Raw genomic sequence first — 143,116 nt, 5'->3', positions numbered from 1 at the left:
GAAGGTGTCAGTGGTAACTATATGTACTCTGGGGGTTTTCTGCAAGTGGTAACTTGGAGCAGGTTGGTTTTCATGCTAATTGTGGGGTCCAGAAAGCAGATACTGGGATGGTGGCAGGGAGAAGGAGGACAGGGAGGATGAAAATAGGTCAGTGACAACTCAACACTAATGAGACCGATGAGAGTAACCAAGAAATAAGAACAAAGTGATTCATTACTGCTATTATTTATTACATCACAATTAAGAAATAAAGTTACGGTATTTGTTGTGCCCTTTATAGTACAGTCAAAGGTAAATTTGGCAACCCCAAAGCTATGCTCATGCTAAAAAGTATCTCATGCTGCCATTCTGACTGCCTTTTAACTTCCTAAATCAGCTGAACAGGAGGATAATGAATTGCTGGAGAGGGAAAGCAACTGCACACTGAGCAGTTATTTCATTTGCTTTCTCCAGCTTATGAATCCAACTCTCCAGTGGCACTTTGCCCAGCTCATTTTACTTTAGCAGCTGGTAAATGAATATGTGATCAGGAAGCATTTCCAATAAATGTAATTACTCCTCTGCTGGGGAGGGTTGTGGCAAATGCGGCCCAGCAACATTTTATACGAAACAATAAAAAGAGAGAGAAGAAATTAAACAAGGAGGCTTTTCTCAAGAAATTCCAGCTTAACTTGATTCTCCTGGGTTACAGGAAACCACTGTTCAGGTCCTAACCTGGCGGAAACCAGGAAACAGCTCCTTTAGCCACGGAGAGCATTTCCTCCAGTGGACCTACACACTCTGCTGCTGCTATGATTGCTCTTTAGGGGAGCAAGCTGCTGGTGGAACTAACAGTCATTTTAATACAGCAGCAACTGGAAGCTCCGCTGAGAAGAGGGCAAGGTGCTGTATACACCACATTTGCTGAAACAACGGCTGTGGATTTTGCCCTTAAGCATTTGAGCACTGAATCTGTGCCTGTCTACTCCGCAATCGGTTGCTCACAGATTGCAAGCTGCGATCATAAATCATGGCCTCTCTCTGGGCAAATATGGTATATGTAATAAAAACTTTCCTGACCTAAGTTCATACAGTTCAAAGGCACTCCTGAAAATCCTGCATTTAAATAAAGAAGAAATGAAGGACAAGAGAAAGGAATAGCTGCTTGGAGACCAGATTATTCCTTTCTGTTTAAATGTGTTTGCAAAAATACTGCTATTCCACAACAGAAGCAAAATATCTAAGGTCTTCTGGGGTTTTTTTTCCTAAATAAATCCTACTCTGGGTCATTCAAATGTTCCCACAGCAATAAAAGGGAATGTTGTATCAAGACTTCAACTTCCCTTTTCTTTGATTGCCAAACCGGAAGTTTCAAAATGCTGTCTGGTGTTTTTGAGTGAAATTTCATCAGAATAGGCATGTTCCCACTAAACTTTTCTTTGACAGAGAATAGTTCAATGGAAAAATTCTGCAGCTGTTTTATGTAGGAGGAAGCAAGACACAAAGAAAGTGTGAGATCCCCGTATCCTGCACACAGGCCACAGGAGCCTCACGTTGTTGTCAGATCCATGGGTCTCAAGGGCACCTGAGCCTGGAGAGCAGATGCTCTAACTCATTTTCTTGAGCTCAGACACTCTGCTAGCCATGATGACTGATTTCTGTGCCCGTGTGACAGAGCCCAAGCACTGCTCAGAGTCACACAGGGAATCCTTAGCGAGGAGGAATCGAATGCAGGTCCTTTCAGCTCCACAACTGTGTCAAAGCCTGTCAATCTCTTTGGTTTATGGGACTCTCTGTAGAGACCTAGGTTGGTCACTCCAAAATGGGAGCGCTTTAACTCTTCAAATTGGAAAAACATTATCAAATCGAGTAACGTTGTAAGCTGCATTCAGAAAGACAAGTCTTAGAAATCTGTACCCACATCCAACCTATGGACCTAAAGAAAGGAGTTAAATTCTCAAAGGTGCTCTTGAAATTAGTCCTGCTGCTCAGGTTCTTCAATATGCATCTCATAACCTGACTCCTCTTTTTGTGTTCCCCAAGCTTCAGCTTTCCTTCCATCTTCACTACACTTAAATCCTCAGTTCTCTTCTAGTGTTGCAAACAGTGACCAATGCTCCCATGAGCCAAAGGCCACATGGGACCTGGCATAATTTCCCTTACCTTTGTGACCCTTTATCGAGCTCTCAAATGCTCTCATAAACAGAGCTTACTGATCCTTGGTGTAAATGTTTTGTACTCCAAAGTTAATGTTGCTTCTAAATCCAGTCCATTGCATTCAGCATCCACAGGCAAATTAAAATCTTTGGGACTTGCCTGGCTTGCCCATTTTCCTTTGTTTGTAACCTCATATAATGTCACAATTTTACAGGTGAGATACTTTTTATTGAGCCATTCATAGCCATCAGGAAGACCAGGAATCTAAGTAGCTGCTCTCAGGGACTCTAGACAGCCCTTTGGTCTTTCAGTTGTGCATAAATCTCTGCATCCATCACACCACAGCTCCTATTTTTGCCTCTATTCCCCCCACATTCCGTCTTGACTCTGTCAAAAAGTGGGTTTACATTTCTGCTATTGTAGACTAACTACAACAATTAGTTTGAAGGAATCTCAGGACATCTCTAGTCCAACTCCCCCACTCAACGCAGGGCCAGCTTCAACATTTACCAGGATGCCCAGCCTTGTCCAGTCCAGTTTTGACTGTCTGCAAGGATGGAGATCACACAACCTCTCCAGGTCCCTGTTGCAGTGTTTGACCACCCTCATGGTGAAAAATGTTTCCTTATATATCGCTGGAATTTCCCCTGTTGCATCTTTTGTCTCTTGCTTCTCATCCTTTTCCTGGGCATCTCCCAGAAGAGTATGGCTTTGTGTTCTCCTTAGCCACTCATTAGTTAGTTGAAGACAACAATTAGATCCCCCTTAGCTACCCCTTATTCAGGCTGAACAAACCCAGTTCTTTCAGCTTCTCCTCCTACAGTACGTGTCCCAGTCCCATAATCATCTTGCCTTAACTGGACTCGCTTCAGTATGTTGATGTCTTTCTTTACTGGGCTGTCCAAAACTGAACACAGCACTCCAGAGGCAGTCTCATGAATGCCAGCTGGAAGGGAACCATCCCTTCTCTTCATCTGCTGGCTACACTCTCGCTGATACAGCCCAAGGTGCTGTTGGCCTTCATCATTGTGAGGACTCGTTGCTGATGCATGTTCAACTTGTCCACTGAAATAAACAGGTCCTTTTCTGCAGAGCTACTCCCCAGCCTGCTGGTGTGGAACTCAGGTTTGGAACTCAATATAGAGTTGACTTTGACCTTACTTCCCAAATATCCAAGAAGACCATGCAGCAGCCTTCAGTTCAGTACCACCACAGCACTCAGCTAGCTAGGTTATACCCTGCTGCAGGTATGCCTGTGGGAACCAAAGTGGAAATAAACACCCCATCGAGTAATCTTTGGTAACTAATGTGATCTGCATTGCCACAAAATCTGGAGACCTTACAGCCCTCACAAAAAACCCACATATATTTATCTTTGCAAACACTGTGGCTATCTACCTTGTGCCCAAAATGGTGCCAAGACTCTCAGAGAAGATGTCCCTTGAGAATCTGCTTCTGCCAACGACATAGGCTAATGCCTGTTCCATTGCAAACCCCAAACAATACTCTGCTAGCTAGAAAATCAATCGCAGCTGGCCAAGACTGTTCTCAATGTGAATAAACAGCGTGGACTCCAATGGGAAGGGAGTCCTCAGACCAGAGGTTTCCTGGACAGCACAACATGCTGAGGCAGGTGGGTTTCCAAGAGATGCCTTAGCTGCTGACAACAAATTGAAATACAAATGTGCAGGTTTTAAAAGGCAAAGCCGTAGCCCATCACTCATTTAAGACACCACCACATTGTGTATAATGCCATGACCTTTTGCATTATTGAATATGCTGATTGCTATAAATAGGATTGATTTTCTTCGCAGGCAGTGATGGATGGATAGATATGATTCAGGGGGAAGAGCTGCTTATTAACCTGGGTCAAAGATATTCTCAAAGCCCTTTTCCTTTTTTGCCCACATACCCAAGTGTGTCTAAAGCAGCAGTAGGTCCCATTATTAACCAACTGAAGCCTGTAATTACTCAGATGATCCATACATGAATGGATTTGGGTACTATAGAGCTGAACAGCCAGTAATGGATGACTTAAGTTACAACCATTAATTTAAGTATTTCAATTTTTAAGTTGGTCTTAAAAGGCAATGGGGTCCAAACAAGGCTGAACACTGAATTTTAACTACTTCAGACTGTCAAAACAGGGGCTGAGACTGGTTGTATTCCTGTCTTTAAATTCTTTATGTGATCAGACTCTTTGATCACAGCTCACTGTTGCTGTTTCTAGGCCTTTCTGGACAAAAACTGTCCTGAGTTGAACAAAATATTTCATTTTCAGGATGTTTCCCTTTTGACTTTTATTGAGAGTGTAGCTGACAGTGAAATAAAGTATCACTTTGAATGAAAACTGCAGCATTTCAAGTGTAATAAAAAAATCAACTTTGGATTTTTTCTGTTTGTGATGGAACCAACCGAATGAGTTCAGTTCGTGTTTGAAAATCTCCTTTTTTTTTTTGAGTAAAATACCCAGCAAAAATATTGTGCTTAGTCCTGACACATTCTAAAATACTTATCAGAGGGAAGAATGAGAAAGAATTAAGGATTGTCCAAATTCAACACAACAGGCATTATGATCGACAGATATTCCTGTGTTTATCAGTCCCCCCTCTAATAAGCATCATTCCCCGCCATCAGATCAGCTCAGTAATGTGTCAGCAATCAGAAATGACCCACCGAGCTTTCAAATGACCAGAGGTGATCAAATCAAAACCTCATTTCTGTACTAGTCTGACTCACTCAGCTGCTAGGTAATGAAAAGACGGGAAGATCTACATGGATGTTTGTCAAGCGCCAACCAGCACGGCAGCAGGCGAGCAAGACTCAGCACAAGCTGGGAAGCAGCAGGGTTTAAAGAATAACCTGAAATCACATAATCACGCAGTGTCAGTAGTATTGTAAAGAAGCAGCAGTTGCTGGCGGTGACACAGGGCTGTGCAAGCATTCAGTGGACAGAGAGAGGTGGCAGCTACATCGATACGTGGCTGGGAAAAGTGCCAACGCAAGGCAGAGGTGAGCGTCGTCCTCTTGGCTCACATGACAAGTCTCCCAATAAAACTGAGACTTTGCAACACAGTCCCCACCACACAGGCCACCTTTATTCAAGAAGACAGGGGCTCGCTCTTTGCTGTCACATTTAATGCCTAAAAGCGGCTGGAAGTCCTCCAGAGAGTAGAAGCTCCCAAGAGTAGGGATGAAGGTAGGGCTGAAGGTAGGGCTGATAGCACCCAGGGGAGGCCAGTGCTTCCAGTTTTGTGTCGTACCCTTACACACCCATATAGTCACATAGGTCTCTGGTACAAAGCACGTTTGGGTCTTTTCTAGAGGCTGATACGTCTCAACCATTAGAAAAAAATTACCTTAGGGCATAAGAACACCACCACGTTTCTCCCATGCATAAACCACAACACCCTTGAATCCCACCCACTTGGGGAAGGCATTGGTGTTGCCAGGTTATTGTAACTCTCCCAGAGACATATTATAAACATGTAAATTGGAAGTTCATTAAGTCAGATTCCTGATAACTGGGGAAAATGATGTAGGGACAACACCCAGAAATAAAAAAAAAGGTCTTTTTTTTTAAAATAGTTGAGGCAACTTTAAATAATAACCTATGTGTAATTATGCTGCTTCATTACCAGCAGGCCCTAAGGTCACCTTTCTAAACAGGAAGCAAGATCATTAAAGCAAAAGCAATCCCCTCAGATCGTATCGTAAGTCATAAATCTGATGTGCTGCAAGTCAGCAGCACTCCAACACAAGGTTAATTCGCTCCCCACTGCCATAACACCGGCTGTTCTGCGTGCGTAAGGTCATATGTTTCACAACCACAAGACAGCCAGATGATACGCATGTGAAATGATAAAAATGCCCTCAAATCACTCTGTGAAGCCTTCCTGCTCTTTCTAAATTACGTTAATGTTTGATTTGGAGCAAGAGAGCCTTCAGGGAGGTCAATTTGATTTGGGTTGTTGGTGGGGATTTTTTTAACATTATGCTAATTTAAGACCCCACCGTTGTGAAGTAGCTAAGCAGCATCCAGAACCCTAAATCACAGTATGTCATAGGTTTGTAAAATGACACAGATGGTGGTTGGAAGGGACATCTAGTCCAACCTTTTGCTCAAGGCAGGACTGACACCAACACTAGTTCACATCGGTTATGGCTTTGCCCAGAGATGATGTGACAGCCTCTGGGGATGGAGAAATCCCAACCTGTGTGACCCGTTCCAGAGCTGCACTTCCCTCCTAGTGGGATTTTTATCCAGTGTCCAGCCTGAACCTCCCAAGCTGCAATGAGTTGCTTCATGTATCCTTTCTGCTACTAAGAAGAATTTAGGTCCGTGTCTCTGCAGTTCCCCCAAGGGTAGTTGTAGGCTACCATCGGATTGTCCCTTAGCCTCTTCTCAAGACTCAACAAACTCAGCTCCCTGATTTCTCCTTGTAGATCATGGGCTTTTGCCTCTGGCCATCCTGATGTCCTTCCACCAGTTCCTCCACATTCATTTTGGACTGAAGAGCCCCAAACAGACTCAGTATTTTAGGTGCAATCTCACCAGCACCAAGTAGGGGTGCAGAGCAGGATCTGAGTGCCCCATTGATCACACAATGACCATGTCCTGTAAGATCATTTCCAAGGGACATTGCACAAATCACTGCTGTGAAGAAAAAAGGCTGGGGAGAAGAGAGAATTATCAGTGCTAAAGCTGATGCCAAAATAACACAGCGAAGCCAATGCAGAAGAGATTAAAATCAGCCTCTAATGATTGAGTATCCAGTTTCCAAACAGCAGCAGAGGAGGAGGTTTGCTTGGCCGCGCTCCAGCTAACTTGTTCCACCAAAGGACAGAGGTGTCTGTCCAGGTGAGTAGAAAGCATCCCTCTCTGAAATGGCCGTGGGAGGTGGCGGTGTGCATGACATTCATTCCAGTTTGTAATGAATGCCTTTCCAGAGCTGAGTTCTTGTTTAGACATCCACTGGCAATTATAGTTTTTATTGTTCCTGGTTAAACACGGTGAGCAAACACCTGGGAGCTGTCTGAGCTGCATCATGATGGAAAATGGTCTTGTTCAGTCAGCGACCCGGGAGTTTGGTTCTGCTTGTGTCTAAGCCACTGCAGAGGATGTCGAGTGGCACAGCTGATATTCCTGGCTCACAGAGAGCCTCCCACAGCTGTTCCCAAAGGGAATAATTCCCATAAGGAATTCAGGTACCTTCATTGCTCCTTGTCCAGGCAGGAGCAATGTGTCTATTGCCTGACTTGCCATTGCTCCAGCCAGCAATCCCAATTACGGCCATGATCCTTTCAAAGCAAGCTGTCTGGTGGTTTCCAAGCAGGGTGTTAGCAGGTAAACCTGTATAATCCACACGGTGCATGAGCACACTTGGGAGTTTGGGGTTTTTCTAACAGTCATTAAAACTGCAGCTGGCCCCTTTGCAGGAGGATGGTACCTGGTACCAGCTGCCATCTGAGAACTGCCCCTCTCTTTGCCAGTGAAGACATGGTGCACAGAATCATAGAATCACAGAACGCTTTGGGTTGGAAGGGACCTTTAGAGCTCCCCCAGCCCAGCCCCTGCAGTGCCAGGGACAGCTTTAACCAGCCCAGGGTGCTCACAGCCCCGTCCAGCCTGGCCTGGGATGGTGCCAGGGATGGGGCCTCCACCGCCTCTCTGGGCAACCTGTGCCAGCGCCTCACCACCCTCACTGTAAAAAATTTCTTTCTTATGTCTAGTCTAAATCTATTCTTCTTTAGTTTAAATCCATCACTCCCTGTTCTGTTACAACAGGCCTTGCTAAAAAGATTGCCCCCATCCTTCCTATAGGCCCCCTTTAAGTACTGAAAGGGGGCATGACTGGCATGCAGCCAGTCACTCTCCATGCAATGATCAGAAAGAGATTTTTAAATAAAACTAGAGGAAGAAATTGCTGAAAAAGCCTAGTGTTTTTGGCTGGGGAAGAATTTTATTCCTGACCACAAAGTGATACCAGAAGTAAGTAACTTCTGATAGCTACCAACACAACTCTCCTCCCCAGCCAGGCAGCTCCCTTTCACCTCTCAATGGCAGCAAATTTACTGTGGGATTAAGCTGGGCAAAATCCATCCTGTGTACCTGGCCCAGCCTCGGCACTGAGCTGTGTCACCTCCTCTTGCCAATGCTCAGGTTTCTCCAGGGAGAAGCACCCAGCGTCACCTCTCCCTGCACGGGCCCTGGGGAGCTCAGGCATCTTGGAGATTCCGATGGCGTTGGAGCAGACGTAACCAGGGTGCAGTCTACCCTGCAGTCCCACGTGTCCTGGTTCCTGCTCTTCCCTGCCTCCTTTTCCTCCATTTATCCTTTATGTCTCCATACTGCCCTCTCCAGCATCCTGGTACATGTAGGCTTGCGGTGAGGTAGGTCCAATTTCTCCTGCCACTGTGAAGGAAGGAATACAGAAATCAGCACTGCTGCCAGCAAAAAAAGGCAGGAAGAAGATGCAGTGGTTATAAAAACAAGTTAATCACAGAGCATGTGCTGCTGGGAAGGAGGAAGGACTAATGCGATCCTGCGAGGTCCTTTTCAGCACCAGCCAAAGCCTCTCTCAGACCCAGTTTGGTCACTGGAAGCAGCCTGGTGACCTCAGTCAGCTCCAGCTCAGGCCTCTCTGCCCAGCACTGGCTTACAGGGTACGCCCCGGGACAGGCAGCAAGGTTTGAGGCCCTGCCTGGAAGCCACCCTACGTGTCCTCTTACCCCCACCACTGCCACCCAGGTACCCCACCTCCCCGCTCCTCTTCCCAGCAAAGGCCAGCGCCATCCTTTGCCTGTTTATTAGCAGAGTCTCAGAAACAAGGTTTTGCCTCAAATCCCTTTCACTCTGACTTAACTTTCCAAGCAGTTACGGCAGATGGATTAAGTACTAGAAATGTATGCATCCATGCCTCCAGACTTCTCGCTAATTAAGCTGCTGGTTTCTTCTCTCAGAAACCCTCCAGTCCCTTCCTGAATCCCTCAGGTTAAGAACAAAGCCCCGATGCTCAGACCAGGAGCGTCAATATTTAGCACAAAGAATGATGCTTTGTTCCTTAAAGACTAGCAAGACAAAAAAAGAAGCTGCAGTGACTTTGCTTTTGACAAATTGGTGCCAGCCTAGCTAGGTAAGTGGATTTGCAGCCCTGAAGTGATCCTCCTACTGTCTTCAGGGTGTTTTATCTCCATTTCATGAATCCCACAGCAAAATCTTCTGGGAGAACTGTAGCATTCATAGAAGCAGGTAAAAAAATTGGCAGGTTCCCTGAGTCAGCTGTTTGGCTTCCCTCCCAGGCTGGGCGCACAGCATTAGCTTGTACACTGGTGCCTCCCAGTGCTTGCAAGAGAGAGAAGCAGAAAGCTCAAGAAGTAGCATTGAAGACTGTTTCAAATTTTTTATTTTCATTCCCAATACTCCTTGCTATGTACCCACTCATGCTTGGGGGGGGGCGGGAAATCCTGTGTGAGTGTAGGGAACAGCCAAGGACACGCGAGTCCTGGGGAACGCAGGCAACAAAGCTTCTCGCTGCTCGGTTGAGTGCATTAACCACGAGACCACAAAGTGCTGCTGCTTCTCACACCTCCTCCCTCCGACCCCAGAATCCGCAGAGCAAGCCAGCCTCAGTGAGAAGCTTCGAAGAAAGAGGAGAAAAATGACACTATGACTTAGGCACAAAGCAGGAGCTTCAGCACCAACACGGGACACGTTGCAGGAATTTTGGCTTGTGAGTCCAAACCAGCAACCCAGCTGGACTACACTGCCAGCTCATGCGATGCCTCAAGCATCAGAGGTTCCTGCTCTGCGTCATCTGAATGTTTCTCAAGAGTCTTAAATGAAACCTGTGTGCAGGTGAAAGGCACTACCTCGGGAGGAGACCCATCTTGCGGAGGAAGGCCCCAGTTCCTGGCTATGCTCAGTAGATATGTCCAACTTCTGCCTTTTCCTGCAGGGAAGCCGGGTGCTGTACACACATTCAGGTCACACCTAGCACAGGAAGACAGCAAAACCCAGGGTGAGGCAGAGCTGCTGCAATCCCAGCCACCCACAACCACGCTCAGCGGCTGTAGCTGTGTTGCCACATCTTCCGAGCAGAGTGTTTATTCCCCTTTGGCCAGGGCACACCGCATCCCATTAAACGCAGGGTGCTCTGCCATTGAAAGCCCGATGCAACATGCACAGGCTTATTCAGCACGCCTGGCATCTTCACTGCAGCTTGACTTGGGTTTTTTGGCCCCAGCCAGCAGGCAAATACAAAGAGCTTGGGGCCGATGATGGCAGAAGGTCTGTGCCCTTAGCTCTCGCTCAAGGCCACGGCAGGTAGGAGGAGGTGGCACCTCCCAGGAGAAGGCCTCTTGTTTGTTTTGCGTGCTGCATACCGACGGGCACTAATGTATTTCGGAGCTGAACTTTCTGCATAATTGCTTTTTAGTGTTTCCCTACAAGAGCCCATGAAATAAGGGATTTTGTATGTTAATGTCTTTCCTTGCATAATGAAAGAATAAATCTCAGCCCTCCGCAACCATATGTCACGCTATACTGACTGGTGCTTTACATTTTAATGGTCATTATTTCAAGCCTTTCTTACTGTTCTCATATCGAATGACATTTATTCCACCAAAGGGAATTGTCTATGTTTCTGTGTTTTGCTTATCATGTACTTTAAGTGGGAACAGAAAGCAAAGACTTTTAAGGGCTCTTTGCTTTGCATTACCATTTAATTACTTTTAAAATGGTTCTTCCAAGCAGCCTGGATCAGCCTGCCCGGAGCTAGAAAAAAAATTACTCAAGGGAAAGACCTGCAGCCTCAGGGATGGGGAGACACCTCCCCTTTTAGCTGCATCTTCCCGATTAGCTTAAGCTATTTGTTAATCTAAGACATGCATGAGCTCAAGCTCATGCCATTACTCACCACGATAATTTGGCAAAAAAGAGCGACTACCATATCTAGCGGAGGGGGGGTGCAGGCCCAAGGGAAGGGATATTACCTTTTATCTGCCCGCCCACCCGCAGAGGTTAACAGCTTCTCTCCTTGAACAGCCCTTCCTGAAGTGCCTGATGAATACAGTCGCACGGTATTACACAGTTGCAGCACGGGAAAACGTAGCAGATACTATTCACTCCCACTCCAAGGTCCTTGGTTTTGCCCCAACAACACTTTAGAGGGGAAAAAAGTGCACAGCAATTGGTCAAAATTAAAAAAATATCACTTTTTCTTTTGGAAAAGAAAGACTGAGGGGAAGAGGATTAATTTCCACCACCAACCCCCCTCCGGTGAGCTCAAACACACCTTCATTTCCTGCTGGCATGATATTGCTTCTTTTCCAAAACGCTATACCTTTAGTAGAGATTTATTTGCAGGCAGCCAGGAGGTACCTGCAAAAGCCAAGAGGCGTGGAACAAAGCCTCTGACCCCTTCAGCCTGCATCCTCAGCAGAGGCCCCTCGCCGCTGAGGTTAAGACGTGCGGTCGATCGCTTTTAAAAGCAAACACCGCTTGAGAGAGACGGTTCAACCGTCCCCGCCTCTGCCTGCCCCTGCTTTTGGGCTTGTTCCAAGAGCGGCCTCGGACACAAGAGCCGAGGCAGCTGGCATCACGAGGAGGTAACACATTTGAAGACAGAGCTGCTCTTTTTCTGGCGGCCACTGTTTCCTTCCCACCCGCAAACAGTTTTTACATGCAATTAGGTCACATTTGAAAGTCAGCACACAGCAGAAGTTGAGTTACTTTGTTTAAAATAAAAACGTGTATTTCTATCACCTTAGGAGTTGTTCCTCTTTTGGCACAGGGACCCTCTGATCCTCCCACCTCCTTTTATCAGCATCTTCAAAAGAAGAAGGGAGTTATAATTGCTTTCTCCCCTTGCCTCAGAAAAAAAGGAAAGGCTGCTGTTCTTCTCTATCAGCATCCTGAGAAGAAACGTGCTTTGAGCAATCATTTATTTACAGAACAAAAATAACATCTAGATTTCAAAGGGCAGACCAGTTCAGAAGAATAAGGCTCTCTCCTCCCTCCCGCACCATCAGCTTTTGCTTACTGCCACACACTGTCTGCACAACCACTGTTCTGCCTCCTTCCTCGTTACAGGGGCACACGCGGGCTTCTCTCTTTCTCTTTTGAGCAAGGCAACGAGTGCTGCAGCACCGTAACTACCTCAAACCGACCGCTGACATTTACCCTGCCGCAAAGCCAGCATCCGAGCAAGCTTTAAGGCTGAAAGGCCAAGTCAAGGCGAAGGCTGGGATATGACTTTAAAGCAAAAGAATAACGCTAAAGAATTTGCAGTTCTCCCAGATCCACTTTACCCACAAGTGCCTTCTTGATAAAGAATAAGCCTCAGAGATTAGAAAAGATTTCACTTTTTGCACATTGGAAACCAGTAGAACAACCCAGCCCTTTACCCATGTTTTGCTTTTGCTACAGATAGCTAGGTATCGTGCCTGTGGAGGACCAGGAAGCAGAAAAATGGGAAGAAACCAGTAGTTCCACAAGCCTGATTTCTTCCAGCTTTTTGATTTTTACCCGATTCTTTGGTTCCCAATGAGGCAGGGTCCTCTATGAGTCCTGCCATTCAAAGCATCACTCTCCCAAAGCGCTTTTGCCAATACCTGAACCCGACCCATTCAGACAGAGGGAATGCTGAATTTTCTGTTGCATAAAGTCATTCACTTCTACACCGCCTGATGAAGTGGTGTTTTCAGAGCCTTTATGAAAGGTGGCTGAAATTGGCCAAATAAGTCCACAAGCTCTTAGTAGGGACTGAGTGGTAGGACTAACTAATAGGCCTAGTTCCATTAAGAGAGCAGGCTGAATATCTAACAGCAATCTGCAAAATCTCCATTACTCACTGCCAGGCAGCTGGAAAAGGACCTACAGGGCTGTGTTACATCTTCCTTCACATACTTCAATACTCCAAAATGCAAGTTTTGCAGGAAAAGCCATATAACATGGTCTCTGAAAGTAAAGAGCAAGACTGTTAAAGCTACAAGGACTATACCACAGTCTACCGCAATCTGTTGCTTGGATAAACAAGTTTCTAGATACATATTTATAAATATACTTACATAGTTCAACTGAAGAATCAGTCACTCTTCAGTGTGTAGATGACTGAGTAAAAATCCTACCTAAATCCCCCTGAACAAAAAAAGCCAGCGTGCACCCAGGTAGATTAGGTGTCAGAGAGCAGACTGTCTCAGAGAAAGCCACCCTGAGTTCATACAGATATTTCTTTCTGTAAGAGACCGCATACAATCCAGCACGCACTATGACAGCGTTTGAAATCACTCTGATTTTGAAGCTGTTTGTTAAAGAGAAGAATTGAGCTTATTTTTTAAGTATTTTGGACACTGCCACATGAAACACTAAAAATGCAAGCGAAAATGAAATGGATAATCTACCTCGCTTCTAATATACTCAGCTATTTCAAAACTAGAAATGAAGACAACCATTACAAAAAAGCCATTTATTAGATATATGTACATATATACATATACATGCAAAATGATTTTTATACACATTTACACAGGTTCAATTATTAATACAGTGCAAAAATGTCTAAAAAGGTACCAGCCCACCTTCTACAAACCCAACAGGTCTTTGGGAGGAATTAGAAAAAACAACAAAACCCCACAGAAAATGATCAGCTTCATAAAGTGATGAAGCACTGCAAATCTTTAAATTAATGAAGTTTAATCTTTGCCAATTTTGTTGTGCTGAGCTGCCGGGTGAGAAAAAGAGTTTCCAAAAGACTCATCTCGAAAACTGACAGAATCAAGGAGATGCAATTCAAACTACATTAAACAGTTTAAAGTCGAACAAAAAGGGATGGATTCCTGTTTGGGGATTTGATTCAACACAGGCATAATCCCACATTATGAGTCAGATTTCACGTACGCAAACTGAAAGTCATTCTTTTTTATTAAATCTTAAAGCACTGAGATCAATGTAAACTCTTCTATTCCTCTTGCTGTTTCACCAGAAGAAAAAGTTTAACTGTATAAATACCATACAGATATAGAAGCCATTCAAAATGCTAACATTAAAAAAAGAAAAAAAATAGGTCAAACTACACATGCTCTGCCTCTCCCCTGAATCACAATCCAAACGTACAAAGTGCGCAGATACTAATGCACACGTATTAATCCACGTAGATTCCTTAATACGGTTTACACATATTACAGGGGGGGAAAAAAAAAAAAGGTTGCAAAGGGATTAAGACTAACAGCAAACCAGAGCTTTGTTCATTTAGTGGAAAAGATCTAGTCATACTCTCCACCTAGGCCACAAAGCAAAAAACAAAAAAAATTTACACGAAGGCAGAACTGAACCAACTGGTTTTGTTTGATTTTACTGGAACATTTTCAGGAAAAAGAAAATATTAAACAAAAGCTGAATTTAATCTTTTTCCACTCTAATTATGTTAATTACACATGCTATCTATACGCCCTGGTCTACCACTCTTATTGCAGAGCTGTTGCTAACATCACCTGGCACAGGGATGTATTTGTCTTACGATAAAGCAAACAGTCAGGCGCTGGGGAAGCATCAGGAACATTACAGTTTCTTCCAATCAGCTCAGTACAAGGATGAGGAATAAAAAGCAGATAATGGTTCACTGGCCCCATGCCCCCATTGTAAATGCTCTGCATGCCTCAAGCCATAGCAGGCGAGGTTTATCCAAGCCTATGGAGAAAGAGTAAAGCTCTTTTGGACTCTTTAGCCAGATTGAGGTTAAAAGGGTAGGAGCAGGGAGTTGGGCCATTTCACTAAGGTCCTTTGCACAAAGTTTTGTCTATCTGTAGTATAAAATGCTTCATCCTTTCCCCACAGGATAATTCCCCATGGAAACCCAGTGGGCTGATACCCAGCTTATGCTCCTGGAAAACACAATCAGTCATCAGATCCAGTATCCTTAAGAAAGTGTTAAAGTTTCTAGTATCAGATTTTTGGGGGTGTCCTTTTTTCAGATTTTTTTTTTTTTTTTTTTAAATTTCAATCCAAACCCGTGGCTTAGTTCCCTGCAGTCTCTAAGAGTACTCTAAGAGTACCTTACCAAGTAAAACTGGGACTGAACAGCAAGAAAACTTGAAACTTGTCAGTACTAAAACCCTCACATCTGTGGGGTCATCTGGGCATCTTAAGGACAACAGTTGAATTCTGGCTTCATTTCTCCACTTACACTCTGGCAGAACACTGGGGTAATGACAGACAAGCCATTTTAATCCAATCCCTTATAACAGAAGAGTATTCCCTTATGGCACACAGATCTAGTTCTTAGCTGGCTGGCTAAAATATTCCTCCGTCATTCCTACTAGACTATTCCTCACAGCTGAAAGGATCTCATTACGTTATTGTTACAGTAAATGGGCTAACATGGGATGGAAGAGAAATACCTACATTTTACTACTGGAAAAAGCTCTGGCACCAAGTCTTTTGATGTCCTAGAAACTGTGCAGGTTGTAATGGGCTGCCTATTGATGCTGTTGTTGCAGTCAGCTGCATCACAGAAGTGCTCCCAAGGTACAGCACCACAGGTTTCTGGTCTAATAGTCCACTGATACTCATGTTTGCAGCATGAGATTTCAGGAAAATTCACTGAGATGCAAGAATGTAATTTTGTTAAGCGTTTCTGCAAACTCAGGAAGACAACTCTGCATCATGTTAATCTCTTTGCAACCACTAGAGGTAGAGACTACGTGAGAGGAAAATAAATCTTTGGTGAGAGATGTCTGGTGGAAGAAATGGGGGGACCAGAAAACAGTTTCCTGAGAAAAAAAATAAGAGAAAATCTAGGACCACACTTGCACAATAACACACCTACAGTTCTCTACATCTTCTCAGTTTGAGTCTCTACAACCCTTCAAGGACAGCTGCATCAAAATGCTATGCATTTTTTTAAACAGGCAGCCTAAATTACTCGTATATGTTCTAAAATGCCCATACGCACCTCAATACATTACATACAAGAATACCCAGTGCAGCAGAGGTTAAGAATTGCAGCTCTTAAGTACTATATTCAAAAGTGCACACTCATAAATTCATCTTAGTGTAAGAACTCAACACCATTAACTAAAGGTGTTTTATATAATAAAGAGAACCTGCTCTTGCTTCCCATTACTGCAAATGGCTTTCTACTCACCAGCTATACATTTTTTTTTAAAAAAGGTGAAGGAGTCAGTGCCTGTCATAAGTAGGCTTGGAAGATTTACTATCCGTACAGACCAAGCAAACATGGAATTACCCTTATACTAAGAGTGACCTTAACCAAAGAAATAAAGGCCACTTGAGCTGCAAGATCACTTATATTCACTTGGTTTATTTTACGCTGCCCCAAGCATATTTGCAGTTAACCAATGAGCACATACTTAACTACGATGCGCTGCTTAGCCAGGAGATATTTATAGCCTTTTATGGTTTTTAAAATAGCCACAGCCTTTTCCTTTCCTTCAAAACCTAGAATTACCCTGAAGCTCATCCTAACAATTTTTCCCACTGTTATTGAACTCATCTAATTATGGCAAACAACTCCTTTACTTACATTTACCAAGAATCTTAACGCTCAACAAATTCTAGAGACAAAAATGTTATCCACCACTTTATCTTCATTTTACTATACAATCTTAATGTTTTCGGAAGCATTGGCAGGGCAAGACATTGACCTGCCAAACTGTTACAGAGCCAGTAAGACAAATGGCAAAATGCTGTCTAGATGGTGTTAGCCAAGGAGTAAAAGCCTGTTTATGGTAAGGAGACCCTCCATCTGTTGATGACACCTGACAAAATCTACCATGCACAGTTACCACATGCCACGTTAAATACAGCTACGTTCCTCACTGTATGTTTGACGTGATTACAGTACCCTACTTTATTTCAAGCTGCTTTGAAATATCCTCCTTGGAATAACCATTGTCACAAATCTTTAAAAATACTCCAAGCTATTTTTGGCCAGTTTAATACAAAAAGAGTTGTAAAAATAGAGTAGCAAATCCAAAGCCTTTTTCATACTCCGCAGTCAGGCTGTTTCTCCATAAGTTGCCTTGTCAGTATCTGATAAGAAGAAAGAGATGCCACTCCTATGTGAAAGGCTATTTGCCAGAGGTTCCGTAATCCGTACAAGTAAATGTTGCATAAACAAACGGAGAAAAAGAGTACAAACGTCTTCACCTTCCTTGCCGAGCTGTAGAAGAGGTACAAGTAACACTACAAAAGGACCAGAGAGACAGTGTTAGCATTAAATATGTACATATAGACAAGAGACATAGCTGGTGTATCCATACCACTTGGATGTGCCTGCCATGGCAGCGATCACTAAGAAGCTCAAAGCTTCCCTTCAGCTCCTGTGCTGAAAGGCCCTCCAGGAATAGCCAGAGTGGTGGCCTCAACCCAGATCCTACCGGGTAAGCACAGATATCAGAAGAAGTCTGTCAGCACAACTGGCATCCCTCCTGCCTGCCTCAGCCTGGGTTAAAAGGAGTCTGAAAGCTGAGCCAGCTTTCCAAAACCACCTATGATTTTTGCAGGACAAAGGCTCAGAAGCAGGAAAACAGCAACCCCAAATCTGCTTCTGCAGTATTTGTCCTTGGGATAAGTAAAGGACTTCATTCTCCAGACTTGACTTAGTAGAAAGACCTTCATTTCTGTTAACAGGTTTAGCTGGGGTTTTGGGCTCTTTTTCTTTTTAAATTCAAGAACAGGTGGAACCCATTTGCTAAGCATGTGTGAAGAGTCACAACCCTTACAGGAAAAAACTAAAAACTCACAAAGTGCTGGCAGAAGAGTTACTTTTTTAACTCAGGCAATAACATATCATGCTTTCTCACTTAAGGTCACAGTTTCCAACTGTGCTGATGACACAAGTAGAGATCAGCATGTAGAAAGCACTTCACATTTGAGCTCAATTTATGCACAAGCATTTTGTGAAGATGACTGCTATAAGATCAAAAGGGTAAGGCAGAACTCTTCTTTATTTAGCTTCTCTAGCTTCAGGTACTAAATGGAAAAAAAGCAGGACAGAGCCTTTCTTTGTGAAGAATGACTGGCATCAAGTATTTAGATCCAAGTTAGTATCTCCATCTTAAAGCTCTGCTCTGAGCAGAGGTCTAAGAAGGCTGAAAGACACTAAATTGTACCTAGTGTGATACAATAAATAGTCTCTCTGCAAGTTTTAAATACCACAGATAATTAGAAGCCTCCACATAGTGGTCCCCAAGCCATTAGCCAAATGCAACAGTACTAAGCAACGAATACACTGTAGGCATTATGTTATTCCTTCTGTCAACTAGTAACCCAGCTTCCTGCAATGGCAGGCTAAAAAGTGAAGATTTTGCAAACAACAGATTGCCCTCAAGTTAAAGGACCAGTGTTTTAGGCATTTAAGGAACCTTGCAAGAACCACCCATTGGGAGCATATAATATTTTCCTCATTCAAACTCTTCCGCATAAGGACATTAGAGAAAATAATCCATTAAGGGAAAAAAAAAACAAACTAAGGAAGTCAGGAACCACATTTGTCTCAAGAATTAAAAGTAATTTTTAATGTAAACTAGAACATTTTAAATAATGTTGCTATTCTATATTTGCTCCATCGTTCAAGGTGGCTATGCTACAAAAGCCCATCACTAAGTCTGCCACTGTCAGAAAGACACCATGTCTATCCCTTTGGGAAACAAACCGTCTTTGAGCTAGCACTTATTTATCACACTCAGCCCCATCCGGCATGTCAAAACACGAAAGCCCTGGAAAAGTTTGCAACTGCAATTTGCCAAGGGTCAAACTGTGCCACAAACTGTATTTGTGCCACTTCACTGAATACCTCAGTGGAATCACCCAGGTAGGATACTAAAAAGCAAACTGTTCCTCTGCTTAGCTGAAAATTATTTTGTCTTGTATATGATAATATAAAAATAATCAGAAAGCATTTTATTTACAGTTAACCTACCTGAAAAACACAGGCTAGAAAAGGTAGAAAAAAAGCTATCACATTTCCAATTCCTTCATGGTCCTCCTGTTTGGATTAAAATAAGTGACAAACAACTACGTCAGCTACAGTTTTTAGCAAGTAATGCCTGATATTTTAGAACACTATATTTCATCAAGTACCTCTCATCCTAGTTTATGTTGATTGACCGTAACAGTGTTAAACAGCAAGATCAATATAATTGAACAAGATACCAAGAACTGAGGCTTAGGTGACAATTCCTGCTAAATAAAACTGTGCCACCATACACTTTCATTTTTTTCCTTTTTAAAAGTTGTTTACAGTTTCACATTTGTTTAAAAAAATTCACACAAAAGCATCTAGAACAAAATACAAGACTGTGGAGAAAAAAAAAAAAGAAAAAAAGTCTTGCCAGGCTGGCTGGATAAAATATTTCTCCAAATTTTAATCTCCCTAGAAAAGAATAAAATGCAATGTGCTGCGATATACAACAGAACACATGAGGTCTGGCAGGTGAGCAATCAATTGTACATTCCCTGGACAAACAAACCACTTCTGGAAAGATATATGCTCTACTAAGAAGCAGAACAGCCACTCGTAATCTGGTTACCCAAATAACTCCCTCCCTTTGACCCATTTACAGGTTTCAATTCAATCAGTGTTACCTGAAATGAATACTCTGCTAGGTGAACTCCTCGAATGAGATTCAAAGCTCCACACATGATGTTCAGAACAAGAGACAGAATCCCCAGGGGAGTCACACGCTGCATTCTGTAAGTAGGGACTGGGAGGGAAGGAGAAAAAAAAAAAAAAACACACCCACAAAACAAAAACCCCCACATTAGTGAAAGATAGCACTATTCCTTTGAATCTTTTAAGGTAAAACAACTCAAATCAGCTGATTTAGGTTTTCAACATTTTCTAAACTTTTTATGCTTGCTCCAGAGAAGACCAATTATGAACAGAAACACCTTTTTTTGTTGCATTATACTGTTCAGTTCTTCAGACACCTAGAAATCAGCAAGAGCTCTGAGAGTATTTTTTGATCAGATTAAGCAACAGAATTTGTTCTTGAGCTATTTAGCATTAACGTCTTCTTTTATGGCACACACAGATTTTTTTTCAACTGTTTATTTTGGCAGATTAGCATACTTAACACTCTCCACAGGTCAGCAGAAAAGCTAGAGGCTTTAAGCACCCAAAGGTCTGGGAAAGAGCTTAGATTTCTGACACCCACAGAAGCAAGACAGCAATTCATCTCTTCCTCAGCCGGTAATTATGTGTTTGCTCCCACTGGCAGTCTGAGGGTTCAGTCTGGTATACAGCAATTTAGTTTCACCTGTATCGTCTCTACACAGCACCTGGTGCCCTAATCAAGGAGTTGCCAGAATACAACTGCAGAAGCCAAGGACTTTGATGCTCTGCTGCCAGAATAGTTATTGTAGAAGTTGTCAGGATGATACTACCCACTCACAGAGGGGAAATGTCTGTCCAAAACTGCTGCTCTTACCTCTGGGCCTCTCAGACCGACAAAACATTGTCAGCTGGGGCCTAGGAATTAAACCAGATGCTACTGTTTTTGGCCTTTGAGCCACATTTTACAGTGCATTGCAATTCCCTTTCTCCCAACCTGCCCATGTTTCACAGGTAGTGAACTGTCTCCTTCCTTTCTCACCTTCTCCACTACTACTACTTAACACCCACACCCCCAAATACCATTTCTTCAGGATGATCTAATTGATACATATCTAATTAAGGTCAAAGCAATTATTATAAATGTGTATGTAACTTCAGAATCAGCCGCTTCTAATTCATCAGGGTGTTGGTTGTCCAAAAGCTCACGTATTTTTTCTCCTACCTATACTAGCTAGCCCAACAACAGACACCACACCTAGATACTCACCCACATTTCATCCCTGCCCTTGGATCACCACAAGTAGAACACTGTCAGCATAACAACAAGAAGGGTAATCTGCAGCTCAGATACCAAGTCCAGATCCTCTCCTGCACCAACATCCATAAGATACAGGAGAGAATGAATGAGCCCTCAAGAAGTCTCCCCAGCTCTCAGGATCTTCTGCCTCCTGTCCAGCTGTAGCCAGCTCCTGGCTACTGCAGACGAACGAAGCAACACAGCAGAATCCTCTCTGGCTTCATTTCAGGGACAGATGAAACACCGTAAAAGCTTAAATATTGCAGTACTGCATGCTTTAAGATAGGAAAACATGCGTGGCTTCTCCTTCAAGAGAGATTTTGATAGATGGATGTAAAAAAAGTTTGGTACCAAATTAATATAGGGATATAAAGTATCTTTTATAAGTGTCTGTGTAATAAATTTGTCTGGCGTGCATTCATACATCCATAATTTCATCTACAAAGCGGCTGCAAAAGCAACTGTATTAATTCCATTTGATATATGTCACATTATGTAGCATTACTGTATATTACTGTCATACACACGTTCATGTAAATAAATGGTGCAAGTAACCCTATTATTCAAAGGCAATTTTGCTTTTTTACTATGCAGTGAAATTTAAGGTCCAAACAGTGCACTGAACAGAAGCTGTACCGGCATGTTTGTTCCTTCCCTGACCTGAGTATTCAATTTCCTATTATTTTTGATAAATCATAGAATCGTTGAGGTTGGAAAAGACCTTTAAGATCATCCAGTCCAACCATTAACCTAACACTGCCAAGTCCACCACTAAACCAATTAAGGGGAGAGTAGCAATTGCATGTTTCCTGGCTTGGGGGCTGGGTTACTACTTTTAATGAAAGTAAAAACTAGGAATCATTAAGGTTGGAAAGGATCTCTAAGATCATCAGTCCAACCATCAACCCAACACCCCCATGCCCACCAAACCATGGCCCAAAGTGCCACCTCTGCCTGTTTTTTGAACATTTCCAGGGATGGGGACTCCACCACCTCTCTGGGCAGCCTGGTCCAATGCTTGACTACCCTTTCCGTGAAGAAATTTTTCCTAATATCCAATCTAAACCTCCCCTGGCGCAGCTTGAGCCCATTTCCTCTTGTCCTACTGCTAACTACTTGGGAGAAGAGACCAACCCCCCCCTCCCTGCCCCCTCCTGCCAGGAGCTGCAGAGCGATGAGGTCCCCCCTCAGCCTCCTCTTCTCCAGGCTGAACACCCCCAGCTCCCTCAGCCGCTCCCCACCAGCCCTGTGCTCCAGACCCTGCCCCAGCTCCGCTGCCCTTCTCTGGACACGCTCCAGCACCCCAATGTCCTTCTTGTGCTGAGGGGCCCAAAACTGGACACAGCATTCCAGGTGCGGCCTCCCCAGCGCCGAGCACAGAGGGACGATCCCTGCCCTGCTCCTGCTGGCCACACTATCCCTGACACAAGCCAGGGTGCTCTTGGCCACCTTGGCCACCTGGGCACACTGCTGGCTCACGTTCAGCCGGCTGGCAACTAGCACCCCCAGGGCCTTTTCGGCCAGGCAGCCTTCCAGCCACTCGTCCCCAAGCCTGCAGCGCTGCATGGGGTTGTTGTGCCCAAAGTGCAGGACCCGGCACTTGGCCATGTTGAACCTCATGCAGTTGGCTTCAGCCCATCAGTCCAGCCTGTCCAGGTCCCTCTGCAGGGCCTTCCTGCCCTCGAACAGATCAACACTCCCACCCAAATTGAATAATATTGCAGCTATGTATCTCCCTCTCACAGAAATTTCCTAATAAAGACTACTGCTTCTTCTCCCTCAGTTTCTAAGGTTCACTTCAGAGGCACACAGTGTCTCTCAAACAATTATCAAAGCACAAGTGTCACTGATTGTACAGGATCTTGCAAACCGTACATGTCAAGAGTTCCCGGTCTCCAGGGAAGAACAACGCAAGTCTCAATACATTGCTTCTGTAGTGTGGAATATTATGCAAAAGTTATGGGGTTTTTTTGTCCAGTAGGACAAAAAGAATTGCTATTACAGATGCAGGGGAGATTACAATGTCCAGTTGCTCGGTTCAGATTCTGTGAAAACTGATCTTTAAATTGTTTGCTCTGGAGCTTTATTCCTGCTATGTCATTCTGAGGTTTAATGCACAAACTGAAATTGCACAGAACAAGCGAGATGGGTACTGCTAGGGAAAAATTATTACAGTTCCTTGTACAAATTCAATCATAGTTTTATAAACAGAATTTCATACTAGAATTGCTTATTACATTAAGTAAGGGAACAAGAGAGTACAAGCACTCTTATTCCAAGACAACACAATTTTGCACAATTAAACGCTAATTGGGTTTCAGACTGATTTGACTCTTCAAGCAGAAAAGTTGTGCACTTCAGAGTACAAGAACCATACAGACGATGTTCTGGGGACTGTGGATTATCTAGCACCCAGGTAAAACGCATCTGCCGGTTTGAACAGGTACAGAGCAATTGTGTGAAAACACCCTCACACAATGAAGAAATCGAAACTTCTGCCTATAAAGGATTTTCTGAGCAGAGGCCTCTGGCTATCGAGCCAGAGACTGACATGAATGCCTCCACCACGCTCCATTCTGTCTCTTCAAGGCACAGCACAACAAGGGTTTGACAATGAGTCACATACTCAAAGCTCCAGATAAAGACAGCACCAGGAGTGAAAAATGAAATCAGATTCAAACATTTTAAAAATAAAATACAAGCACACAAAAGACAGAGATGTGAGACATCTTCAAAAAACACCTTAAAAAGGATTCTGTGAAGGACTCCCTGTGTGCCTACAAAAGACTAAGAACATTCATCAAGAAGAGCACAATGCTGCATAGTTTAACAGCATGCTTACTAGACAAATAGCGCAAGTTGTTCTCCTACTTCACAGAGCCAGTTCTGATGCGAAAACTCTCCCTCTTCACAGAAAGCTACTTACACTTCACATTTCTTCTGTATACATACCACACTGTCCTCCAGAGCTTTATCAGCTGTGCCAGAATCAAGACACAAGGTGAGGCTTTTGCAACAACAGCTGAGGTTGTTTAGATGTTGACGAAGGATACAATGCTAGTGTCTTTCTAGCAAGAATTGGGCTGGGTTTAGTTAATAAACTAAGGAACAAATAGAAGAAAGAATTTAAAAACAAAAAGCTCTTGTTGCCATATAAACTAACAAGGACAAAACTGCCCTAACTTTTCAGACCCCTTTCACACTGAAATGAAGAGCCAAGGGATGTGATCACACAGCTCAAAAGAAGACAGGAACCAGCCACAGCCACGTAAGGAGATTGACGTTTTGATCAATCCACTGATTGATCTGTCTTCACTATAGAGCGCAGACACAATTAAATTCTGCTCGCCTGCAACCTTAACACTTCAACGCATGCTCAAGAAGTCTCCCATACAGTAGAGCCATAATATAAATAACATTAATATGGGAACAAACACTATCCACACAGCTAAACTTAGAGCAGCAAAGTGGGATTCAGCTGGTAGGTAATGATGAGAGACACATAAGCCAGGAAAGCTGACTCCAGCTGAGGGAAACAGATGATCACAAGCACGATCCTTAAAATAAAAGCAGAACAATCTGTAAGAGTATTTGGGTTAGATCAGAGGGAACAGCCAGAAATACAAAGCCAGATGGAAAGTAAAAGAAAGCAATTAAGAATATGGGGGAACAGAAAACGTATTTCTGATCTGTGGACACAAACTAGCTTGCAAATGTTCAGACTAGCTTGCAAATGTTTACTGGCACTGAAACTGTTCACGCTAGTGCAAAGGATTTCTAAGCCCTATCACATCATGAAAATATTTAACCTTCAAGCACAATTCTGAGGAGCACTCACAAATCTGACTGGCAAATAAAATGTTTTCAATTCTATTTTTAATTCCTCCTGGCCACTGCCCCTCTATATTTTAACTTAAAATACCTATGTCAAATTAGATTCCAGCTCATCCATCAGAAACAATAAGACTGAGAACTGGAACCTAATTTTATTAGTGTTTCATAAGCCAAGAACAACCAAAAAAAAAAAAAAAAGAGGAAATACAAGCCCATGGCACTCCAGCTGCATTTAAACTGCCATGCTAATAGGATTAAAAGCATTTAATTTTGCTGAGGAAGTAGGCAGGACTTTGACTATGCAACCGAAACACAAATAAGAAGATACCAATTTTACAATAAATAAGTAGAGGTCAGTACTTCTAAAAGCAGGTAAAATGTCCGTATTCATTACAAAAAGGTCCCTTGTCAAGCCTTTACATGTTGTTTATACAGATATACATATTCTCTTTCAGGATTTTAGTCAAATCTATTAAATTTTAAAGGTAAAAGGAGAAAGCAAAGAGGGGAGAACAACCCAAGACAGACAGTCTGGGAATGAGAGTTTTATCCTTTACCCTATTCTTCTCATCTTTTCTTTCCTCAAGGCTGAAGCGACTCATTGAGACTGTAATTACGTATCTTTTATTAGAGTTTGCAACAAGCAACGAATTAGCGGAGCTTCTTTTGTCATAGAAAATTTAACAAACTACTTTAAAAGCAGGAGAATTTAACATGGAGAACGCCAAGTCCAGTTACAACCAACTGGCCATACAGAGAAGCTGATCTAAGGCTGGAAAAAAAGACACCACTACGAGTCCTTAAAGGCTCTGACACATACCTCCTACAATCTAAAGACCTTATGTTATCTACTATGATAGAAAGGCAGTCTTTTTTCCTGGGTTTCACACACGTGATATATATATTTCTCAGTGCAAAAGGAACCACTGCTGTTACATGCTTTTCTGTCGTTTGCAAAGTTAGGTTCAGGAAGTCTGCTGTCACCTGTGCGTAGTAGTAACTTACCAACCTCCACATGAACGCCTGCGTGCCCACCATTGGTCATCCCATTCATCAGCTCTGCATCTTCTAGTTTCAGCTGAACCGGGGGCCGGAACTTCAGCTCCTCCTTAATCTTCTCCCAGCTGGCCTTCATGTGAGAGCCACTCACACAGTTAAAATGGCATTTCACTTTCTGAATAATGTTATCTGAAACAATATAAAAACATGCTTCAATTAGCTCTGCAAAAGTTAAGCGCTTTAGGTAATTATTAATCAAATCACGGCATTCTTTTTTGATTGTTTTTCATTTCTTATTCAGGTGTAAGATACCACCGATGGTTAGGGAACAAAAATACCTTTCCTAGGTATTTTATATCACACCCATTCCCTTCTGGATACTTGAAATCTCAAAATCCTGCCTGCCAGTGGATGAAAAGCAGCTTTCATATTCCACGCTAGATGTAATCTGGATCTTAAACTACCCATGAACTACCATGAGAAGCAATTCCACATTGTGTTTTAACAATGTCAAGGATTAGTTTTTTTCCGGCACAGAGATAAATTAATTCAACCTCTATTTGAGTCATGAAGCAACTCTGACTGGCAGAGGTAATTCCACAGTGATTCCACCAACACCCAAGCCACAGATCTACATACAGATCACCCTGCTTCATCTCTCATACTTTAATTTTAATACCATTTGCAAGCAAATCCCTTTCCACAAATGTGGCTGCTGGTTTGACAGGAGTTGCGCTGAGACTAAGTAGAGAATTTGTCCAAGTACGAATTGCTCACACCTCCAGAGCTGAAGCACCTCACTGTGGAAACTGCTACTTCCTATTTAATTGTGCAAAGATACTGGCAAATTCAAGCTATTTCAAACGCTTAGGGAAATAAAATGCAGAAACATTTATATTGCCAAGATACCCTATATGAAAAATCCATATCTTTAAGATATGGTTACACTAGATTTGCACAGGTTGACCACAGCTACTACCGGATATGATATATATGTAATAGTTTAAGCGTGAGTTTTAAGACCACACAGGAGGACTTTATGTTGTGCTAGAGTACACAGTGCCATAAGCATTCCTTAGTGAAAAATCCTGTATTTTACCTTAAGTCAGCATGCTATAATTATCTATAACTACCAGGCAAAAGGTTAAGATCTTATGCATCAAGAGCATCTTAGATCCAAACACAGGAAAGAAGGAAAAAAAAAAAAAAAAGCACACAGCAACATTAGGCAGACTCAGTAAGAAAATACAGTATAATGGTAAAAATAAAAAGAAAATTTGCCTTTTTTTTTTCTTTAAAATTGCATAAGGCTCTTTAAAAGGGGCTAGAAATTCCCAATTTTCTAATCAAGTTAAAAAAAGAAGTAACTTGGATCTCAGCATAAAATTACATCATGCCTGGAATGTGCCCTGCAGGGAATCCAACCAAAATACAAGATGGCTGTAAAATATGCTTTCCTTGTGGATTTCTCAATCTTTTAAGCACGAGCTTAAGAGTATTACTGAAATCTGGATAGAAGTGTGCTAACCCACTGCAATATCTTATCCTTTCCCAGAAGAGAGTTTCTCACTGCAAAGGAATTGTGTTTTTCAAAGCTGTGAAGTTCAGTAGACAGCTGCTACTTGGCAAGAAAACCATTTATATCAGGTTAAAAAAGAAACACTAGGCATGATTATGAAGTATTATGTGAATCTAAGTCATGCCAGAAGTAAAGCTGCCCATAATAATCTATTCTGTCTCCCTTTTTTCCTGTACCCATCTGTCTCCACTTGTCAGGTTTTTTTTAATTAAGTTAGAAAGCATTTGAGACATGGATTTCTTTCTCTTCTGTGCTTGTTTATTAATCACCATGGCATTTTGTTCATCTATTACAGGGGCTCTCAGGAACTGCAAAACCAATAATCTAATAGTTTAATGCAGTTACAAGATCTCCCCCTTCTCCTATATATGCATGCAAAGGGAAACACACAGATAAATTTTTATGATCAGGCTTTGGCCAGGAGACGCTGTTCAACACCATAACAGTAGCAGAGAAAGAATTCTTACTATTAGAGAACAAAGTTACAAACCAAATTCAAGAAAAGCATACGGTCTGGAAGCTAAACTGATGCTTGTTGTATCGTAGGAAGCAGCAAATTCCCACTGAAGCTCTTCCAGGAAGCAAAACGCCATGATGGTTGAGTAATTGCTGGAACAGATTGCCATGCAGGCAATATCCCCAGAAGAAAGGAAACTGAAATAGGAAAAAAAAAAAAAAAACCAAAAAAAATAGTAACATCAACATAAAAAGGTAGAAGAGTCATGCTGAACATGAGAAGTAAACTGCGCTTTCTGTCAAAACAAAATGTATAGACTGCGCTGAAAGAGCAGACTGCAAAAAATATATTGTTCGCACTGCTGGAATAGTCCTGCAGCCCCTGCAGATCTAACACTTATTCCAACTCATTCAGTATGCCCTAGCATACTAAAGATCGCAATACAGATTTTATTAAATTGCTACCTCAGTACAAATTGAGGACATTATTTTCTCAGGCTGGCTTTAAATCATGTTAATAAGAAAAGAGATGGCCAGAAAACATCACAGGCAAGAAGATTTTGAAAGAAAACACAGTGGCTTTCCACAAACAAAAGGAAAAACAAGCACGCTTGTTCACAGGAAGCAAGCAGATGCATTCCTCGCTCCCCTTGAATATGACAGCTTCCTATTAACAGCAAGAGATATTTGTTAACTTGCACAAACCAAGATATTCAAACACTGTTACTGCTAAGTCATCTATCTGTAGCAAATAAAGATGAGTTTGTACCAGAAACAGCACAATAAAAATTCTGCTCCAAAAGGGGTCCCTCTAACACTGAAGCCATATTTATGTAGAAGTTCCCACTTACGGATAGGCCAAAAGCCTTCTAGGAAACTTAAAAGGGGATTCAGCTGACCGAAATGCAGGCATGTCCTTAAGGATGATATAAATCACTCTCGTCCAGGCTTCATTAAATAAGATGGGAGTCAGGGCACCTAGTTCAGATGTCAGCATTCATAATGTAGACAGCTAAACTTCCATAATCCCCACCATAATTACGGATTTGTAATTATCTCTGAAAGAAGACTGAGGAAATCTTCCCTTATAGGTTAGCCATTTGTTAGCAATATTTCAGTATAAAACCAAAGCTTTGCAGCTGAACTATTACTCTCTATTTTCTCTCTTTTCCACTATTTATATATTTCATCCCTCTCATACAGAAATACTCGTGTTTTCTATTTGATCACAGTTTCATTTATTCATTGTACTACGTACTTGGGATTTATGGTTTTGATTAGCTCCGTTACAGCCCAGTTGCACTGGGTACGTTCCCTAAATTCCTTTTGTCCCCAGCTCACAGCTGAGGATCAACACCACGCTGTGTAAAACTACCTTTTCCCAGTTGTCAATAATTTATAGCCTTTTTGCCACGTATCCGTTTGCACTCTTCTCATTTCAGAGCCAGATGCATAGCTACTTCGGTAGAGACCACAGAAGATTAAAAGCAGTAGAACACGTTAGCATTAAAGGGCACAAGTTCACCTTGAGGGAAAATGAATTAAAATGCTAATCTCTGCTTTTCCAATTGATCCAGTGTAAGTTCACGTATCTTATTTCTCCAATCACTACTCCAAAAGAGGGATACTTAGTTTCAGCTCGGGGTCACTTTAAAGTTTTCTTACATTTGCTAACCAGAAATGGGATCACAAGCTAAAACTCGTTTTTAGAACTAAACTAAAATCAATAGTAAATTAAAATTACTACCTCTGAATGAAAGCTTAATTTCTTAAAATAAAGACTAGCAGATCCTTCTCCAATAAATAAAAACAAAGATTTATAATTTCTCCATACTGCCTATTGTCAGCGTGCTTCAGGCCTCCTCAGCACACATGCATCAGCCAGAGCTTCTAGACACTTGAACCCTGCTGGTATTCAGAAAAGGGAGTGGGCAGCACGTAGAGGGAGCCAGGGCAGTTCTGTGCAAGCCAGAATCAGAAGTGTAGGAGCCTGGAGAAGGCATCAGCAAGACTTGACAGTCACTGAAGAAAAGGGTTTGAGATTTAGACTAAAGCAAGTAATTCCCAGGCACTAGGATGACATCTCAGAAGGTATTTGTAGAAGTCCAAGATACTCCAATTGTTAATAGTAACAAGTACTGCCCATTGAGCAGAAAGCATTTGCTACAAAAAATGACAACTAAAATAAGCAATTCTTAACATATGCTTACTAAACTGAGTAGGAGCTGTGTGGCTGTGGTGCTGAGAAAGAAGGTTTCAAAATACTGCTTGGAGGTTACAATCTAGACATGCACGGTGGGATTTCAGATTGGAGTTAGGCACTGTAGGATACACCTAATCCTTAAAGTTCAACTAATCCCCACGACAAACATTTCAAAAATTGAAGTCAAAAAAACAACCAACCAAAAGCAGGGACTTACTGTATGCTAAGGACACGTCCTTTTGCCGTGCCTCGACTTGGATACTGTGCCAGAATTGAGGATAACGCCTTTAATCTCTTTCTGCATTCCAGAAAGTCCTGGCTGAAATGAAAATCTGTGGAGGCTGAGAGGGGAAGTCCATCCCTCACCCGCACCACACAGGCAAAGAAGATCATGGACATTCTCCACTGGAGTACTCATGAGGACAACCTGAAAATGAAACATTCAATTAGGTTAATGGCACATTAATGGATGTGATATTAGTTACTTACAATGCAATATGCTAGCCAGAAATACGTCAAGCTAAGAGTTTATTCACCACAGCTACTGAACAGTACCTCTGCCACTGAAAGGCAATCAAACTGTTCTCCAAGGTCACGGCTGCGTCCATTTTTTGCCTCTCTTGGACAAAAAGGCGAGACAGGGGATTTGAGACGGGAATTATCTACCTGAAAAATATCACTATTTTCCCTCCTTCTGCTTTACCTCAGGCATCAGAAATGCTGAGTAAACTTCTTAAAGGTATTTATGGAAACTGGCTAACTCCCACTGACACGCTGTATTTTCACTACTGTTGCAAAAAGTTGCATTAGTGTTGCAGTTGTCTGATTTCATAGTATAACACACAAATACAAAAATAAATTTTAAGCTACAGCCTGTCAGGCCCTTTTTACAGAATCAACTAGGCCTAAATACAGAATAAAAGTTGCCCTCCTCTCACTTCTTACTCTTTAACAGGTTATGAACTCCCATGAAAAGTTATTATTGGGATTTACCTGGTACATTCAGAACACACACGGGATCTGTCCTTCAGACACACCATGAGTATTCAGTGCAAGATGTTAGAAGACTAACGCAGCAGCTCACATAATCTCTGAAAGACAACCATAATGAACATTTTAGAAAACTAACTAATGACCTATATGTACAGACATATTTACAATGTGGAATGTCCCGTGCAGTGGGTAAACATAACCTAGAGAGTATTTTGCCTAAAGAAAAACAAACAACTCTTCTTTTTGTCCAAGCTATCAATTCCTAGATGCATTCAAAGACACTAGGATGATAGTGCAAAATATTTCTGATGCCCCAATCACTGTTTTTAAGTTATCCTAGCTTCCTGTAAAAGAGCAGCTCTAAATCAGCAGACTTTAAGTGATTATGACAAACAAATCAAGAAAAAAAAAAAGAGGGGGGAAAAAAAAAAAAAAGGCAGGCATTTACTCTGCTTCAGGCAAACTACATACACGAAGAATTGGGGGGCGGCACGGAATCACTCTGTGAACTCAAACTTTTGATAGAGGGAATGACTGCTTTAAACAGCCCTGTATCAAGCAATTCATTACGACGCTCAAAGTTTCGTCGAAACACATGTCTCGTCATCAAGTGTTTTTCTTGTCGAAGAAGGTAAGAGAGCAAAGCCTCTTCTGGTTCAGGCATTCATAAACTCTCTTGCCTCTAGAGTTGCTCTGATGTCTAATAAGGGCTGAGTTCTTACCACAAGCGGCACTAAGAGAGTCTCGTTTCTGCTCCACAGGAATCATTTCCACATAACTTGTAGGAACTATCCCTTTGACAAAGATGGCTGCAATCTGCCAGCATGTTAAAGCAACTAACAACTACCAGAGGAACTGACAGAAAGCGCAATTGCACATAACTCGTTTCCTTAGAAAAGGGAATTAAAACTACAGAAGATTACGCATCACTTGAAAATTGTTATTTTGAACTTTTAAAATGGAGATTAAAGAAGAATTAGATGTTATTTTTTTCACTATCCCTCTCACAGTTCTTCTCCAGTAGTCATTTGAGTTGTAAAATCAACCTAAGCTCACTAACTTCATTTCAGCATGCACCAAAAAGAATTTCAACAATAATCAAGATTATTACACGTCAACTTGAAATGTCACATCAGTCTTCAATGCATTGTGCTAGTAGCCATGAAAGAAACAGTACAGAAAGCTGCTTAAGCTTTAACATAAAAGTGAAATGAAAACAAAAAAAAAAAAAAGAAAATTGCCAACTCAAAAATACTAAATTTAACACGGTCAACTTTTAAGTACGGTTGCTCAGACCAGCACAGTTTTATGCTCAGTGGTTGGTAATGCTGATGAAGCATAACTCCAAAATACCCCACCTGACAAACACCGCAGAGGCAATACATTGAACACTCTCATTTACCTTTCACAAACAGCCAGAAGACGACCAGGAAAATGGAAAGGCACCAAACCAAGAAACCAAAGACATTTTCTAAAACGCATATGGCCTATGGAATTATTCAACACACTATGCCACTAGCAGCATGAGTTTAAAGTTAAAAAAATAATTTTTATATATATATATATGTATATATTCACCACTAGGGATAGCATCACCTATAGTTAACCAACTGCACATATAAAGGTATACAACTTTCCAAGACATGCAGACCTTCACGTTTCAGGGTATAAGGCTTTCACTAAATATCAGCTGCCCATCAGAGGGATTCTCTGTTCTCCTGCGAAAGATCTGGTATCAGTCACCATCAGGCAGACTTCCAAATTAAATGCCAGACTTCACTGGAGAAATGAGTCCATGCTCCTTCCTTGGAGAATACACCTGCTGTAACGTACTGTCAGACTATCACTGCTCTATTTATCCAAAAAGCTTGATTTTTTTTTTTTTTTAAATCTACCTGCCTGTGAATTTTTAGTTTTGCTTCCTAAGGAAATGAGGCTTACACAACCAAGCTGTAAGTGCAAGTGGGACAGCTATCTTACGTGCCTTTTGGTTTTTTGAAAATAGGCAAATGTGTATAAGAGAAAGGTACATCCCCAACAGAGAGAAAGGCTGATGCAGTGACTCTTAATCTTAACAGAGAGTAGGTGAGCACAACCTCAGGGCAAAACAACTGGAAATGTGTTCACTGGTTCTGCTTCTTACAGAGCTCCCATTTACACGGTCTAAAGGAATGTTTGCATAGGTAACGCCCTACTCCCCAAAAGAGCAAAAAGGTGTGAGATTCGAGAACAGTACCTGTAAAGACTTCTGAGGAGTTCAGAAGAAAAATTACAAGCTTTTTTGTAATTCAGGGGTTTATTTGTCACACAGCACAGGCTTAGCTAAAAGAGGCGAGAGCCAACATCACCTCGCAGAAGAGGGCAAAGCCTAAAAATAAATTCATGCAACTGGTTCACCTGCCTTCTATGTAACTCTTACCAACCAGTTATCGCTCAAACTCATCTGGCCCTCTCCTTTCCCTTTCCACATTCCCCCAGCCCACTACTCCAGCACTGCCCCTCAGTGAGGCTTTGGGTCTTCCTTCTCCTTTTTCACAAGCCTCTTGTTACTTGCCCGTTGGAAGATGTTCTGTGCCCGTGGCAAGTAGCAGTTACTATGTCACCTCCCTCGGAGGTTTAATTACTTGCAAGCCAATTTTGCCACGTCACCTGTAAGTGAACACCTACTATCACAACTTACTGGACCGATGAAGGTGTGCACATAACCAGGTGAATCTATGATCTTCTTGTTTCAGATCGACCTACCCTTTCCTCCTTCAGTCTCCTTCTATTTGCGTATGATTAGCAGCCCAAAGTATCTGCAATTGACTTTACGTGGCAGGCCTTTGAACTCAGGTCCCGAACTTTGACGCTGTACTTGTGTCTTTTGATTAAGCAGATATCAAATCTCGCGGTATTCAGAATTAATAACATCACGTCAGCCCAGCTATTTTACTGGCACAAAGCAGACAAAACCTTGAGAAATGTTTTAAGCAATTTAAGTCTCAGAAGAACAAGTTATAATTTATGACTGAAGTAAACAAAGCTTGTTTTTTCATTATTTGAAGCACCTCTACATCTAACAACACTTCAGAAGAAAACTATTTACTGTAAGACTCACATAAACACTACATATTTACCAGTCTTATAACAAGACTCTTCAGGGGATTCCTGCAGTAGGCGTCTAAGTTACCTGAAGCGCAGTTCCTCCGTCCCTCGCTTCTTAAGTAGCAGCCACCTCTCCCCAGTGACTATGTAGGGATAATTAAGGCAGCCTTAATCAGACCTCTTGCACTTTACTACACTGTTCTGCAAGCTCCTTCAAATAAGAAGATTAGACCCACTTTGCAAGCGCCACACTTCTCCCAACGCTAGACAAATTCCTATCTTATTGTCTGTCCTTAGAAAACAATCTACACAAAAGGCTACGGAAGCAAATGCGAACCAGTCCGTAGTTCATGGAGGGAATTATTTTAAAAATACTGCTCTTCTCCAGTAGTCATCCGAGTTGTAAAATCGAACTCAGCTCACTAACTTCATTTCAGCATGCATCAAAAAGAATTTCAACAATAATCAAGATTCAAGAAATTATTTTATCTAACCATCAAAAGCAGAAGTTTCCTTCTAAGACTGGCATAAGACTAACAAGGAACATCTTGTCACCAGGATCTCTCTCAAGCACTCATCTTCTCTCCCTGTTCAGACTCACACTTCCTTTCTTTCTAGAGGTGGCACACGGGACAGTTTCAAACCCAACAACATCCAACTGTTTTGCCAAGTTCTGATCTTCCTGCTGAAGGAAGGGCAGAAAGCTTTAGTGAATGTTACCATGGTCCAGGAGGCTCCTGAAGCAGTCTGAAGTTCTCTGGACACGCGATAGCGTGATACATGATCGTTAACTACTGCACCTAATGCATCTTTCCTCAGGCGGGTAAGCTTCAGAGGCAGTCACAGACAGATACAGGTGGGATGCCAGAATACGAAAGTGATTCAGGTTGACTCCATCAAACATAAAACATTTAATAGAGCTGCAGTTCAAGTGCTGGTTTCAGCCTCCACCAACGAGAAGAGAAAAGGAACTGAGACATGGTTTACGAGGGAGAGTTACTACTTCTCTGCAGGATCACGAGGTGGATTTTATCCTCTTCTCACATATATAAAAAAGCAAATCTGAAATGCTGTTAAATTTCTCATCTTCTAAGGTTGCAGTAACTGTATCCATCTGCTCATTCCCAACTGCTCCCCCTCAATGCTCACAGCAGTGCTGACCAAGCACCGATCATCACAGACCTACAGCGCAACAAGAGCCACTCTCCAAATTTAGCAGTGCATAAAAACAATTTGAAAGCATGATGCTATCTCAACTTTTAAAACAGGATTTGTGGATATCAAGGGCCTACAGGCTTTACTCTTATCCCCAAAGGGAAGCATGTAGAAAACCCTTACCATCACAAATCTGTCCACTCATACTCCTATGAATTGCCAGAAATAACGCGTTGTTACACAAAACTCAAACCCCAACATTCAGCTTCCCCATCAACCGCACTGCCTCACTGGACAGTCCTCCTAACTCTCGCCCAAACCACACCGTAACAACTCTGCAAGGCTCTGAAGCTCTCCTCCTCCATTAATCTCTCAGAAACATCAAGCCACCTTATCTGCTCCCGAATATGCACCCACCCCCACCATGTACCCTGAAGCCTCCTAAGATCCCACCAGCTCATCTCCATACCTTCACCAGCCCGCATAACTAACGACCCTTCCCATACCCATTCTCTTCCACTCACCATATTACACGTGCCTAACCTCTATTCACTTCTCTTCTCCCCAACATTAAGCATCCCAAAACCCCCAAAAGCACCCCTTTCCCACACTCTTCAATAAACCCAGACACCTTGAAAGCCACCCCCCTCACCAGGGCACTCTTTCATACTGACAAGTCTCCCCCATACACCCCTCAAGCACCCAGACACCCCCAAATCTTACTCCCATCCCACCGGTCCCAAACCCTCATGCTATCCCAGCTCACCTCAAGACTTCCCAAGCCAAGCCCTCCTCAGTCCCAAGTCCTACTCCCCCTTACACTCCTCAAGCACTCCAAGGAACCCCCAAATCCCACATCCATACCACAGGCCCCCCACCCCAACATCACCCCTGCTCACCCCCCACCCCATCCCCGCATCCCCCAAGACCCCAACTCCCCTCATCGCCTCCCCAAACCTTCAGCACCCCAAACCTTACCTCCCTGCCAGAGGACCCCAAGCCCCCACATTACCCCGCCCGCCTCAGGCACCACCCCCCGGCCCGGCCCACCCCGTCAGGACCCACCGCTCCCCCCACCCCGGGGACCCAGACGGGGACGACGGAGGAGGAGGAGGAGGAGGAGGAGGAGGAGGAGGAGGAGGAGGAGGAGGAGAGGCCCCCGGCACCCCCCGCCGCTCACCTTCCCCGCCCCTCGCCGCGGCCCCGGGCCTCCCCCACCCCGCGGCGGCGGCGGCTCCACGCGCCCCGCCCGCTTCCGCCCACGGAGAGGGCGGGCAGAGCGCCCGCGCGCGGGGCACGCCGGGAGCGGGGAGGCCGGGGCCGGGGGGGGGCGGGGGGGGCGGGAGGGGCCCGGGCCCGGCACCGCCCCGGGAGGGGGAGGCCGCGGTCAGCGCCGGGAGCCGGCGGTGGGCTTGTGGCTGCCGGTGCTTGGCGGGTGGGATAGGCGAGGCTAGGGCAGAAACACTAAGGTTGGAAAGGGTCTCTAAGAGTCCAGCCATCACCCCAACACCCCCGTGCCCACCAAACCATGGCCCAAAGTGCCACCTCTGCCCGTTTTATGAACCCCTCCAGGGATGGGGACTCCCCCACCTCTCTGGGCAGCCTGGTCCAATGCTTGACTACCCTTTCCGTGAAGAAATTTTTCCTAATATCCAATCTAAACCTCCCCTGGCGCAGCTTGAGCCCATTTCCTCTCATCCTATCGCTGGTTCCTTGGGAGAAGAGACCAACACCCCCTCCCTGCCCCCTCCTGCCAGGAGCTGCAGAGCGATGAGGTCCCCCCTCAGCCTCCTCTTCTCCAGGCTGAACACCCCCAGCTCCCTCAGCCGCTCCCCACCAGCCCTGTGCTCCAGACCCTGCCCCAGCTCCACTGCCCTTCTCTGGACACGCTCCAGCACCCCAATGTCCTCCTTGTGCTGAGGGGCCCAAAGCTGGACACAGCATTCCAGGTGCGGCCTCACCAGCGCCGAGCACAGGGGCACAATCACCTCCCTGCTCCTGCTGGCCACACTATCCCTGACACAAGCCAGGGTGCTCTTGGCCACCTTGGCCACCTTGGCCACCTGGGCACAGGGCTGGCTCATGTTCAGCCGCTGTCAACCAACACCCCCAGGGCCTTCTCCTCCGGGGGAGAAAAGAGGCAGGCCGTGGGCTGTGGTGATTCAAGAGTGTTCATAAGTGTTCAAAAAACGGGCAGATGTGGCACTTCAGGACATGGTTTAGTCCAGTCTACCCTCGATTGGCTTAGAGTAGACTTGGTAGTGTAGGTTAATGGTTGGACTGGATGATCTTAAAGGTCTTTTCCAACCTAAACGATTCTATGGTTCTATGATTCTCCGGGGGCTCCCTCAGCGCCCCAGGCCGCCCACAGCCGGTCGTCACGCGTGGTCAGGGCCGGGCATGGGCCTGAAGGAGAGCCCCGGGCGCGATGGCAGCGGCAGGGCCGTGGGTGCCGCCGTCTTGGCGGGAGCGCTCGTCCGGCCGAGGCTGTGGGAGCCGCAGCGGAGCCCGTGCAGCAGCCGAGGGAGAGCGGGGACTGGTGAGATTTTTCACAGTGACACAGCGCACAGAGGCTCGGATGCCAAGTCGAACATGAAGCCATCTTACCGGGCTCTTCTGGAAAACGTTGGCTGAAATAAAACCAAGCTCTCTAACTCAGTTCTTGTGCTGGTGCTTCAAGAGGAACTCTGTGCTGCTGTGCGTCCTAGGTGACGGATGGATTTTTCTTTTTAATTAAGAGCTGCTGCAGAAGATGAAGTGGGATTCAGAGTAGATTACCTTCTTCCTTCCTTCTGGTGGTGCCAGGCATGGCAAAAAGTCAGGAAGCTCTGCATCTGGAATGATACCTGTGCCTCATTGCGGGCGTTGTGGCAGTAACACACCGCAGACTGTCTTCTCACGGGATGTTCATGTGAAAAAACAGCAGAATAAAAAGACTAAGGAAGAAAATCAGTTACTGAACATGGGAGCTCTGAAGCCACAAATCTTGATGTGGGGACATGATCTGAGTGTAATCAAGTTGTTGCTATTTCTAAGCAATAGCAGCATTGCTTAGCACCACGTGCAGCGAATAACCACTGACGTTCTGCTGCTGTTCTAACAGCTTCCACTCATCGAAACGCGCTGATGCAGGTCCAGCTTGTTTCACAGTCTGATTTCATCCCTGCTGAGGGCTGCTGCTTTGGATTCTTGCTGTCGGTGAAATGAAATCTCCTGCTTTAGGGGAAAAAGATGTATTTGGGATTCTGGGGAACAGCAATAGATCAGCTTAATTCCAAACACTTCCTTCCTTTCGTCCATGCAGCACGGTGTTGTTTGCCCACTTCCCATGATGTGGTGGATTTTGATCTTGTTCACATTAAAGGGAACATTTCTCTGTTGACCAGCACCACCAAAAGAAATAGATGTGTTGTCTGGTAGGCTTTTTCCTCCAGTTTTTAGACCTTTGTTAGGAAGCTGGTGACCCTCCCACATGCAATTCCACAACGCAGCAGGTACCACCGACTACTCGGCAGTCACTGCATCCATACTCCCAGGTGTGTTACAGGGAGCTGCGCTGCCGCTGAAACCAGTTTTCTTCTCCCTGTGAGCGGTAAAACCCTGCGTACCATTGCTGTTATGCTCTGTTACCAGCAGCTGCACTTTATCAGCAGGCAGAGGCAAGCCAGTTAGGGATCTTAGGGTGTCACAATCTGTTTGCTTGCTTGGCAAGTTCTTCCGAGGAGCTGGCTAAAGTCTAGCTGCCTGGGGATTTGTTAGCCCAAGACAGCCATCCTTTGAAAGCAGTAGAGACTCCAGCCTTCACTCCCCTCTTTTACTCTTCCAGCTCTTCAATATTCAAGATATTCGTGTGGCCGGAAGACTGAGCAGGGACATCGCTTCAGCTGTGACTGAATTGCTGCTGACCCAGGAGGGATGAGCAGACAGAAGTTGTGTCAGATGGTCAGCGCTGCACAGCAGAGATTAGGTTTGATAATGCTAATCGTGACTTAGTGGCAAAAATCTTCCTGCTACCCATTTCTCCTAACGCAGTACAAAATGCGAGGTTCCTGTCCTTTAGAGAGACTGGAGGGTTGATCTACAAATTCATTGTATGTTCAGAAGTGACCTTATTTTATTGTAGCTTAGCAGCATCCCAACGAATGACAGCCAGCGCTTTGCAGGGCTTCATCTTACTGACTACACCGAGTTGTAGCACAAGAGTGGCTCAGAAGATTGGGAGATACAGGTTCCTCCAGGCAACGCTTTGCAACTTCTTGTAGGCAGTCACTGCTCTTCTTCCCTAGTACCTGCTGTCAGAGCAAATGAGGAGCCCAGCAAATAAAAATGCTGAAGCGCTGCATCAGTAAGGCTGCACTGACCACCAAACGCTCCATATCTTTCCAGTTGCTCCACCAGTCTGCTACCAGTCACCCAACATTGTTCCTCTTTGCAGTAGGCAGTGGATCTGGGACAAGAAGTTTGAAGTCTGAGTCCAAACAATCATACAGAAAAAATGTTTCGATCTACATCAGCAGTGATTTACCCACTGGTGCTGAAGAGAAAAGAAGCAAAAAGCTGATTTTTCTTTTGCCACAACTCCAGCTGTAAGAAATGAGAACAATGAAGCACAGAGCTACAATACTGAACTTCCAAAGACAACAAAGTAACATGCAGGCAGGCTTGAAACAGATAAGCTGAGATGATCTGTATCCTGCATGAGAAGCTTTGCCAGGGAATTTGAAGCCAATCTTTGCTTCCATTTTGAAGCAGCACATCCTCATGTCAAAGACAAAACTATAGAGTAAAGCAGAGACTGAGTATTTGGGGCAAAAGCAGGAAAAAAAAAAATCCACCACTGAATATTAGAGTGTTTGAAGAATCTTTCTGTGTTAACCACTACATTGACAATGCATGAAAACCTCCGTTGTTGAAGAGCCGTTTTACCTACCGGCTGAGAGGTGGTGATAGCAATGGTTAGCAAAAACAAACCAGACAAAAAACTACTTACTGCTACTCAGACTATTCAATTTTTCCCACTTCACACATGAAGTAACTTAAAGATGTTACAAAAAAAAAAAAAAAAAAAATCAAAACCCAAAAAAAAGAACCCAAAACCAAAAAAAAAACCCAAAACGACCAAACCCAGGGCACAGTCTGAAATCAGAGCAGCTCCTAATTTGCCGTGTAGCCAAGCCAGTTTACCGATAGTGAATGCGAGGTGGTGGAAGATGGTCACCTTGATAAGAGGTGACAAAGCAGGTAAATTGAATATATTTTAAGGTTTCCTTCTGCAAGGTGATATGGAGTGGGGTTAGCGTACATTGGACGTCGCACATTCCGGGTCAGGCAGTCCGGCCAAGTGGATTATACAAAATCATGCAGTAGTCCCTAAATCCCTGGGAAGCTGTGGAGGTGCCAGCCAACATGAGCAGTGCCTTGCTGTGAAAAGAACTTGCTGTTATTTCACTGAATGAGTTTTTACACTTTTTTCTCTTGCATTAAATGCACATTTACTTCTTATTGCTGTGGCACGGTGGTTAGAAAGAGGCAGGGTACTCATCCACTCATTTCCCCATGGCATTCAGAAGAGCATGATTTTTTGACTGACCTTCTGTTTGAATTATCATGCCAGCCACAAAACAAAGGACTGCTTTATTAGATTGTTTGCCTTCGGGATTTTCTTATGATTTAATGATCCTAGCCATGACTGGGAAAGAACAGAGCATGGCAAATACTGAAACTTTCACTAAGGGGTTTACATTATAATAGAAGAAAACACAGTGGCATGCAAAACCCTTGACAGCTTTCTGGATGAATACAAGTTGGCATTTGACGGTGATGTTAAAAACAAAATAGACATAATAACTTGTTAGAGCTCAAGCGTCTTCACCAATACTTCCTGAGTGAGCAAGAGTGCTGGACGCAAATCCTGTTTTTAGAAGGCCACAGCGATGGTTCCAAGGTAAACAATGGTGAATTATCCAGCTGATAGCACACAGCTCTGCTTAAAAAGAAAGGTATACCCTAATCTGAGAGAGAAGGCTATCACAGTCTTTATGCCTTTCACAACCACTTATTTATGGTATGTGGATACACCTTGTGTGTGTATGAATAAGTGGAGCTAAACCACTGTTGTGTATCTTAGATATGCAAACAGTGAATCCAAACCATTTGCAAAATGGACAAGTACGTGTAAGATTAAAACCCACTCAGCATGCTCAGTTTTACACATGTCCAGTAATTGCAGCCTCAGTGAAAATACGTTTGAGGAGATTACTCATTTTCTGAATGGAGATTCGACGTCTTACCCAAGACAGTGGCTCGTGGTGCTCCTCTGATAATGGCTGGCAAGGCAAGCCCTGGTCTGGAGCCAGTGTTTCCTCTGTAGCCGTCACATTTCTCACCTACGCTGTCAGCAGGGTGACAGGCTGTCATGAGAGACATCATTAAACATTGTGCATTACCAACACATCAGCATGAGACACTGGCTGAGCGCTGCATTCAGACAAGTATAAACACATAGTGAAGCCAGTCTCTGAGTCACATTGTAATGCTCATATCACTACTTCCCAAAACATCTGTGATGGAGGAACATAAGCAAAGTCTTAAATTTTCATTTCCTAGGAATTTGGTAAGTAGATTTGTTAACTTCTAGAATAGCTTATTTATTACTGTAGCAGAAGGTAAAGCCTTCTATTTGCTCTACGTTATTGTAGAAGAACATGTCATAATTTGTAATCTAAATCCACAATTTTGTGAGCATTTGATGAACACGACAGGTTTATTTGCCTGACTACTCTCACTGAACTGAATGCATCCCATCACATGCATTTAGGAAACGTAATGTTGGTTTGTATAAACATTCTCAGGATATAGGGTTTGTTTTACACATAATACGAGAAGAGTCAATAAAATGATTATTCAGCTTTGTCAGATTCATGTTAGTGGTTTAGTGTTAATAAATAAATGATGATATCATAAGGGCAAAGGAACGGGGATACTGATTCAGACCGGGTGCACGAGTAGTCCACTGCCCTGTTTCCAAAAGCATCCATGAGCAGATGTCAAAGAAAAAATAAGTGATACTTCCCCCACCAACTACAGTTGCCCAGCTACTTTCATCTCAGAGAATTTCCTGAACCTGATGTGGTTGGTCTGCTTGGTAATCCTCGACAGCTCTCTTCTCTCTAAAACCCCGTCTTAATTTCCCTTTTAGCCCAGGTAAACTTTCTGCATCCTCAGCCTCTGGTAAGGAGTTCTACAGTTCAGCTGTCCACAGCATGAAGAACGACCTCTTCTTCCTCTGTATTTATATTGAAATATGTAAATACATCCTGACCTTCTTGCATACGTTTGGTGGTTTGGGTTTTTTTCTAATTATGGATTTACCCTGAGTTCTCATGTGTGTTTCTGATGTTATCATGATTTATATACAGATTATTTCCATTGCTCCTACACAGCCTACAACAACTACTTCCCAATTTAACAAATCATTTTTATTCCCTCAAGCAAAATAATCGCCAGATAAATTCATTCTGTAGATCCAGCCCCATCTCATTTTTACATTGCTTGTAGCAAAGTGTTCAAAGTGACATCCAGTGAACTTTGAAAGACATCAAATAAATAGCCATGCAATCATTACATTTTAAACCAGTGGTTTAAAACTGAATCGTTCATGGAAAGGACTGACTGGGTGTAATATAGCTTGGAGTCTTAACCAAAAAAGTGCGGTTCGTTAGTTCTCATTGCACACGTCACAGCTTATTTTGTTACTCGGAAATAATCAGAGTCATCAGACAGGATCAGCTCAGTCCATTCAGAGGAACAACCTGACTTCATCAATAACAGGAATGTCACGTCAGGGCACGGCATGAGGACACTACAACACGAAGGCACAAGCCGCGCAGAACGCCTCACTGCTGCTGTCTGCTTTACCCTCCATCTACTCTGTGCTCCCTCTTCTTTCACTCCCCAGCTAATGCTCCAAGGACAAGGAAAGCAGCTTAATCCTCAAGGCAGCTTACAGTAGCTTTTAACTTTATGCCCAGGCCTCACATCAAGTAAAAGTGACACAACCGGCTTGAAGCCTTCCCGCACGCTGCTGTTCATTCCTGTCCTGCACTGACATGATGGTTTTGCTGAGGACAGCTGTGAGAAAGATCAGAGAACGGAGCAAGAAAAAAGAGGTGATGCACCTACTTCTCTGTAAAAGCTCTGTCCGTTCCCTGCTCCACTTCAGAGCAGAGCCCCACGGGCACGTGGGTGCAACCGAAGGAGCGGTGCAGGAGGACGGTGAGAGTGTTTTAAGCTGGGTAGGCATCCAGGCTTTGTTGGCAAACTCGGAGGCAACAAAACCACGGGATGCCCCCAGGTCCACCGGAGCAGCGGTTCAGGTGGTGCACCCACCCTATGGGGTGATAGTGAGGGGTACTGTGAGGTGGGGCTCCAGCCTTGGCTACAGCCATATAGGTTGTGATACCCCCAAAAAATGACCCAGAGCAAGGACCAGTTTCAGGGTCCTTTAGTACGGGGTCATGGCATTCAGTATAGAGCATGACCCGATCCGGGGCCCTCTCTGAGATCTGGGATGTTATTTTCATTGAACAACTAAAATCTGCTGAATAGCTGGCCGAGATTAGTTGCATCTGACTGGTAAACCCCGGAGCCTTGCCCGGTCCCCTTTGAGCAGTTCAGGGGTTGAGGGACAGGGACCACTGTGGCTGCAGAGGTGTCAGAGAAGCCTGCAAGGCCAAGACCTGCCTCGGTAGGCTGGCCAGAGTCCCCCGCAGGGTCTGCAGTTCAGCCAGGAGCTGTGGAGAGGCAGCTGCAGTGGGGCTGCCCCACAGCAGAAGGGAAGCCAAGCGCCGAGGGGGGCAGCAGCCTCCCAACGTGACCTTGGTCCCGCAGCACCCAAGCAAGGAGAGCAGAGCAGGTCCAGTGAGAGTGGCCAAGTCCAGCCAAGAGCCCAGAGATGCCCGACGAGTCCGTAGCATCAAGGCAGGTCTAGGGAGCCAAGTCAGCAGGTCAGGATCAGCAAGGTACAAGGCAGGGCACGGACAAACCTCAAACATCACTAAGGCAAGGGCACGAGCTTAAATACAGCTCCTGAAATAACGGGCAGAAGACCCCCTCCTGTATTTCAGCAGCTCCTCACACACACTCGTGTCACAGCAGGCTGACCCAAGGCCACGGCTGAACCGTTATCAGAGCTCCCTCCAGCACAGGCAGCTAAAGCCCCTTCTTGAGGGGAAGGGAGGTTGTAGAGCTTAGTGGTGCATGCAAGACCCTGATGACAGCCTCCTCTTGTTCTTTACATCCTCTTGTCATGCTATATTAACATTTAAGAGCCGACATTTAGGCTAGGAACCTCTCAAGCTGACCAGGAGTTAGTGGAGGCTGTGAGGGAGCTGGTTGCAGCTTTGTGTTCCTTAACCGAGAGCCTCCCTCTCTCTGTTCCCTCTCCCATTTCTTTGTAAGTGACAGCATCTTCAGACTTTAAAAGATGACATCTGCTTAATATTGGAGAGCTTTGCTATTTCTTGGGAACTAACAGGACACTCAGCTCTGGATAAATATTACGACAGTTCTTCCTCCAAAGAGCCCTCATTGCTCCTCCTCCTGCTCAGGCGATGCTGTGGCATCTAAAAAGCATTGACAGGAGGTAGTTTAAAAGCTCAGGCATTTTTTTGGCTGACAGATAAGCTAATTGACTATATCTGTACCTGTAAATAAAGGTCAGGGCTCATCCTCTGACCTGAGATGAAACGCCATGTCAGGATATAGCTGAACTCTGATGGTATAGCTGTTGATATAGCTCAGCTCTGCTCCTGTTCTTCTTCCCCAGGACAGGGTGGCTTCTTCCTTCTGCTGGCCTGGAAGAGCTGCTGGCCTGTGACCTTCTCAGACCACGCCTGGGTCAGTGTCCTGATTTTGGCTGGGATAGAGTTAGTTTTCTTTGTAGTAGCTGGCATAGTGCTGTGTTTTGGATTTAGGATGAGAAGAATGCTGATAACACGCCGATGGTTTAGTTGTTGCTCAGTACTGCTTATGCCAGTCAAGGACTTTTCAGCTTCCCATGCTCTGCCAGGGGCACAAGAAGCTGGGAGGGGGCACAGCCAGAACAGTTGACCCAAACTGGCCGAAGGGCTATTCCATACCACACGGCCTCATGGGCAGTATAGAAACTGGGGGGGTTGGCCGGGGAGCAGCGATCGCTGCTTGGGGACGGGCTGGGTATCGGTCGGCGGGTGGTGAGCAATTGCATTGTGCATCACTTGCTTTGTATACTATTATTATTATTATCATTATTGTATTGTTATTATTATCATTACCATTTTACTTTATTTCAATTCTTAAACTGTTCTTATCTCACCCCAGGAGTGTTTCTCACTCTCACTCCTCCGATTCTCTCCCCCATCCCACCGGGGCAGGGGCAGTGAGCGAGCGGCTGCGTGGTGCTGAGCTGCTGGCTGGGGCTGAACCACGACAGTCAGTCAGCAGAAGCCAACACCGTACCAAGAGCAATGCCAACAACTGAACAGCGTAGACACCCACGGACAAGTGTTCACGCCAGTGTCTGGCCCTCTTTACTGGTTGGTCTACGCCCATCTAGTCCCTTGGGTGAGTACGTGCATAATTCTTTGCAGGATTTTATCCTAAAAAGTGTTTATTTTTTCCCTCTGATTCCCAGCTCAAAAAGGGGGAGTTTTAATTTACCTACCATCCATAGGTTACTGACTTCTAGTTCCCCTTTAAATGACAAGTTATTAGATCCTTGGAGAGGTAATTGGGGAAAAAATCCAATCACAAATGAGGTCAGACTGGATAATTTCCTGACCCCTTTTAGCTCTCAGTATCTGAGGATTTGGGTGCTGATACTTCTGCCTTTTTCCATGCTTTTTTGCCTGCCTTGTGTCACTCGATGGGTTTGGCTGTGTTGCAGGTCCAGCTTTTACTTCTGTGCCTGCCTGTAGTAATGCCTTACTTCAAAGAGGGAGGCAATGACCTTGGTTTGCAGGCATCTCGCTGTCCCCTGTGGCACTGTCAGAGAGCAGATAAAGAGGCTCTGTGCTTGATGAGCGCTTTTGCCTACCCTCTCCCAGCCAGAAAGAATATTTCAATTACACAGCCTGTGTTTCATTTGTTAACCCTTTCCCGCCTGCTTTCAGGGTATTTTTCTTCTTCCCCATCTCCAAGAAGACTCAAACTGGAGGTTATATTTGCCTAATTAGCAGTAGGCAAATACGCAGTTTTGTAATGTTCAAAGAACTTTTTTCCCCTGAGGACCTCTAGGATTAGCTCTTTAGAGAAATAACATCATCCACCACATAAATACAACCTGCTTGTAGCACAGTTGTGCTGAACACACAGGAATGCTGAACTGCAAATTAAAAAGAAAGATATCAAAAGTGGCCAGTTATAATTACAGGGGGAATTTAAGTCTGACAGCAGCAGCTAGGAACGTCAGAGCTAACATCCCTTCTTATACGCCACTGTTCAATGAATCCTAGGGACAGGTTTAACACAGGAAGAGGGACTGTGGCACCTACGCTGGTACTACCTTGGTGTAGCGCACCCTGCGCATCCAGCGAAAGAGTAGCAGTGGTGTTACTGCACGCCCCACCCCTGCTTCACACCCCTGTGTCTGCATTCAGTCCCAAGGGATGCAACGTCTGAGATGTCACCTCTTCCTCCTGTCAAAGAGCACACGTCACCAGATGCACAGCGTTGAGAGCATGTCGGGGCATTCGGCGCATACCCGCAGTGTGGCTTCATGGCAATTAGAGGCTGGATTGCAACACGCAGAGGTGAAGTGTGTCTCTGCCAAGAGAGCTGTAGTTTACCCTGGGAACAGAGTAACGTTGCCTTCGGTACAGACCACGTAAACCCACCAGGGAAGGGACTCTGGGTGTATCCTCTGGTTGCCGTATCACACGAAAAGGCTGTGCCACCAAACCACCTTTACTCTCTGTCCTGATTTCGGCTGGGATAGAGTTAATTTTCTCCCTAGTAGCAGGCATAGTGCTGTGGTTTGGATTTAGGATGAGAAGAATGCTGATAACACACTGACGGTTTAGTTGTTGCTCAGTACTGCTTATGCCAGTCAAGGACTTTTCAGCTTCCCATGCTCTGCCAGGGGCACAAGGAGCTGGGAGGGGGCACAGCCAGGCCAGCTGACCCAAACTGCCCCAAGGGCTATTCCATACCATATGGCATCATGGGCAGTATAGAAACTGGGGGGGTTGGCCGGGGAGCAGCGATCGCTGCTCAGGGACGGGCTGGGTATCGGTCGGCAGGTGGTGAGCAATTGCATTGTGCATCACTTGCTTCGTATATTGTTATCATTATTATCTTGTTGTTATTATCATTACCATTTTACTTTATTTCAATTCTTAAACTGTTCTTCTCTCACCCCAGGAGTGTTTCTCACTCTCACTCCTCCGATTCTCTCCCCCATCCCACCGGGGTAAGGGGGAGCGAGCGGCTGCGTGGTGCTGAGCTGCTGGCTGGGGTTAAACCACGACACTCTCGTACCCTGCGTAGCTGGATTAAACCTGTCCCAAGCACGCCTACAGGTTTCGGGCACACATCCATTTGCAGGCACCTACAGGCCTTCACTGATGAGACAGAGAAAAGAGCAGCTTCCGAGTGTCCCTGGAGCACTTGCCTATAAAAAGCATCTGTGTGCTTTACCGTGAGGGGTAGTACAACACATTTAGCGAGCTACGCTGCCTGCACATACATCCCCAGGCAGAATTTACGGGGGTGGCAGGGATGAGAGGTGAATAGACTGCCTTCCCTCCAGCAGCATCCCTTTCCAGCCCAGCCCTCATCCCAACCTGCATGTTGTCGACGCAGCGCAATCCATTTCAGTCTATAAAACCTAAATCTCAGGCGGCCCTTATCAGAAAGATCCATTCTGTCAAACAGTCATTTGATTTTTCCTCTCCCTTCCAGTTACGTGAGAGTTGGTCTGAAAATTACACAGTTGTTCTGGTGTTTCGAGAGAAGAAAAGAGCTTACATAGCTTATTTTGAGCACTATGATCATCAATTTTACCGTGACCTGTGAAATATATTAGGTTTTAAGGTTCAAAATTCTGGAATAATGGGAAACCTGGGGAAATCCCAGCTTGCTTTCTAAAACAAAGGTAATTTCTAGATCTCACAATGGGAGAGCAGAGCAAAACCCATGAATCCTTAAAAGCATAAAAGAAAAGCACCCCAACCTTCTTTACTTTAAAAATCTTATAGATTTTAATTCAATTTGAGGTTTATTTGGGGCTGGGCTCAGGAGATGAGGATCTGGCGATGGTAGTTTCACAGATGTACACTGGGAGTGGTGCATCAGGAGAAGGTGAGTCACTGCTACCCAGTTACTGCCTTTGCTGATGGGGAAAAGGAGCAGCCTTGCATCAAGTTTACGGATTGACTTGTCTTAATGAAGCCACGCAAAAGAATGCGTGAGGAATATTCCCTGAACAATGAGATACCACGGGTTAAACCACTCACAAAGAGATTTTCTTGGGAAAAAATCACTTGAGTACAGAAACTATACCGGTCTCTTGGTTTCCTGCAAAAATAGCGTTATTCCACATCGATATTCCACTGTATCTTTTCTGCCAAAACTTGCTTCTGCAACCCAAAATCTGAATATGAACGGAGAGTGAAACCTTCACGTCGCGCTTCCGCATCAGTGAAGACATCCGCGTAGTCTGCTCAAGAGGGCTACTTCCTGAGTGATACCCACACATCACCCGCATGCTGCAGAATAAATCCTGGCCAAACAGGAGGATATTTTGTGGGTATTAAGCAGGGAAGAATGTAGAAAATGACCATGCACTCGCATTTATACAAATCCCAGAAGTTGGGGAGCCAGGCTCAGAAGAGGTTTCAATTTTGTTTTCTCAGCCTTCCTCTGAAAAGCCCACATTTCCCTGCCCTCAGCAAATGATGCCGATGCTCATTAATATTGTTTGTCCTAGAAGCTTGCCTTCTAGGGTAAAGCTTATCCAGATGTGTGTCCTAGTTTCGGCTGGGATAGAGTTAGTTTTCTTCCTAGTAGCAGGCATAGTGCTGTGGTTTGGATTTAGGATGAGAAGAATGCTGATAACACACTGACGGTTTAGTTGTTGCTCAGCACTGCTTATGCCAGTCAAGGACTTTTCAGCTTCCCATGCTCTGCCAGGGGCACAAGGAGCTGGGAGGGGGCACAGCCAGAACAGTTGATCCAAACTGGCCAAAGGGCCATTCCATACCATATGGTGTCATGGGCAGTATAGAAACTGGGGGGGGTTGGCTGGGGAGCAGCGATCGCTGCTCGGGGACAGGCTGGGTATCGGTCGGCGGGTGGTGAGCAATTGCATTGTGCATCACTTGTTTTGTGTATTATTATTGTTATTATTATCATTATTATATTGTTATTATTATCATTACCATTTTACTTTATTTCAATTATTAAACTGTTCTTCTCTCACCCCAGGAGTGTTTCTCACTCTCACTCCTCCGATTCTCTCCCCCATGCCACCGGGGCAGGGGCAGCGAGCGAGCGGCTGCGTGGTGCTGAGCTGCTGCCTGGGCTGAACCCCGACACTGTGGAACTACAGCACTCCTGTTATGACCACTCCAAATGAACTAACTTGTCTCAGTTGCAGAACATCAGATATGAACAGTGCTTGTAACAGCCTATAAAACTGCAAACGAGAGGCCAAAGCAGTGGAAAAATTATTTGGAAAGTGTGATCAAATAGGGAGAGAACAAAACAAAAGCAAATCACCGGCCTAAGGAATAGAGGACGGGCTGCGTCAACTGAACACCTTTGTGGTAAATAATGCGGTGCATGCCCACCGACTTCTGCAAGCACTGCAATTACTGTCTGGCTGCCCTAAATCTTTGCCTTTGTCTCAGGAGACTTCCTCTGCTCTGTAGGGTTTTTCACTGCTCTTCCTCTGAGCTGTTTGCTCCCCAGCAGCGTTGCTTATGTGCTCATTATTTTTATGGTTTTCCCCTTCAGTTCCCTGTAAGCAGGACAACATAAAAAAAAAAAAAAACAGTGTAGAGAGAGGGTGTGAGTGAGTTCATGCGATGGGTCAGTGACAGTTCAGTCAAGGCAAACATCAGAAGGTGTTTTCTGACAGCGAGTTCATCCTCCAGTTGTTCGAGATAAGTCAACAGCAGAGGTTGCCTTCAGTGAAGGAAAATGATTGATGTAGTGCTCTAGCAGAGGGGAAAATACGAAGAAAATGAAGGCAGAGACACAGTTTTGTTTCAAGGAGTGAATTGTTTTCACTGAGAATTAGGGGACACAGTTTGTTCCCATTTATAGTGCCAGGAGAATTTGACTCAGCTGCATCTTGTCAATGCCAGAAGGGCACACAGGAGAAAAGGTGGCCGTGTTTGCGAGATGTGATTAAATCCCCTCTAACAAAATTTCCCGATGATTTTCCTTGGCTCATATGTTTTAACCAGACCTGAGTGTATCCAATGCTTAGGTCAGAAATTATGTTCAAATCCTTTTTCTACTGTGTGGACCTTGATTTGGCCAGCTCTGCAGATGCTGGCCAGTAGCACTGAAGCTCAACTTTACAGAACGTGGAAGAAACATTTTCTAGTGCAGCCAAGATCTAAAAGCCCAGGAATATAGGTTTACAGCTGTTTCTAGATTAGCTTATAACAACTAGATTTATAGATTTTTTTTGTGGCTTTCCATTATAAATTGAACATTTATTAAACAATTATGAGTTACAGTTTTCTTGCTTGTAAAGGCTTTTTTTTTTTTTTCTCCTTTCTACTCCATGCTTGATGCAGTTAAATGTTTCTTCTCCTAGAATACACGTACGTGCTTTCAGGAAGGCAGTGCAACCACTGGCACAGGAAGATAGGGAAGCATTTTTAGGACATACAAGCAGGATGCTAAGGGTACAGGTGATCAGGAAATTAGGCTTTTGTAGTCTTAAAGCTTCTGAATCCACCCTCAGAATCTATGCAGCCAGTGTTTTTATTGATCTTGAGTTATGTTTAGAGACACTGTGTGATTATATCACTCCTGCATTTCCCCAGCCACATTAACACTTCCACATCTGACTATCTAGTTCGACACTTACTGGCAGCGATGGCTGCACGGCTGGATCTTCTCTCATTCTGTTCCTTAATTCACCGTTAATACTTCATTACTGTTGTGACAGTAAAAAGCTTAGTTATTCTTTATTACTCTCACAAAGGCCAGGCAGTTACCCCAGATAAATAAATACTTGACAGATTTGAGCACCAGGACTAAAACTAATAGAGTGTAGCACAGCTGATTTCCCAGCTGATCTATAATCCTCCGTCAGAACAGCAACATTTCTTTTTGTTTGACTGACAGACGCACGCAAGTCAATCAGGATACCTTTGCCAAGCTGTAGGTACAGAATACCTCACCTAGATGACACCTCTGTGGTTTGCGTTCATCCTGCTTAACCTACCTGACAGACCTATAGGTGAAGTGCTGTGAAATTCCTGAGCCCCTAGCAGCTTGCTGCTGCCAAAAGTGGAGCTCCTGCTCTCTCCTCCTTCACTCCCAGCTCATTAGATCAGCAAAAAAATATCCGTTTGGAGGGGGTCTTATGTTTGTGGGTTTGTTTGGGGGTTTTTTTCTGGTTTTTTTTTTTGGTTGGGGCAGTTTTCTGCTGGTTTAGGTTGTTTATTCAGGGTCAGATAAATGCCATAGGTAGAGCAGGAGAAGGTTGGGACCATGAAAGGCAGCGAGTCAACAGATGGGCTCACTTGGTTGAGGGAACCTTACTATGAGATGAGCGTTCAGTGCATAAAGTTAGAAGGATGGCTACTTAAATGTATCGGAACAAAGGATATAGGGCAAAGGCTCTATACTCACGTAAAACCTAGGCCGAGCGATGGAAAGTTTAGTGCTGGGGGAGATCTCTGCCTGTACTTTCGCTGCAGCTGGAGCCATGGAGTGGGATGGGGTTGGCAGCCTCGCCCATGCTCCCATCCTGCAAACTTGGCATTGGGATCAACAGCCTTCTCCTCTTCTCTTTCTGTACCCCCCCTGCCAGCAAATCCACTCTGGTTATACCACGAGAAGTCTTGATTTATGTGCAGAAACTTGAAGGCTCCATTTTGGAGATCTCTGTGTGGTTTCACATGTGGCCAGCCCTAATTTCTCGCGCTGGGAGGGAAGCTTTGTTGCGCACTGTAAGGCGAGCAGGGCTGGAGGCCAGCTGCTCCCTGACTTGAAGCATTCTCCTGTTTCTCTGTCTTCACTGAAAAACTGCCCTTGCCCCTGTATTTTAAACTGATCGAAATGAAAGATGCCACAATTACCCTCTTTATATCACCGAGGTTCAATGTTAAAAGAGCAATTACAGTATATTTTAAATCCCAAGCAATGACCATTTGTTTATAGCAACAATTGCAATCCATGAAATGCATATGCCAGCACAATTGATGGTATATCTGCAATTATTAGCATGCCGCTAAACTAGAACAAACCTTTGGCGTTCTAGCCTGCATTTCAAGTGGGAGTGAGAGCAAATAGCAAGCCATTTGATTTATATTTTGGGAGCTAGAATTTAGAGCCTAAAGTAGATACCAAACCATTTTATTTATATGTTTATGTTCAGGTTTTACTTGAAGCTCCTGCCCTATCATAAGACAAACTCTTCCTATGCGGAGGCATAAACAAGATTCTCACTAGATCATGCTGGCAGTTTTATATATCTCTGTCCACCAAGATCTTTTAGTATCAAATTAAGTGAAGCCAAAGCTTCTGGACTCCCAGCACAAATATTTTGCGGTTGTTGCAGAAAAGAGAAATTGTCATTCCCAAACAGATCGATGTAGTATCCTGTCTCTGGCAGTGGTCAGTGTCGAATCTTTCAGAAGTCAATATAAATCCTCCCCTTCCAACCTCCTCTGGCTGTAAGCGCACACAGTGCACTTCGTTGTTCAATCCAGAAAAAGAATATCTTCCTGACCTTAGCTGAACATAATTGCACATAGCTTTATTTATATCAACATTAACATGTATCTTGATGGTTATTACTAAGGCTGTTACCAGGAGGCACTGCATATTTTATTAATATACTGCTCTCAACTCTCTGTGCCAATCGAGGACTTCTGGCAATCCTTCTTTCCCCAGCAAGTTCCTCCTATAGAAACCTCCCACTTCTTTGCAGGAACTCCCTGCGCGAATCCGTCCCTCTCCCTCATCCCAACGATTCTGCCAGTATCTGCAAGCCAGAATTTCTCTGCGTCCTCTTTTGTTACCAGATTCTCCCTTTTTCCCCCAGTTTCAGGGGCAGGTAACTGTTCCCTTTTGCCTACCCTGGTCTATTGGGAATTACCCGCCTCGCTGCAGCCATGGTTCTGCCAACCTCTCAGCTTTTTTCCTTATTGGCGCTGTTCTTGTTATCACCACCACTCTGCTTTGGAGCCTCAGCTGCAGATTCCAGAACAAAGTGCTGTATTTAGATTGGATATTACGAAAAATTTCTTCACGGACAGGGTAGTCAGGCATTGGAACAGGCTGCCCAGAGAGGTGGGGGAGTCCCCATCCCTGGAGGGGTTCAAAAAATGGGTAGATGTGGCACTTCGGGATATGGTTTAGTCTAGTCTGCCCTTGATTGGTTTAGGTGGGCTTGGTAGTGTAGGTTAATGGTTGGACTGGATGATCTTAAAGGTCTTTTCCAACCTAGACGATTCTATGATTCTATGATTCTATGATTCTATGAAAAAAGGGGCAGAGGTGGCACTTTGGGCCATGGTTTAGTGGGCATGGGGGTGTTGGGTTGATGGTTGGACTGATGATCTTAGAGATCCTTTCCAACCTTAATGATTCCTAGTTTTTACTTTCATTAAAAATAATCCAGCCCCCAAGCCAGGAAACATGATATTGCTACTCTCCCCTTAATTGGTTTAGTGGTGGACTTGGTAGTGTTAGGTGAATGGTTGGACTGGATGATCTTAAAGGTCTTTTCTATGATTCTATGATTCTATGATCAACTAGTCTGACCTCCTAGATCGTGAAGACCACTACATTTCACCCAGTTACCTTTGCGTTGTGACTTGAACTCTATTTCTAAAGCACTGCCAGCTGTCTGGATTTAGATGCACCTGAGATGGCTTTGTGCGGAGTCAGCTTGGTTTCAATATGATTTACTGCTTGAGGAACGGCAGTGCATACAAATGGAGCTGCACTTGTTCCGGGGCCAATTTGGGTCTAGGAGCGATGCAGTTGCCTTGAAACGCTGCTGAGCCTGGGCTAGGAAACCCCTGCCAGAGCTCAGCCGGTTTTGCCTGGAACCAGCTCAAGCATCTCTGTGCCACATGTCACACTCCTGGAAAGAGTGACTTTGGGAGGGCAGTGACAAGGGGTCCCACCGGCGCTACGTGAAGTCATTTCTAGCTCAGCACAGCAAATTGTTTCTGATGAATCTCTGCTGGCAGCAGACTGGTCTGCAGAGCTACTTTGACCTCTCTGCTCCACGGTCCCCAACACGGGCACTGCCCTGCACCTCTGCTGGCCACGTACGTTGAGACCGCAGCTGAATCAACAAACCCTCCTGCGATCCCCAGTGCTGGTGAGCGTGGTGCAGAAACGTCCAAACTGTCTGAGCTCAAACTAACAAGCTCTGAAGTACCCAAGCAGACTCTGTTTCAGGCGTTTCAAGCATATTGTGCTGCGTGACAGAGCGTTCTCAGATGGTGCTTAGTGAGAACATTGAGCTGGGGTTTATACGTCTTTAATGCAAAGGCAGAAAGGTAAACTAAGCTTTAGAGAAAAAAAGAAAGAAAAAAAAAACCTAGGGGAAAGGAATCATTATGCCATATTCCCCTCAAAAAGCTATTAATTACATATTAGTTCGAATCAGAGCGATCCTGGGGATATTACATTTCATACCAAGCTTCCTACAGGGTCGGTTAGCTGCCTTCAGCAGTATGTAAGATTTTTCCCTTTTTTTCCCACTTGTTCAGTACCTTTTTTTGTTTCTAAGCCCTACCTCTGTCACTTCTGAATAGGGGTAGGCTTTTAGGCAAAATTGCCTTCCTTCTTTTACTGACATAAGACGAGTACAGGCTGTCAAAGTACCTACCAAAAGAACTTTGTTGTCATCCATTCCAAGAGCTCATAATTTAATGCACGACAAAAGACAACAGGCCCAGAGAAACAGAAGGGAGAATGCAAGAACACGGTAAGACAAAGAATCTAATTTTATTGTGAGGGTAAAAACTCACTTGTGTTGCTCTTATGTAGCGTGGCCCACTCATTGGTTTCCACGCAAGGCTCCACACACAAAACCAGACATCATCTCATTAACCACTGCACCTTCCTGTGGCACCGACTTTCATAGAATCATAGAATCATCGAATTGTTTAGGTTGGAAAAGACCTTTAAGATCATCCAGTCCAACCATTAACCTAACATTACCAAGTCCACTCTAAACCAATCAAGGGTAGACTAGACTAAACCATGTCCTGAAGTGCCACATCTACCCATTTCACTGGCTAATTTTATGAAGTATAAAAAAAATCTCTTTTTTCTGACCTAATTTAAGTATTATTGAATGGGTAAATCAAGTCTGATATGAAGTAGGCAGCCACCCTTTGGATAAAGAATAGTTTTGATTACCAGCAAGACTTCATTTTCTTTCAGTAGCCCTGAGTTAAAACCCCCTGAAGTAAACGTAAAAAAGAAATTAATTGCATTGGGGTTTGGATCAGGCTAAATGTGGTCTTGAGACCTACACAATACACCAACCCACGCGTCAGACATCTGGCATCTACCGGTTAAGGAAATATAAAATCATCAACCTCTTTCTCTGCAAGCAGTGAAAGGAGAGCGAAATGGAGATATCGTTGTAAAAATATTTAGGGAGAACTCAGATACTGATGAAGGGGAGCAAATAAGCAGCTGGGTAGATGGGAGGATTGTGGAGGTAGGAATCAGTGTGGAGCAGCTGGGAGAATTATCCAGAAAACTACATTAAATGATGTTCCAGCTTCTGAACTCACTCGTATTCAGGTTTCTTGACAGCATTTGCTTTCGAATGGTTTCTGGATGAGATGTTGGCACTGTGGAGATTTATGCCCTGTCAGCCAGAGGGACTGAGGCTGTTTGCTTAGCCAGGGAGAGCACAGGCAGCTGGAGGAGGAGACCTCAAGTCTCCCAAATCTGCCCTGCCCCTCAGCAACTGCCTGACGTTATTTCTAGTCTCAGCAAACTGCTGGGAATAATTGGCAAACATCGTGTTCATTTAAAGTCCTATATGCCAGTTCACATGAAATAGGGGTGTCAGGGCCTAAAGAAGCTATACGTGCAGGAATATACCCTGCCCCATTAAGCAATTTACCACATAACGGATTAATGGTTTGCTTGTATTTCTATCACGCTGGGGCGGTCATTAACAAATTCCGTTTACTGCCTGGATAGCAGATGGCTCCACCTGCTCGGGCCAGGGTGGAAACACCCCTAAAGCTTTAGGGCAGGATGGGGGAAAGCTCAGCAGTCCTTTAGGAAGTGTGTTAACAGTTCAGGCATTAACTGGGTTATGGTCCACAGGAAATCCCTGGGGAAAGGGAAGCGTGAATGAAGAGAACCGCAGGGAGTGTTCGGATGCGTGAGGTTACAAACATCCCTACAGCCCGTCCCAGGATGTGTGCGTCCCCACATCAATGCTTCTTTTCAGCAGAAGCAAGGCCTATGACCAAAGTTTTGCTTGAGACATGAATCCCAGCTATGGGACAGCTGTGTAGTGCCCTAAGGGTTTGTGAGGGAGCAAAGGAGAGGGAAATCTAGTGGTGATAACCTACCTGCCCAAGCCCCCAGATCTCCTGCTGCGCTTGGAACGTCCTCCTCTCTATGTCCTCTAGTTCCCAGTTTACTCAGTCCTGTCAAAACAGGTACTGTGAACTTCTTCCAAGGCTCTATAAAAGCCCAGAGTTTTAATATTTTTGGTAACGTGGACAGGAGCTTCTTGCTAGCCATGTGCAAGACTTCAACATCTTGGCATTCAACATGTGGAAAAATGTCAGATGTTACTCCCATGGTATGGATTTTGATCAGCAGCCTGGAGCTGACAGATTTTACTGTTTATTACTTATCCCCAAGCTATTTACTTCCCTTTAACACGCTAAACTCCGCACTCAAATGCTAAGATGGGTATTTTTTAATTAAGCACCTTTGCACTGTTTAAGTTTGCTTAAGAGAGAACTGCCTGTCGGCTGTTCGCTTGTAACTTCTTGTTTGCTCAGCAGTGAGGCTTTTCATAATTAAAGCCCTTTTTGGGTTATTCTGGTCTGCGATATTTATTCTTCAGAAAGAATACCGAAGAAGTGGTTTTACATGACCGAATGACTGAAGGAAACACTTCAGGTGCTCGTCTGTCCTTCAGTAACACAAGTTTTTAAATTTAACTGTAGAATTTTCTGGCTCTTTTATCCACCGTCTCTCAATGTTCAAAACTTTGATGACCGCCGTGAACAGCCCTGAGTCACTGCTTCTGCTGGTGTCAACACTTCGCATCCGTTCGCACCAGATGAGAATCTGCGCAGAGCGGCTACAGAGCGAGTTCTGGAATAAGCAGGCGTGAATTTGTCTCACGGAAGTATTTTGAGCACCGCCCCCCCCCCCCCCCCCCCAAAACACCCCAGATAATGAAAAGCTATGTTGAAAATTCGTCCTCCGCCTTATCATAGAATCACAGAATCACAGAATGGTTTGGGCTGGAAGGGCCCTTCAGAGCCCACCCAGCCCAGCCCCTGCAGTGCCAGGGACAGCTTTAACCAGCCCAGGGTGCTCACAGCCCCGTCCAGCCTGGCCTGGGATGGTGCCAGGGATGGGGCCTCCACCGCCTCTCTGGGCAACCTGGGCCAGCGCCTCACCACCCTCACTGTAAAACATTTCTTCCTTACATCCAGTCTAAATCTACCCTCCTTTAGTTTAAATCCATCACTCCTTGTCCTGTCACAGCAGGCCTTGCTAACAAGCTTGCCCCCCCCCTTCCTGCAGCCCCTCTCAGCCCTGCCAGGCCGCACTCAGGCCTCCCCGCAGCCCCCTCCTCTCCAGGCTGAGCACCCCCAGCTCCCCCAGCCCGGCCCCGCAGCAGAGGGGCTCCGGCCCTCGGATCATTTCTGTGGCCTCCCCCGGCCCCGCTCCAGCAGCTCTGTGTCCTTGTGCTGAGGGCCCAGAGCTGGGCGCAGGGCTGCAGGGGGGGTCTGCCCAGAGCGGAGCAGAGGGGCAGAATCCCCTCCCTCGCCCCGCTGGCCACGCTGCTGGGGATGCAGCCCAGGATGGGGTTGGCTTTCTGGGCTGCCAGCGCACATTGCCGGCTCATGTCCAGCTTTTCATCCCCCAGCACCCTGAGTCCTTCTCGGCAGGGCTGCTCTCCATCCCTTCATCCCCCAGCCTGTGCTGATACCGGGGGTTGCCCCGTCCCAGGTGCAGCACCTTGCCCTTGGCCTTGTTGAACCTCATGAGGGTCACACAGCCCCACCTCTCCACCTTGCCCAGGTCCCTCTGGATGCCATCTCGTCCTTCTGGCGTGTCAACCACACCACTCAGCTTGGTGTCGTCTGCGAACTTGCTGAGGGTGCACTCGATCCCACTACGTCATTGATGCAGATGTTAAACCGCCCTGGTCCCAGCACGGACCTAACTAATGTGCGTGCAAATCACAAATTAGGTAAGAAAACATTCAGCACACGAGCAGCAGACCAGAGGTTTGTCAGAGGCTAGGCCCTGTATAGTATTGCAGTTGAGAAATAAAATGTAACTGCAACGGCAACATCTAAAAAAGCATGAGAAAGAACTGGCCACCAATGTGTTGCTGACAAAAAAAAGCTTGTTTTTGATTTCAGACTCGGGTTCTATGTATGGAATTTGCGAAGAGATAAGGAAAAGCCTCTATAAAGACCCAAACAAAAGCTGGTTAGTTGGAGCTTTCATGGCCGCATGTAGACTAACAATTATTAGGGCAACCAAAGACACTTTGGAAAATACAGACTGTGTCCTAATTTAAGCCGTTTTACCCTGATGTGCGCATAGGTTGCATAACTGTTCAGCACTGGCTTTTGCACCCTCCTACTTTTCAAACTCCTGTAGCCAAACACGCTCTTATCTCAGAAAAGAATGCAACTTTTAGCCAAGATTTGTCAACAGGAATTCTTGGGTGTAAAATGTACCGCTAAGAAACCTCTGAAGTTGATTTTAGGTCAAATAAAGTTGGGTCCGCTGATCTTGGGGCATGCAAAAGTTGTCTATAGGTTTGGAACACAGCCGGGAAAATTTGAGCCTATAAAAGGGGGCGTTTCACAAATTTACGGCTTATCAAAAACTCGTATGCTACAGAAGCAATTATTCATAACTATACTGCTTTGCCACGCAGACCTTAATCCCCCTCCAACAGCCTACGTCCACAGTCCCTGAAATCAATGGGGACTTTGTCACTGGTTTCAATGGGCACAGGATGTTACCAGAACAGCATCTGCAGCAGCTCCCAGATAGGAATGCTAGGAAAAATCTTCATTTGTAACTAAATGTTTCACGTTTCAAAAGACTGGCCCCAGATGTGCTTTGGAAACCTTTTTTTTTTTGTGTGTATGTTTTTCTTCCACCAAGCTGCATATTTATCAGTTCTAGTCCTAGAGATGATCTTAAAAGCTTATCTCCCAGGGGATCAGAACTTCTTTCTAATTTGCTTCTTTATTAAAATAATCAGGGCTTGAAATTAACTTTTTATTATTGCTCACAATCTTTGCTACTTGCTCTTCGTGCACATTTCCATGTCTTTTTTGAGTTTTTGGTTATTTCTTTGCTCATCTGCCTTTAGCAAGTTCATGTTCTGAAAACAGAAGAGACTGCGGCTAAAAGGGAATTAGTAGTTTATTTCAGCTCAGGAGGAAAAAAAAAAAAAACATAAACCCCCAAATATATGACATTTATTGTTTGGGAGGATTAAGGAAATCAAGGAGATGTGTTTTCAAATTTTAATTGTGGAAATTTTTACTGTAACTCACTTAATTTCTCATAGCTTTATTTCTCGGTTTACCATTTTAGAGTGAGGCAAATAATATCCTTCTACTTTATAAGAGCATTTCACAGCTAAATAATTCAGGACAAGGCTGTGCTACATTTTTTTCATGTTGTGTGATAGCTTACCATGCAAATATCCCCAAAGGACCAGCAAACCTATGTGACAACTCCAAAGACAGGCTTCCTTAGGGACAATCATGTGTTGTTAGACATAATAAAGAATGACAGAAGCTGGCTGTTAAAACTTCATGAGATGCTCAAACACTATAGTGACAGCAGCCATTAAAGCTGTAGATAAATTACATCTAAAACAATCCTACTCTGCTGCTTTCCTAACTTCGAAAATATCCTTTGATTTCAGTCTTGCTGCTCTTTATTCTCAGCACTTTTTTTTTTTTTTTTTAAATCTAAGACATCTGAATTTCTCCTCAGACAAGGACATAACCGCAGATACTGCTGCCAGGCAAAATTACTGCAGTGAGTTCTGGTTTGTACAACTTACGGAAAGCATTCAGAAACGGTTTGCTTCTCGGGTGGTGAGGCCTGAATAAGAGCGTCCTCACCGCTTAGAAAGCGACAAAACTTCTTTCTGGAAGTAATAAAAGACATTTTTTTGCACCAAGCGGTGAGGCTGTGGTTTAACTGGGACTCCGTGCGGGCTGTAGGGATGGCACGGCGTATGCGGGGTGTATGCCATGCTAGAGGTGCTGCCTTCCTCCGCATTCCCAGAAAACCCGTCTCTAGGGAGGAGAACAAAGTCACCGTTACAGGAGCAATTACATAAATTAAATGAATATGAGGGGCTACAGGAAAAGCTGCTTTAAGCTGCTGGACACCCTCGGTGTGAAGTAACTTGGCCTGAGGATGTAGCAGGCCGAGGATTTATAGATTTAATACTCCTTCCTGTCCAGTTTGACACTTCGGTGGTTGCTGAAGTTACCATTTCCACACTCTGGGATGGTCCAAGAGCCCAAACTCGGGAAAAAAATACCCGAGGGCCTGCTGCAATAATTAAAATTTCTTCGGTTTGACTTTTCTTGGGGTCCAAAGCCACAGCTGGGTGAGTTTACGGGGGGCTGAGGCTTGGCAAGGGCCAGGATCTCCGCCGGATGGCCCCCGCCGCGGCCTTGCTTTCCTGCCAGAGAACCAGAGCCGTCTGAAAAGAAAATCAGAAAAAAATCAGAAAAATTTTCTGAGGGGGTTGTGGTTGGGGGGGGGGGGGGGGAGGTTGGGGTGTTTTGGGGTGGTTTTTTTTGGCGCTCGCCAACACATTTTCCTTCCCGAGGGAGACATCTCTGTAAACCGCTCAGGGTTCTCGAACTCAAGGGAGTGAAGCAGCGGGGGTGAAGGAGCGGGGGTGAAGGAGCGGGGGTGAAGGAGCGGGGGTGAAGCAGCGGGGGTGGGGCTCAGCCCCGGGCCCCGCACGGCTACGGCGGCGCGGGGGCTCAGGGCGGCCAGGCGGGACGCTGCGTCCTCGCCCAGGCGCCTTCCCGCTCGCCCTGCCCGTCCCAGGGGCGAGGGCACGGCGGGGGGCGGCCCCCGCAGCCGGCCCTGAGGCGAGCCGCCCGCCCTCCTCCAGCCGCCCGCCCTCCTCGTCCCCTCAGGGGCGGCGGGGAAAGCCCGGCGGCGGCGGCGGGGGGCGGGGAGCGGCGGGGGGGCGGGGCGGCGCCGCGCCGCGCCGTGCCGTGCCGGGGCGGGGCGGAGGGGCCGCGGAGTCCGGCGCTTAATGGCGCTGGGGGCCGGCGGGGGTAGGGGGAGCTGAGGGGGGCGCGGCGAGGGAACAAAGCGCCGGAGCTGCCAGGTAAGGCCGCGGCTGCCCTCCGGCCCGGGGAGCGGGCGGGAAGGGCAGGGCGGGCAGCGCTGACGGGGCTCCCCCCCCCGCCCCCTTCCCCCATCGCGGCTGTTTGTGAGAGGAATACATTCTCCTCGGGGTGAATTTCCCCCGCCGGCCTCCTCCCGGCGCCCCGCCGCCGGCCCCCCCGTGCCCGCCGGGGCTGGGTTCCCGGCAGCGGCGGGGCGATCGTGCCACTCGGCGGGGGCGGGCGGGGGGGAGCCGGCCGAGCGCGGCTGCTGCCCGGGCTCCTCTTTGTGTCCAGGTGGCGAGGACGGGGCTGCCCGCGGCCATGGGGGTGCAGGACCGGCCCCAGTGCTTCTTCGAGATCGAAATCAACCGGGAACCAGGTAGGGCTGGCGTCCCTGCCACCAGCATTCGTCTCCAGTGTTGGTTGGTTTGTTTGGGGCTTTTTTTTCCCCCCTTTTTTACCTCATTTTTCCCTTAATAATCGACTCAAGCCGTTGGCCGTGAGTTTGGCCGCTGAGGTGTGATTCCTGAGTGAGTTTTTAGTAACTTTTGATGTTTACTGCCGTGCTGGATGCTTCTTATCCTCCTTTCGAATTGATTTTTATTTGCAGACGTAGCTTCGGTAAGGCTAAGGCACGCTATTCTGAAGATAAAAAAGCATGGTGTATCACAAGTGCTCTCTCCAGTCAAGTCTCAGGCATTTACAGTTGTATAAACTGTGGAAAATTGGGACGAGTTGTGAGGAAACTGGAGAGGTAGTCCTAGAGGTATTTTTAATCACACAGTAATTAAAATTGGAAAGGAGGAGGAGATCATCTGATCCAAACCTTTCCTCCTCCTGCTCAAGTTGAGTCTTCTGAGTGTAAAGGAAGAATTGACTGGGTGGCCTGTTTAAAAAAAAAAATCATAATAATAATAAAAAAATAATCCATCTCTTAACTCACGTCTTCTCTATGGGAAGTGCAATCGCCTGTAAGTGGTAGACTGAGTTTTAATCCTGGAATAGCTACTTGATTCCCTCTTCTCTTTTCCCCACCCTGTAAAAATGGTCGTACAGATTCACTTACCCATCTTTTTGAACATGAATTAATCGATGCATATTAGTTGTCTCGCATATACTCAGTGCTTTACACTGCTTCTGTTTGTCTCTCAGAAAAATGAATAAATGTGATGGCTTCGTTATGCTTTCACTTTCATTTTCTGCTTCAGTGTTTCTCGGAAAGTCTTTGAAATAAAGAGTTTATAGCCCTGCATTTTCAAATTTCAGTTGCGTTCAAATGTAATTGTAACCCTTTGGGCTCGCTTTTTATTTTCACCAAAACTTGAAAAGAAAGATTCAATTCTACCTTCAGTGACCTGATCGGGCATATCTAGAAATCTGTTGCTTTTGTAACTCCTATTTGAGTTATTAACAGTGCCTTTTCTAAATACTTTTTTCAAAGAGCAAAATGTTAATACAAACGGAGCTTTAACATCTTCTGTTGCTTTAAATTCAGATTTACTATGGAATGACACTACTAAAAATGTTTTAGGTTGGGTAGGTTTCCAGTTTAGGAATGGTAGTTTGCTGCGGTTGATTTATAGCAAAGACAATTTATTCTTCATCTCGCTTGCTTTTAATCTTTGTTAGGGTATTCTTTTGTTTTGACTCTTCATCTGAAGAATCTCTCCCTGCGCTGTTTTCTTCTGCTTTCCAAGCGCACAGTCCTGCTCCCATTTCGTAACTCCTCTTGTTGCCTGCCTTGTCCCCTCCTCAGCCTTGTGCTGTGCATCACGGGCGAAAGTGGATTACCTTGTTTTCCCTCATATCTGCTGCGTTTGATGACTGATAGCGGTGTCAGAGAGGAATTGCAGCGTTGGTGTTCTTGGTGGTGCAGAGCTTTCGTTACCTGGAGTAGACACAGGGGCTTTGGCTCTGTTCAGGGCTGTCTGTATTTATTTTCTCTTTAAAGTAACAGGAATCTCACAGCTGTATATCAAATTCAGAGCCCCGCTGTTTTTATTGCACCTGACTAATGACTTGTATTTTTTCAGGAAAACGTGCCAATTTGTAAAATGTTGGTATTGGGACCTGTGTGCAATCTGGTTATGCTACTTTATGCTGGTGTCTGTTTATTAATTTGCTGTGCAACTATGTCTTGGGATTTAAGGTTATATTTAAAAAGCTTAAACATTGCTCTCTTAGCTGTAAGATGACCTTCAAAAGCTGAATCAAGTGTGAATGATAAAGCCGTGCTTCCAGATGACGTGAAGCACTAACTCTGAGATGTACTCTCCTGCTGATACTAGTGAGGTATTAATTTTAACTTTTAAACTGCCAGCAGATTTCCAAATTAACATTTTGCTTGTTTTGACTTCAATACAAGAAGCCAATCTGCTTGTTCGTTTTTATTAGACATAGGGAGAAAGAACTGGGGAAAAGAACAATCCTGCATTTTGTTGCTAGCCAAGAAGTAAGACATTGCCCTTGCCCTGTCTACACCGGAAAGCTGAACTAACATCTCTCCACAAAATGCAGAGAATAAGAGGACATACCTCTCGCAGTACTGCAGACATCTCTTTGCCTGCAGAATACAAAACCGTGTCACTTTTAATGGCATAGGTTGCTTGGAGTCCAAAAACGTTCCCCCACACAGCTGCCAACTCTTAGCTTCCTCTTACAGACCTTGCTTGCCCAGTGTTTGTCAAGATACCTGTAGCAATTAAAAACAAGAGAGCAGCGCACAGACTAGATGAGGAGTGGCAAAAGGTGGTGTGTGTGTGAGAGGGGAGGGGACTGCAGAGTTTGAATTAGTTTTAATCTTTAACTAGATCCCTTAGAAAATTCGAGAGTGAATACTGGAACTTTGGTTGTTCTTTTAGAAGCTTTATTACAGCTTTTGTGTCCGTATTCTAATTTTAGCTACAGAATCTTGGAATAAAACTTGGTGCCTGTTTGCGTGTGCCTCTTGCAGTGGGGCAGACTTTGTAGGCTTTGTGTCTGTTTTTTAAGCCTGAATTTAGGCTGCTTTTAATAACTTGCCTGTTAAGCAGTTTTTAATCACATCGTGGTTCGTAATTTTTAAAGAGCACATGGAGAATAAATGGGGAATGAGCATTTATTTTGATACTAGTGCAGGCAGCACCTCTCCCTTCTTTTGGGTCCCCCCTGCCAATGGATTTGGATGCATGCAGCATGCACATAGGAGTAAACTACTCACGGTATTCCAGAAAATTTGGGATGGCAGCAGATACCTATTTAAATAATTCTGTCTTTAATCTGTGATGCAAAATCTGTGCAAAGCTTCCATCTTTCAGGTACTGTGATAATCAGAAGAGATGTCTGACCAGGGCGTCACGTACACGGTCTGCTGCTGTAGCCATTCATGTGGCCATCCAAGATTTTTTTTTTTTCCACACATCTCCCTTCCCCACCCTCCCGACTGGCTTTATCCATCATAAAGTACATTATATTTACTCATTTTTCTTTGTTTCATTTTTATTCGCAGAAGAATTTTCCTCCTCATCTTTTTCTTTTTTAAAACTTTTTTTCCTCCTGACTTCTGTTATTGTTTGATCCCTTGCTCACTTTTTCAGTCCACTTCAGTTTCTTTCCTTCCTGGGGTATGTCCCTTCCCTTATCAGTCAGTCTGTTCTTTCATTACCACTCTCATTCTAGTCACTTTTGCCTAAAGTTTGCTGTATTTGGGGATTTCAGCAGCTATGAATTTATGGGAAATAAGCTCCACTGCAAAAGTCATTGCAGTACTGTTCCTGCATTAGTAGAACCACGGGTGCCTTATGGGGGTTTGATTACCCTTTCCTGTTCTCAACTGGCTTCCCATTAACTTTTAGCCCTTTGAAGACAAGAAGTTATAGATTGGCAGAAAACAGATCAGCACTTTGACTCTGTCCGTGAACCGATCGGCAAGCCCAGTGGAGCGAGGTACAAGGAGCCAAGAGGGCATGCTGTATGGGGAACCCCTATCAGAGGGTGTGTAAGGGAAGTAAGATATGGATAAGTTCAGGGGGAACCGGTTTAATAAAAACTGTGATCTGCTCATTATATAGAATTCTTGTTGTCAGTGTAGAATGAAATACGCTGGAGATTTACCTTCAGGTCTAGAACAAATTGGATTAGTAAATGGAAGACCAAACTGATCAGCCTCTCTGCTAGGAGAAGACAAAGTGTAGTCTCTCACTTGCCTTTCTCTGTGAAACTGAAGACAGTAAATTCTTGCTGTGTGCAGTAGTGAAATATGTTTAATGTGTTTGCTTTTGTGGAGACCACAGAAGATTGGAATGGAGGGAGCTTCAGGGAATATTTGTAGAGGACTGGGCTTAGTAGGGAGCTGGGGAAAAAGTTTCTGGAGGCTTTCCTTGCAAAGAGTGTACGGTGGGGTAAGGAAGCATTACCAAAGTGTTAATGCGTCAAGACTATAGATCCCTGCTCAGGGGAACTGGGACAGCCATTGTTTGAACTGATGTTTTAAATAAAATCTGTTCTTCTTCCACAGTAAGGTTTTATTTCTCTGAAAACTGTAGCCAACATTTCTACTTTAAAGGAGTCTTACTAAATTTATATGACTTAGTGTTCACAAATTTAGGGATAAATAAATTAATCAAATTAAAATACGGTCATTTTAGTGAACTGTTATTTAAACTTGTCTGCAAATCTATCTCAGCCTTCAGGCCTCTGGCAGACTTCCTGGTCTCGGTCTGTAAGCGATGTGCATGACTGTCTTAATGGTCGTAATCCCTGCTTTCTCCTTCAGCAGGATATTCCTGTAGATATACTGGGAAAAGTGCTGCAGTGGCTTCTTACTCAATTTGCTCTAAGAAATTGGGAAAAGGCAAACCCAGTATATTTAAATTTCATTTTGAATAACCAGGTTTATTTTGGGAGTGTCTATCTGAAAGTGACGCCTTTATGGCCTACATGTAACGTAATCTAGCATAGCAGTTTGTGTTACATGGAAAATAGATTCAAGCAGTATGTGCTTGGCTCCCAAGGTTGCTTCTAAAAAGTTAGGCAGCTAAATTGGAGGAAATCACTGGATAAACATTTGAAATCAGCAATCATTTTAATAAACTTTGCTAGCAGGAGCCCTTATTACAATATGGCATGGGTATTCCTACCCTGAATTTTTACCACTTAATTTGAATCAAGTACTAGTTCTGCCTTGGCTGAAAAATGGATCAGGGGTTCAAAAACAAAACAAAAGGAAAAAAGTTTTTGCCTTTCAATTTGAAAATAGAGTTCTGAAATTTAATTATTTCTGGTCATTATGCCTTCTGGTTCCTGTAATTGGTGTAGCTCGTTAGCTACAGATAGCACTTTATGTAATCAAACTTCAAAACATCTTAGACTTTATATATGCATCACTTTATGTAATTACCAGTAACTTAAATACTACTTTCATAGTTTCCTCTAATTTCTGTCAAAAAATATTTGCAAAATAAGTTAAAAGCCTGCTAACAAATAAGAATATTTTATCAAAGTATTGTTTTACAAATAATAAGTGAATGTTAAGTTGTGGTTGGATAAACTTCTGTGGTGTTGACTAGCACAAAAAGTTCAGTAATGTACTGTAAAATCTACACTGTGGTGCAGACGAATGTGTCTTCGGAGCTATGACCTGGTCTGTTGAGAACAATGCTAAGATTAAAATTATGGAAATGTCCTGCCTGCTGATGCATTAAAATAAAGATTTTTAGTAGTTTGTATAACTTCCTTGTGGTGCTGGAAGATTTGCATCTCGAGTTTGGTGAGGGTTTCATCATTAGAAATAGAATCCCAGCATTTTTTTGCATTGGTTGAGAAGGGAGGTGTCCCTGGAGGCTTGTTTCTTGGCTAAAGCTGACTGAGCAGTCTGGGTAGGTTTATGAGCAGACTTCACCTACTTGAATAACTCTTCTTAGGAATTTTTGCTTGTTTGTTTTAATTTACTATTCAAGTCTTATGGTTAGTCACAGAAAGCCTGTTCCCTAATCAAGTAACTTAACCTTTGTATCAGGGAAATGAAGCTGAAGAAAGTATTGGAAATTTGCTCTGTACGGCGAAGGTGGATCATTTCAGAGAAGAGGTATCTAAATCTGAGGAAACAAAAAAGCATTTGAGATGCTACTAATCTGTGTTATATCAGCATGTACCTCAGCTCCAAGTTTAAAATTAGATGTTTCTTTTTTTTGTTGAGTGAACAGGTAAGAGAAAGATTCGTAGGTTCTAAGCATACTTTTTATACAGATTTTTTTTTTATTAACAGCTGTGACTTCATACATAGTTGTCTGATCAAGGTGTGAAAATGTGTTTGATATTTCTCTGGCACATTTAATTGACTGACAGTGGAAAATATAACCTTCCAGTGATAACGGTATTCATGCAGTTTAGGTAAAATACAGATAGTAACCCACCAGATGGATACACAGTATGTGGTTTGTGTCTTACAAGCACACAGCAACATTTTATATAGCCGGATATAACCGGGTAAGCGGTACTTTAGCTTATATGGAGGAGAGATGTCCTTGTCTTTTAAACTGGATCTCTAGTCTTTTGAGGTTGGATATGTGCATTACAAAGAGTTTGTTGGAGTTGAAAGGCATGAGGAGCTAGCAGACATTATTATTGTTGACAAAGCACTAGTGAAAGATACTGTCCAAATCATGATACCTTAGTTATGAATGTCTTTTTCCATGTTCTGCGTTGACATCTTCAAGAACTTAAGATGACGTTCTTCCACCAGAAAACAGAAGTGGTGGAGTCTGCTGCTTAAGGTGCTAAATGCGGTGGGTCCTGTACGTGGGACAGGGACTTGAAACCAGAAGGCTTCTGCAGTTTACGCCTGAGGGCAAAAGTCCCTTCTGCAGCCCGTAGGCAGCAACACCTAGTAGTTATTTGGCAGCGGTCACCTTGGTAAATCAGCAGCTGGTCTGTATTTCTCTTCTTTTAGTAGAACGGAGATAGTGACAACCTTTTTCTCTGAAAGGCGTCACGTGTTATTTCCCATAGCGAATGCGAGAGGAAATCTATACGCGGCTTTCTAAAGCACTTAGTGTTCAGTTCAGGGATTTTGCAAGCAGAGGAATGGGACTTCTGCTCTCCTGAATTACTGTGCTTATAATGAAAATTTGTAACTCTTACAAAACTGTCTTCTCTATTGTGTTCCCTGTGTGAGTCTTCAATCCGCATAGCTCACAATGGTTTCTTCACTTCCAAATAGCTGGCTTTTCATAGTGGTAGTTACAGCTACCACTGTTTAATGTGGGCTCTTTGAATATTTGCTATTTCTTCATTCTTTGGAGCCTGTCCCTGCCCCTTTTCTTTACATGTTCCTACCGTAATGACGAATGCTCAGAGAACATTCTTACTGCACTTAATGAAATGCAGACACTTCTACAGCTGAAGGCATCTTGAATTTTTATCTAAGAGTACAAAATACCAGGTGGTCTCTGTGTTATTTTTTTTCTTCATTTCTTCCCTTTTTGTATCAACAATTCACCTTGCTGACAATTGTATATGTTTGTCCGAAGCCCTAAAATTGAATGCAATTTCTTAGGAGCCTCTCGGAATTTTTCTAGGTGATGAAGTATTGAATGAAATACATTTAAGCTTCAGTTTGGTTTTTTTTTTTCTTTGAGGGAAGGAAAAGAGAAGGAATTCCTGCAGTAGTTACTTTTTAGAATTACCTTTGAAATCTTACCAGTGTACACCACTAGAGGGTAGTGCTCATTGACAGATTATTACTGGTCTCCTTGTAATGTGAGCAGCGTGGCTTTTCTGGCTTATTTCACAACCTATAGAGATAACAACTTTTTATTTCCCAGTTGTGTATTTTTTTAGATATTTTATATATTTGGGATCTTTTGGGTTTTTTTTTTCCTTAGTAACATATGTCCCCATGTCTTGGAAAATAAAATAGAAAATGTGAAACAGTTCTAAAATAGTTTTTCATAGAATCATAGAATTTTTTAGGTCAGAAAAGACCTTAAGATCATCGAGTCCAACCATTAACCTAGCAGTGCCAAGTCCACGACTAACCATGTCCCTGAGTGCCATGTCTACACGTTTTAAATACCACCAGGGATGGGGACTCCACCACTTCCCTGGGCAGCCTGTTCAATGCTTCACCACCCTTTCCATGAAGAAATTTTTCATAGTATTCAATCTAAACCTCCCCTGGTGCAACTTGAGGCTGCTTTCTCTCGTCCCATCGCTTGTTCCTTGGGAGAAGAGACCAACACTCACCTCCCTGCCCCCTCCTGTCAGGAGCTGCAGAGCGATCAGGTCTCCCCTCAGCCTCCTCTTCTCCAGGCTGAACACCCCCAGCTCCCTCAGCCGCTCCCCACCAGCCCTGTGCTCCAGACCCTGCCCCAGCTCCGCTGCCCTTCTCTGGACACGCTCCAGCACCCCAATGTCCTCCTTGTGCTGAGGGGCCCAAAATGGACACAGCATTCCAAGTGCAGCCCCCCAGTGCCGAGCACAGGGGGACGATCCCTGCCCTGCTCCTGCTGCCCACACTATTCCTGACACAAGCCAGGGTGCTGTTGGCCTTCTTGGCCACCTGGGCACACTGCTGGCTCACATTCAGCCGGCTGTCTGCCAGCACCCGCAGGGCCTTTTCGGCCAGGCAGCCTTCCAGCCACTCTTCCCCAAGCCTGCAGCGTTGCATGGGGTTGTTGTGCCCGAAGTGCAGGACCCGGCACTTGGCCTTGTTGAACCTCATGCAGTTGGCCTCAGCCCGTCGGTCCAGCCTGTCCAGATCCCTCTGTAGAGCCATCCTACCCTCCAGCAGATCAACACTCCCACCTAACTGGGTGTCATCTGCAGACTTAGTGAGGGCGCACTCAATCCCCTCATCCAGATCATTGATAAATGAAGTGTTCAAAAACCGGGCAGATGTGGTACTTTGGGACGTGGTTTAGTGGGCATGCGGGTGTTGGGTTGATGATTGGACTGATGATCATAGAGATCCTTTCCAATGTTAATGATTCCTAGTTTTTACTTTCGTTAAAAATAATCCAGCCACCAAGCCAGGAAACGTAATTGCTGCTCTACATTTAATCAGTTTAGTGGTGGACTTGGCAGTGTTAGGTTAATGGTTGGACTGGATGATCTTAAAGGTCTTTTCCAACCTAAACAATTCTATGGTAAATATATTAAACAGAACTGGCCCCAATACTGAGTCCTGGGAAGCACTTGTGACCAGCTGCCTACTGGATTTAACTCCATTCACCACCGCTCTTTGGGCCTGGCCATCCAGCCAGTATTTTACTCAGCAAAGAGTACACCTGCCTAGGCCATGAACAGCCAGTTTCTCCAGGAGAATGCTGTGGGAAATGGTGTCAAAGGCTTTACTAAAGTCCAGGTAGACAACATCCACAGCCTTCTCCTCGTCCAGTGAGCAGGTCACCTTGTCATAGAAGGAGATCAGGTTGGTCAAGCAGGACCTGCCTTTCATAAACCCATGCTGACTGGGCCTGATCCCCTGGTTATCCTGTACACACTGCGTGATGGCACTCGGGATGATCTGCTCCATGAGCTTCCTGGCACTGAGGTCAGGCTGACAGGCCTGTAGTTCCCTGGATCTTTCTTCTGGCCCTTCCTGTAGATGGGCATCACATGTGCTAACCTCCAGTCAACTGGGATCTCCCTGATTAGCCAGGACAGCTGATAAATGATGGAAAGTGGCTCAGTGAGCACTTCCACCCGCTCCCTCAGTACCCTTGGGTGGATCCCACCCGGCCCCATGGACTTGTGTGTGTCGAAGTGGTGTAGCAGGTCGCTAACCATTTCCCCTTGGATTATGGGGGCTTCATTCTGCTCCCCGTCCCTGCCTTCCAGCTCAGGGGGCTGTGTACCCCGAGAACAACTAGTCTTGCTATTAAAGACCGAGGCAAAGAAGGCATTAAGTACCTCAGCCTTTTCCTCATCCTTTGTCACAATGTTCCCCCCTGCATCCAATAAACGATGGAGATTCTCCTTAGCCCTCCTTCTGTTGCTAAAGTATTTTTTTAATGCATTTTTTCTTTATATTAAACCACTCTTCAGCAGTATTTTATTTCAAGGTACATAGCATAACTACCACCAATAGCATAGGGGTAGCTGTACTGAGAGTGAGAATTACTCTGTTCACTTTCATAGAGAGAAAGTAGCATTTGGTTCGTAGTATCCGGGCAAGAGGAGCGTAGTCCTGAAATTGCTGGTATTGTTCTGCCCACCTTTCATCTTTCCTGTTTGGTTCCTTTTGGGTTTTTTTTGCTTTGGGTTTGTTTTTTTGGGTTTTTTTAATTAAAGGATTTTAGGCCAAGAATGCCAATGTGTCTATAATCCTTAACATAGTATGGAACTAAGTCAGTTGGACTTTTTAGGTAATGATCACAGGGAAAACTGGAAATGCAGTTATTAATGTATGTGTGTAAACACAGTGCTTGAGGTGGGGGTGGGGGGAATTACTCTGGCTCTCTGAGGACCTTTACTTAAGGCAAATCTTTCTCTTTTTCAAAACAGAAATGAATTGACAGGATAAACTACTTCAGTAAATCAGTCTGGCTTTCTAAGTTAAATCAAAATGTAATCATTAGGATTTTTAATAAATTAGATGTAATGATATTACTTGATCTTCACTTTTTTTTTTACAACTATGGTATTGTTCTTTCCTGCCACTTGTTTTAATACATGCATATTTGAGATGTTTTCTTATTCTGCTTGATAAATAACTTCTCAGAAAATTATATTTTCAAAACATGCTGATTTATTTATATGCAGATTTTCTTACATTTTTATAAAGAGCTATAAAACTCTTAATAATTTTTCTTTTTTTTTTTAAATCTTCTAGTTGGTCGAATTATGTTTCAGCTCTTCTCAGACATATGTCCGAAGACTTGCAAAAACTTCCTTTGCTTGTGCTCGGGTAAGTAGCATGCCTATATTTAAGATTTTTAATGTTTCTTAGAATTATTATTAGTTTACACAAGTGTAAACCACAGCATAATAATAGTGCTGATTGGTTTTTTTTTTTTTTTTCTGGTAAAAACCAAGCTGAGACTTGTTAGCGCTGAGGAGGATTTCAATAATGCATAGCAGGAAATATTGTGGTATTCTATAACTGTGACTGCGTTAGAGTAGTGGAGATAATACGTGATTACAGAATGCAAAACTGTGAATTTATAGAACAAAAGCTTTTTTTTTTTTTTTTTGTGGGGTGGGTTTTTTTTTTTGGTCCCTAGCGTGGCGCTTCTGTAGGTAGAAGTGATTGACAAGGCTGAGACTGTGGTGGAATTATTGGTCACTCAAGTTACACAAATGCGATAAAGGCAAGCAATTCTTTAGGATTTATCAGGACTTTAGGATTTATCAGGAGAGGCATTAAGTATTAATGTCACTGCACAGTATAATGGTGACATTTGACTTTGAAGACTACATAAAACTTTGAATATATTTTTTTTCTTATATAAAATGTTGATTATATATAATAAAATTTTGAGTGTATTTCAGGTTGATAGAAGTGCTACACAGGGATCAGAGGACAGGAGCATCTATTAAATCTGAGAAAACTTTCTCATTTTTAGCTAAATGAAGGACTAAAAGGGAGTATGATGGTCCCTTAGAAATCCTGGGGTTGTCTGGCGGGAGAGAGGAGGTCTGTGAAGTCAAAGGGACAGCTTTGACTGGCAAAAGAATGTCTGGGTATAATGTAGCACCCTCCAATCCATTTTTTTAAGCAGGACTTAACTTTTTAAAAATGGTTTCTAATGATTGGAAGAGTAAGGACAGTAAGGGTTTGGTGGGATTTTTTTGCTCTGCCCTGTTCCTCAGGGATTTTTCAGCTGTAAGTTAAAGATTAATCTTGATTAGGTTATTAGAGGAATTGGTGTGTGTTATTTGTGTGCATTCTGTGTCTCTTGGTGATCTCCTGGTCTTGTATACCTGAATGCTCAGCGGCTTACAGTATACCTTGAATTAGCTGCGCCAATGAAGCCTCTACCTTGTATATGAAATAACTCTTTCCCAAATCGTTAAAATGCTCCAGCAAGATTTTCCAGGCAGCATTTTAACATCTGTCTTTAGTGAACAGCTTTTAGCTAACTGGTTATGCAAAACAAATTTGTTGATGTCCTTATGCATTAACTTCTTAAAGTTCATCTTGTCAGAATTCAAATCCCAGAATGTGATGTGTTCTAGATAATCTCTGTGAAGATTTAGAAGAGCTTTATAATACTGTGAACTTGTGGAAGGTACAGTACATTTGAGGCCTTTTTTTGAGGTCTGTGTGGTGATGCCTACTCTTTTTATTCTACTTGCTGAATTAATTCTTTTTTTATCACTTAAGCTTCTTAAAGAGATAGCTAGGGATAGACGGAGAATGGGAAAGAATAGTACAACTATCATAGAAAAATGGGAACTCATTTGAAGTTTATCTTAATCAGAATAGGTTACAAAAGATAAATAAAATGTGGCAGCAGACTGAATAGTGTAGTGTCTGAGCCTCGTGTTCTGTAGCTCTGTAGGATTGTTTAAATCCTTACAGCAGCTTTGCTAGAAAAAAACTTCAGTGGAGATAAGGGAAGCCAAATGTGTTGGAAATGATGAGGAATGAAATAAACAAGCAGAACGAACAACTTAAAAAAAACTAAACAAACAAAAAAAACCCCAAAAACCCCAAAGTGTCGTCTTTGTATTGCATCCCTGTTTGAATTCTGTTCTGCAGCTGGCTGTACAGGTTTCGTTGTACAGTCTTCAGCTGGAACCTGTCTTTAATTGGCAGAACATTTGAAAGTAAGCACAAAGTTATGAGGTCTGCTCTCGATTGGACTTGCAGACTTAAAAGCTACCCAAAACATTTGCTTCGTTATTGCAAATTGTGTTTGCTACTGTGTATGCATAGGATAGAAGGATGATTTGGCAGATATCTTTTTAAAATTTGCTAATGAACACATGATAATTAAATTCTGTGCAGGAGAGAAAAGCATATAGAAGAACCTGAAGTAATTTCATTTCTTTTGGTGAATGTAATGTTGAAGAGAATTAAGTTATATTCATTTCTTTTGCTGGTAGAAGCCATCTCTTTTCTGCCTTCATGGTTCTCAAACTTAAACTCAGGATGGCTGAGCTTGGAGAAGGGTTGCATGGCTAACATTAATTCTTTTCTTTGATTGCACCAATTACGTCTGTGTTGCTGTTCAGTTCGCCTGAGGTTTTTTCCTATCAGCTGTCCATCTGCTTCTCCTTGACCGGTACTTCCAGTGCACTTGTGACCGCTAGTTTGTCTGCGTTATACATGCCATTTGCCCTGCCCTCCTGCCTTGTACTGTCAGAACCTCGATTGCCTCAGCATCTAAACTGAACACTCTGCACAAGGGTGATGTCTGCTGCATGGTACCATGGATGAGAACTGTGGCCAGGAGTGGCAGGCCAGGCTTAGGGTCATCCACACGCTTCGCAGTAGGATCCATCAGTTCCCTGGTCCATGCTTTCTCCCTGTCCCTGTGGACTGATGTAGCATTCCAGTTGGGCTACTGCTTCTGTGTTTGCTTAGGTTATGTTGGAGGACCTACAAAGTCTGTCTTAGGGAGAGCAGTGGTTCTGTGGTGGAAGATGAAGGTATACTGGTAAGATTGCATTGACCTCTGGCAACCAGAACTGAGATGTGAAGAGTTGCTTGAAATTTTGAGCATTATGAGCTGCTATACCATCTTCAGACAGCAAGTCAGTCATTTACTTCCAGAAGTCGGGCTCCCCCAACTCCTGCCACTTTTCACAGCAAGATTAATTGGTAGAACTTCAGTCATCATAGAAGCCTGAGTTCCTATCAGGTATATCTTTTGTCCTTATCTTTTGGTCTTTGCAAGAAATCTTAGAATCGCTGGAGGTTTACTCAATACAGAATCACTTTCTGGTACTGACGTCTTGTAGCCATATGCAAGGCTATATAGGGGGTATATAGCTGTATAATTGAGAGGGGATGCTATCCCATTCTGGACCATATAGTCTACATAATGGAATATCTTAGGAGCAGACTGTGAGCATCGTACGCTTCTGTACTACGTAAATTCAGGATCCTGCATGCTAGGCGAATCCAGCATGTTCTTTTTCCTTAGATGTGTATGGGTACCCACCTGCATTCCAGCTGATAAAGGCATCACAGCTGCAGAGCACCATGTGTCCTCACTTGACGCTGTTACGGACCTCATAGCAACTTGATTTGGGCTGTGCGCTTCTGTTGTGTCATTGTGAAGAGCGGTTTCACTTGTCTCAAGGCGAGGTGATATGCCCTGAGAGAAAGACTGGAGACCAGTGTTTGAAACGCTGGGCCCATCATCATGCCTGCTGCTCCCTCCATAATCTCTGGGAGGCAAGCCAGGATGTTTTTGTCAGAAGCAGATGGAGGAGGACAGGGTGATTCTGGCTGCCTTCCTGCAGCCTGACATTGTTGTCAGAAATAGACCTGGCTACTGTGAAAGAACGCTGTCTGCCTTGACAGCAAGAGGCTCCTTGCATTTTAATTTAAACATCTGGACTTGCAAAGTGGCATTTGCGGGTCCTTCAGTCAGTCCACCTATTGAATAAGCACAAGCCCATCTGCTCTTTGGTGCCTTGTCAGGAGCTTCCCTTCTCATACTCTCAAACGGAGACCACTGTTGGGCACCTGATTCAAAGTATCTCCGATTGGGTTGGTAGTGCATGGTGTTACTAGGGCATGAGAGCAAAGCTTACCTGCCAAAGGGAGAAGGGCGCTTTGCTAAAGGCCCTTGGGCCTTCCTCAGCTAAGGGGTTATCCCTTGCAACCACTGTGCAAGTTCTCCTCCACTGTCCCATTCCCAAATGAGTCGCAGCACGTGGAATGAACTGCTTAGGCAGGAAGGGTGCAAGTAGATGGGACTCAAAGACAATTTTTTCTTTTTCAGACAAAATTCAGGCATATTTAGAGCAAAAAGAATAAGGCTAGTATTTGGCCATAAACAAAAAAGCCCAGCCCATGGGCTTTGTACCGGCTGTTGCAGAAAAGTAGCTGACCTTAGGGAGGTACTGCAGCTCTAACCAGTGGAACAACTGGCCTCTGGTTTTGCCTGCCTGGGAGTCCAAGGACTGGTTTTGAAAATCAGAGTGACATAGTACAGCTTTTGCAGGAACTTAGCCCTCCACCATTTGGCCCACAGCTTAGAGTGCATTGTCTAAAGTGTGGCTTATGGGGAAGCACTCGAGTTACATGATTTTGCCCATGGTTGTATTGTGCATGAAAGGAAGGGAGCATCACAAGTATTGCCATTTATTATGAAGGGACTATGCTGTCTTGGTGATACCGTAAAGGAGAGTTTAAAAGAAAAAAAGAAAAGGGAATACAACTTCTGGCCATGGTGTAAAGCTCACCTCTCACCTTAATGTACCAGCTCACTTACATGGTCAAGTGCAATGCAGGATCCCATTCTCCAAGGGGAATATCCATAGCCTGAGGGACATGCTGAAACATGACCAAAAATGTAGGCAGATACTCCTTAGTATTGATTGATGTGGGGTTTCCAATGCTGTAGCAGAGGGGGGGGGGAAAGGGGGGGTGTTTTGGGGGGAAGGGGGATGCGTCCATCCCTATAATAAATAGCTTTGCTTGGATAACTTCTGTGGAAAATGAAAATGGGGTAGGAGGCAGCACAGGTTATGGGTATGGAGAGTCAGGGCAGTGGAAAATAAGTTGTATTCTCTGAGTGAAGGCTTCTACAAGTACGATAAACAGCAATGCCATGAGTGGGTTTTGTGCCACAAACCGCTCTTTGCCCTCCTCCTGGCAGCGATGGGCTGTTTGGAGTGGCAGATTTGGGGCGATTTGGCCATCGGTTAATTTTGGGTGGAGGAACAATAGATCACGAAAGGGGAGCGTTGGCTCTGGGTCACAAGTACACGTATGCATCTGAGGGCACTGCATGGTACAGAGCGTGCTGGTTAAATGTCCTCTGGCCGAGTGTCAAATGCCTGTTCCATAACCAGCGGTGGGATGAAGCTGAATGTTGGGTTATTTGTCCGGTCTTATGACAGAATATCTCCTGCATGTGTGGTTTACGTGGGGTTTTAGCTGTTGCAGAGGGTGTAATGTACCTGTTACTCTTAATTGCCGTGTTCTGCCAGTTCCTGTCTTCTTGGAAGCTAAAGTCAGCGTCTCTTGCGTGGTCCCTGAGTGGACCAGTATAAACCCCATGAACCTGCTGCGCAGGACCTCTGCCCTGCCAGTCACAGCACCCTCGTCCGCATTCCCAGTGCAGTCTTTCTTCTCAATTTTGGAAGAAATGTTAATGAAGCTTGAGGTTCTGGGGTGTCGTCTCGGAAATCACCGCTAGGCTTGAACTACAGCTGCACTGGGAGTCCACCAAGTGCCACTTCTTAGGAAATCTCAGGCTCAGATAAGATGAACAAGCACTGTGGCCTGGCTTGGCTTCTGCTGCTGGGCAAGAATGGCACTGGTACCAGTCCAGGGTTTGGGGGATTTTTTAGGAGATTTTTTTCCGGTTACGATTCTCATTCAGTTCGTCCTGGAACAGTTCTGGCATACACAATTTTGTTCCCTTGTTCCATCAGTCTTTTCAGAAATGGGAGTCTGTTTTGTGCAAGTTTCAGACTGAGATGGTGAGGCTTGGTGCCGGGCAGATTGGCATTAAGGGGTGGCCTGACACTGTGCACAGATGGGTGAAGATATGACACGTGCTTGGAGTAGCTCAGTCCCACTTTTCCAAGAGTGGATCGCATTGAAACCAAGTTGAAGCGTGTTCTGAGCACAGATTTCTCTCCTGGGATTCATCTGGCACATCCAGATGTATAAGTGGTTTGAAAAGGGCTCCGGTGTAAGCTTCAGCGAAGATACCAGTGTAGCTATAACCACAGAAAAGAGTTAACCCGTCATTATTATGAGCTCTTGTTTTCTTATAAATTGTTCCAAGTGGATTGCTAATAAGTATACCCCTTCTTGGGAGGGGAGGAGATTTTTTTTTTTTTAAAGAAACAACCTGATTTTTACTTGACAGTCCCCTTGTAAATGGGTCCCTTCTGCTATTAATGGGCTGTGAAGAGGCAACAGGTAGGACTCGTTACCTTTTATAGTTGTGCTAGTCTGATGAATGTCTTGCATCCAGTAGCACTGGGGAGGTGAAACCCTTGGAATTTGTGCAGTGACAATCTGTAGATCCTTTTTGTTTAACCTTCTTGCAGGTGAAAAAGGAATTGGCAAAACAACTGGAAAGAAGCTGTGTTACAAAGGCACTACATTCCATCGTGTGGTTAAAAACTTCATGATTCAGGGGGGGGACTTCAGCGAAGGTAAAAATATGCTTTAAAACTGAAATGTTTTGAGTGGAACAGAAATGTTGTAACTTACATGGTTGTAATGTAACTTTAGAAAATCCCATGGAAGCATTACAATGCCATAAAAATATTTCATTTGCTGTGAAGTATAGCATAGCTCACCCATTTCTTTGTTAATCTTTGAAATTCTAAAATGTTTCAAGTGAAATAATATTTATTTAGAAAATGTCTTAAGTTAAAGAAGAAAAAAAAAAAAAACCACCAAACCTTGCTGGAGTTAATGCCTGTCTTCTTAAAACAGAATTCAAATCCAAAATGTAGTTTTACTGCTTTTCACATTTGTGTCCACAGTAGAGGCAACATGAGTAATGCTCTATTGATACAAGGACCTAACTATTTGAATAAGTTCACTTTTTTAAATTATTTTTAGTAAATGAGCTAGAAGTGCTTAACGGATAAGTCTCCAAAAGTAGGTTTTCCAGGAGTTTCTTTGTTTCCTTCCCTGCAGTATGTGTACAACATAATGTTGTAGCCCGTTGTCCTTCCCTAAAATACCTGTCCTTACCAAAATGTGTTTCACTGTGTCCTGAAACCTTGTATCTGATGAAACAGGCGTGGTGGGGGAATACCTTGTTTTGAGAGTCAAGTAGAAGTGCCTTTAGAACTACGAGCCGCTTTATCTCATCCGTTCCAGCGGTCTCTCAGCTGCTCTGAGCCGGGCAAGGTTGTTGGTGGTACCTACTGTTGTCTTTTTTTTTCTTCCTTGCTGTTGTTGTATTACTGTCTGCTGTTGCTTTAGCAAATAGCAGTGAGGATTAGCCTTTGAGCCCTGCTTCAGACTTTCCAGTGTTCAGAGGCCCTACGGCAATCTTCATTCTCAATATTTTGAGTGTCAACAGGATAATGCACGGCTGTGACTTTTAATTAAGGAGCTTATGCTCAGATATGAGTAACTGGCCAGAGTATCCTGGTTTGTTATAAACTGGTGGAATGTTACCTACAGCTTTTTTCATAAATGAAACAAAAGGTTTAATTCATGCTTTTTAATGCATAGGTAACGGAAAAGGAGGTGAATCTATTTATGGTGGCTATTTTAAAGGTAAGAGGAAATATGTCTTTGCAGATTCTTTATTCAGTTCTGAGATAAACAAGTCTTGATTCCCAAGCTACTTAATGAAAACAGGTCTACTTATAGATCACCTTTTGCATGAAACTAATGTTGCATGAGAATTATTTTTATATGCATGACTTTCAGATTATTTTTTTGGTAATATTTAACTTTAACTGACAATTAATTAAGGCTAACATTATTGGTTAAACATGACTTTCAGCATGGAGGTTAGGCAACTTTATTCATGAATAAACTCCTATCTTCCTGCCTAAAACTGTCAACATATTCTTTTGTTTATAGAGAATGTGGTCTTTTGCAAAATGAAAAGGTAAGAGACAAAAGCTCAGTAACACAAATTCAAACTCTGTTCCCTTGTACCCTCCCTAGTAAATATATAGACAACTGATACGTCCGTTTGTAGATGGATATCTGTGTTGCTTGGAGAAATGAAGAGTTCTGTGTCTAACCTTTCTGAGGGTTAATGACTTATTCTGAGAAAGAATACTGGCATAATTTCCAGCTCTAAACAGTTATTTCTTCTTTTGTTAATGTCCCTTTCCTCCCCTTCCCTATTCAAGGTTTGTATGTTCGGTGTTTGTTCCTAAAAGTGTTTGACTTTGTTTATATGCTACACAAGTTATTTTACCTGCAAAGAATTTGTAAATAAATGTACGTTTACTTCTTTTTAAAATCTGTTGTTGGAAGGAAAATGGTGAGTTTATGAAGTACTCATTTAAAGACATGCAATTCTTTCTTGCAAAAAAACCCAGGTAGTTACTGTGGTATTCAAGTGTTAGTAAAGGCACTATATGTATTTATGTAACAGCCTCTGGTTCTGTATGTTTTGCAAGTAGCTCTGCGTGGTTAAGTGCATGCCATTAAGTTTGTCTTAAATGGAGACGTAGTTTGGTGTTGGAGTATTACCGCCTTTAGTCAAAAGGAAGTCTTGAATAGATCCATTTGCTAAGAAGTTACTAGGGTTTGTTTCTTACTAGGATTTGTTTGTAAAAGCGGTGAGTGCTAAGCATGCAGCATTGTGTTTTGATAGGTAATCTTAAAAATAACAGCTTTGCACACTCAAATTTCTATTTTTAGCTTTACAAATGAACTTCAGAAGATCTGATTTTATATTATGCTGTATAACCAGAAGTCCTCTTTAATTCACTGGAATATAAAATGCATGTTTAGTTTAGCCTTCCTTGATTTTATACTTAGGTTGCAGGAAGAGTATGTTCTTTAGTTTCTCACCCAGGTATCTAGGGGTTTTTTTTAACCTTGTATGTTTTGAGACTTCCAGTTTTGAATTGATAGGTGGTTGTCTTTTAACGTGCCATACCAGGGAGATGGCTCTTTCTCTAGATCTTTCTACCTGAGGTGCATGCTGTGTAAATAACAGTATCATGTATGTTAAGTCTTGGTTTAGGATGTCAGGAAGTCTGCCAATCTTGTTTTTATTTAGAAAATGCTGGCTTTAAATCCCAGTTGATGAGAATCTCATGTTTATTGAAGACATTATTAATGACTTTAAAATTCTTTTAATTAGAAATGTTTGCATTATATCTGAAACTTTTTCTTTAAGAAAGAATGTTTTCTGTCTCATAACTGCTTCTACTGTAACTTTTGCGAGGCTCATTTAAACTTGATTTTTGTTTTTTCCAACCTGTTCATGTTTCTTCAGCAGCAGAAGAATTTCTCCTGAATAGCATCTATAAGTTACTAAGAAAATTAGACTTGCATTCCTTGTCAGGGAAAATCTGACAAACATATTTTTTCTTCAAACAGATGAAAACTTTATTCTCAAACATGACAGAGCGTTCCTTTTGTCAATGGCAAACCGAGGGAAACATACCAATGGTTCCCAATTTTTCATGTGAGTAGATGTAATATGAGAGTTGAGCTTTTCTTAAACAGAGAAGCGCTGTTCATGAGAAAGATGGTATTGCTAAATTATCTATAACGTTGTTATCCGCCTTATTTCAAATAGGGTTGAGTGGGTACCTGCAGTGTGAGCTATAATAGGAAACCTTAGTTATAGCAATCCGCTTCTGGCATTCATTTGGATTAGGAGCTGGTACTACATGGATGTTCGTTGCTTTTTACCCCAAAAATATGGCTTATGCAATGTTATTAGTGTCCAGAAAATAGATCCTTTGGCTTTGTGTGTGCACCAAGCAAATCTTAACAGATTCTCTGCAAATTACAATGTTGAGCATTGTATGTAAAAGGGAGTGAGATCTAGAGGTGATTTGTATGGTTTTGCATGTGCTCCTTAAAATACAATGATTTATGATTTAGTTTGGGGGGGGTTGTTTTGGGGTCTTTTGGGGGGGTGGAAGAGGATGAGTAGGGGGGTTGTTTGTTGGTTTGAGGGGGTGTGTGTAAATTTTTTTCGATTTTGGAGTGTTTGTTCCTGACATGCTTTTCTTCTATATCGCTGCATAGTTCTGTTTTACTTGTGCATATACCAACTACTTTGGTACCAATGCTATGTAAAATTATGTGCTGATAATCAGATTTTTCTTCATTACCTTAAAAAAAAAAAAATCCATTCTAGTATGTAGCCATGTTCTGTTAAATTATAGAAAACGCATGACTCTCTGCCATCAATAAATCCTCAGGTCTGATATGTCAGGGTCTTCTGGTTAAAGTAATTGTGTTCTAGGTTCAGTATTAGTATCTTTAAACTTACTAATTTTTATGTGATTATTTCTCCTGTTAAGTCCCTTTTAAAAATTATCTTCTGTTAATGTTTAGCAGTTTGTATTTGGACAGATCTGGATTATAACTTTGGGCTTGTGCTGAGAAGAACTTTGTGAAGTAACACTGGTGTTTATGAAAGTAAATTTTAGTGTAGTTACTTAACTAGAAAAACTATTTTTTCTTTGCCATCTTTCTTGGGGGATAAGAATGAATGGCGCTTCACTGTCTTCAGTAAAGGAGTAAATTGTCCTCAAGAATTTTTTTTTTCTTTGCCTGAAAAAAATCTTCAGTATGGTATGATGAAGTTCAGATAAGAGACATTTTTAGGTCTCTTCCTAAAGAATGCCCTAAAAATGGAAAATGAATAGGAACCTAAGAGGAAGTCTTTCACAGTTACCACTGTTCTGACTTTCCATAGAGATAAAACCATAAGTGTCAAAAGCTTGTTTTCTGTTACCTTCAAACCAAATTCTAGACGCTGTGCTTCCTTACAGTAAATCTGAGTGGATACGTATACAGATTAATATGGAAAACAATCTCTATCTAAAACCCACTGTGGCTTAATAAGCTCTCTGCAAGACATTGGTTCGCTATTTACTACTTGGTGACTTATCTTTTTGGTTCTCTTGTCATCATTTTCCATTTTTTAGCTTATCTGAACAATATACATGAAACTTAATGATGTCACATCAGTCAAGAAGCTATCATTTGAGGGCTCTAAAGTTTCTTTTCTCTCCTGCATTTGATTCAGAAGTTGTCTTCTTCCCCTTATGCTTATTAGACTCAGCTTACTTGTTGAATTAGATTTAAGACATAAACACCTTGTCTCTCCCCACACGCCAAAACAGCCTAAGGTTGTGTTAGATGCTAAATTATAATTTACATGGGACAATAAAATGAACAGTATTTAAGAGCACTTTCATCAAATATAGAAGTATTTTGAAAGATGCAGATTTCTTCAAAAAAAAAAAAAATCTGTTTTTTCATAAAATCACTGTAAAGAGAATGTGTTAGTTTGGTGGGAATTCAGGCAGAGTAAGATACCTAAACATAATCGTTTCCATGTAAGCTAGATTCACCTCAGCTGCTTGTAGGAATCTAAAGCCATTTTTAGGGTCCTAGGATATTCTACCTGGCCTGCAGCTGCTGGGAGAGAAGGGTGTGGATGTTCTGAAGGTCTTGTGTCTTACCTGCCTGCCCCGTGCAGGTTTCTTGGATACCCTGTGGTGTCTTAAATGGCACCAGCTTGCCTAGATTCAGGCAAGTGAATCAAGTCCAGGAGTAAACTCCTGGTATAACCGATGAGGTTTAGGTGGGCTGCTGTCTAAGTCTTTAAAGCATGCCCTAATGCTCTAGACTTCTGTGACCTTCTTGACAGGAGCTTTTTTCATTTTACCGCATGCAGACGTCTAATGCTGTGTGAAACACCATTGGGAACTCCAAGACAGGGTGTGTAAATATGATGTAGCACCTACAAGACACCCTGTGCTCCTGGAGTAGCAGCTGGAAGCCAGGCAGGATACGGTAGGGCAGCTCGGGATGCCTGTATGTTGGCAATTGAGTGTTCTCCCTAGATCTGGCCAGCAGCTGAGATGTCTAGCTCACTGTGGGGGCCTTTACTGCATTCAAGTTTATGCATTTAAGCTGAATCCCACCTTTGGTCTCCAGTACTGCAGCTGATCCTGGGAATTAATGTGTTCAGATACAGAATCCGTACAGAAGCCACTGAGGCTGCTCATAAAGGCAGGGGTGTATGCATGCAGGCAGTTGCAAAGTCAGGTTCACGTTTGATAGCTCAGTTTAAGAATAAGCAAGGATGGACGATGAAGAACGTAGTTCAACAATCTGTCTTTTTGTATAGCTGGGGTTTTTTTTTAATGGTGGAACTTGATTTCTGCTTCATAACATGGAGAGTTTGAATTTCAAGATTCAAAGTAGGAAACAACTACCAAAGACTTTAACTAGGCAGTTTCTGACTTAACTTTAAAATACGATATATTAAAGCAGTTAGTCTTGCTTCGTGACGTTTGTCTGATTACTTTAGGGAACGCACTATGTATCTGTACAGCTTTTCTTTAATAAAATATGTTTGTTTCCTTTAGCAATATACTTTAAGCTGAAATTCAGATGTGTTTCTTATACTCAAAAGAATGCTCAGTTATTCAGTAGTGTATCGTTAGGAAAAATGTTCTTCAAATGTGTAACCTGAAAATTGTGTGAAAGGGCAATCTTCAGTGGCAATCTTTAGATTTTTAATGGTTTGAACATGTTTAATTTTATTGATTAGATTTTTAGAAAGGGAAATAATTCATCTCCATCTGAGCTTCTTTAGACCTCTGTTGTAATTTTTTTTTATAGTTCATAGATAACTTCAGGGATGAGAACTCTGTATTTCTGTATCATCCACATGTCTAATGTAGCAAATAAGGAGTGCAGATAAGCTATATTCTTTTATATAAGTATTTGTTCAGTTAGGGTTAAAATAACAGCAAGATTTCTGACTATAATGTTTTTGGTTGCTCATCAGAAGTGCTTTCCCTGCTTACCACAGATAAGTGTCATTCGGAATAAATAGTCTTTAGAGAAAGTAATCGGGCAGTAAATCTCTCTTTGACAGGCTGCAGTAGCAGACTGGTCACAACGAGACTCGATGCACTGCCTAAAAATTGTTAAAAGCTGAGCTACAGTTTTACTTGAAGTAGAAGCTCCAGACTAACCTTAATGTAAACAAGTATCTGAGCAATCCTAAAGTATCATCAGCTTTCTTTGATTCATCAGGAATTTCTCTGGCATGAATGAGTTAGAAGGATTTATAAGCAACAATAGAGAACTGGGTATAGAAAAGGCAGTGTAAGTATTGTTAGGAAGCTCCAGTGAGGCCAGTGTAAAAAGAATGAACATAAATTAAAACACTGGTAGCAGCTGGCAAGATGCAAAAGTAGAACAAAGAGTCAAAAGGGTATATATATAATGTTAGAAGTGCTGTGTTTAATGCTTGTTGACAATTTTTCCTACTTCTTATCTTTTTTTCTTGAATAGGAGTTAACAGTTGGATTGAAAGGAGAATGTTTAGCTAAGGCAGGACTGTTTTTCATGCACATGTGCTTTAAATAGGCCAAGTCTATTCACACATGTGTCTAAGAAATATTTCCTAGACTGAAGAAATGCATCTTGTTGAAATCCAGCAGGGAGAATACAGAGACTATCCCTTTACAATGTTTGGATTTGTGAAATACTGGAATTTCAGTTTTCTGTGCCCAAAGGGATCTGTTGTAGCATTTTATTGAAGGCTTGTGTTAAAGACAGTTGTACGGTACTGGTTTATAAATTAGCTATTTGTATTTTCAAATAGCACCGCTATTTAAATTGCTTCTTTTTCTGTGAATAGTTTCTTTTGGAACCATGGGTTATTTAGCAAGTGTTCTAAACACCACCTGAATGTGTTAATCTTCTTTTAATTGTCCTCTTTCCATGTTGGTACTTGGATATCGAATCCCTAGGGTGGGGTAGAGGTTGGCAGGAACCACTCTAGAATCATCTTCCTTTTTCTATATACTCCAAAATCTGTTTTGAACTGCTGCCGAAAAGGTGATTATTGTTATTAATTGGGGGAGTGCATCTTGAGCATTGCACAAGTATAGCTGATGTCTTTAGGTCCCTGATTTAGAGCCAGGGGGGATAGTTGGCCTCTTGCTGGATGTTCCAGCTCAGTGGCTGTGTTACATCTTGGGTGATGTTCTTCTTGAGCAATGTGTTCTGCTTCTCCGTCGAGCTGGTCTGATGAAGGTATCTTGTCTCTTTAGAGCAACTCTGTCATGCCCGTGGCCATACCCAACCTGCTAGTAAGGAAAGTTGCGATACAAAATAAGTGCAACGCTTGTGAAAATGAGTCTATAAAGTACTATAAAATTAATGAGACTCCTGATCCGCCAAATGCTTGCATGGGCTTAGCTTTGCTTCCATTGTCGTACAAAATCTGTCAAGCTACTCTTAACTAGAAAAATAGAAGTGACTGTGCAGAATGAAGCATAAAGAAAATGATAGGAGGCAAAAAATAAGTAACCAACCTCTTTGTTGTCATGGGGAAGTTTTGTGTAATAATTAATTTATTGCCTTGTTATTTAGCCATGTAGTTTACTGAGGAGTACGTCCTTATTACAGTTTAAAGAGGAGTCCTCTGTTGTGTTCCTTATCAGTTCAAACGCTTGGAGTTCTTGCCTCTGTGTTCAAAAGCTATTTAAAACTTGAGGCTGTTTTGCTATTACCACTAGATCTGGGGTTTTTTTTTTTCCATATTGAGGGTTTTGTTGGTTTAATGTGTCTCTCAAGCTCTGCTTTCTTGCTCAAAACTAAAATAGCTTTAAAAAATGTTTTTAATGTGTGGTGCTATGCCTAGTTACTAAATTCAAACAAACTAACCGCTTTGATCTGCTAAATGAAGGATAAAATAAATTGTGAGGAATTTTTTGTTTTGATTTTACAAAGGATTTCTGAATGTTGCCGGCTTATTAGAACTGCTTCATTTCTAAGTCTTTTTGGTGTCCCAAACCAGGTATTTTTCTAATCAACAGGTTTTGGGGTTTTTTTTTTACTGTGAATGAAATACCTTTGAGCTAATTACCAAACAGTTGAGAGTAACACAAAGATCTAAAAATTTCAAATGAAAGGAGCTGATGTTGCATTATCTTTGAGCAAAAGTGTATGTGCACTTATCACGCAAGCAGGTCCCATTGGCTTGATCAAAAGTTTATGTAAAAGATGTAAAAGCACAGCGCTTGTGAAAGCGTTCACAGGATGCTTTTATGTGTAGTAAGTAACACAGATCATTTCAATGCTCGGATATGCAGAGACATAATTAAGAACTAAGTTTATTTGGGGGGGGGGGGGGGTGTGGAATATGGATAAGCTCAACTGATAATGCATTTTTAAAACATTGCTACTGTTCAGAATTATACCAGAGCAAAAGTGTGGTATTAGTTGGTGCACGTTTTGTCTTTTTTGCATCTGCAATGTGTTTGTCTTTCTGTAATTCTGAACACAAGCAATCTAATGGCATTGCATGTATTTTAGAGAAAGCACCTATTTTTCTTAGTTTTAGAAAAGCTTCATAACACAAGGAAGTTGTAAGCTAATAATGAAATGTATGAAGTTGTAGACCTACTGCCTTGCCACATTTCATCTGTAAATCAGAATGTTTAAGCTATGGTGTGCCATCCTATGAAGTATGTACTTAGGACTGGATTCAGTAGAGCATCTGAACACCGATGTAACTGCAAGCATGTGAATAAACCCCTTGAAATCAGTTATTCATCTGCTTAAAGTTGTGCATGTGTTCTAACACTTTTGCTGGATTGAGGCTGAGAGGGGAGCGGGAGGATTCTCTTTTCTACCTGTTTATCTTGGTAATAGTGTGTGCAAGCAGGTTATGTCTATAGGTTTCTTTTTGTTTTTAAGGAGAACTCAACTGTAGTTTTCAAAGTACCTTGTATTCTAAAGAAAATTTAGAGCCCTCTTTTAGGCATCCTTGTTCTGCATACAACATGATTAATATTAATTTTAAACTTGTATTTAATGAAACATAGACTCAGTTTTGTCTGAAAATGTATTACAATTTATTTCTGCCATTTTTGTGTAAAATTTACAGAAACAGTGTTACATCGTGCGCTCCAAAGGTAATGTCTCATTCCTCTAAGGCTGTGTCCTTTCCTTTTCTTCTTTCTGTTCTTTATCTTTCTTGTTTTTCTGATCATATTGTTATGTGCATTGAATCCTTTGTTAGGACTGAGGTTCTTGGGGAGGGTGGGCGATAACGTTCTTTTATCAAAAAGATGCTTTTCTCTTCAGTATCTTAAACCAATTTACTTTAAACTTGAGTGAAGAAAGGTATTTGTCCTTCTGTAAGTAACCTGGATAATAGTATATATTATAAGGCAGATTTTGAATGTTTTAAGTTATGGAAGTTCTGTATAGAAATGTTTTAATAAAATATTATTTTGGGGGCGGAACTCATCATGACTCTAGGTTGCTATAGTGCAAAGGCAGTAAGCAGGTTTTCTCCTGATTAAGTTTTGAAACCAAAACAAATGTTCAGGGGTTGAAAGGCAGAACGCATGCAGAAAACTCTGAAGTGGTCTTTTAAAGTGCACGTTTGCAAAATAAATGTCACGTTAGAACCCTAACACTGAGATGAGAAAACCTGCAAAAGCACAATGAGGAGTTGGGTTTCTGCTTCCCACAGGAAGTCTGCTAAGTCACCTAACTCCTTGTCATGCATCTGAAAAGTTTTTTCTTTTTGGATGATGCTTTTCCTCGTGTTTTCACTTCACGGACAAGTAAATGAGAAAAATCCTTTCCATTTTATCTATCAAATTGCCAGGGTAATGGAAGAAACCTCTACAAGGGTTTTATTGTACCAACTCTCCCTTTCTTTGCTTATTGAGGACTAGTCTAGAGAAAGGACGTGCTTAGGTAATTTGCTCATTTGGTCTTCCAAGTGCTGCTGGAGCATGGCAGGAGCACATTACTACAGCGTTCCTGTCAAGTGTGTTTGAACCTGTTGCTGTTTCTAGCTAATTCTAAGCACTAAGTCTTGTTTATTATTGGTTTCATTGAAGTAACCCACTTCTATTTTTTTCAACTACTTTAAATCAGCTTTATAATTAAGCCCACTTAAAATGTTTACCTAACAGCAGGTTGTTAATGCAGTTAACTTTTGCTTAAAGAACTTGAAAAGCTGTAGAGTTTTTCTGTTTGTGGCAATACGCTGTATTAGCAAGGGAAAACCAAGAACACCCCCTAATTGGTTTAGTGATGGACTTGGCAGTGCTAGGTTAATGGTTGGACTGGATGATCTTAAAGGTCTTTTCCAACCTCAACGATTTGATGATTCTATACTATTGAGAAATTAAATGTCATCTTGATAGCATTTCTTTCCCTGTGTTAAACCAAAGAAGTTTTCTGTATGATTTAGTATTACAGAAGTGAAACGTCTGGTTGGCATTTGGAGCTTAAAAATCAAGAGTGTAAACACTCCTGATTCACAGTTCCACCTTTTGGCATGCGTTCCAGCACTGCAGTGTCTTGTGACCTTATAGTTCAAAACTCGAGTGAAGATATGTGCTTGAAAAGTAGTATTCTTATTATAGCAGTGAAAAACTGACTTCATTGTACTCATCTGTGTTACTGTAAATTTAGAAAAAGCATCTGTGTTTGATTATTTATTTTGAGAGAGGGGAGTTTATTGGAAGAAGGCTAGAAAGGCAAAATAGTCCCTGGGGAGGAGAGAGGAAGAATGTTGTCAAATATTAAAATAACTTCAAATGCAAATTATTTTGAGTTCTATATTTTTTCTCCCCCAATATGTAAGCATGTTCTGATATTCTTTGCAGAATTTGTCTGCATAGCAAGGTTCCCTGTGCAACATCAATGCAGGCTGACTTGTAGAAGTAATTTTCTTTCCTTTTTGGGAAAGGATGTAGAGAGATACTAGGTCATAGCATTATCATCAAAAAGGTGAATCGTAACATATAATTATATATGCACGGCCTTGAATATTCCAATTTGAAGTCAACTCAGAAATTTGGCGTAACTCCAAATGCATTTTAAGGATAGTGTACCAAATGTAATGCGGTTGCCTTTCTCCTTCAGGCTAGAAACAGCTAAACGTGGGAAGCTGAAAAATAGGGAGGAAGTCTGCATTTATCGCAGAAGTGAACTGTAGGGTAGCATATAATATCTGCTGGCATTGTGCTGCTCTTGCTTTTGGGAAGCCTGTGAGCTTCTGAGCTGAGGTGCTATAGTCCTGATGGTTAGATAGAAGTATTGCTTTGTGTTCTGAGTCGTGAGGCCGATCAAGTAAATGGAGAGTAAGAAAGGAGCAAGTGGGGGGGAAAGCAAAGAATCTATCACATATGATAACTCTTTTCTTTTTTTAAATAAACTGACTTTAAAGTGACCTTGTAATGTAACAACCTAACAATTTCAGAAACATTTAAATCCCTTTAGTTACCCAATATTTATTGCTAAATTGTATCTTCTCTGTGAGTAAAAATGTTAGTGAGCTATATTTGAATGTGTATTTAAAGACACTTATTTGAAGATTGTTTTATTGCATGCATAAAATGACACTTGGTACAACTTTCAAGTATGCACAGTTAGTGAAACTTCAAACAAATTTCATGTAAAAGTTTAAAAAAAGCCTGTGTGTATAATCTGTGAAGTTTTTTAATTCCATGTATGTAACTGGTTTTTTTCACTATTTTTTTTGTCTTACCTTCACCTCTTTTTTTTTTTTTTTTTTCTGTGCCATTTTCCTCTTTTACTTCATCTGAATCCCTGATTATTTTTTTTTACCATCTTACCATCTTGCTGTTTGTCAAACAGAACAACAAAACCTGCTCCTCATCTCGATGGGTAAGAATCCTTTATACTTTCTCCAATGATAGTTAAAATTTGAAGGTTGTAAGTCCTCTTATGTTATACTGAAAGTAGACAACAGTGGGGAAACAAATTCTTAATTCTGTGGAAGATACAGTAGAACAAGATGGAAAGCAAAAGTTCCAGTTCTATAAAAATTTCAAGTTGCAACTTATTTCCTATAGCTGGTAAAAGACTTGGAAGGTCTTAAATCCTAACATTAATTTCTTTAAAACTGGTTGCTGCTCTCAGTCCATAAATCAGTGAGTTGAAATGTCAAGTTTAATATATTTGGGTCGTACTCTATTTTTGAGGCATGGTTTTTATCTCCAAAATATATTAGTTCCTGGAAGTATAAGTTATAGGGCAAATGGAAGAAGGACAGAGAAACGTGGTATGGTAGAACAAAACTGGGGATTCCTAATTATAACTGTCCCTGCAATGCCAGTGGGAACTTGTATGCTGAGTTTGTATGTATAGACCTATAAATGCCTATTCTATGGGGAAAACTGTACTTTGTCATCTTTATTTATGGACTCTTGATGTCTCTCTTGCACAAATTTTCAAAAATAGAAAGATGGATTAGAAGTTATGATCTGTTTGCTCTGCCCGTGTAGAATAGAGTAGAATGACATCAAGTAATTCTCTGAAATAGAACTGGAGTGGACCTCTGTTTCACGTTGCATGAAATCTTAGCATTGTTGTAAATGTAAAAGTAATGAAAATCCTATTTTTAATAGCCAGACGATGCCAGTGAAGCTGAATGTTTCCCTTTCAGAATAACTTTTTAAATCTGAAATTCATTGGAAAATAATTACAGCAGTATATAAGTGTTTGTACTTTCCAAATATTTTATTTTTGCAGTGTACATGTTGTCTTTGGACTCGTTATTTCTGGTTTTGAAGTAATAGAACAAATAGAAAATCTGAAAACTGATACTGCAAGTAGGCCCTATGCAGATGTACGAGTTATTGACTGTGGGGTGCTTGTTACAAAATCAGCAAAAGATGGTAAGCATACATATACCTGAAGTTAATTGAATGTTGACATTGTTTTCAGAGGGTATAAAAATTATGCCAACGTCTAGAAATCAATATGGTGAATCTCTAGAATCTTAATTTTCACAAGCCTTTAAAACTTAAAGCTCGGTGTAGGTGAGGAAGGAACAGCAAGGGAAGAGGTTTTCTGACCTAAACCTTTGTGCCTTGGGAAATGTATGCCTGCTTCCTGATCTCCTTAATTAATGTTTGAGCTTAATGTGATGTACTCAAAAAGTAATTAGAGCTTATTTTTCTGAGTCTGAAAGATGGAGGCACAAACATAAGCTTTTCTTGAAGTTGAATTTTGTGCAGTTTCCAAAGGTTTATTTTAAGATCGTGTAATGTTAATATATGCAGTCAACATAACTTTCCTTTTCATGAGAATTCATAGGGAATAAATGATCTTAAATATATGTTTAGACAGTTGCTGTAAAGTAGTGGAGTGTTATAAGTTTAGTTTTCTACTCCACTTTTGACTTTCCTTAAGGATAATGTGGTTATGTCCTGCAGAGAAAGTCAAGAGGATAGATAATGTAAAAGTATGAGGATGCAGAAAGGAGCTAATGACAAAGTTTTAAAAATAAGAAATACACAACTGAGACTAACTCTTTCTTATTTGTTTTGTAACCTGTGCATTGCTTTCTAAGGAAACTAATTTTTTTTTACTATAAGTGGTCTTTGCTTTTCTGTGTATTATATTCTAACCAAAAGGTGCGAATTCAGTGTTATAACCTAAAATACATTTTCAAAGGAGAAAATGGGGAGAACCCTCCTTAAAATTATGCTTATTTCTCAGCCTTTCTTTTTATTAGCTTGGCGCAAGTTAATGTTCAACTTCAGTTATAAAGTTACTGTGTATGACTTAAGAACGTTTTGTCTTTGCATTGATATGTCATCTTCTATGGTGGAAGTTGTGCATGGAACTTCTTGCAGTTCACTTCATAGCAACTGAAGAAATTTTTTTACAATTGTCTGTGCTGGAAAATATTGGTATCATTTTGTTGATATGGGTTTAGACTGGACACAATTATGACTTACTATACTTTAATGTAACTCACTGGAAAAAGTCTGTAGCTTATGCACGGAGTTCCCTGGAGCAGTACGTATGTGTATTTATACATATATGAAATTGTATATTTTGTGCTGTATATGTACACAATAAACATATGTGCATATGAACACACTGTAAATTTAAAATATCTGTTTTAAGCTTTGGAGAAGAAGAAGAAAGTATGTTCTGACTCAGAAGCTTCAGACTCCTCCTCCAGTGCATCAAGCTCTTCAGAAACTTCATCTGAAAGTGAAGCTGAAAATGAAAGAAGCAGAAGAAGAAAGCGTAAAAGAAGAGCTAAAACCAAACAATCAAGAAAACGAAGAAAGGAAGAGAGGAAGAAAGAGGATCCAAGGTGCAAGCGAATCTCAAACCAAAGACGGTGACTAGTCTTTTATACTTAAGAATTTCAGAGAAATCTGAGAAATTCTACTCTTTTTTTCATTAAATACTTGAGCAATGAATATGAAGGTGCTTTTATTCTATAAGTTTGGATTTTGATGGTTGATTGTTATGAACAAAAAAACCCAAACAATAAAAAAGAGCAGCTTGTTGGGTAGCTTTTTCTATGAAACAGTTTAAGATCTTTGTAGACAGAAGCTAGAGCGACTTTCAAGTAAGCCTCAGCATGATAAAGTATTTAGGACTCACTATGCCTGTGTCATAGTGAGACATTAGGCAAGTAAGAGATCTTTGGTATTTTATTATATTTCAAAAATATTTAATGACAAACAGCACATTAAAATCAAAATTATTCTCTGTAAAGCGGGAACTGAACCTTCTTTCCAATAACAGTGCACCATCCTTCCTTTAGCATAAAACGAGTTGTTAATGAAATATGCTTTGGTTAAGCCATCTTAAGGCTCAGTGCATCATATGGGCTTGTTCTGGAATTTGCTTTTGAAAAGTGGTGGTTTTGAGTTGACAGTTAATTTTGATTTATCAACTTATTTTTCCCCATAGCAGCCTTTCTGACAAGAGTGATATAACAGAAAAGGCAGTCGATGTTAGCACAAAGAGGGACAAACCTGTGGTACGTCCTGAAGAAATTCCTCCAGTGCCTGAAAATAGATTTTTGCTAAGAAGAGATGTGCCTGTTGTCAATGTAGAACCTGAACCGTAAGAATCATTGAGCTTTCTTGTTATGTTGACTTGGTGGAAGCTATGCATAAAATTTTCCTGCTAACATTGTATTACTAGTACTGATAGCAAATGATTGCTGCAGTGTCAGAATTTCTGAATGAGGTAATTTAATTGTCCTTTTTACAGTTTTCATTGTAATATTCCTGACAACCTGTGTCAGGGTTTTTCAGTGAAATCTAATGAGTTAGTTTCATTGGTCCTTAAGGATCATGCAAGTTACAACCTTAAACTCAATTACAGTGATGCAGGAAAATGAGTGAATAATTCCAGAAAAAAATTTTGCAATGTAAACCACAGCAAATAATTGATTGCAAGGGAAACTTGGGATTGGAAGAGGTGATTTTTCATCTGTCTTAGAGTGAAGGAGCAGCTTGTGGTTCAAAAAGAGTCAACCAGAATTTTATGACCCATCTATGATTTTGACGATAAGAGAAAATACTCTCCTTTTGATATAATGGAAGTCATGAGTTTAGAAGTTATTTTCAACTTGTGTTTTCCACCTCTACTAAATTGCAGTTAGATTCTTTTTCTATCAAACTTCTTTGCTTTTGGACTCACAGGAGCTAATACATTACATTGCCAGATAGCTGTCAAATCACTTTGTGGTTTGTTTCTTTTTTTTTATTATTTCAGTTAATGGCGTTGTCTCCTGTAAGCCTTTTCTTGAAACATTACTTTACTCATGTTTCCAAAGCCTTAGTAACTGCTTCTTTTGAGGATATTACGCAAACAGTAAAAAGGAGCGCTGAATTACCTCTTGTTGCTTAGGAAAGAAGGACGGCTTTAGAACCTGTTGGCTATTGTGAATTGCCATTCCCTACGCCAAGATATCGTTGTGTAACTGCTGAGATCCTGAAATTATTCTGCCCATGTTGTCTTCATGATTTGTCCACCAAACACAAGCTAACCTCTTTAGAAAAGCCATGTACCGTTTTAACAGAGTACTTTTCAAGTTCATTGTTAGCATTTATTTACATGTAGAGAGGTCAGATAGGCTGTGCATTTGGTTGAAAACAAGTATATGTTGATTTGCCTTTCATTGCAGAATGGTGTGTGGCTTGCTTCGTTTCTTGGGGAATTCACTGAATTCTCAGTTCTGCCATCTCTCAAAAGAATAAGATTAATACTTTGCATTATTAACTTAAAAATAGTTTAAGCTAATTTGGGGGATTTTGCCATGTAAGCTTGTATCTTATTAATTTATGTAGGAAGCTTCTTGAAGCTACGCCAGTTCTGACTGACCAGAAACCATCAGTCTCTAAATCCGGACGAAAAATTAAAGGAAGAGGCACGATAGTATGTAACAATTATTCTTTTTTTTTCTTTCCTCTCACCCAGAGTATCTTCTCTGACCTTGAGCTTTGAATTTCCTTGAAGGCTTTGTGTGACACTTAACTATTGTTGACATGTTGTAGATTCTGGCTTAGAAGGTTGAAATCTTGCTGTCAGGCAGTTCATTTTATAATGCTTTTTTTTTTTCCATCCTTCTTGTTAACATCTTTTTATCTAAAGATTGTTTGGGAAAACAAATACTTACTCCTCAGCTACAAGAAATCTTCAAACATAAGAACAAAATTATTTGTTTTTAAAGACTGGAATGAATTCAGCCAGATTTATCCCATGCAAGCCACAAGATCTAAAGTAATGAGAAGTGACAAGAGCTTTTACTCTTCTTGACTCATTGGATTTCCTTGCTGTTTCTGTTAAGCCTTAGGACTGTAACATGTAACAGTAGACAAAGCTGTTCTACAGTGTCCCAAGTGTATACAGCCCTTTCTGACGTATATTGCTTGTCCTCCAGACTTCTGGTATTTGCATCTTCTGATGATTGTCCATACATTGCTAAGAAACAACACTTTTGTTGGCAACTTTGGCAGAATCACTTACATGGTTCTGCTTTTTGACATTTTAAGTCAACCTTTTGTTTCCTTTTTTTAGCTACTTTAGCTAATTTTGTCATCTGTACTGGCTGAGATCAAGTCCATGTAATTTCATAGGTGACACTGCATGGGCAAGAAGTTAATTTTTTGCCGTGCTGGTAGTGAAGCATTTTTACAGACGCACAGACTCGGTCCACTTTCACCCTCGCCCCCCAACCTTCCTCTCTGAAGGCGGCTGCTTTTTACACAGATTTCACTTCTACGTCAAGTCTCTGATGTCCTGAAGACTTTTGCTTTTGTGTGAGTGCCACTGCACTCAAGCAAAACTTTTCTTGTCTCTTCTTTAATAACCCACAATACAGGGTCCAGAACACTGCACAGCTACGCTGTTGTTTTTCGGTCAGTAGAAGAGGGAAAAAGTAAGAAAAGCTTTTGGAATTGTGCATTTGATTCTGGTGTATTTCAAATTGTAGCATACCATGACTGAGCATATTCTTCCCCTTTAGAATGTTTTCCTGGATCAATTTAGCAGGTGGCATTTGGGTAACCGTAAAGGAAACCAAGGCTTGGTCCTGACAAATTTTTGTGCAAGTGGAAGTCCTCAAAAAAACAAAAAACTTTATACGGAGAGATCAGTATCTGTAGAGCTGAAGACACTTTTTGTTAGAATGGTCTTAACTGAGACTCCTGAGCATAATTTTCTTACATGATAGCCACTGGATACGAGAAATACTTTTCTACTGATCCCCATGATGCAATTATTTTAAGCCACAAAATTAACAGCTTAGATGGCCCTAGCATGGAACAAAGTATCGTAGTGTTTGGGCCTTGCCTGAGAACCAAGCCTTATTTGCCAGCCTTGACAATAAATCTGATCACTGTCCTTGCTGCATCTGACAGCTTTCATTTGTTTGACACTTGTGATATCCACTAAAGGAAGCCTTTTAAACAGAATGTTTTGAAATCTTTATGTAAACAGAGACTGCTGGAAAAATAGTTTAAAGCTGAGTGGAATTGGCTTTTGCCAGAGATTTGGGTGTCTGTGTCTGTCTTTTTTGCAATTTTGGCACCCTCTTGGCAAAATTAAAAATGAAAACCAGTAATATCGGAAATAATTTAGGGCTAGCAATTAGTTGGAGAAACACATTTTTCTGCCATCTCTAATAGTCTGATTAGCAACAGTTTCTATCCAGGGTGAACTTGTTTGATGTTTTCAAGGTATTTGTTTGAGTTTTGAATCCTCTTATATTCTGAGAGACTCCTGAGTGTAATATGAGAAAATTAGGGAGGTCCATGAAACCTTAGTAACCCATTATATGCCATTCATCTGTAGAAGCTTTTTTTGTTGTTTTTTTTTTTTTAAGTAGTCATTGCTTCAGCTCAAAGGATAGGAACCTCCAAATCTTCATGGCAGGTTGTCTTTACTTTTTTAAATAAACAGGGTGTTTTAAAGACTTCTGCCTGTAATTAACTGAATAAACCAATACATGCATCTTTCTGGTTTTATTCTGGGGGGAAATTTTTTTTTTTTCCACGTATTGCTTGTTTTTATAAGTGGCTCAAAATAATTGAGGAAAACCCAGACGTTTTTCTTTATTGAGTCAAGGAGCATCTAATTTCCTCACAGAATTTACCTAAGTGTGTATCCAACTGGGTAATGGAAAATAATGAGTTAGCAATATTAGAGTTTTTTTCTCTGCTGCACAAGTAGCTCTTATTATCTACTTAAATGCTGTGCCTAAACATAATTTTTTAAGTATGAAGCTTCATTGCACTTTTGTGAAAGATTATTGTTATTTGTTTATTTTTTGCTTGGAAAGTGTCTTAAACTGGATTCCCATTTCTGAAGGGTTCAACAGCACTAACACTTGAAATAGGCCTTGTCTTTACCCATACAACAGTTAAGTGTCTGCTAACTGAAGTGAAACATCTGTGCTTTAGTATCCTGAAAAAAAAGTTGGTTATCTGCAGTAATAGTGTTACTTCAAAAGGTATTATGTAAAGGGAATCCATGACCTTTTCCTTTTATGTTTTGGAAAAATGGCTTAGCTGGCTCCTCTCAAGCTTTGAGAAATGCTCTTGGACTACGAAAAGATAGTTAGCTATGTAATCCAGTCTCATATGTGGGATACATGCATAACAAAAGTGAGTATTTTTGGCAGGAAATCTAGAATTTGTGTTTTCTTCATGGACTTTGTATGGATAACGTTGTCTGGCTTGTGTTAGGAGGATATGTGTACGAGTCACGGTATATTTTCTGTATTATCCAGTCTCTTTTAAAGAAAAATATGTTCTTCAGCTATCTTTCTTTGTTTTCGTAGCGATATCACACCCCACCTCGATCACGATCGTGTTCTGAATCCGATGATGATGAGAGCAGTGAGACCCCTCCTCACTGGAAAGAGGAAATGCAGAGATTACGAACATACAGACCACCTAGTGGAGAAAAGTGGAGTAAAGGCGATAAGTAAGATCCTTACTACAAATTTAAAATGTCTTGGGTTTTTTACACAAGGTTTAATAGATTGTGCGGATGTACCATGTCATTCATGTTTGAATAAAAAAATGTAAATATCTTTGTGCGTAACACATACCATTTAAATTCTGAAAATTAGAAGTGGAAAACTTTCTTAAAACCTTTCTACTTTGCTAATGTGACACCGGATGAACACATGCAGAAAAGTGTCAGAAGGTCAGAAGAGTTGTTTCTGATGGTGCCATCTTGGATATTTATTTAAGAAGTGATTAATTGACATGTCCAGTTTCCTATTGCTTTCCGTAGAGCTAGTCATGTCAAATTTCCTTTAGCCTCAAACTTGGTTGTATGGTTTCTCTGGATACCAAATAAGACAATCAGATCCACCAATCCTATATTGTTTTAGTTATATGTATTTTCTGCAGTTTCAAGCTCTGTGATGGAAGCCAGCGCTCTGGAATTTCTGATTGCTTGATACTAAATATGAGCTTGTATCAAACTACAATAGATAAACCCCAAAAGCAAAACTGAAGAATAGTATGTATAATAATTATTGAATAACAGCAAATGTTTACGGTAACCCTTTTTATATACTGAGTGCATTCAGTTTGTTGATATATTGCAGCGTACCAGCTAAAAGAATAGTAAATAAGATGAAGTGTGTTTAAACGTGACTTATGAATCCCATAGTTGTAGGTGTAACTACCCAAAGTCCTGTGGACTTAACATTAAACATTAGTTCTCTTTACACAGGTTCTACCGTATGCAAAATTTGCTGATGTTGGCTAACGCATTTCTTAGAAGTAGCTCTCTTGATAGTAGTGTAATTCCATATCTTAAAATGAGTGTAACAAGCTCAGTCAAAACACAGTTGTCTGATAGTAAAGGAGGGTGGTAGTTGTTTTTAAACGTCATTAATTGCTGTGGAGGAGGGGAAAATACTTAGTTTATCAGTTGTTTTTTTTTTTCTTAAAGAATTTCCACTTTGTGTGGGACTTGCTTGTGTGTTTTTAAGGTTGAGTGATCCATGTACAAGCAGATGGGATGAAAGAAGTGCATCCCGGAGATCAAGATCCTGGTCACGTAACGGTTATTCTGATCTAAGCACTGTGAGATATCCCAGCCATCACAAAAAGCACAGAAAGGAGAAAAAGAAGGTGAAACACAAAAAGAAATCTAAAAAGCAGAAGCACTTCAAGAAGCACAAGCAAACAAAAAAAAAGAAAACATCAGCCTCATCAGATGTAGAATCCTCTCATTCCTTCCTCAGGAGGACAAAATCATCTTGTGATCGTGAGAGGAAATCTCGTTCTTCTTCACTGTCTTCTAGACGTTCATCCAGAAGAGACTGGTCTAAATCTGATAAGGAAGACCAGAGTTCATCGACTTTATCAAGCAGAGGGACTCGATCATACTACAGGTCTAGGTCCAGATCCAGATCTAGGTCTAAATCAAGATCTTATTCCCGGCGAAGTTCTAGATCAAGATCAGCCTCTAAATCATCACGTTCTCGAAGTAGGTCAAGGTCAAGTTCTAACCCTAGGCATCAAAAGACGGTTTCCAGTTCTCCACGAAATATTTCAACACGATTAAATGAAAGTAAGTTGACGAAGACTGCGGAGCCTGTAAGAGCAGTTATACTCCCTAGTGATAAAGTTGTCATACCACCAGTTGTCCCAGAAAACCTCCCTGTTATACCCTTAAGTGACAGCCCACCACCTTCAAGGTGGAAACCTGGGCAAAAACCATGGAAGCCATCTTACGAGCGAATTCAGGAAATGAAAGCTAAAACAAGCCATTTAATACCCACACAAACTAATTACAATTTAGTAGTTATTAAAGAGGCTAACACTTCTTCCTCATACCGTAAGCGACAGAGGAGTTCAGACAGTGATCGAAGCGGTTGTTCCAAGTATCGTAGTGACAGAAGCTCAGATAGTTGGCTAAGATCAAGAAGCAGGTCCTCTCGAAGTAGGTCGTACTCAAGATCTTATACGAGATCTAGAAGTCCATCTAGCTCTAGGACAAAATCTCGTTCTTCTGGCAGATCACCATCACTGAGTAAATACCGCAGTGACAGGTCAGGTTATAGCGAGTCGACATCTTATTATTCCCTTAGTGATGATGATAGACACAGAAACAAAAGAAAATCTGCATCAAATGATCAAAATGCTCGGTCTCTTAAACCGAGGCAAGAAACAAGCTCTGAAAGTACTCTCCCTTGTAAGTGTACGAAAGACTATGATGAGTCTTCTCAAGGACTGAAAGAGAGTGACAGTTTATCATCTTCAGACTTCTCTACTGACAGCGAGCGTTCTGCCAAAATGAAAGTAGTCCAAGAAAAAGAAGGCCGTTTTCAATTAGAAGGAGATACTCAGAAACAGGATAAAAATAGCTTAAGTTCTGAGAGAGGGGAGGAGAAATCCAAGTGTGAGCGGGAATCTGATCATGCTAAGAAGAAAGCAGCAAAGGAGAAATCTTCTGAACAACCTAAAGGTGGTGCAAAAACTAAACGAAAATCCTATTCAGGTAGTAAATGGGACTCTGAATCAAATTCCGAAAGAGGAGAGGCAAGGCATAACAGGGGAGATTCCAGACCTTCCTCTAGTAAAGAAGAAGGAGAGGCCACATCAGGATCTGATACAGAGCTGAGCGTTACCAAGAGGGTAAAAAAACAATCAAATTCTTCAGAAGGCTTTCTGGATTCTGATTGTACTTGGAAGACAAGCAAGCAGTTGTCATCTTCTGAGTCTGACAGTTCTTGTTCTAGCTCAACAAACATTAGAGGAAAGTCAAAAAAACACAAACATGGGTCGAAAAAAACTCTTAAAAAGTCACATTCCAAAAAAGCAAAAGAAAAATCAAAAGGGAAAAAAGAGAAGAAACACAAAGTTCAGAAAAGAAAAGAAATGTTTCATTGGCAGCCCCCACTGGAGTTTGGTGAAGAAGATGATGATGAGATAAATGAAAAGCCGGTTACCAAGGATGATAAAAAAGAAAAGCAGCTTACCAGGGACATAAAGGATAAAACCCAAGTTTATGAAAAGGATGAAATAGTCAAAGATAAAATGGGAAATGGTGAAAAGTCTTGTGTGGATGAAAACCTTTTGGGTAAAAACACTACATGTGATGCCTCACCAGATCGCAGTAACCTTAATAAAGATAGCATCGAAACGAACGCTTCAACCAGTATTTTAAACTCAGGAATAAACGTGGCTGCTTGCAAGAATGAGATTAAACAAGCTGAAGAAAGTAACCAGAACGGATTGGAAGATGTTATTCAGACAGATGACAACATGGAGATTTGTACTCCAGATCGTAACTCACCAGGGAAGGTTGATGTGGACATTTTGTCTCCTGTCATTCTCACTGCTAAAACTCAGGCTTTAAGTGCTAGCATAAACAAAGATTTACTGGTTGAGAGCCCTGAACAAGATGCTGTCAAACTAGGAAACAATATTATAGACTTCGTTAATGTTAAAGAAGAAAAAGAAACGGGAAGGCAAGAAAATAACTCTGTGCCTGTGTCTAGTGCTAAAGACTGTAGTTTAAAAAGTGAAATTACTGAAAACACGCAAAGCAATACGGCAGATAATAAATGGAAGCCTTTGCAAGGTGTTGGTAATCTACAACCAGCAACAATTAGTACTGCTGCAGAAGTTAAGACAGTAGCTTCAGCACCAGAGCCTAAACCAGCAGGTTTAAGAATTGAAATAAAAGCTAAAAATAAAGTAAGGCCTGGATCTCTGTTTGATGAAGTTAGAAAAACAGCACGGCTAAATCGAAGGCCAAGGAACCAAGAAAGTTCCAGTGAGGAAGAATCTCCAAGTAGAGATGACAATAGCCCGTCCAGGAGTCTGAGTAGGTCACGAAGTAAATCGGAATCTAAATCCAGACACAGAACAAGGTCCCTATCTTACAGTCACTCAAGAAGTCGATCCCGAAGTTCTACGTATTCATATAGGTAAGAAGTTTGTGCTATTCCCACAGCCTACCATGTTAACTTAAGTTCTGATATTTTTAAGGCACATTTTTCTTTTTCAACTCATGTCTGTCTTTTATACAGCACTATGTCGTTTAGCAAGTATGGAATAAATACTTAGCTTAAAAGATAAAGCTTTATAATGCTTTTCCTTCCTGTTTTCTGCTGCTCTTCTCTTCAGTTATATTCTATTTTGTGCTTTTCAAAGTTGTTCATTGATTGTAGATCAAGAAGCTATACAAGAAGCCGAAGCAGAGGATGGTATAGTAGAGATCGGTCAAGAAGTCGAAGTAGTTCTTACCACAGTTACAAGAGTCGTAGGTAAGTTTCTCTAATTAGAGATAGTGTTGGGGGGTGTCCAAAACCAGTAAATGAGGCACAGCAGTCCGATGCTTCAGTCTCTGAGCGAGTTGGAAGCGCGCTTAACTATGCATGCTGCAGTCTGAAGTATTGACGTGAAATGTGCAAGTTAGAATAGTCAGAGTTCACAATTTCCCGTTAGTGAGAAATAATTTTGTTTAATGTTTCGTAGTGTGGATAAGGAATTCTGAGCAAAACATGTTCTTCTCCTCTCGCTCCCCCTCCCCCCTCACTCTCTTCAGCACTTGTTTCTGATTAACGTAAAATGTCTCTGTGGTTTTGTTTTTGTCAGTCGAACCTATAGTAGAAGTAGATCCAGAAGTAGTTCTTATGGTCATCACAGTCGATCCAGGTATGGATTATAGTTTTATACAAACTCTGCAATAAGTACACTTCTTATAAAAATACCTTAGTATAAGAATGCCCCTTTATCTATGGTACTTAAAAATATAGTATCATGATAGCAACTTGAATTAAAGCAAAATCAACATAAGACACTTTTAAAAGTTGAAAATAACCAAAGCATCCTGGCATTACAGTTATAGGTGATGATACGAGGTAAGTAATAGTGAACACATTTCCCTTTATTGTTAAAATAAAAATGAGTTATAAATGGAATCACTTTGTTAACTTGTTTTCGGAAGTATTAGCAAACAAGATTTTTACTGTATCTATAACTTGTAGAGAAAACACAAAACTTTGTAAGTGCTTAGTAAGTCTTTTCTAGATTTATAAACTTGAGATATTACTGTGGTTTTGAAGATACTTGGTTTTGTATTTAAACTGTTATAAAATGTAGAATTATTCTGTTTGCCACATCCTCCAAAAGTAATTTCTATATAGCCACTCATCTCTGTATATAAATGTCTTTAAAACAGACATTTAAAATAAGTAGCATTTTAGACAAGAAATTGTAAATTTACAGTTACTTTCTTTTCCCTTTAAAGTAGGTCATACACATATGATAGTTACTATAGCAGAAGTCGAAGTAGAAGTAAAAGGAGTGACAGCTATCGAAGATCTAGAAGTTACGATAGGCGATCCAGGTATGTGTTTGCCTGCCTGACTTTCACACTGTATTTATGCAAAAGAATTTGCGAAATACATACTTACAGTGTTCATGAAGGCTAATGTTCCCCCCCCCCAGCATAAGAAATACATTTTTACTAAAAGTAATAATTAAAACCAATTAAAATTAGAGCAAGTGTGTGAGTGAGGAAATCAGAATTTACGATATACTAAATTTTAGGATGGGGAAGAAACTAGAGTAAGAAAGACTTGAGAAGGCTCCAGTTCTTTGTATATATGCATTCAAAATAAGCACCTTTGTGTTTTTTAAATAATTTTAAATGTTTCTTGAAAACTACAATGAATTAGCTCCCAAGACTTAAATCAAGTGCCCTGTTACGGATTAAGAGCTACCTGGTATGCAAAGAATTCCATTGGATAGTAAATTCGTTTTGGTTAGACTGCAAAAGCATATTTCAAAAAAAAAATCTGGAAGGGAAATTAAAACTTGCAGTGCTATACAGAATTAATTCTAACTTCCTAGAACATATTTTGAAAGAACATTTCACCTGCAAATCTGATGTGCTTCCGATGAATTTAGGATAAATTTTATTCTACTCAGTCCAGGGGAATTATATAGGTGCACTTGAGCATGTTTTGCAAAGATCAGAAGTGGAACAGGAGATAGAGACACAGAGAGAGAGAAGAGAGTACATATGGGTGTTTATGTGGTTTGTACCTTTTAATATGTCCCATATTAAGTCAGTGGTAAATCGGGCAGATCTGTAAGACGACTGTAAATTTTCATCCTCTGCTGTCCTCCGTACTCGTTTTTCCACAACGTTGTACCAGCTCTTAATGGACTTTGCCCTCACCCATTTCCCCATCTAGTTCTGACAGTAAGACAACTTTCATCTTGTGTTTGAGGGGAAATTAATGAGATTAACAACGAGTGTGGAAGTAGACTTACAAAATCATTGGTTTAGGATGTGGGGAAGCTTCAGAGAAACAATGTTGGATTAGGATATGCTCGTCTTTCTTTTAGAAAGCTTTCCTTCAGACACAAGGCTAGAAAATCTCTAATGAAAGTTTATTCTGTGTAATTTGAAGAAGTCCTGTGGCTTGTCTGAAACTATCTGGACTCTATCTTGATGATTGGCCAGGTGCTGAGCTTGAAATTCTTCTGGATAAGCCAAAGTAGTTTAATCTACAACTTCCACTCTGCAGACACTCAGACACTCCTGTTGTTGTTATGGGGCCTAATTCTTAAGACCCTTCTTCAAATGAAAAACTGCAATGTATAAAGCAAGGAGTTGTGAAATTATCTTAGTTGAGAAACACAATATGAAATTATATTTGTTAGAATATACTTCTCAGCTATTAGCATTTACAAAAACAGTTATTCTGGATGATTTCTTAGCTGTATCAGAGAAAGCAAGAAATTTTGTGGTTACAAGCATGGTTTGACTTGAGTTACACAGGGTTTCCATCATGTAAAGTTAATGATTATTTTGAGTCTCCCTTAATGAATGCTTCAGTTATATGAAATATGATACTGTAAAGACTTCTTGTATGGCTTTTTTGTCTCGTGTGTATCTGTCTTGACTATTTTTTACGTGATGCAATTTTGAATTTGAAGCTCAAAATACAATTTTGAGGCATTTTAATCTTTTCTTTGTAGATCTTATGGCTCTGACAGTGAAAGTGATCGCAGTTACTCTAACAATCGAAGTCCCAGCGAAAGCAGCAGATACAGCTGAAAACGTTTCTTTGATGATAGAAACTGTATTTAATAATTTTTTCAGTGCTAAGTTAAAAAAAACTGTTTTGACAGTGTCACAGGTGAAGTTGAAGGGCGTTAACTGAGTTAGCTGGAACTTTACCATGTAACAGTGAACACACTTGACTGTATACTTATGGTATAGTACTGAGCTCAACCCAACAGGTTTTTTTTTAAAATTTTTTTTATGTCAAATGCTACTTTTACAACATAGAAAAAAAAAAAAACATTTTTATTTCCTTGAATTGGATTTTCCAAGCCATGAATGACACTTAGGTGAATTTGCTGCCACCACTTTTCTGGGTGCAGCAATCAGTACTGTCTTCAAGTATGTTTATAAACACCTTCGGGCTTTCTGCCTGTTACTATTAAATATATGCTAGCAACTATAAAACTGTGAAGAAAACTTCTTACAAAGGCTGCCATTTCTAGTTTATTAAAATGCTTTTTTTAATGCTGGAAGGTGGGTTGCTTACTGTCTTGTTTGTTGATTATTGCATTCTATACAGTATATACACAACAACTAGGTGATGAAAATAAAGCCTGCCACTCTGTCTTAATCCTTGCTGTACTGTGATATTACAGAAGTCTGCTGAAAAGAGTGAGATTATACACAATGGGAATTGTCAAACTGACAAGCAGTGAGCAAAAGTGGGATGAATTAGTTTTCATCTTAATATCCAACTTGTCTAAACTTTTATGTATAGAAGTGAATTTTGTGATAAACAGCAATGTTCTTAAGAGTCTAAAAAAATGTTTCTAAACACTTTTTGAATTTCATTTCAGTTCGTGTTACAGTGCTTGGCATACTTCAACACACTTCCAAGTTGAATGTTGTAAACCATCGAGTATATAATGAGTTCGTTCAAAGCGTTTTTTAAAAAACTTACATGATGATGATTTTTTGAGAAAACAAACTGTAATGGTTCCTTTATAAAATGTCTGTAGACGTATCCCATTTGCCATAGGCAATGTCGGATATTGATACTGCAGATATTGAACTATATATTGGTAAAGTGACATGACTACAAAAATACCAGTATGCCTGATAAAAAGCATGGATAATACTTTCAAAGTAAAGTTTAATACCAAAAATGACTCCATGTTACAGCTAAATGGTTTGAAAAAAACCCCATAGATTTAAGCTGAAGAGCGTTGAGTAATTTTTGCAATATTCTGATTGATTTAAAATAATTTGTAAAGTTTTTCAGTGTTTAGAAAGTTGTGTACTAAGAAACAGTTTTTTAATGGCATAATGTAACCTGAAAAGTGGGGACTGTAGTGAAAAACAGACTAACATAGCTTTATTAGAGCTAATGAGTACTGTTGTATTATAATAGTTTTCATTACTGACTTTCTGTAATATCTTGAGATGCTTTCATTTTCTCAAATGATTTCAAATATTGAAAATGATTTTTTTTTAATCTCATCAGGACCCAACAGCTTTGAAAATTAAAAGTGGTAATTTCTTGCTTAGACGTCAGTTCATACTGTCTCTTTGATTGAATTAAGCTATCCAAAATTAGCTTTTGTACACTTCTGAAACATGAAAAGAAAGTTCAAAGTGACATTTGCAGACTGCAATGATGCCCTCCGTTTCTGTTCATGAACAGCTGAATATGACATTTGTACACAGGTTCCTAAAACCGAACTTATAATATAGGTTTTTCACTTTGTAAAACACCACAAAATTCTGGACTTAAAGCCTTCCTACTCTTGTAGTTCCATGAAAAAGTGTGTGCACGTAATCCTTTCGAATCAGTATTTTGTAAGCTTCTTATGCTTTTTAAAATTAAGTACATTTATTACTCGAGTCAGTATACGTTTACAGGCATGTTTCTAACAGTAGCAGCCATTTCAGAGTCCTGAACAAATATTTTCGCTGCTCACTCAAGGTAATGTTTGTTGCGGTTTCATAGTTTTAAGTACAAATGTAACTTGTTTTTTCCCTTACTGAGAAAATAGAACTAGTGGGCTAGTTGTGTAACAAAATATACAAATATAAACATTGCCAGTCAGTACTTACTGGAGGAAAAAATTGCTCCAGAATCAGACTTTGTCATATTTCAGATCTGAGTTCACTTTTTATTTTTAAGGCCAGAGAAAGGTAATAGAAATACAGTCGATCAATTAATTGTAGTTGTCCAAAATTACTGCAAAGTCAATAATGTCTATTTCATATCTTGAATTAAAGCTTTATAAAGAAATTCCATCTGCTTGATGGTCGGGGAGGGGTGTGAGGGAAGGGGAGGGCAAGTATTTTTACTTAGTGAAGTCTGTTCAGTTGTGCTTCAGATAGAAAATGTACCCCGAGCTGGTTTTCTAATGTTGGTCTATGTTTTTGCAATTTTGTTATTCAAAAGTAGTTGCTGTTTGTAAAATAAACTTTTGTACATATCTGCAAATGCTGTTTTCTCTACATCTGGAAAAAATCCACAGCTGCTTTGAGGGAAACGGGCAGGAAAATTAAAAATACACTTTGATTTCTGTATCCGCTTTTGTCCCTTGCAAGACTGCATACAAGTTGCCTTTCCCTTTTCCTAACCTACTTAGAGAACGATTCCTCAGCAAGGCTCTGTACTGGGTTTACATAATAGTCACTGGAGGAACAAATATTTTGAAATTTCCAAGTGATTTGAGATCTCGCCATTTCCTCAAGATACATAAAAGGTTCCTATCCTTTTGTGCAAAGATACACTTAACAGATCTACACGGAAATCTCTCAACACGCCGAGTTTAACTACTTTGCTAAATATTCCTTCCCAAGTACACATTCCCACATCGTTTCCGTAGCATATTGGAAATGTGGTGTCAGTTCAAGTCAGCAGATGTAATGGCTCAGCAGACTAATCCATTCGTCTTTTAGACCTTCTGTTCCAGAAAAACGGGGTTTTATTGGAAAAGACTGGCTTTCTCCTAATGGAAAGGCTAATTGCCTTGGTCTGAGGTAAAAAAAAGGACAAGTGGAAGCGTTTCCTTGTTCTTTGATTTAGTCTTTGGTGTGATCCGGTTAACCTGGCATTTCTCAAAGGCAGCGCTCTGAAGTTTGGGGAGGAGGCACAAGAATTCCTAGGCAGGAAAAGCATCCATGTGACGGGAGCTATAGTGGTGAAAGGTTTTTAAAAAAGAAAAAAAAAGTAATTTAAGGTAGGGGAAGGGTGAATGGCTACATCGAAGACCGTGTTAGACAGCCTCTGTCTTGCGCTGCATGGGGGCAAGCTTGTTAGCAAGGCCTGCTGTGACAGGACAAGGAGTGATGGATTTAAACTAAAGAAGAATAGATTTAGGCTGGATATAGGGAAGAAATGTTTTACAGTGAGGGTGGTGAGGCGCTGGCACAGGTTGCCCAGAGAGGCGGTGGAGGCCCCATCCCTGGCACCATCCCAGGCCAGGCTGGACGGGGCTGTGAGCACCCTGGGCTGGTTAAAGCTGTCCCTGGCACTGCAGGGGCTGGGCTGGGTGGGCTCTGAAGGGCCCTGCCCACCCAAAGCATTCTGTGATTCTGTAGTGTAAAACAGTCACCTTGCTCAAGAGGGGTACTCAACAACCCCTCTTTTACATGCAAAATGTTGCTTTTCGGGCTTCAAAAGCCATATTCTGCGCAGAAGTTAAGCATGGGGGCGCGGGGCTGCTGCCGTCGAGGTCGAGCCGTCACCCTGAGCTGGCGGCACGGCGCTGCGCTGGAGCGGGCTAAAAATAGAGCTGCTGACACCTGGCTACGTATTACTCATTAGTGACATTTTTCCTATTAAAATAAGTCTTAAATCTTGTAGTCATGTAGTATTACTCAAGTATGAGTGGTTTCATCAAAAAAAAAAAAGGGGAGGGGAATTTTAAATAGGGTGAGGTCTTGTTTTGGCAATAGCCCGTCCGCACGCGGAATAGCGTTGCGGTGTAGCTGGGTGAGAGCAAGCGTTCCGTCTCCGGTTGCAGGTGAGCGACTGCTCTAGAACAGGACAACAGTAAATGAACCAACAGCTTCTTATCTGTCCAACAGTTCCTAAAAAAAAAAAAAAGCGCGTCTTTACCGAGCAGCAGCGTAAACGCGCTTTTCCTACGATGCCGGCGCGCGGAGAGGTTTCCTTCCTACTGCATCGCTTTTTAAACAAGGGCTGTTTAAGGAGCGTGTAAAGTGCTCTTCCCGAAGATCACCCAGTATCTGACAGGGTATTAAATGTCCGCTGGTGGCTTTGTGCGCTTCGTGGTGATCGTGCTCACGGTTTGGAGCAGAACGCGGTATTTAGCTGACCTTGAGCTGCACTCTGGAATCCAGCTGGTGTAATTTCCAAGCTGGAGGCTGCCTGGGATTTACATCGTGAGAAGATAAAGCTTTGCATGCTCCGCCCCTACTTAACGCCCGTATAAATAATTTTTTATTAATACGGTCGTGAAACGGTAATGGGTTTCCACCTGGTTTTAAAATGCTTTAGCTGCTCAACGGCGGTAAGTTAAAGCTGTTTGAAAATTACATCAGCAGTTAAGGGGACCCAGTCTTGAATTTAATAATGTCCACGGAATCCCCCTGAAGCGGGTAGGGTTGCGTGTGCGGAATGGGACGGTCTGTGGCGGTTTTGCTTGCTTTTTCAACGAAGGCAATGTTTCAGAGTCACAGCGGATGCACAAAGAAGGGGGGGGGTGGGCGTGAATTTGGGATTTATTGACATTTCTGCTGTGACGTGTGCCTTTCCTGGGCTGCACCGAGCTCTTCCCAGGCCGACCACCGTCCTTACCCAAAGGAATATCTGACGCGGAGAGCGCTGAGTGCAGCGCAGCTTCTGAACGCGTGTGGCTCCCGCCCTGGCCTTGTGTCCTAGTCCTGGCTTTAGGCTGCGAAATTCCTTAATTAATTCCTTAATTCAGCCAGGAAGGGGCTGCCCTTCCTCTTGGCATTGCTTTTTCTCCCAGCTCATCGTGCACCCTGTGAGAGAGGACAAGGAAATGTTCTCCCCCTCTCCTGGTGCCTCAGCCGCCCGCCCCATCTCTCGGGCAGCCTCTGCCTAACTTCTCCCTGATGCATTTTTGGAAAATGGGCCATGAAAAGCATGAGGAGGATTGGGAAGGCCCTCAGGAATGGGAGAGAGTAAGGGGCAGATCGCTGCGCTTCCAGGAGAAACGCCCGACTCTTTCGGGAATGCACCCATGAGATGAATCCGAGGGCCGGAGCCCCTCTGCTGCGGGGCCGGGCTGGGGGAGCTGGGGGTGCTCAGCCTGGAGAGGAGGGGGCTGCGGGGAGGCCTGAGTGCGGCCTGGCAGGGCTGAGAGGGGCTGCAGGAAGGGGGGGGCAAGCTTGTTAGCAAGGCCTGTTGTGACAGGACAAGGGGTGATGGATTTAAACTAAAGAAGGATAGATTTAGACTGGCTGTAAGGAAGAAATGTTTTACAGTGAGGGTGGTGAGGCACTGGCACAGGTTGCCCAGAGAGGCGGTGGAGGCCCCATCCCTGGCACCATCCCAGGCCAGGCTGGACGGGGCTGTGAGCACCCTGGGCTGGTTAAAGCTGTCCCTGGCACTGCAGGGGCTGGGCTGGGTGGGCTCTGAAGGGCCCTTCCCACTCAAACCACTCTGTGATTCTGTGAATTAATCAATGGAGGCTCTTGGGTCTTCAAGTGCTGGTTGAAGAAGTGTGTTTAAGGAAGAATGAAAAAGCAACGCCGTTCTATCGAGAGAGCTTAGCCGTCTGTGGCATAGGGAAGTTTTTTCTTTCTTAAATCAGTGTAGCTATGTCAATTTTATGTTCATCCTCTTCTTCACGGAAAGGGTGGTCAAGCATTGGACCAGGCTGCCCAGAGAGGTGGGGGAGTCCCCATCCCTGGAAGCGTTCAAAAAACGGGCAGAGGTGGCACTTTGGGCCATGGTTTAGTCTAGTCTACCCTTGATTGGTTTAGTGTGGACTTGGCAGTGTAGGTTAATGGTTGGGTAGGTTAATGGTTGGACTGGGTGATCTTAAAGGTCTTTTCCAACCTCAACGATTCAATGATTCTATGATCGTAGAATTTCAAGGGAGAGGGAGGCGAGCGCTTCCCTGGCAAACCCCCTCAAATAAGAGCAGCGTAGCAGTGGTTATAACCAAGTTGCAGGTGCACAAAGAAAAGAAAAAGCAAGAGGACAAAGTACGGGATCCTTTCGCAGCAAACGTAGCAGGCTTTTGCAACGGCTGCGTGTGAACCGCTGTGTTTAATAAGGGCTCTATAAAGCAGCGGTGGATTTTTTTGTTTTTCTTTATCCCTTTATGCTTCGGAGGCCTGCAGCATGAGGGCTTCCATCTTTTAAAGAAATAACACTGGGGCTGGGGAATCATTTTTTCCCCTGTGATGTGCAGTTTGATAATTTCACTGAGTGTCCTTAGCTCCTATTTTGAGAGGAATAGCGAGCAGTGGTTCCCTGGTCGCTTCACGTCGCTTATTTTCAATACCTTCCCCGTAGGGAGCAATCAGTCCTTACCGTGTCCCCTGCCCAGGGCTCCTCCGCGTTGGCTGCGAGCGTCACCTGTGCTCACTGCAACCGAAGAAAGAGCAGCGTTGCTCTGCGAGCAGCATTGCTATTTGGCACCCAGGCTTAGACATAATTTTGAGGAGCGTGCTAGATAGCTCGTGTTCCACCAGCGTCGCTGGGACCTGCAGCTCTGGCCGAACAGCAACAGCCTTCAGCCCATGCTCTGAAGCTTTCTTGGCCTTACGGCTCCCTTCTTCAAAGATTAAATCTTTTCCTTGTGACAAACAGCTGCTCATTTTAAGAAGTCAAAAAAACAAGTGGGAGGGAGGACATCAAGTACTTGATGTTCTCAGCTGTGGAAAGGGAGAGTAGAGCGTTACCTGAGGCTTTGAGATGGAGGGTGGTTTCTCCGTACCGCCAAAGCCTCCTTGTGTCATCTGGGGCAATTCTGCACCCTCGAGAGCTCGCAAGCGTGCTGCCAAGATGTGATCCCCTACTAGAGGTGACCAGAGAAATGGGTGCTGTCCAAGGGTAATTTGGTCAACGGTAGCGAATCTGGGACTACGAGCTAGTAACATCCAAAACACGGGCTGCCCAGTTGTGCCTTTGCTGCTCCGTCTGATTTTAGATTTGCCGAGTGTAGCAATGTGCAGTGTGATATAGACCTTTTTTTAATTTTTCCATTAAACTAGGGGGGGAAAACAAATTAAAACAATATTTTTTTTTTTTATTGAAACAGCTCTATCTGCAAAAAAACTCATACTGACGGTGAATTGCAGCTTTAGTGATGGAGGTCCTATAGACATCCTGCAGGAAACTGCACAGATTCTATGATCATCCTTCATTTCTATCAATAGCCTTGAGCCAACACCTTTCTGAAAAAGTTTGTGCCAGAGAATATTGCAAAAAGGGGCCTTTTCAGCACCGTTTCCTCCTCCCCAGAGGCAGGATCACCTCTTATCTGTATAAAATGCAGTAGTTCTTATCCAACCTATCTGTAAGAAATTGCCAGTGTTGAGGTTCAGCAGTTGAAGTGCCAAAAGCAAAATTGCCTGAACTACCCACATTATATAAAATATATATATTTATTTATTATTATTATATTAATATATATATATATTTTCTGATGGCTAAACTAAAGCTCTTTTGCTGCTGCTTAAGCCCATCACCACTTCTCGCAGTTAGAGAGGAAGAGAATTACCTTTTTCCTTCTATTTGAATATTTAAGTAGAAGGAAAAAGGCCACCTTAAATATTTGTAAAAGGGTTGTACCAGCTCTTGCCCAAATCTGGTCTTCTCTGGACTAAATAGCTCCAGGTCCTTTGGTTTTTTCAGGTGGTTTTGGGGTGGCTTTTGTGGGGTTTTTTTTTTGCAAGTTCTTAGATCTGACCATCTCCTGGCCTCTACCACCAGCCCATAACCTCCCCAAATCACCGCACCAATACAACATGCTCCGGCCGAGGCTTCACGGTGCCCCGCGGATGTAAAGCGCCGCTCCCCGTGTCCTGCAGGCAACGTTTCCGCGTCCCTGCCTGTGCTTTGCTGCTTTTGCAACGGCGTGAGGAGGCTGCTCGCTGCAGGCAGGGATGCGCTGCCCCATCCCGGCTCGACCGCTCCCTGCCCAGGCCGTGCTCTGCAGCTCAGCTATTCTTACACAAGCAGCAAGTTTTCCCTTTGTTTCTACTAAATTGAAGCCTATTTTTTTTTTTTTTTCTTTTTTCCAGGCTATTTCTCTAATGTGTCAAGATTGTTTTGAAGTTCCAGCCCATCCTCCAAAGTACTTGAAGTCCCTCCCGGCTTGGTATCATTTGCAGCTGTAAGAAGCAAATTTTCTATTCATGCAAGTAATTATTAAAAAAATATTTTGAGCAGTACCAGGCCTGGGACAGATCCCCAGGGACTCCCAGGCTGTGTATCTCTTTGGTTTCCTGACGGATCATAAATAACTCCTCCGAGCAACGTTCCCTCCTTCCAGCACTGCTTTCCTCCGGCTTCGTGTCATCTGTCCCTGCCATCTTTCCTCTTCCAGCCACGCCAGCGCAGCCGCGCTGGAGACGCAGGGATGTGAGCAGGGGCTGGCGTCTTAATTTAATCTGAATTTCAGCTTGCCTGACTTGAGCTTCTGGATGTTGGGTCTTACAAAACCTTGGCTGAAGGTGCCCGTTGCTTATTCTCCGTAGTCGCCCTCAGAGACCATGTTTCTAATCCCCCCTGTAACTTCATCTTTGAAAAATTGAGAGACAGTGCACACTCTGAGCTTTTCACCCTAAGACATTTTTTCTAGGCCTCCACTTCATCCCTGTGACCTTCTCTGCTGAATATCTTCCTGCATCCTCCTTGAATCGAGGATACCAGCATTTAATATTTTTCTTTAGCACTAATAGAGTATTTCCATGTGACCTTCACGCTGGAAATGTTTTTGTTTGGGGGATTATTTTCCACGGCTTAGGCAGGGGAGGAAGATTCACTGTTTTTTCTGCATATGAGTATTTACGGAATAAGATGGCTTCTTGTCTTTCACATTAATTTATACTCTTATCGTGATGGCAAGGTTCCCTGTGGATTCCAGGGACCTAAAAGCTGGAGGTTCTCTGAAATGAATGCAGTTCACATGGCTCTGCTTGGCCACTCCACCAAGTACCAGTCTTAAAAATCACTCCCGATTTGAGATTATCTAAGGAAAAAAGTAAGAATATGGTTTTTTCCTAAGAAAATAGGTAAAAGTTAGAGCGAACTTGGAGACCGATAAAGAAGCAGCGGTTAGTATCTAGCACTTACCTGATCTCGACTCCCCCGTGTCCCACTGAGCCCTCAGAAACGAGGACCGAAGCCATCAGGCAGGACCAGTGTGGCAGGTCCGAGAGGTGGGACTTCATTCTGACGTGCTGCATCCCACTCCTGAGCAGAAACTCCTATTTGGGCCACATTTCCCCTACTCCCCGGCGACTCTCTTGAATATAAATGCATCTCCGGGTATTTCCTGTAATTCTTGATAATTATTTCAATCAAGATACGACTTTATAACTTCCTGACTAATGAAATGCTGTTTCTTACCGTGCTATCCTTTGATGTGCAAAGATGCCTTTGAACTGCAAGCCCCGTGCTGGGAAGACCCATGCAGCTTTCGCACCTGGCTCGTCAACAAGCAAACCCATCGCTGCGCTGTGAACGTGACTTGTAGGTGACACCGCAGCATTTCTGAGCTGTCGCAGAAATTCGGTCTTTAAGTTTGCACCATGCAATGCAGGAACCGCTTAAGGTACGTTTTGGCTACAGATTGGATGAGGACTGAAGCTTATTGCTTGTCCTTGATGAAGTCTAGAGGTGATAAGTAGTAATCTAAGCACATCTCACTGGATTTGGGAGAATCTGGTCCAGTAAAATGCCCCATTTTCCTGTAAGTTTATCTAGCCTAATAGTCTTTTCCAGCAGTGACAGCAGATAATATTTCAGGAGAACATGCAAGGCAAAATATCTTCAGTTCATTCCCCTCTGCTCTCCCAGCGTCAGCAATCGTTGCATCAGGGGCGGTGGTTGGTACCAGCCTGCCCATTCCTTCTGGTACCTGTTGGCAGACCTGTTGCCCATGAATTTCTCCAACCCTTCTTTGAACCTGTTAATGTATTTGGCTCTTGTGGCAACCTGCTGACTGCAGGAGGACTTGGTTATTTGTTTTAAACTGATCTCCTACTCCCTCAAGCAATAGCTTTGATTTGCTGCGCCTTGCTCGTAAGGTCCCAGCAGCCTTCCCTTCTCCAGGTTGAAGGGTCCTGACCTTTTCGTCTTGCCATGTAAAGCAGCTGCCCCATCCCACCAGTCATTTTAGCTGTTCTTCTTTCTGCTTCTCCAACACCACCGTACTCCTCTTGCAGATCAGGACTACACAGTACTCAAAACGCGGATGCCCCAGGGTTTTCTGCAGCAGCAGTGATGCCCTGAGCATTGGACGTGCTCAGGGAAGGCGGAGAAATAACAATTTCTTGGCTTTTTTTGGCTGCCACCTTGAACACACCTTGGCCGCACGTTGAGCCAGCGATTCCAGAGAGCTGCTGGTGGCAATCCAAGATCTCAGCCCTAGCTCCCTGTTCCAACCTCAGCATCACACAAGCGTGGTTTTTAGACATTTTTCCTCCAGACTTCATGCATTCCTATACCACGGCTCATTTGAAACTTCTCCTCTGTTTTTTCTTTTTTTGAAAGCCTTCTGGAGCGCTTGCCATTGGTGTGGTACTTAAGGACCTTGGAAGAGCTCACCTGCAAATGTGGAGATGTGGGTCTGCTCTTACTCCTCCAGATTGCTGATGAGGATGTTGAAAAACCCCGGACTCAGTCTCTGGTGAACCACACCATGGACTCTTTTCCATCCTGAAAGGTGACCATTAAAGCCCTACCTTTTGCTTCTTGTCTTTTAACTAGATTTTGAGCAATAAAAGGACCTTTTTTCCAGTGGCAACTTAGTTTCTTTAATGGTCTTGTCAAGGGCTTTTAAAAAAAAAAAAACGTATTTATAAAATCCTGTGGTTTTCCCTCCTAGAACATAGAACCTACATGCTTTTTCACTAAAAAGGTGCAATTTTCTTGAATTTACTTTTGTCCAGTGCCCTGAACATAACAGGAGTTAAATTGTTCATGCAGGAAAGCAGTAGCCAATAATGGCTGGAGAAAGGCCTGGTGGGAGAATAAAAATATTTCTTTCCCCAAAATGTTGAAACTGCCAAGTCAAGTTGTTAATAGAGATTGTTTCTCCAGCGCAACAGCAGCGAGGACAACTTGGCTTGGGTTGCTTGGCTTGCTTGATGCATCCAGTGCAGAGGCCTCGATCTTAAAACTTGCGGTTAAGTAACGCTCAAAATAAGCCCTTTTCACCCAAAACGAAGACCTGGCAATGCTCTGTTCCTGTGCTGTAAGTCCTCCCGGGGACAACCAGGACCAGCTCCAAAAGCCGGGTAACGCCAGCTGTGCCATATTCTCCTCCCTCATAACACGTTTGGGTGACCCACCTGGAAAAAAATACCCCAAGACACCAGTTCTGCTGCTGTGCTTTTGCAGCACCGATTCTAACGAGTCCCACTGCTAATGAGTTGATGCCTGCCAACACCGACACCGCGCAAGGGATGCAAAAACACTAAAGCCACGCCGAGCCAGGCAGCACGAAGAGACGCATCACAGCCTCACCTCGCCATGGGTTTTGGTACCCAGTAAGTATTTCTTGACGTTCAGCAGCAGGGCAGATGTTGGGGCTGTGAATGATACGGGTTAAGGCTCCTCTTTGGTCCACATCCTTGGACTGAGCACTGACAGAGCAGCAAGGAAATAAAAAGATGAGAAACCGCCTGCTTTGAGCAAGACTTTGGACCACGTGAGCTCTGGAGACCCCTTCCAACATAAATCCACAATCCTATGATTTCTTTTCTGGGGGTAAAATAAGCTAAATATTTTGTAGGGAGTCTGGAAGTGTGTGTGTGTGGGTCTCCACCTTCCTCCTCCAAGCAATTTTTCTTTTATACTTGGGTCTTCTCATCCTGTGCTATAATTCAAGGGTTGTAAGTAAACTTCCTAATATTGGCATTACCATGTATAAAATTAAACCTGATTGTTACAAAATTGGTAGAAAACAGGACCTGGAATCCAATACGAGCTCCTCTGAGAATTAAAACCTGGCTGCTGCTGGATCCAGCAGATACCTGTGGGTGGGCAAATTACTAGGTGGATGGAAAATACAGAAAATACAAATTCAGGAGCTTCACTGGACTTTCTGGTGGGTCAGGGTCTTATCTGCAACGCGGATTCCCCTCCCTGCCTCCGCCAGTGAAAAAGGAAAAGGCTACTCCCGGTGGAATTGTGATCCCTCAAAAGGAAAATACCGTCTGACTTGGGATAAGGAGAATTTTGCAGCTTTGGGAGGCGGTGGCTCCCTCTCGGGCAGTGAGATGCCGGGTCGGCCCGGGCTGTGATTTGCAGCAGCGGATGGATGAACGCGGCACGCGCCGTCGTGTTTAAGAGTAGAGTAACGCCGTGTCCCCTGGCTTGGATCGCAGCCCTTCCACCGTGCAGGGGAGGATAAACACCGGCACGGCCGCCGCTCGCCTGCCGGCAGCTGCCGACGGGAAGGAGACCGTCCTCCGCGCGAAGGTCTGCCTGCACGGGGGGCTTCACCCCTGTCCTCAGCCGACCTTTCTGAACCTGATCCCCGCACCATGACGTGAGGGTGTCACCTGAAACCAGCCAGCCCTGCCTGAACAATCGCTTTTCTTTTTAATTTTTTTTTTTTTCTTCCCCCAGTTTGGAGGCAGAAGTGAGAAATCAAAGAGCAGGGAGGGGGGGGAGGGGAATTAAAAAAAAAAAGAAGAAGAAGAATTGGGGTCAACAAGAAGCAGCAGTGTTTCAGTCGTCCTTTGAGAGCTTGTCTATACTCACGCTGTGGGTGTTCTCATTGCGAACGCTAAGTGGGAGACGTTTTCCCTTAGTAGGGCAGGCTCCCGTGCCACGGCCCTCCTCGCCTGGCCATAAAAGGGCAGCGTTTTCTGCAGGACCCCCGGGTCCTCCGAAAGCTGACGGGCTTTTGCGAAGGGGCCTGCCCTGTTGCATCACGACGCTGCTTGCTTTGGACCTTGCAACCCTCGTGTTAATGCTGCTTTGGCTCATTCTTTTCTTGTGCCTTTTGTTTTGTCTCCTCCTCCTCTCCAGAGGTTGGAGGGAGAGAGGCCAGAGAGCCTCCAGGAATGTTCTTGCTTTCCCTATTTTTTTTTTTCTCTCTCTCTTGGCCTGATTTGATCCTTTCTTTTCCATGATCCGTACGTCTGCTCGGAAAACCAGCTGCGGAGTGGAAACCAGTTGCCAAGCCCATGAGACATCCCCAAAGGGTTGACCATGTCTCCAGCTTCCATCCTGTGTCCCATGGGTGAGGCCGTGGCAATCTAGAGGGCTCTTCCACCTCCTGCTCTACCCAAGCACGCACATGCCCTGATGTGCTGGGGGCTCAGCGCTGGCTCAGGAAGGGCAGACACCAAGGAAGCTCATCTCACCGTCTCCTGGAGCATCTATCCATGGGAATTCCAGCCTACAGAAGATGCTCAGGAGAGCATGGTCGTTGCACTTAAAGCAGTGAATCCAGCCCAGGCAGGCAGAGCCAGCGAGAGGACATGGTACCACCTTGGAGATACCCTTCCAGGTCCACTTCGTTCTTCATAGAATCACAGAATCATTTAGGTTGGAAAAGACCCTTAAGATCACCCTTAACCTAGCACTACCAAGTCCACCATTAAATCATGTCCCTAAGCCCCACGCCTACACGTCTTAAATACCTCCAGGCTCTTGCGTGGGACCTCACAAGCTCAAAGCTGTCTGAGCTATTACAGGGTATGAGCTTCCTTCTTGTCCCTCGCCCTTGCTGACACTTCTCTTGGAGAAGACTGAAGCTATGGAAATACAAATTGAAATATCAGGGATCGGTTACACCAAGAAATATGAACCTCTCCTGCTTTCCCTAGATGTTTTCCAGTCCCTGTATTGTTGTGGCTGGTCCTTCATTTTAAGACCCCTTATGACCTTGTGGAGTCACTGGGTTGCTGTTTCATGGCCCAGAGAGAGAAAGGAAGAGGGGAAGCTACAGATGTCCCTTTTGTGGGCACCACACTGCTGGAAAGAGGTGAGGAGGAGACCCAACGCTTCTCCCGTGTCACCAGGGCCTCCCTCCATGTGGTCCTCATTTACCAGTTCTTCCAGGGCTTCCCTCTTGCTGGACAACCCATTCCCTAACAGTGACTGAACGTAACTCCGGACCCCCAGATCCCTCTGTGGTGAGCTGGACCCCCGTTACCCTTCCGCTGGTGACTCTCCCCAGTGATGTGTCTATGCAAGAGATGGCAGAGCCATCTCCCAGGAAGACTCCAGACCTTCCAGATCTTTGCATGAAGGCACCAAGAGCTTGGAGTTACACCAGCAGCTGAAGAAAAAAAGCTCCCACGAGAGATCAGTTGTCCATGTGCCCCATTAACCTTAACCTATGCGGAAGCGTCTTACGTCTCACCCTGCGTGGCCCTTGCACGGTGGAATGAGGAGCAGAAGAGGTGGCCTAAGCGGGTTAGGGCAGCCCCTGAGCTACATCGGTCACACACAAGACCGGCTTGCCTGTCCTACACAGCAAAACCACCAAACCAGGTTGGGTGGGATCCCACCAAACTGGGTTGGGTGGGATTTGCTGTGGGAGCGTTGGGAAGTTTTTTTGGCAAATTCCACGTGAGCCTGTGGGTAGTTGTGGCCAACAAAACCACGCCTGTTTCATCTCTTAGGAACATTGCTGTGGTCACCATCATCAAATAAAGCGTTTCACCCAACTGTGTCATTGGTCGTGCCCCTTCCAGGACATTTTCCCTTGCATTAGTGGCAACGGCCACCATAGGAACAGCTTCTCCCATAACAGGAAGGAAAAACTGCGGATGGCAAAGGCCAGGTCTCCGTGTGAGACACGGGCTCAGCATCACCCAAAAGGCAAGGACCTCATGATAAGCCCAACAGAGTGGCATCAGGGCTTTGACCATCCCTGCCTGTCGCTGCAGACCTGTGTGCTTCAGAGCTACGTGGGCTCCAAGCTCTGGAGATCCCTGGTCCCCACTGCCACGTCCATGAAGGTGCTGCAGGGATTTGGGCTCCAGAGCAGAGCTTAAATCCCCAGCTCCCACCTCTGGCCTCATCTCACCCTCACCCTGGCGCTGGCTGGTGTCAGCCGGGTGTTTTCCAGGAGCTTATGTAGCTTTTGGAAAAGTTTCCAGGGTAGAAGACATGCTGGACTGGCCAAACACTCATCTCATGAAAAGCTTTCTGATAGGGGAGAGGTGCTGGTGGCATCGGCCAGGATTTTTTCCTATAGAGCGGAGCAGGGTTGAGAGCAAGAAAGGGCACTAAAAAAAAAAAATGTATTAAATAAACCCAGCGCAGGCAGGACGTGGCTACGGCGACATTATGCAAAGAGCCGTACACATCTGGAAGAAGTTACTGCGCACGGCAACCAAAGCAGAGTCTAAACAAGTGCAAGACGTTACCATATTTATGTCTGCAAAAGGGAGTGGTTAGGAAAAGGAGAAGAGCCTGGAAGGTGGGATGAAGATGGAGCAGTCCCGGGGGCTCCAGGGACACCCCCAGCCCTGCTGTCGCGTGGCCGATGCCCGTCGGAGCCGTTGTGTTTCCCTGCTTTTAGGGTGGTAGGAAGGGAATTCATGCGCCCTTGACGTTTTGGATGGCGTCTGCACGCATGGTGGGGGCAGATGTGGGTCTCGGAGGTGGTCGCCATCCCGATGGGTCTCCGTTGGGCACCGTGTGGGTCTTCTCCTGCCCCGGCGGAGCCCAGCGCCGATGGGCAGAGCCTGTCCCGGTGTCGGGGATGTGGGAGCACCGTGGGACCCTGCACGGTGCCGGGGCTGCTCCAGCTTTGCCCCCTCGGTCCCCAGAATGAGGGTTCTGGGGTGACCCGGCTCCCGGCCGAGGCTGGGGGGCATCGGGATGCAGCGGGGCTCGGGGAGATCCAAGCTGCGCTGGGGGCAAAATGAGGAAGCCTTGCTTTATTTCGGGGGGGGCCGGCTGTGCCCCACGCATCCCGGCACCTGAGGGGATTTGGGGGGAGCCCCAGCATGGCCACCCACCAGCCCCCCCCCTTCTAAACCCAAATGTGCCTTAACCCCCCCAGTCTGCCTCTGCCTGTGGGGGATCCCCATTTCCTCCGCACGGCAGGAGAGCGCTCCAAAAAATCCTCTTTTTTAATAAAGCCGCTGTTACCTCATGACTCCCCAAATTAGGGGGTTATGCCCCCAAAAAAGCCTTGTGGGTGGGGTTGTTTGGGGTTTTTTTTTGGTGGGGGGGTGGTCTCCACGTGCCTCAGTTTCCCCCAGTGGAGGGTGCGTGGGGGGTGCGGGTCCCAGCGGACACTCCCGGGGGGATGGGGCTGCAAGCCGGGGCTGGGATGCGGAGGGGGTGGGGGGTGGGGGGGGGTGGGGGTGTCACGCGGGGGGGGCCGCGCGTGGGCGGCGTGGCGGCGGCGGGAGCCTGTCCCTTTAAAGGGGCAGCCGCGGCCCCAGCTGATGCGGCGGCTCCAATCAGCGGCCCTCGGGCTCTTGGCAGCCGGAGCCGCCGCTGCTCCGCATTCCTCCGGCTTCCTAAAAGGGGCTAACATGGCGATGGGCAGGATGAGGTGAAGAAGGGAAGGAGGAGAGGAGGAGGAGGAGGAAAAAAAAAAAAAAAAAAGAAAAAGAAAAAAAAAAGAAAAAAGGGGGAGAGAGGAAAAAAAAAGGAAAAAATCGGGGGGAAAAAAAAAAAAAAAGGAATCGGAGGGACGGGGGATGCAAGCAGGGCTGGCAGCGGCGGCGCGGTAATTTCCTGCCCCCCCCCCCCTTCTCCAAAAGGGAAAAAAAAAAAAAAAAAAAAAAAAAAAAAGGCAGCCAAAAAAAAAAAGGCAAAAAAAAAAAAAAAAGCAAAAGCAACCAACCCAGCAAACCACCCAACCCAACATTTCTTTTTTTTTCATGGAGAGCAAAAACCCCAGGCAAGCGGAGGAGGACCGGGACTCCTTTGCGCGGAGACCTTTGCATCAAAATGGTAGAGCTTGCAACCCCCCCCCCCGCCCCCCCCCCCGTTCCTTTTCCCTTTTCTCTTCTTTTTTTATTTTCCTTTTCCTCCCCCCCCCGCCTCTCCCGGCTTCCTCGCGTTCCCGGGGCTTTGCTGACTTTGCCACGGCCTCCGAAACTTGCCCAAATCCTCGCAAGGGCGGTGGAGGTGGGGGTGGAGGTGCGGGGGGGTGCATGGGCGGCATGCTGCATCCTGGCGCGGGGGGGGCTGCGGGGAGCTGCGTGTGTGCGGGGGGGGGACGGGGACCCCGCAACCCACCCGTGCGAGGGGCCGGGGGCTGCATTGCGAACCGCTTTGGCCCTGGGGGGTGGGCTGTGTGCCCCCCCCCGTTGTTGTGCAGGGGGGGGGAAGGTTTTGGTCCAAATTGCCCCCCCCTCCATGCACAGGGCCTTTTTGCGTGGGGTTAGGGGCAGCGGGGGGGGGGCTGGGCTCGCCCTCGCCCCTGCGGTGCATTGAGGGGTGATGGGGGGGCTGGGGGGTGCGGGGGGGGTGCAGCAGGGCCTGACCCCCCCCTACACTGAGGGGGGGCCCGTACGGCCCAACACCCCTAAGCTTGTGGGGGCTCGCTCGCCCTGGCCCCCCAGCCCACCTCAGGGCTCCTCTTTGGGGCTTACAGGGAAAATTTGGGGGGGGGGGAAACTTTTTTCCAGCCGCCTGGGCGCCCAGGCCAGAGGATTCGCCGGCGTTGCGGGAGCGCAGGAGCAGCCTGCCGCTTCCTCGGCCCTTTTTGTTCCCCGGATGACTCCTTCATTTTGCTCCTTCCTCCTCCTCCTCCTCCTCGTCCCCCCCCAGCTCCCTCCTGCCCTGCCACGGGGCCCCCCCTTTCCCAGGGGGAGCGGGGGGATGCTGGGCTCACCCCCATAGCCCGGAGCAGCGAGGCCGCGAGCGTGGCGCGGGGAGGGTGCAGCATCCCGCCCCGCTTCAGGTTTGCGAAGGGATTTTCCGTGCAGGCTCTTAAAAACTAATAATAATAATAATAATAACGAGGGAGGCTGGTTGCACCGGGAGCCTCGCAGCGGGGGCTCGCGCCTGCGGCAGTGACCCATTTTAGCGGCCGGTGGACTTTTTGGGGGGGGGGGGTTGGTTTGACTTGCAGAGAGCAGGCCTGAGCCAGGAAGACGTACGGGAAATCCCATGGGATGTGCCGTGCCCAAGGACCGTGGTTCCCGCTACCCTGGTGCCTCCCCCATCCCTAAAAGTGGGGCGTTGCGATTGCCCCAGCAATGGCTCCGTGCCCGTAATAACACCCCAGGAGGCGTCGGAGCGGCTTTTCGGAAAGGGGAAGAAAGTGCAAGCTTTGGAAAAAATAAAGAACCAACGCTGACCCGGCGCACGAGGTGATGGCCGGGATGCCGGGCTGGGGCTCGGCACCCCCGGCCCCGATATCGGGGGCAACCGGAGCCGGGTTCGGGTTCATGCCGGCCGGCCGCGCTCGGCCTGCGAAATTCCTGCTGGCATTAAATCGGCTGCTGAAACCGCCCCTGCATCCCCTCGGGAGAGAGATGCTGGTGGAGACCTCCCCGAGCTGGACCGGGGGCAGGCACCGGGGCGGTTTTTGGGAGGTGAGGATGGCGATGCCTGGAGCCCACCCGAGTGGGCAGCCCTGCAAGGAAGAAGGGGAAAAGTTGGGAATTAAACCTTTCCTCCATGCCCAGCCTCAGCGAGAACCAGAGGCAAATTTGCTTTTACAGAGCAAAAATCCTCTTTGGAAAGATACTAAGGGATTTATAATTTTTTTTAAATTTTTTTTTCTGCATCTGGGGTGAAACCTTGCTGAGTGCAAATGTTTCAGCTCCTAATGCTGAATTTCCCCGAGGGTACCGGCTGGGCTAAAACCGCTCCGGGGGCTTTACCGAGGTGGCCGGAGGGTCCCCTTCGCCGCCCGGCTTGGCTTCACGGTGGAGCTTTGTTCTCCCTGTGAGGAATTAACGTCGCGTTAGGTTATTACCAGGCAAACGCCGGAGTCGGGTGAGATAAATGGCCTTGTATTTCTGTCTCACGTCTGGAGGAGAGGCATGTCACCCCTTTCATAAAAATAACCCGCTGCTGCCTTCGGAGATGTCTTCTTTGTACAAGGGAGGGAGAAGCGGGAGGTTGCCCGTGAGTTGATTAAATATTGGTTATTTTTAAGATGCGGATTTTTCTGCTTCAGGAAAAACAGGGAGAGACCTTTTGCGGATGAACTGAATGTGTCAGAACATCAGAGGGTCTTTGAAGGTTTTGGGGGAATCGACGATTTCTCCATCTTCCCTCCTCGCTCCGGCTGGAGGAGGAAACTGAGGGCTCTCCCCCGCTGCTGCCTTTAAGCCTTTTTAGATGGGGACATGGCAACGGCCGTGGCAAAGTCCTCTCCGGGAAGAGCAAGAGCTGAAGTTTTTATTTTGCTGCCGCGTTTGCGTGGTCCCGAAAAAGGGGATCCTCAGGTCCTGCGCGTGGTTTGCATCCTGGATGTCCCCTGACGTCCCATGGGATCTGTGGTCCCTGAAAGGCTGGAGGAGCAGATGCCGGTGGGGAGGGCAAGCTCAGGGCTAGGCTCTGTGCCGCCTGCCCCTAATTTTCCCTCTCTTATTTCTAAAGGAAACGCGTTGCGTTGCCGGAGCGGTATTTGCAGGGCAGGGCTGGCCCCGTTGGGTTTCCCGCGTGGGGACACCTGAGGATTTGTCCCTGTGTCCTTCGGGGCTGCTGTCCTCTCTTCAGCCAACCTCGGTGCTTCGGCTGCCTCTCCTGATGGTGAAACCTGGGATGACTTTGGATATGGGGAAAGACTGGCCATGGCGGTGCAGATATGGTGGGTAGAGGACTTTAATTACAATAAATTGTCTTTTTTTTATTATTATTTTTATGATTATATCTTTCGCCCGGAGCCAGGGCTACTAGCACTCTGAGTTAAAGCCTCGCTCGGCAAGCTGCTGAATTTGCTGGACAGCCATGATAAAAATAAGCCATTTTAATGCACCTTCATAAAAATGTTAAAGCATTGGGCAGGAAGGATGGCTGGACCAGAGGAGCACGGCTGGTGCTTCCCAAAGAGCCCCAGTCAAGGTTGGGTTTAGGATGGAGCTGGAGATGGGGACCAGGCTGTCCAGAGGGGTGGTGGAGTCCCCATCCCTGGAGGTGTTCAAAAAATGTGTGGACGTGGCGCTTTGGGCCATGGTTTAGTGGGCACGGTGGTGTTGGGTTGATGGTTGGACTGATGATCTTAGAGGTCCTTTCCAACCTTAGTGATTCCTAGTTTTTACTTTCATTAAAAAATAATCCAGCCCTCAAGCCAGGAAACACGAAATTATGACTCTGCCCTTAATGGGTTTAGTGGTGGACTTGGTAGTGTAGGTGAATGGTTGGACTGGATGATCTTAAAGGTCTTTTCCAACCTCAACGATTCTGTGATTCTATGATTCATCCCTGGGGCCAGTGCCAGGGTTTGGAGAGGATGCTCCGGGATGGAAAGCCCTGCCCAGGATGGTGGGAGAGGCTCAACCTTGGGCCTCCGGCAATTTTGTGGTCTGGAGTTGGGTTAGAAAACGCCATGGTTTTAGGGTCTGATGGGAGCCGGGTGTGGGGCAAACCTGGGAGGTGTCATATCCCATCTCGCTGTTGACCCGCCTGGAAGGTCACGGTGGCTTCCCCGGGACGGGCACGGCGGTGCCGGGCAGGGGGACGCTGCCGTCTGGTGCCAGCCCAATTCGGCAGCACGTGGAGGCTTCGTGCATCCCTCCGCCATGCTTTCCGGGGATCTCGGCCTCTTCCCAGCCATTGCGTGGCAACGCGCGGGCGTGGGGCTGGCTCGGGGCCGCGATGGCTTCGGGCTGCGCGGTGGCTGCCCCGTCGCACCCGTCCACGCTCCCTCCGCTGAATTTGGGGTCCCTGGGAGTCCTATGAGCCGTGGTGGGGCTTGGTGCACCACCTGCCCCGCTGCATCCATCCCCTCCCGTGGTGGCGCTGGGGACATCCGTAGGGTCCCCAGGGCGGGATGCTCGCCTCCTCCCCGGCCTCGCGTGGCCCGCGCCGCGCTGGGCAGCGGTCCGGAGCTGGCCCCTGGTGCAGCCGCTTGGCCGACGGCCCGGCTGGGGAGGTCAGCGTTGGGTTTTGTCCTCGTTTCCTCCCTCGGTCTTTCCTCCGCTTGTTTTTCTGAGGCAGGGGAGGGAGGGGGACAGTGGCTTCGCCTGTACGTGTGCGCGCGTCCCGGGCTCGTCCGCCCCGGCAGTGACTCCGCGGGGGGGTCCCGCAGCCCCCGGCCAGGAGAGCAGCATCCCCATCCCGCTGCCCGCTCCCGGGCCAGGGCGGCGGCAGGGGACATCTCCATCAGCCGGGTGTCCGTAGCTGTGCCAGGCGCTGGTGGGGACCCTACGGCTCGGCTGCTCCGGCCGCGTTTGGCGTTTGCCAGGAGGATGCCAGCTCTGCCGAAATCCAGCTGCAGCCGCTCGGGCTTTAACCCCGGACCTTGCTCCGGGCGTTTCGCAGATCTTGAATTACCTGCGGAGTTTTTGCACCGCGTGTCGGGTCTGGCCGAGCTGCTCCCAAAGAAACCCCGCTTGGCCCTGACCGAGGGACAGGGACAGACGGATGGGTGCATCCAGCCCAGCTTTGGTGCACCCGCTGTCCCGCCAGAGCGGAGGGACTGGGGCTTGTCCGGAGCCAAAAATACCGCGGTGCTGGGCTGTAGCCTCAGCATTTTTGCAGCGGGGATGCTGCGTTTGCGCAGGGGACGCTGCTCGCCTTTGAACGTGTCGGGCTGGACGCTGAGGTTACCCGGCTGATTTCAGGGCTTGGCGATGCCCTCCGCCGTCGCCCGTGGTGGAACAGAGGGACGGTGTCCCCGATGCCATCACGCTGGTGGTGGCATCCCCCCGGGAGCAGCTTTGCAGCGGCGCCTCGCTGGGCCGGTTTGGGGATGGGGGGGGTGACGGCGGGGTCGGCCCGTCCGTCTGTCCTTGCAAAGCGTCGTTGTGGCTTTGCAGCTCTGCGCGCAAAAGAAAAGGAGAAAGACGCCCAGAGCGGCTGGCGGGGTTTAAAAAATTTTAAAAATATCAAATAAATAAGAAAGCAACCAGCCATTAACCCTCTGCGGGCTGTGCCGTTGGGAAGCAGCGCCTGTTCCCAAGGGGGCGAAGCCTTGTGTTGCTGTCCCCAAGCCATGGGTGGCCGCAGCATTTGCAGGAAAAGCCCGAATGAACCTTTTCCCCATTTGCAGAGGCGGCTCCGCAGCTGGCAGGGGACGGGGGAAGGATTTGTCCCCGTTCCCTTGTGCTGAGGACGGTCCCGCTGGGCCTGGCGCTGCCGCCGGCTTCTCAAGGCTGCTCCCTGGAAAAGTGTCTTTGAGCCGAAGCCTCTAAATGCTGGATGCTATTTAAGAAAAAAAAAAAAAAAACCCCAACAAAACAAAACCCGAACCAAAGGGGAGGGAAAAAAAAAAGTGCCTGGGAAGCAGCTGACTGTCTCCCAGCTGGGCTAGTGCTCTGTTTCACTTCTGCAGCGGCTGGGAGATGTTTTTCAGGGCGCCCAACACGCCAGGGTGGGACGGCTTCGGGGAGCATCGCGGAGCCCCTTCCCCTCGCTTCCTCTCCCTGGAGCTGGCCACGGCTCTCTTGTCGGCAGCCTCCATCCAGCCTTTTAGACGGGAAAAATCAGCGGTTTGGACGGTGTCACCACCATCCTAAAGGACGTGGCCATCGCCGGCTTCCGGAGCTGGGATGGGACCGTTCCCGGCGAGCGCCCGGTCCAGCCCTGGCAGCATCCCGGCGGGCAGGACGCCGGCGGTGGGCGCTTGGGGCCGTGTCGCCGGCGCCTCGCCAGGCGGGGCTGCGGCCGAGCTATTGTTTTCCCTTCCTGCTTGTTTTTCCGGACAACCCTCCCCTAATTAAATAAAAACACCCGTCGGAGAGGCGAACAAACCCCCTCCACCAAGCGCGGTCCTGTGCCACGGGAGGGCGACGCGCCCGCGGGAGAGCTCCCCGGGGCGGGGGGCGATGGGCGATGGGCGCGCGGAGCGGTGAAGGTAGGCGGTAGGCGAGGGCAGGGCGCGTTGGGGTGTGTTCCACCCCGCTGCCACGTTTCCGTGCCTGGCCGCGGGCCAAAAGAACGGGTGGTTTTGGCGATGTATGGGATGCGTACGGTCCAGGCAGCGCCGCTGGTTCTGGGGCGGCTTCGTCGCGGCGCATCCCGGTTTTGGGAGTCGTGGGAAGACGCGAGCATCACATCATCCTTACCAAAAAAAAAAAACAAACAAAAAAAAAAAACCAACCCTATACGGCCTCAAAACTATGGAGAAAAGGCTGAAGGTCTCATCCAAGGGTCTTGAAAGCGGAGGGCAAATTATAGGGGATTAAGGATTAAAACCCAAAGCGCGGATGTTTTTGGAATTTCTAATGATATGCCTCGGTATCATTTGAATTAATCTGTAAATATAGGTTTTTAATGCTGTTGCTTTCTTTAGCAAAAGTCAAGTTGTGGCACGGAATAGTTTCAGCCAAGTTCTTTCTCCCTGAAACGCGGCGGTGTTCAAATTGAGAATAGGACGTGGGGTTTTTTTGGTTTTTTTTTTTTTTCTAGAGGAGCAAGTGCAAGCATTGTACTCAGCCACTTATTAAAGCACTTTTCCTTCATGCAATTTAATACCGAAGGTCGACGGTAAACGTTTTAGTGGTTGCGAATGACACTGAAAAGCAGATTGCTGGTTTTCACGGGAGTTTCGGGGGTTGAAAAATTTGAAGGACATCCCCCAATTGTGTGCTGAATGGAAACTAGTTGGCAGGCAGCTGGTCTTAACCGCTCTGCCCGGCGGGAAGCGGGGCCTTAAACGTGCTTTTTATGCTGCAAAACCTCATCTTTGTGCTCCTACGGGCGAGAGGTGTTCATGGTCCTCGGTGCTGTGGTGGGGAGGGTGGCAGATGTGGCTGTAAATAAAGAGATGCCGGTGAACGTCGGAGATGGGCTTCTGGGGGGTGCAGATTTGAGTATTTAAATACAGCCAGGGCGACCCGACCTACCGGTCCCTCGGGGGCTTATTGCTGCAGGAGCATTTAGGGATCCCACTCGCTACCTGCTAAGATAAATAGCATTTTATTTTAGCACGGTGATTTAGAATCATAGAATCGTTTAGGTTGGAAAAGACCTTTAAGATCACGCAGTCCAACCATTAACCTACACTACCAAGTCTACTCTAAGCCAATCAAGGGTAGACTAGACTAAACCATGGCCCAAAGTGCCACATCTACCCGTTTTTTGAACGCTTCCAGGGATGGGGACTCCCCCACCTCTCTGGACAGCCTGTTCCAATGCTTGACCACCCTTTCCGTAAAGAAATTTTTCCTAATTTCCAGCCTAAACCTCCCCTGGCGCAGCTTGAGCCCATTTCCTCTCGTCCTATCGCTAACTACGTGGGAGAAGAGACCAGCAGCCTCCTTTCAAGGGAGGCGATGGGGTGTTGGTGCGGCTCTTTGGGGAAACTGAGGCACGCGGGGGGATGCGGGGGGAAGGGGAGCGGGGCCATCCCCGTGGTCCGTCTCCTAGAGTGGGGTTTTCGGTAGCTTCTCTGGGAGAGGCTGCCCCGGTCCAGCAAGCATCAGCATCTCCTTCGGCCACCCTGCCCGTATTCTCTCTTCCTCACACCCCCCGCCGCGCAGCCGGTGCGCGTCCCTCCGTCCCTCCTCGCCCCGAGCATCCTCGCTGTCCTCCGGCCACCCTCCTGCCCCGCCGGCCGTTTCGGGACGGGGCTTTGGCAGCGCCGCTTGAAAATGTTCTTAAAATAGAGCCGGAGGGCAGCGTCAGGGCGGGGAGGGCTGTCTGGAGGCACCGCCGTCCCCTCGGGGTGGGGACTTCGCGGCCACGCTGCTTTCGAGCAATTTGTACGGGGTTTTTCTCGGTGCCGACGACGCCGGGGCCCTGCCCGGAGGTCGGCGGTGCGTGGAGGGGGCTGGCAGTTTTTGGGGTTCGCTCTGGTTTTGCGCCCAGCAAGCACCCCAAGGCCAGGCTCGGGGTGGGGAATGGGATGGGTGCCCTGCCCTTGCAGTGCCGTGTTGGGCTGCTCGTGGGACTAAACCGCCCCAGGGGGCGAAGATGGTGATGGTGGAAAAGAGCAAAACTGATTTTTTTTTTTTAAATAACTATTTTAAAAAATATTTTCAAAAAGCATATGCATTTTAATTTTTTTTTTTTAAAAATATGTATATATATTTCAAATACTTGTGTTTTCCTGGGGGAAGGGTAATGGATTTAACCTTCCCATTAATCCCAGTTAACCGGGCTTCCCCTCTCCGATGGGGCTGCAGGGATGGGAGCTGCCAGAGGGGTATTTTGGGGCAAGTTGGGGTCTTTCTTGGGATCTCACCCCGCCGGGCGCCTCTCGTCTTGGCTGAGGCTCCGGCTCCGGGTGAGCTCACGAAAAAGCATCTGATAGCAATAAAGAGCAAAAACCTCCCGCTGACAAGCCCGGGCTGAAGTCACCGACGGGACGCGGCCAAGACACGCATTGTCCTCGCCGCTGCTGGGACTGATTAGAGCCGCCTGGCAAGCCCCGGCGCTGGGTGAGGGGTCAGCCCCTTTTGCCAAAAACCCTCGATCCGGAGGAAAAAAAAAAAAAAAAAAAAAAAAAATATCCAGCTTTTGTCTTCCAGGCTGGGCTGTGCAGAGGCGATGCTGCCTGGCGGACCCAATTCCCCCGCTTTTGCACCCATTTCTCCACGGCTGTGGCTGTGCTGAGCTTGGGGAATCCTGTATGGGGAGCAAGGTGAGGTGGATCCCAGGAGGGAAAACCTGGGTTCAATGTTTTTTCGTAGCGAAAGCGAAGCAGGAGAGTCCCTGGCAAGCAGCAAACCGCGCCGCTGAAAGCTTGCCGTTTCTTCGGCGTTCGATATTTATTATGTCGTTATTTATTTTCGATGCGCTCAGGGGGGCTGAGCCATCCAAGTTCGTCTCGTCGAAATGTCCTTGGCAGTCGCGAGGCTTAGAAAATTGGGGGGTGGTGGATGGATTTCCAGCTGGGATGCAGCATTTTATAACAAGTACATATATAAAACCAGTGGTTATATATTTATGTATTTGTATTTTTTTATATATAAAGAGTTTAAACATATATAAAAATGGATAAAACGTAAAAAATATATTAAAATATATAGAGAAATATATATAAACCCCCCTCTTTTACTACCTCTTTGCCCCACTCCAGGCTGCAGAGCCAAGAGTTTGGAGAAGAGCTGGTTTTTCCCTATTTTGCCTGGGTGCGAGCGTTTGCTGGGGCTCTCCGGGGCCGTCGGGACCAGAGCAGATTTTCTTGTGGAGCAGAAATTCAGTGAAAATTACAAAATTTGGCAGAGAGAGGGAAGGGGTTCTTTTGCTTGTTGAGAAAACAGAGAAGAAAACACCCTTTTTTTGTTATTTAAACATTTTTGTCTATGGGTGCTTTTGCCTCTGGCTCACAAAAAAAAAAAAAAAAAAGAAGACAAACAAAACATGTCTTGCTGGAATTGGTGTGTTGATCAAGAGCTGCCATTTGCCCAAGAAAAAATGGGAGCCGAGAAACTCTTTTTGGAGCGGGAGGTGCAGGATAAACCCAGCAGGTTGAACCCTCCGTCCCTGTCGTCGTTCTGCACCACGTCCTTGGGCACATCCCGCAGTGGGGGGCAAAGAGGGCGTTAACGTGGCCGGATCCGTCTCCATCCGCGAATTGGGTGTTCAGCAGAGAAAGCCAAAGGGAAGCAGAGGGGAAGAGGTTATCCCACCTGCTTTTGATACAGGGCGCGGGATTTAGGGCGTGGGATATCCTTTGTATTTGGGATGCAGTTGGCACCCCCATCCTGGGGCTCAGGTATCCCCAGGAGAAGTGATGAACATCCAGGGGTGGGCTGTACCATGCAAAATACATGTGAGCTAAATTAAATATCCAGCAAACGCAGCCTGGGGAGTGTTGGCAGTCTCAGCATTTCCCAGCCTGGGGATGCTGCTCCCTGATTTGAATTTTTCCAGGTAGTGCCTTTCCCTAGGCGATTTAAAATGGGCATTAAAAAAGCGCATAAATCATCCCGGTGAACCCAGCTAGTGAGTGAGCTGCTAACGTGAGTCAGAGCACGCGGCATAATTCAGCAAATATTAAAGGATATTGTGTTTTGTGTAATTATCTTGTAGAAGCAGGGAGGTTTAAAATCCTAATTTCCTTTTGTTTAGGGGGTTAAATCTCAGCTGGTGCCTAAAATTGGCTTCCTGCATGGGGCAAATGTGCCCCCAGGGTCTCCATCTGGTTCGGGAGGTTGAGTCATCCCCGCTTCTGCATGACATCTCCGCGCGAGCGTGGGCAGCTGAGCCAGGCTTTGGACCTCCTTGGTGGTGGGGTGGCCATAGTACCTCCTACCCAGGCTGAAGGGATGTCAGTGGGTGCTCATATGGCCTTGGCCTGTCCTTTCATTGGGCTTTCTCCTTGGTTGAGTCTCCCGGTCTCAAGTTGGTGGTGGAGCTTCTTGGTAGGTCTCTCCAAGCTGGGCCTGGTGGTGGAGCTTTTTGGTTGGCATCTCCAAGCTAAGCCTAGTGGTAGACCTTCTTGGTGTTTCAAAGCTGGGTCTGACAGTGGAGCTTTTTGGTTGGCATACCCAAGCTGGGGCTGGTGGTGGAGCTTCTTGGTTGGCATCTCCAAGCTGGGGCTGGCAGTGGAGCTTCTCAGTTGGCGTCTCTGACTTGGGATGCATGGACAGGGACGGGTGGCATGGCTGGGCGGGTGTTTTCCTGGGGAAAGAGCCCTCCTGAGTGGTTTTATTTCCTTCCTCCCCACAGCTGATAGTCGAAAAAACGACTGACTACCCTTCGGCTGAGTACTCCCTGGTGGAGGATGTAGCCCTCCACTTCACGTGTTTGATGGACAGACTGAACGAGCAGCGCCTCTTTCAGCCGGACCTGTGCGACGTGGACATCGTGCTGGTGCAGCACAAGAGCATCTTCCCGGCGCACAAGGGGGTCCTGGCGGCCTACAGCCAGTTCTTCCACTCCCTCTTCACCCAAAACAAGCAGCTGCAGCGCGTGGAGCTCTCGCTGGAGGCCCTCACCTCTCAGGGCCTCCAGCAGATCCTCAACTTCATCTACACCTCCAAGCTCCTCGTCAACTCCTGTAATGTGCAGGACGTGCTGAACGCGGCCGCCGTGCTGCAGATGAACAATATCGCCTCCTCCTGCCAGGACCTCCTTGACACCCGCTCACTCAGCCTGGCTGCCGACATGGCCCTGCCTGCTGAGGGCTGTGCTGGCCCCCCGCCCTACTACTGCGAGATCAAGCAGGAGGTGGATGCCCCCCATCCCAAGATCTACGCCCGGGAGGGCAACGACCCCTACTCGGTGCGGGTGGAGGATGGAGCGGGTGGCGGGACACTCCCCCCTGGTCCAGCCAAGCAGTACTACAAGGAGGAGAAGGACAGTGGTCCAGGTGCTGTCTGTAAGATGGAAGGCGAAGAGTCTGAGGAGGACCTGGACAGCCAGGGCTCGTACAACCGGGAGCAGATCATTGTGGAGGTGAACCTCAACAACCAGACCCTCAATGTGTCCAAAGGCATGGAGGGGAAGGCGGCCGCCAGCGAGGCAGCTGTGATGGGGCGGCCTGATGGTGATGGGCGCGACACGGAGGAGGATGGGGAGGAGGAGAATGAGGAAGGGGAGGAGGAGGAAGAAGAGGAGGAGGATGCAGAGGTGGGCGAGGAGGAGGAGGAGGAGCACAGCGAGGAGGAAGACCTGGAGGAGACGACAGAAGAAGAGGATGATGACGATGACGATGAAGACGCATCGGAGCTGAAACGGGAAAAGGGTGGGCAGCCCCGCAGAGGCAGCCGGGCATCCAAAGCCACCAAACCTGCCATGGCAACCAGGTCCCAGGAGATGGCCAAGGTTGAAGAGGAGGAGGAGGAGGAAGAGGAAGGCCAGCGAGGGAGGAAGAGGAAAAAGGAGCAGGACGGTTTGGGCCAGAAGGTGAAGCTGGAGGAGAAGCAGCACTACCCGTGCAAGAAGTGCCCCCGCGTCTTCAACAACCGCTGGTACCTGGAGAAACACATGAATGTCACGCACAGCCGCATGCAGATCTGCGACAAGTGTGGCAAACGCTTCCTACTGGAGAGTGAGCTGCTGCTGCACCACCAGACCGACTGCGAGAAGAACATCCAGGTGAGCCAGACCCAGGGACGTCCCACCAGGGGATGGACATCCCACCAGGGAATGGACATCCCACCAAGAGGGGAACATCCAACCAAGGGGTGGGGCATCCCACTGGGGATGGACATCCCACCAAGGTGGGGACATCCCACCAAAGGAGGAGCATCCCACCGTGATGGGACATGCCAATGGGGGAGGACATCCCACCCAGCTACGCCATGGGATGGGCTCATGCTCAAATGCTATTTTTGATGTTGTGGGTGGCACATGGCAGACGGGAGGGAACCTTGCTTCACCCAGGACTCGTATTCAGGCTCAGGAGGGTCCCACGGTGGCACAGGACTGAAGGATTTGTGCCGGGGGACCGTGGCTTCCCCTTGCCCGGCTGGGCGGAAATGTGGAGCAATTTTGGAGGAGTAATTTTTCTTTTAGTTTATTCAGTGAATCTGCATAAAACATTCTGAGCCCCTGATGGAGACGCACTCCAGCCGTTCCCACCCAGGCTGAAACCAGTTTAGCTTAATTCAAAGATTTGCTGACATGAGTTAAAATGGTTTTAATCTGCCTTTTGTGCTCTTTAGCTTGTGTAGTAGCAAATTTCCGAAAGCATTTGACATCCATGCGTGGCTCAGGCTCAACGTGTCCTTTGCCTAATGCTAACGAGATCCTCATCTGCATTTGCAAGTCGGCTCCAGTAAATCAGTGCCGTTTTGGGGGGATAGGTAGGCATCCCCTGGAGCAGCAAACATGTGCGTTCCTGCAGATCCCTCCAACCCATCTCCTAATCCCCAACGAGCTGTTTCGCATGACACTGCCACTAGTAATTAACAAAACAACAACTTCTCGAGAGCTTTGCCTGTCATCCTTCCCACCATGACTGGATTTTAAATGATCTTGCAGCTCTCCTAGATGAAGGTAACGCAACCCAAGTGCTACTGGAGCCCTTCGCTGACGGCACCCCAAATAAAATGGGCGATGAAGCAGATCTCGGCGTTAGGGCATGCGATGAAAATGGAGGCAGGAGTGGTCTTGGCTTGAGCAGGTGAAGGAGCCACTGCCCGCGCTGGCCCTTTAGTGCATCTTCCTGAAAAATTCACAGCCCTGAGGTTGCTTTTTTTGGATCCTTTTTCTCAGAACAGATGAGTGTAGCTCCGATACCTGCATGGTGGTGGCTGTTTTGGAGCCTATCATAAAGCCTGTGCAATTAAAAATGGGTTTTCCCAGAATATTTCTTCAGGCTCATCTGCTTTCCTGATGGATAACATGGGGCTGGCACCTCATTGCTTTTTTTTTTTTACCCCTTTTTATTCCTTGTCCAGGTCATTTCTGAACAGGATGAACCGCAACTTCCTGTGCGGTGACCTCCCTCCGCGGAAAACGTGGATCATTACCTTTCACTTAGTTGAGTGTTTTTAATTTTACAAATAGCCAAATTCACTCCATTTCCTCTGATAATATTGAATAACTTTATCAATATTCCATGGAATTGTAGCTGGATGGAAAAGGGATTTTTTTCAACTGTATACCTATAATGGACAGTCTTTATTACTTGTTTTTTACCCAGATCCATGGGGTGACCGACACTCTTACCCCATTCAGGTCTGCTGCTTTCCTTTGCTGCTTTGTCCCCAAATTTCATCCGTGATGATGAGGTGTTAGGCTTCATCTCCCTCCCTGTGATTGTTTCCCGTCACTGTCTGTGGGACCGCGGACTCCATAGCAGGCATCCTGCCTCCGCCACCTGAAAAACAATTCATCCTTTGCTTTATCAGGTTGTTTCTCAAACTCTTTTCTTTGGCCAGCTTCAGTATGGTTTTCCTCTTAACCTGCAAGAATTATCTTCTCATCTTTTTCCCTCGTTTGGATGTTACTTCCACATTTTTGAGTGATGGTTTTTTTGCATTAACTGAGGACAGAGGGCTGAGCCCTCTAGCTCAGGGGCTTGGTCCCAGCCCGGGGGCTTTCCTACATCTGCTACTTTCCCTCTACCTTTAATTTTAAAATTCCCCTGCAGCATCTTTCGTTTTAAGTGGCGAAAATGGATATTGATTTGTCTTTGATAACAGGCTCTGGTCCTGGATTTGTCCTGAAAAGTCTCTTAAAGCAAAATAAAACTGTTCTGATCTGTGGAAGTATTTACTTAGGAACAGTGAAACTCAGAGGACTACTCATGTTGATATTCAAGCATGGCAAGATGAAGACGACGAGTGTTGGGAGTGCCTCTCTGACCCTAATTTTGCCTCTGAGGCACCTAAATATAAATATACATAGCAAGATACTGAGACTACATGGCATAATGGTGTATTTTCCACAGTATCACAGCTTCATTCAGTGCAAAATTTGGTTGAAGCCCATCAACAAGCATCTGTTCCTCTGGGTAGGAGAAGGTGGAGGTTGTGCGCCTGCACTGCTTCAAGCCCTGTTGGGAAATCCCACCAGGTTTGGAGGTTTTGAAGTGACAAGGTCTGTAGCAGACTTGCTGATTGTTATGATTTTTGGTATCTTAGCCGTAGGTTTCATGGTGACATTCTCGTTCAACGGGTGAAGCTGATAGCCTGGTAAAAAGGAAAACGCTGGTGGTGCCTGGGCGCGTTCCCCTGCTTCCCTACCCATCCCCTCTCTCCTTGCAGTGTGTGACGTGTGGGAAGGGGTTCAAGAAGCTCTGGTCCCTCCATGAGCACAACAAGATCGTCCACGGCTACGCGGAGAAGAAGTTCTCCTGCGAGATCTGCGAGAAGAAGTTCTACACCATGGCCCACGTGCGCAAACACATGGTTGGTGAGTGCGGGAGGCGCCGGTGCCACGGGGAGATCTCGTTAGGGGTGTTCATCCATTGTTTTGGCAATGGAGGGTGGTTTTTTGTCGCTGTTGTGTTGGGAGTTTAGGGCTGGGCTTACTCTTGGGTGAGCTTTCTCACATCAACAGAGGGCCTTGACATTTGGCCCGGTATTTAATGCTGAACGTATGTCTCCTCACTGCTGGGTTTGGAGCAATCAGGCGTGGTGCTGGGGAAGCTCATTTATTTTATTTATCCAGAAAAAAAGACCTCAGAAGTGATCAAAGGAGGGTTTGAATTGTAACCATCCTTCCCTTGTAAAAGAGGACCAGACCGCGCCAGCGCCGGGCTTTGAAAAGCAAATTGCAGATGGCAACGGCTGTTGAGTCCCTGGGGCTTGCAGGCACCAGAGAGATCCAAAAAAAGGGGGTTTTGGCAGGCAGTTAGGGGAGTACCTGCCATGTTGCTGCTGTGCGTCTTCCCAAGATGGCTTTGGGCTTGCTGGCATTGGGAACAGCAGCCAGGACTTGGGGAGATGGGTGCTCGGGGTGTGGGTAGGGTGCCTGACCCTGCTCCTCTCCACTTCAGCTCACACCAAGGACATGCCGTTCACCTGCGAGACCTGCGGGAAGTCCTTCAAGCGCAGCATGTCCCTCAAGGTCCATTCGCTCCAGCACTCTGGGGAAAAGCCTTTTAAATGCGAGGTGAGGTCCTGTGTGTCCCCCTCCGACCCCGCTTGCTCTCAAACGGGCACAAACCCACTGATTTTGGGAAACGTCTTCCCCTTCTTAGGGCTTCCCCTGTGCTTTTTGCCAGCGCAGCTGTAGGGATGCTCCCCGCTCTCCCAAACTTTGCATCCTCTCCTGGTTTGAGGGTCCCACCAACCCTATGGTGAAACTGGTGGCCAATGCCAGGGTCTCTCTGTCCAGTGCCTGGACCTTGCATCCCACCCCAAGCCCATCCAGCCTGTAAACCTGGCTGTGTATGTCCCGAAAAGCCATTTATTTGGGTTCTTTTTTTGGGGGAGAAGTGATTTCTGTGCTGTTCCGACATGCTGGTGATTTCGGCAGAGGATGTGGGGGGTGTTTTGGGTGCTCATCAACAGCTCTTCCCCCTCTGGCACCCGCAGAACTGCAATGAGCGCTTCCAGTACAAGTATCAGCTGCGCTCCCACATGAGCATCCACATCGGCCACAAGCAGTTCATGTGCCAGTGGTGTGGCAAGGACTTCAACATGAAGCAGTATTTTGACGAGCACATGAAGACGCACACAGGTGAGAGCTCCTTGCCTTGCCCCCAGCTCCTGCAGGCAGCTGTGCTGGGGAGACTGTGATGGGATGGGGGTAGAATCTTTGGGTGGATGGCAGGATGGGGTTTTGGGGGGAACAGTTCAGCCACCGGCTTCTCATCCATCTTCCCCCCTCCTTAGGCGAGAAGCCCTACATCTGCGAGATCTGTGGGAAGAGCTTCACCAGCCGCCCCAACATGAAGCGGCATCGCCGGACCCACACGGGCGAGAAGCCGTACCCCTGCGACGTCTGTGGCCAACGCTTCCGCTTCTCCAACATGCTCAAAGCCCACAAGGAGAAATGTTTCCGCGTCAGCAACCCCTTGGCTTCGGACACGGCTGCCCCCCAACCCACTGCCAGCCCGGCTCCGCTGCCCCCCGGCCCCGGCGTCTCCCCCCTGCCCCTGCCGCTGCTTCATCCCCTTCCACAGACCCTCCCTCCTCCTCCTCACCTACCGCCACCCCCTCCCCTGTTTCCCGCGGGGAGGATAAATTCGAACAACAACTAGGTGCCCCCCACCCCGGCCATGCGCCCGCACGGACTGCTCTGCCCTTCGGGAACACCTCCCCCCGGGGAGCCAAGGCTTCGCTTGCTCTCTACCCCCCTTCCTCCTCATTTTGGGGTTTTGTTTTGGTTTTTTTTATTTTTTTCCTTTTTCTCACCCGTCATTCTTTGCGGAGAGGGGGAGCAGGAGGAATCCCCCCCCGCACCCCAAGGAGCGTGGATGTTGACGGGGGAAACCGCCGCCTGTCTGTAAGGGTGTAGGTGAAAAGCGTCGCTCTCCGTTTCATCTTCCCACTCATCGGCTTCGTCTTTGTGCCGGGATGCCGGCAGGGCTCGGAGGAGCAGGATGCCGCACCGTCCGGGGTTGAGCTCGCTGGCATCGCGTGCCCGCTCATCAGCCGAATGAATGCCTGCCAGCGCTTCGATATTTATAATAAGCTGAAATCTAGCTAGTGGTGCTTGAATCCCTGTACTGTAAAGCTGGTCTTTCAATTCAGGCTCTTTTCCCAAGAGGTGGGCACCAAGGAGGAGCCCCCGCCGGTCCCGTCTGCCGGCCCCAGTGGCCCGTGGCGAGCAAGCAGATGTCCCCATTGGAAAGCCATCAGCCCGCTCTCGTTAGCAGCCCTCGCTGCGTCTTCCTTCCCCGCGACAGGTTTTCCTCCTCGATAGGTGAAAGCACAAATGCCGGCGCTGCATCTCGGGGCATTGGCAGCTTGCTGCCTGTTCATTTTTGGGGTGCCCGAAGGGAGCCGGGCTCTGGTGTGCCCTTTGTGCTAATTCCAGCAGGAGCCGGGCTCCTGGGGATGCTCTGGAGTTGACAGGGCATCCCTGGGAGAGCTCAGATGGCCTCGGGACCGGTGGGAGGGTAGCTCCGTGGCAACCCGGGATGGAGGAGCGGGCCGTCGCCGTTTCTCGGCAGAATCAGCCCAGAATAGTGCCTTAACAATTTGAATAAACCCCTGACCGATGGGTGAGCTCCAGGTTGGGTCCCATTGCAAGGTTTAGAGCTAAAGCAAGACCGCGTTCAGCCTGATGGCGATGTCCCATCCTCCAGCTTGTTGCCCGCGTCGCTCTCCCAAGCTTTACCTCTCCCCACGGGGTTGGCAGCCATTGCCCTGCCCTGGCTTGGGGGGACCAGAGGGAACCAGTGAGGGCTGTGGTTGGTTTGGTGATGCCCCACGGTGTTGGTTAGTGTTTCTCTGACCATGTTGTGCTTGTTGAAGTTGAGCTGGTCTTTGTCTTCAGTTATTCAGGCTGGCTTTGTGCTGATGGAGAAGGAGGAGAAGAGGAAGGCTTTGCCATTACCTTTTGGTTGGACGCTGGGGTCCAAGCTGGGTCCCTTGCTGCTATGCTCTGTCCTGGGGTGTCATGCGTTGGTCTGACTGTGGCTGTGTGGTCTCCCTGCCTAGAGAAGTGTCCCCTTTGGGGTTGGGGAGAGCTGGGAGCTCTGCAGGGGCTGCAGAGCATCCAGCATGGGCAGAGAGGTGCCGGCCAAGAGGTGGGGTGCGTTGCAGCTGATGCCTTGCTCCCAAGGTGGTGAGCAGGGCTGTTGGTAGGCAAGATAGAAGAGATGACAGTGAACAGGCTGCAGGAGCCCTTCCCATTTCCACCTCAGCCTGGGCAATAGCGGGGTGCTGGGGATAGTGAGCCACATCTGGCCCTGCAAGAAGTCTTGGTGCTTTGTCTCCTGGACATAATCAGCAAAGCATTTGGGCAGCGTTGAGGCTGTCCCTGCAGAGCTGGGAGGATTTAGCCATGTGCTCAGGAGCTTTGCTGACCAGGGACGTGCAGGAGCGTTAGCGTGGTACGGATAGGCCAGGGGAGCACCCACTGTTCTGAGGGCTGTTTGAGGTGATGGGTTAGGTGACTGGTGTCCCCTCCTGCTGCGTGGCGCCCCTCATGCCTGATGTCTCTTGGAAAGCTGGCTACTCTCGTGGATGTTAGAGTGTTGGAGCAACAAATGGCTTTTCATCCTTGTGTTGGCTGGGATCCTGTGGACCCCCAGTACTGCAGTCAGTACCAATGAGCTCACCTCATCTCCATCTGCATTGAGCAAAGGGAGAATGCTATGGTAGAGCTTCCTTGCCATGTTGACCTTCTCAGATAGGTACCAAAGGCTTCTCCGCTCTCCTTCCTCTGTGACCCTGGGGCTTATGGGGGTGGTGCAAAGCCTACTCAACCACACACCTGTGAGGGATGTGGGCACTCAGCTCTTGGGGCCATTGGCTTTCTAAAGGGACCATGACCCAGACTGGAAGACGATTGCTTTAGAGAAGCCTTCAGTGATACGCTTGGAGGTGTTGGAGGGTCTCAGTAGAGTGGTCCATGCTGTCTCCTCCTCTGCTGCCTCCCAGACCCCATCCCCTCAGGCTCCTTTGCATTTCTTTCTCCACACACAGCCTTGACATGGGGTGGGAGTACTGCACCCTGAGGAGGACTCACCTTGCCTGTAGGATCTTCTGTGATGGAGCCTATCAGCCTGCCTCGCTGGTAGACTTCTCTCCCCAGGCAAACCCCTGCACCAACATGTGCTCCCTTGTACCTGGAGGTGGCTTTCCCCGTCCCTGTCCCGGTTCATCATCTCCCGGTGAGGACCTGTCCCACTTGGACGTCACTGCGAGATGAGAGCTCCTCGTTGAGGCTAGAAGCCCAGCGGAAAGCCCAGCGACTGATCCCAGCCACGTCTGATCCCCTTCGAGAGCCTGCCTGGAGAGACGCTCAGAGATGTCGAGATGTGACCATGCACACAGCACTTTGGAGAACCAGATCCCTGCTGCTCCCTCCCCTCTCTAAGGCCTGGGCAGTTCCCAGGAGTCCTACGTGGCCTCTGAGCCCTTTTGTCTACACCCTTACTCGCCCTGATGTGTCTCCTCATGTCTGGTTTTTGTTAATGTACTAAGAGCTCAGACGAGTCGCTCCCACAGTGTCTCGTCCCACATCCATCCCGGTCAGCCCCATTGGCACCCGTTGGGTTACATGTGGCAGGAGGCGGGGGAGTTGGGTCCGAGTTTTCAAGCTTTTTATATTTTAATTTTAATTTTTT

General features: G+C 44.8%; 3 protein-coding genes across 3 annotated transcripts; 2 read left to right on the top strand and 1 right to left on the bottom strand.

Moving 5' to 3' along the window:
• Window positions 1-17,140: 17,140 nt before the first annotated feature.
• Window positions 17,141-30,482, bottom strand: SEC22C (SEC22 homolog C, vesicle trafficking protein). The gene is made up of 6 exons (XM_075705918.1): window positions 30,301-30,482; window positions 27,915-28,078; window positions 25,852-26,034; window positions 19,745-19,863; window positions 19,080-19,145; window positions 17,141-17,341 (listed from the first exon to the last, which is right to left on the bottom strand). Exons 1-6 carry the CDS (start codon window positions 30,480-30,482, stop codon window positions 17,141-17,143), a joined length of 915 nt encoding a protein of 304 aa, XP_075562033.1.
• A 31,970-nt stretch (window positions 30,483-62,452) lies between these two features.
• Window positions 62,453-108,498, top strand: NKTR (natural killer cell triggering receptor). Its single transcript, XM_075705631.1, has 16 exons — window positions 62,453-62,510; window positions 72,945-73,019; window positions 79,301-79,408; window positions 80,448-80,492; window positions 82,287-82,374; window positions 91,587-91,616; window positions 92,484-92,629; window positions 93,870-94,092; window positions 94,674-94,829; window positions 96,062-96,149; window positions 99,055-99,200; window positions 100,225-103,173; window positions 103,417-103,512; window positions 103,844-103,903; window positions 104,499-104,597; window positions 106,241-108,498. The coding sequence occupies exons 1-16, from the start codon at window positions 62,453-62,455 to the stop codon at window positions 106,317-106,319; spliced, it is 4,446 nt and encodes a 1,481-aa protein (XP_075561746.1). The 3' UTR covers window positions 106,320-108,498.
• Window positions 108,499-122,843: 14,345 nt separating this feature from the next.
• On the top strand, window positions 122,844-140,077 carry ZBTB47 (zinc finger and BTB domain containing 47). Its single transcript, XM_075706054.1, has 7 exons — window positions 122,844-122,953; window positions 123,291-123,357; window positions 134,146-135,516; window positions 138,135-138,282; window positions 138,869-138,984; window positions 139,410-139,554; window positions 139,710-140,077. The coding sequence occupies exons 1-7, from the start codon at window positions 122,844-122,846 to the stop codon at window positions 140,075-140,077; spliced, it is 2,325 nt and encodes a 774-aa protein (XP_075562169.1).
• The last annotated feature ends 3,039 nt before the right edge of the window (window positions 140,078-143,116 follow it).

This window comes from Pelecanus crispus, chromosome 2 (genome assembly GCF_030463565.1).
Source record: "Pelecanus crispus isolate bPelCri1 chromosome 2, bPelCri1.pri, whole genome shotgun sequence".
Taxonomy (NCBI): Eukaryota; Metazoa; Chordata; class Aves; order Pelecaniformes; family Pelecanidae; genus Pelecanus; species Pelecanus crispus.
This window is presented reverse-complemented; position numbering and strand designations above follow the sequence as displayed.

Coding starts and splice junctions, on each gene's coding strand:
- SEC22C (XM_075705918.1), bottom strand. CDS start 30,482: ATGTCCATGATCTTCTTTGCCTGTGTGGTGCGGGTGAGGGATGGACTT. Junction 19,864..25,851: donor AGGCGTTCATGTGGAGGTTG/GTAAGTTACTAC, acceptor CTTCCCTCCCAG/TCCCTACTTACAGAATGCAG. Junction 17,342..19,079: donor TTCTAGCCTGTGTTTTTCAG/GTAGGTTAACTG, acceptor GTCCTTTTGTAG/TGTTACTTGTACCTCTTCTA.
- NKTR (XM_075705631.1), top strand. CDS start 62,453: ATGGGGGTGCAGGACCGGCCCCAGTGCTTCTTCGAGATCGAAATCAAC. Junction 79,409..80,447: donor GGGGGGGGACTTCAGCGAAG/GTAAAAATATGC, acceptor TTTAATGCATAG/GTAACGGAAAAGGAGGTGAA. Junction 96,150..99,054: donor TTAAAGGAAGAGGCACGATA/GTATGTAACAAT, acceptor TTGTTTTCGTAG/CGATATCACACCCCACCTCG.
- ZBTB47 (XM_075706054.1), top strand. CDS start 122,844: ATGCGGCGGCTCCAATCAGCGGCCCTCGGGCTCTTGGCAGCCGGAGCC. Junction 123,358..134,145: donor GAGACCTTTGCATCAAAATG/GTAGAGCTTGCA, acceptor TCCTCCCCACAG/CTGATAGTCGAAAAAACGAC. Junction 135,517..138,134: donor ACTGCGAGAAGAACATCCAG/GTGAGCCAGACC, acceptor CTCTCCTTGCAG/TGTGTGACGTGTGGGAAGGG.